This window comes from Chroicocephalus ridibundus, chromosome 1 (assembly GCF_963924245.1).
Source record: "Chroicocephalus ridibundus chromosome 1, bChrRid1.1, whole genome shotgun sequence".
NCBI lineage: Eukaryota > Metazoa > Chordata > Aves > Charadriiformes > Laridae > Chroicocephalus > Chroicocephalus ridibundus.
The window spans coordinates 86,155,972-86,277,867 of record NC_086284.1 but is presented as its reverse complement, the minus strand read 5'-3'; the positions used below and the strand labels follow the sequence as shown (position 1 = coordinate 86,277,867).

Genomic DNA, 121,896 nt, shown 5'->3' with positions numbered 1-121,896 from the left:
AGTCTCTTCACAAAAGTTTTCTGCAGAACTATGTCATTAAGACAGTGCTTACTGTATGTAACATGCCCATAATTCCATTGTGCTTAATGGCTCCTACCTACTTCATTTTACCCATTTTCCTTCGTATGTTTTGTCAGAGAAGTTTATGAAATAGATGATAAATAGAACATTAAATTTTCATTTATATACATAAAGATACTGACTTCATGGTAAAACTACAGGAAACATCCAGATGTCTAAGAACAAAAAAAAAAATCTTTAAAAGAAAACTATTTTTATTTAAATTCCATGTCTTAAGCACTGTGACAAAGTATATTTTTAAACTTGTATAAGTCTGAAGTATGTTTGCCCCTTGCTCTGCCCTCCCTCCAAATAAATGAGCCAATTTTATACATATCTACAGTATTTAATAAAGATGTCCAAACCAGCCAAAGTTTTTACATAATTGTTTCAGCGCTTAAAATAAAGAGAAACATTTAATTTGCTCTCACTCAGACAGCAAAGTTAAATGGAGACATAACAGTCTTCTGAAGAAAGAATGCATTAAACCATTTCTCTCTGTGGGAAAAGGTAGTACCTTAATATGATGATTTAATAAAACCAACAGTTTAATTCAAGCAGTTTATAACTCTGTTCTTATTTAAATGCTTAAATGTTTGCCAGTTAATCATACCCAATGAATAATTAATCAGTATGTCTTTTGGAGTCCGAATTAGTATTTTTTTAACAAACTATGGGAAGTTATTCGATAGGGTTTTCTATAAATTCTTTGGCTACATACATTAAGGAAGTTAAATTCACGTGAAAGCTACTAGCTACAAGTACTTTAAAATAGTACACATTTACAGATTATACAGGGATCAGAGTGCAAATGTGACGAGAAAGTTATTTTCAAGGATTAAGTTACTTACAACATCCATTTTTACATCCCAAACAGAAGGCTGTAGACAAAAAAAAAAAATGAGATTCTTAGATTTAGAAATCTCTTTGCAGAGCTTCTTGGACACCTAAAAATGCCTCAAACTAAACTGTTGCTTCATGTAATAATGTTATCGCTTTTAATTATGACATGTAACCGGCAGTGTCTGTCTTTTTTTTTTTCTTCCTCCTTTTGAAGACTGTAGAAGTTCAGAAACTGCTCATATAAAGAACAGAAATACTGGTTGTATTCCCATATGGAATTATAATGATTTTAGATTCTTTTATGTCTTTTGAAGATCTTTCGTAAGCAAAATATGAAAGCAGAAATCCATGTCAGTTCTCAGAAAAAGCTTAGGGTTATAGTGATTTTCTGAAAATGCTTAGTTTTCTTCTTGCAACATTTCTTCTATTTCTTTATCCCAGTTTTCATCACGCTTTTCTGATTCTGTCACCACCTCATACTCTTGAAGCTCTTGTTGTAATTCCTTTTCCCAATCAGCAGTTTCTTCTACAAGAGAGAAATAATGTGTAAGAATTAACTTGATAATATACAATGTTGCTTATTTATATAAAACTAGGCGTATTTGCACTGCATATTTCATATCCCATAATTTTTATGGACAATTCTCCTTAAAAATCAAAGAAACTTGAACATTAGAAATTTCATCTTCTTATTGACTACAGATAGGAGTTAATTAATATACAAGTCTATACTCCTATGTGCATACTATAATAAAGATATAAAAAGCAAATATGGGGTTTAGTTGTAACAAGCGTCCCTTTGTAAGTTCATTTCCTACAGTCTCTGAGTCTACTATTAACTGAATCTCCCTTTGTACTTTTAAATCTCTGGAAAAAAAATGAATGAAGTTCATAAGTTTGTTGGATATCCTGTTATGAAAAGAAAAAAATAAATCACACTCAAATACTGTGGATAATTTAAAAAAAAAAAAAAAAAAAAGAGGTAGGCATTCTCCTCACTGACGTTTGTAGCTAGGCAAGCTCATTTAATCAGGGTTACAGGTTATATTTCATACTTCAGGGCAAAAAATGAGTCAGAAGGCATTCCTGTGTTGTTAATCTCTGTTTTAATTAGCTCTACCTATCATATGCAAGATTATAGGGGAGGAGATGGGTGTTTGAGGCATTACATGCTGGTTAGTACTTCAGCCTAGATATGAAGGTACGTAATTCCATAGTCCAAGTCACCAAGGCCAGCTGAGATTTCTCTGAACAGATTACATGACTTATTGAAACACTTCCATCCATACTTATTAGAATTCCTCAAGCTTGCCTATGTACTGGAAAAAAATAACAATTTCAGAAAAAAAGGATTCAGCAACATCTAAAACACATTGTAAGATGAATTCTGAAAACTGTATAGCAAGCATCTACATATACAAGTGTCTTCATAGTAAATTGTTCATTGTGTATGACCAGAATCACATCATCACAGATTGTTTTTATGCATTTTACACCGGTATTATTCTGAATTTTTTTAAGTATAAGCCCCACTTTATTTCTTCTCATCCTTCTTGAAGCTCTTTGTTAAATTCTAACTGTTCCAAATGCATGTAAACCTTTTACAGAGGCATCTGGAAGCTCACACTCTGGTGCAAATGCTGCCTTTTTAGCTGGTATCACAAGAAGAAAACAGTCTGATTTCCAAATACTGTACTTTACCTACAAGGATGTCAAAGAAAGAAAAATTCATAGACTCTACTGCCACTTTCATAAAAGAACCACCTAAAAATTGTTAGGTTCTTTGGATTTAAACTCCTCACAGCTAATGTTCTGTATAGGACGTGGTTTGAATGTGGTGAGAACTACCATTGATTTCTGCAATATTTCATTGCAGGTCGTTTCATAGACTTTGAAAAACAGTCACAAATCTACTTTCTTAAATCAAATAACTTTTTTTTTTTTTTAAATCATTCTATCTTAGAATTGCTGTATTTAAGACACAGAAGGTAATAATAGCTTTACCTTCTACTACTGAAGTTTCTTCTTTCTTTTTGTCTAGCACCAGTTGTTCCATTTCTTTTCTTAGGTCTTCCTGATTCAGATTACAGGCATCAAAAGCATCACTCACAAATTCTGATACACCTGGACTTGTGGAAATCTCTTCCTCATCCTGCAGTAAGACAGTTTTGTGTAAGCTTATTGAAAAAGGGGAAAAAAAGGTCACTGATACATACTTCCACTCATGTGACTGACTACCTTTTGAAGAGTATCTTTGTACACACAAAAATGTTAGATTGCTGTACTGAAAGTGATATGCTTTTCATTCTAGGCTCCTTTCTGTGTTCTCTTAACAACTTTAATTGATTTTGTAATCTTACAGAAATAATAATAAACTCGTAAGTAGTTTAGAACAGTACCTAAGACTAATATTAAATTCTGACCACAATTCAGTAACAGTTTTCTACACACAAATAAGATTGAGAGCACTGTTCTTTGGAAATCTTTCTAGCTTAATTTAGTCCACCGCTTATTATTGGCAAGTGAATGCACAGCTCGTCTTCTGCCAAGAGTGTTCTCTGGCACTGATTTTACAATCCAGAAATGAACAAGGGTCATTACGTGTCTAAGTTAAAGGTTTCAGCAGTATCAAGCAAAACTTTCCTTGCCACTGCAATAAAATGATGTTGCTATTACAATGCATCATTTAGATTTCCTACACTTAAGCCTGAAAACTACTGAAGAGTTGGACAGAACATGGTACATGAATATATTTTTATGAAGGTACTCCTCATGTCTAAACACAATGCAAGCCTTCTATTCCAAACACTTTGGAAATGTCACTCTTCAGAGTCAAAACATGTTTTATTATAGCGTGCAGGATACTAATGAAAGTATTCTTCAGATAAACTACTGTTTTCTTCTACTGGAAATGAGTTTAAAGTGTATGCACCAAAAATTAATATCACAGCACAACAGCAGCAGGTTAGGACTGTCAGATATTATATTATTATGGTTTCATAGCACAACTTACTCAAAAGGATGCGTAATTACCTATTAAGTAACAGTTTCACATACTAAATACCAGATAAAAATAGAACAGCATTTTTACCTCTTGAGATTTTATTTGAGGCTTTATTGCAACAGGCGGTGTTTTTGGCCGTACTGTTTCTATCAAGAGGGGGGCAAAAAAAAAAGGTAGATTACATTTAAATATATAAAGATCTGCTTTAATCTGCATAGCTATTAAATGTACAAGAAATTATTGTATTTTGTGTTTTACGGAATCCTGGTGTTCAAAGGCTGAATTCAGCCATACGTAAAGCATTTGCAACAACAACAAGGAAGAGAAGCAATTTTCTATTCTTAATTAAGGCAAATTTAGCAAACCATTCCTCATTATGACTCCAAAGTTAAATCACAGGAACACCTCTGGCCCTCAAAACAATCCAAAGATTGTATACAGGAACAGCTGGGAATCTGAAAGAATGTCTTCTATAAAACACTTCCAGATTGCACTGCATGTCACAAGATCTTTAAAGTTACAAAGGTGTAGAGTACGTCATGAAATCCAGTTACCACCTATCACAGAAGTTCCCAAACTCCCCTGGTCGGATGGTACTGCTACTAACATGGGCACTAGTTAGCTCTTAGGTATACCAGGCTACATCTGCACCCACACCCCTAAATGCACATGAGAGGAGCGCTCCGCAGCCTTGCCTTCTTTCACACAGGCAGAGGAAGTCACTGAAAAAGATAAACCCTAGATGCTGAAGTAATTCCTTAACTGGTAGCTGTCACTGCTTATACAGCTCATCTACTCAATGTCTGCTGCTCTGTCCCTTCCTCCCCCTTCCCAGTCTTGAGAAGATCAGTTACTGCACGCAACACCGCAGCTAAGGAGGATCCAGCACTCCCTGCTTAGGAAGGCTGTAGAACATGGCACTAGCTTTGCTGTTTAGCATGGAGTGCCCAAAGCACTGTGGAAAGTGAAGTGCCTCAAGCTCCATCTGCTGCTCTCATGCAGAAGCAGCACAGCAGCTCTGCACTGGGCCACGCACCAGTCTGATGTGACTGATGTACCATGAGCACTCTTCTGGATCTACTGGCCTAGCGTCAGCTCCTCCACTGCTGATGTGCAATCTGCACAATTCCCAAGTAAATAGTTACTAATACCTGGAGAAGAACCAGAACTTGGCATTTTCTTACAGATCTCATATAGTGTCTGCACTGGAACATGGAATATCTTCCACTTGTCCCTTCTTTTTTTTATTTCACATCAACCATGATAATTTAACTTTGTGAAAACAGCAGGTAAGGAGAAGACAGACAAGGATAAAAAGGGAAGGCAATTAATTCTATTTTATAGACATCAGTCAGCTTTAAGAAGAAACCCTGAACATCATGAAGAGTTACCAAGGGGTAATTACTTCCAGTTTTAGCCTCCAACCAGGGAATCCAACCTTCAAAAAGGTTATTTAAATCAAAAATAACACAGATGCTTCAGAGCTTCCCAAATGTATGCAATTTTTGAATCTAACAAAACATGTATTTACTACAGTCTGGTAAATGTATCTTTTTATTACAGAATATACAGTTATTAGGATCTATCTGCATATCCTATACTGGTCTCATGAATTGTGAGAAATACATAACAGGTGAAAAGACAGTGCCCTTTTTTTTTTTTCCCCTCCAATTTTTTTTCTAGATGACAATATGTTTTGTTTTCAGTCACAACGGCAATTTTACTAGAATTCTAGAATTTTACTTCACTCTAGATTTTACTAGAATAACTAGAACTCTTTGGCTATTAGCCAGCAACTTTTCTCTTTGACTGGGAATTTCCAAGGGTTTGGATGACTCAAAGATAACAGGGTTTTTTGTTCAATAGGGTCGGTTGCTATCCCTCCTGTAGAGCTGAGATACTTCAATTAAAATGGCTATAGTTTGGCAAATGTGAGTAGTGTTAAAAAAAAAAAAAAAAAAAAGGAGGTTATGCTGCCCTAGAAACTTACAGTTTAAGACTGTCCATTTAACTACATATTTAGCTTGCATAAACAAAAGCTCCAGCACTGTAATTAACAATAGAGTAACTTCTATTTGTCAGCCACAACAGCAGCAGCTTTCTTTTTTTCTGAAATTGGTTTAGTGAAGCAATGATATGCAGAAACAGGAATAGCAAATAAAAAGCTCAGTGGAAAAGGGAAGCATACTGATAGTAAACAAGCTTCACAGAGAATATGCTTATAAACAACAGGGAAGAAAATATCTCTTGGCAGAATTTATGTTTCTAATCTTTCCAAACACAGCCTTTTCCTCTATACAAAGAACTAAATGCAGTAGCAAATGAAAGAATCTAAGTCCGCACTTTTGACCTGTTTAGGAAACTGGTTGACGGAGTCCCTTGGGAGGCAGTCCTGAAGGGCAAAGGATTCTTCAAGAAGGAAATCTTTAAGGTGCAGGAACTGGCCGTCCCCATGTGCTGTAAGACGAGCCGGCGGGGAAGAAGACCGGCCTAGCTAAACCTAGAGCTCTGGCTGGAACTCAGGAAGAAAAAGAAAGTTTATGACCTATGGAAAAAGGGGCAGGCCACTCAGGAAGACTACAAAGATTGCATCAGGCTAGGCAGGGAGAAAATCTGTCTACTGCTGTAAAAGACAATAAAAAAATGTTTCTATAAATACATTGGCAACAAAAGAAGGACTAAGGAGAATCCCCATTCTTTATTGGATGCAGGGAGAAATACAGTGACAAAATATGTGGAAAAGGCTGAAGTATTTAATGCCTTCTTTGCCTCAGTCTTTTACAGTAAGACTAGTTGTTCTCGGGGTACCCAGCCCCCTGAGCTGGATGACAGGGATGAGGAACAGAATGAACCTAACATAATCCAAGAGGAAATGATGAATGACCTGCTACAGCACTTACGACACACAGAAGTCTATGGGGCTGGATGGGATCTACCCAAGGGTACTGAGGGAATTGGCAGAAGAGCTCACCAAGTCACTTTCCATCATTTATCAGCAGTCTTGGCTAACTGGGGAGGCCCCAGTTGACTAGAAGATAGCAAATGTGACACCCACCCACACGAAGGGCTGGAAGGAGGACCCAGGGAACTACAGGCCTGTCAGTCTGACCTTGGTACTGGGGAAGGTTATGGAGCAGATCATCTTGAGTGCCATCATGCAGCACATGCAGGAGAACCAGGTCATCAGGCCCAGTCGGTATGGGTTTATGAAAGGCAGGTCCTGCTTGACTAACCTGATCTCCTTCTATGATAAGGTGACCTGCTTAGTGGATGAGGGAAGGGCTGTGGATGTTGTTTACCTGGACTTTAGTAAAGCCTTTGACATAGTTTCCCACAGCATTTTCCTGGACAGGGTAAAAAACTGTCTGGATGGCCAGGCCTAGAGAGTTGTGGTGAATGGAGTTAAATCCTGTTGGTGGCCAGTCACAAGCGGTCGCTTTGCACAGATCTGGCCTAGATCTCCTCTGTGCTCCGTGTAATACACTCAAGTGAGGCCATGATTTTTTTTTTAAGCTTAAAAAGCCTGAAACAGCATGAACAGTGTTTCTATGATTAACAGCATGCTGTTTCTACATGAGGACGTGCTCCAATGTTTGATTTTACGTAGTCCACTGGGACAGCAGACAACTGTCCTGGATAAAAGAAGTCACAATTGGTGCCTCTTGGTCTGCAGTAGGTTCTGGAGTGACCTGTCCTGTCAGCATTGCTTGGATTTTAACTCAGAAAAAACTAGTTTTTTCATTCTAGATGTGGACCTTGCCTATGCTAACACACAGGCACTCAGAACAGAACCTGTGAGAAACAGAATGAGACAAACTGACAGCAAAGGCACGCACACACACAAGCTTGAGGAAACTACTGCAGTCCTTTTTGAAAAGATATCTTTTATGCAACATGCAAGCCTGGCTCTGTAATTCCCTTTGTAATGTCCCCTTCATCCCAAGGTTCAGCTGCCTGTGTCCAAGGAGCCAAGACCCAGCTGAGTAACCTTAGCTCAGTCTGTGCAGAAAATCACTAAGACTGTAAAAAGAAAGGTGAAATTAGAAACTGAGAGAGAATGAGAAAGATGGGATCATTAGCAGTACAAGCAGTCAAGAGGAAAAATACCAATACGAAAATATATTATATTTGAAAGGAAGGAAAAAGATGTCAACTTTGCAGTGATCAGTTGGTTGTCAGTCAGGCCAGCAGTGTCAACAGGACCTCAGCGTTAATGAATTTCATGGATTATGACAATTTATTGATTTTGGGGATATGAGAATCTGTTCCAAGGTGCAGTGAAGGCTTTCTCCTTTTGCCTAATGTCTACCCAGCCTACCAAGATTCTTCAGGTGTCTTATCAGGGGTGCTGAGCATACCTAGCTTAAGCTAAAATTTAATAAGCTACTAGTTATCTTTTGTCTTAGCCAGTAACTGCTTTACACTCTTTAAGCTGCACATATTCCTGCCTGCAGAATTTGTTTGCATGCAGATAAAAGATGCCCAGTGGTTCAGTAAATAAGAATAATCTGTATAAACTGATCAATGTAACTGAAGATACCTACATTGAAGCAGCTTTTTCATCTCACGGTTGAATCCCAGGTAGACTCTTCGTCCTCATCTTCCTCTACTTCTATAATACACAGTGTGCTTTTCCATGTCCTGCATGCGTCTCTGCCTCCACCACCACAGTAATTTTATCCCCATATCACTAACTTTGTTTAGCCTGAGGCCTAAGCAAAAGCCAAGAGCAAAGCGTATGCCAGCTAGCTGGATTGGCTAGTACCTCTTGCCTTATCAAGTGAACCAAAGTTACCTCCTACTTCCTTCTGAGAAGTCAAAAAAGCACACCAAAGACCACTAGTGGTCTTGAGCTGTTGTAAGCCAAGTACAAAATTTCACCTCTGGAGACATCCGCTCTTCTGACAAAGCTGTCTGAAACTGGAAAATTACTTAAAAGCACTAGGAGCCCCCTCTTTCCCATCTGGGCAAACAGACCAAGTATGATGAGAAAAGCTCTGATTTCATAGGAAATCCAGGATAAAAATTCAATGTCACTTGATGTACACAGTCAATATGTATGACACTAACTTAATGAGCTGTGCTAAAACAAATCCTTCCCATACCTTTCAATTGACTGTCCTCTTCGCTGCCTTTGTTCTCTTCTTTTCCTGCTGCTTGCTGTTGAGCTGCAAGTGCGGTGAGTTGGGCAGACTGTTTAATTAGGGACACCCTGTAGAAATAATTTCTCCAGAACACCTCCTCCTTTACGCTAGAGAGAACAAACAGGTTTTGATTACTGCATTTGGAAATATGGTTCCTTTTACTATCTAGCAATGAAATAAAATTAAATACTCAGAGGGAAGGAGCAGGAATAAGCTAACTTTTAAGTAAAAACTTAAGAAATTTCTGATATTAACAAAGTTTTAAAAAATCCATCATTGTAGAAGTTCTGGATCTCTTACATGACAGTTACAATGGACTTGGACATATAATATAATAATAATAACAATAACAACAACAACGTTATTTTTTTAGATAACAAGCCAAATAACCCTGTTCTGTTCACTTACTCTCCAAAACCAACATTTTATCACTGTCAAACTATACTCATCTACATGTTCCAGTTCCACCTGAGGTCTAGGGAAGATCTTTGATCTATAGGCAGCAGCCATTCCTAGATTGCAGCAGAACTATTTCACTATCTTCACATCTGTCAGCACGTCTGCAGGACCTTCTGTAACTAGAAACTGCCATCTTGCAAATGACCAGCTCTGATAAGTGGGAAAGTATCACATGTTTTAAGGTAATGTTTCCCTCTGATAATCCTCCAGCAAGCAAGAAAAAAACCCAACTTTAACCCAGAGGAAACAGAAGCCAGAAATAGCAAGGCCTACGAGGAGGAAGGTGCGTAGGTCAAGAAAGAAAGAAGAGAGTGAAGTTACCTTCCCTGCATTCAGGCAAACGGTGACTACTGAGACTAAGAACAGGAAAAAAAAAAACTATTAAGCAATGGGGCGGGATAGGCAAGGATAGCATGACTAGAGGCTGAAGACAGAGCATCAGAGAGAGATCTGATGAAGACCTAGAATATGGGCAGAGCTTTAGGACTGACAGCAGCAAAGAACAGCAGGGAATGGGGTAAATAACGTAAGGAGCTGGGAAGGTTTATAAATGGAGGAGATTTAAGATAGCAAAGTGCACAAAGAAAGGTTTTAATTTTTTTTCCTGTTTGCACCCTCAGACAAGAGACTAATGTTTGGAACTCCTGCTTAACAAGAATGTTGACCTGTGAAACAAGCTTAAGGAGCAGAGTCTGGGGCTGGGCAAGGAAGGAGAACACCACTAGAATAGAGCTGGGATCAAGAAGCCATACTGGAACAGGCCATAATGGCTGGGACAAAGACCTTACAGATCTTTTAGTTAGGTCTATTAGAAGGAAGGCAGTCACAACACAGAGCTTTTCCCACTGCCTATTCAAAACCAGTTTTTCTTGCTTGCACTGCTGCTGTTTTGTGATGTCTTCTTTTACCATTTCTCCGGGGGGACTCTGACTACCTCCAATAACCTTTTTGGGGTGTCAGTAATGCCAGTAGATCTGAACATTTTTGTTGCTGCATGTACCTTTGTTTGGGAAAAATATTTTCAATTAATTTAACACAGTGGACATGGAAAAATTTAAGGCCTCTCCCATACTTAAGTCAACAGGTCCTTATTAGTTCTGAATTTCTAACAGATCTACTTCTGTTCTTTTCTTTAATTGCTAAACTGCAATGTACTGCAATATTCCATGCATTTGAAATTAGCAGATATAAAATATATATGGAGAAAGTATATAAAGAAAGAATTTAAGGAAATGAAAAGAAAAAGGAGTAATTTATGAATATTTACAGACACATTAAATAGTACAACCATACATAGTTACCCGCAGAAATTACTTACTGTTTGGGAACGAGATCAAATCTCATCCTATTGAGAAGTTCATCTTCTTGTAACATCACCATTGCAACAGGGTACATTTGATCAAAGTCAAAATTAAACTGCACACCTGCTGGAGGATCCCGCAGAAAGTTTCGTTTATCCTTTGAAGAACATATTTATGATCATTAACTGATACCAGAAAAAGGATATCATATTTCACACACAAGATCAGCAAAGCAATCACACTTCTCACATAATTCTATCATACCACAAATCTGCAAAGCCTTTATAAAAATCAAAAATTATATTTGGGATCGACTTTGGCTCAAGTTGATACTTAAAGAACTATTTACTCTTGCACATAATCAGTACAGTAACAGACACATTAAAAGAAGTACACTGAAAATACATAATTTAATAATGCCAGCCAAAATTACTTTGGGAAAAAAAGGAAGTTTTAATCTCTCCAACAGAAAAATTTCAGATCTTACAGGAAACTAAATACTTACTGCTGATAAGGCCAGTATTTGTTGTTGAATTGTCTCTTCTTCATTGCTGTCTACCCAGGGAGGCACTGCTGCTTCTGTTATGGAAAGGAGGAAAATAATTGCACGTGTATTACTTTAAACAAAAAAACCCAAACACCCAAACCTTACATAAAGAAACATATGATGTCACAAAAATAAGCAGACTTACATCAGTAAGCCAATTCATTGTCCCTTTCTCCAAAACTAAGTTCATGGCATAAGAGAGAAAGTCTAAGAATGAATCTTTACTTATCAGAGGTTAAAAAAAAAAAAATAAATTTTGCTGATTTCTGTTATTGTAAAATAAAATTGTAGGTATTTCTTTGCAGCATGCGCCAGTCAGAACTTGGTGCCCCTTAGTTTAGTTACTGAAGTAGTGCTATATAACTGGTTAAACTGCCTGCAAATAGAAATTTCTAGATTGACTTTAAACATGTAAACTTTGACTAAAAAACTCTGTCTAAATTAAGTTTTCAAAATCATTTACTATTATATTAATTTTCTAACACCCAGAAGACAGCAATTCTTTAGCAATGGAGAAAAATAAGTCATTTGTTATAAATTACATGTTATACACTGAATAAGCATACTCGAGTTCAGCCAATTTATGTATTTACACAGATATTTCTAAAATAGTTCTGTAGGCTGTACATAGAGGAAAATAAACTATTGTAGATGTACAGAAATCTATTAATCTCTTCACTGTCAATGCAAATTCAGCCTACAGAGACATTATGATGCATCTGTAATAGTTAACAAATAATTCTTGTGCACTCAAACTAACAATGCTTATTTGCTTATGCACCTGACATCAGCAAGATCTTTCACCCACATGGCTTCACACCTGATGCTAATGCTTCTTTCAGTTAGGCCATCTGTTACTCCTTCTTTTGGCAACCTAGCTACCTATTTTCATGAAACTTGTAGAAATATATAAACAGATGCCAAAGTTTGCTAAGAGACAGAAATACAGACAACATGATCACATAAGCAGTCTTGCAAGAAAAAAAACAGACTAAGATAGTAACTAACGACAATATGAAAAAATATATCACAATCCATTTAAAACCAGCTCATTTTCAAGATTAAAAACAGATTAACTGTCAGAAATTATTGCATTCAGGTAACACATTAAAAAGAGGTAAGAGCCAATGATGAAATGCAATGTAAAAAAAAAATATTGGGGTTATTGTAAAGTCTCAAATAGATCCACTGACGTCATAGTACACTAGTGGATAACTCACTCAAAGTATTTAGATCACAAATAATTATAAAGCAAATGGTTTATGGGAAAGCAAAAGAGCAATTATGCCTTTAACGTAAGCAGAGCAACTCCTACAGCAAAACTAATAAATACTATAGTGCAAACCCTAACCCATGTTTTTCATTTAATTATGAAAGCATGACACGATTGCTAATGCTCAAAAGAAAAGTAATCAGCATGCCTGTTTTCAATAAACACACAGGCTTAAGATTCAAAACAACAATAAGAGATCAGCTTTGTTAGCACAGCGATCTTTGAGTTAATTTCATAAAGCTGAATTTGGTTAAAAAAAGCAAATCTAAACCAACCAGGTAATGTAACACTAACCTCACTTAAAAAGGTCATCTTCCTATTCCACAATGTAAATTAAGTTCTGCCATAATGCATTTCATAAACAAAGTTTTGATAGATTAGGTTTAGATAGAGGTCAATTATGCAGCTTCCCGCAAGTTTTAGCTTATGCAATGTTATGCATTACCAAAAAAAAGCATACATTACCTGATTTTTTTGTTTGCTGCTCTTGGACAAATTTTTTCTGTTCCTTCTGAAAATCTCCAATAATTGTCTGAAATAAAAATTAGGGAACCACAATAAATAAGAAAATTCACTCCTCTTGTTTTGTGTTCACTCAGAAAGTGCTTTCAAATACTTGCAGGATCATATTCTTATATCCCTGGAGGCCCTTTTTTTAAGTTAAACGTGCTTCATGGAACTCATACATTCCACTTTACCAAAACATTTGATTTTGCCTTCAAAACTTTTAACTATTGTGTATGCTTTCAAAATTATATTTAGTTTTATCAAATTCAGGGGACAAAAAAAAAAAAAAAGAAGAAAAATCGTAGCTGGTAATTTGAATATCAGCATACTATGCATATAAACATACCACCTTACCATATCAAATACAGATAATGTAGACTGTTTAGACTTATTTAAATATGCTTTTGATGCATTAAACTTTTAAAGATACTATTGCCCTTACAATAAGTTTCAAGAGTTGCCTAAGAAATATACCCATTGCAATAAATCAGACTTGTAAAATTGTTAAGTATGATTTTAAGAATGTCTGCTTAGCTGAAATAAAATCCTTTCTCCATTTATGTTGACAAATTTTCATAAAAAAATTATATTCAGAAATATCCTACATTAAATTTAGAATTAAAAAAAGGAGAATGGTCTCAGAAGTTGGCATGCCATAATCTAGAAATAACAATGCAAATGTTGTTCTGTAGTTGAAAGCAGAGGGAAAAAAACCATTAAGTTAGAAATTAATACTTAAACCACTCACAAAATACAAATTTTATGCAGTGAGGGCTATGGCTTAACAAGCTGCCCAAAAGCATGCAAGTCTTCAAGCTAATTCCTGATAAATTCCTACAACATTTTTTTTCCTTCAAAAACCCAGCATTTCAGTTTAAGATTAACATCAGTGAGAGAAGTACTGTAGTGCCTGTTATAGAAGTAGATCATTGTGGTTCCTCTTGTAAGTTATATGAATTTTTGATATTTATGGAATAAAATAATTTACATGGTGTAAGAAAAAAGCTTTATGATGATATAGCTATGATCCTGTTGCTCCCATATCTAAACTTATTAATTAAAGCAGGAATTCATATAACTCTAAGGCATTCACAGAAAAAAAGAAAATGGTATTTTAAGCATAAAATATGCTGTAGGTATTTAGCTACAGTTTCTTATGAGCATTATTGTGTATTAAATTACCAAATAGCCTTCTTACTTGATTTTTCCTTTTTGATGTGGATCAAAATTACATTAGACTCTAATATATTGTAGTAGGATATGTAACTGCTATTATATAAAGACAGTTGTCACTAAAAAGTCAATGAAATCTGGAGACAAAATTCCATCATAACAGAAATTTAGAAGTGTCACTTGATGATTAATTTGGAAGACAACATGAACATTAATTGTATCAAGAAATTGAACTTTATTGTATTTAAAAAAAAGGCAACGCTTTAATTCCCCTGACGGGGTGTCTGAGAGACAGGAGCCGGAGGAGGGGTCTGGCGGCATCTCGCATGTCTGACACTCCTGGATGCACAGTCCCACTACAGCTGTGTTGGTTTTGGTCAGTTCCCTTCCCAGCTACCCTCGCTGACAACACAAAGCATTACATAGCACTTACTGATACTTTACTTTTTTTTCTTTTTTTTTTTTTTTTCTTTCTGCCAAGTTCATGACTTAAAGCACTGGAAGAACACTCACTAGCAGAAGCTAAGCAACTGGCACTGGCAGCCAGGAATGTGGAGGGCAAGAGATAAGTGGCAGACTGAGGGTGGGGGAAAGAACAGGACAATAGCAAACTGTTTCATTAACTCATCGGGTCTTATGAAAACACACCCGTATAGCTCTAGGGTCTTACATACAATACCCACAATGCTGACCTAATTCTGAATCTCACTTCAGAGATGCATTTAAGATTCAAGCTACAGCATTCCTCTTTCCACCTAAATAAACTGGGGAAAAAACCCAATCCACACATCTCCCAGACATCCCCCAACAGCCTGTCTTTACTGGCCTTTCCTCCTATGTCAGCATTTTTCATATTTTCTTCTGGTCATTCTCCAGTGTATCTACATCCTGAAGGAATGGAACACAAGTGCAGCACTAAGTAAAGCACAGTGACCATTTTTTGGCACATCTACCCCGAATAAAAATTTCAGTCACGTTACTTGTCATGGCAAGAGATATGTACTTTTGAAATACATAATTCCTAAAGGCAGCTTAAAGAAATGTTATTACTTGCCAAATTTGCCACATTACAACAACCGTAAGCAAACAGATCTTTCAGATCAAGTATCTAGAAATAAAATACCTTATCAATGATACTGTCGATTTTTCCTTCTTCCACAGACTTCTTTATTGTCTGTGCTGTTTCCGCAACAGATTCAGATATCTTTTTTGTAGCAGCAGTGGCAAAATTGAAGAGGTAACCTTTCACAGACAAAAAAAGACAGACCTGAAAAAAGATCTCTTTACATCCAGTTCTCTTACTAGATTTATTTTCCTTTCTCTTTAGACATCTGGATATCTACTTGAAAGCTTCTTTCAAAATCATTTAACCCAGCTTCTGGCCTACAAAGAACTCCTGAAATTCTATTTTTTCTTTTCCAGTTTGTATTCTTTAATGATAATGATCAAACTGTACGTTTGATCACAACTTTCTGTAAAACAAACTATTATGCAGGAACCTTGTTTACTAAATCAACCATTCCTAACAGTCCTCGAAATACTGCTTTCCAACAAATTTTCTGAAACAATGTGTCTTTCCTAATTTCATTTAAGTATTTTGGAGACATTAAGCAATAAAGTAACTTTAGCAACAGTATTAAAACACAATTATATTTTTTTAATAAAATCAACACGCACAATAAATTCTCATGAAGGCAGCAAATGCATGAAAAATTTCAGGCAAGTAACACCAGAAATTCCTTCAGAAGTCATAAGACAGAAGCTTGCTCTTGATGTTTCCCTTTCCTATTTTGCATTGTCTTCCTCTTTTTAGCTCCATGAGAAGCACTGTGGCTGTTTCTTATTTTTCTGAATACGCTCAGTGTCAGAACAGTAGTAAGAAATATTTTCAAAGACTAACTAGCACTTTTTTTATATTAGCAGTGCTAAAGTGAAGAAAGATGGCAGGGGAAGAACTATGTAGCATGGGCAAGGTACATTGTATTGTTCGTTTTTAATTAAGGAGAACAAGCTTGCAACCAGCAAATGTATATCACAAACCTTCAGAAACATTAAATATCAGTTTATTGACAAAGGATCTTAAAACAACATAGGTATTGTTTATTTCTCAGATAATGACATGATGCCACAAGCCCTTTATTACATTTGAACAGTTGTATTATGACTGTAATATCACTGTTACAGTATATACAATGATAAAATGTCTGCAAATGTCATAGTAAATACAATAATTGCAGAAGGATCTAGATAGATTGGAGCATTAGGCAATCATCAATGGCATGATATTTAACAAGAATAAACACTGGATGCTGCACCTAGGATGGAGTAACGCTGGGCACAAGTATAAATTGCGAGAGGAGTGGCTGGAGAGCAGCCCTGCAGAAAGGGCGTGGGTCGACAGCAGGCTCAATAGGAGTCACCATGTGCCCTGGCAGCCAAGAGGGCAAACTGCATCCTGGGGTGCATCAAACACAGCATCACCAGTCGGTCAAGAGAGGGAATTATCCTGCCGTATTCAGTGTTGGTGCAGCCTCACCTTGAGTACTGTCTGCAGTTCTGGGCCCCACCATTTAAGAAGGATGTTCAGGTCCTTGAACGTGTCCAGAGGAGGGCAACAAAGCTGGTGAGGAGGCCTGAAGGCACAACCTATGAGAAGCAGCTGAGAACTCTGGGCTTCTCTAGTTTGGAGAAAAGGAGGCTGAGGGCTGACCTCATTGCTCTCTGCAGCTTCCTCAGGAGAGGAAGAGGGGAGGGAGGTACTGATCTCTTCTCCCTGGGATCCAGCGATAGGCAATGGTTTAAAGCTGGTTTAGACTGGACAGTAGGAAACATTTCTTTACTGAGAGGGTGGTCAAACACTGGAACAGGCTTCCTAGGGAGGTGGTTGATGCCCCAAGCCTGTCACTGTTTAAGAGGCATTTGGACAATGCCGTTAACAACATGCTTTACCTTTTGGTCAGCCCCGAATTGCTCAAGCAATTGGACTAGATGATCATTGTAGGTCCCTTCCAACTGAAACAGTCTATTGTATTCTACTTCTGGGGTTAGTAATGGTGGATCTAAACTGCATAGTAACTACCAAAGATATATTTGAGGCATTAGTAAGAATGCAAATAATGTGGGATGGTAAGGTATTTTAGTTATTCCAGAAAATCAACTTTGACTTTTATACAGGGGACTTGAAAAACCCCCAGCACTTCTGTTTCAAACAAACAAAAACCCACCTTCCTTCTCAAGACCTCACAAAAATTCCAGTTTCCTTATGGGTTAGAAATGTAACAAATAACCCTACCATGCAAAAAAAAAAAAAAAAATTGAGTTGTTTAACACACAGTTGTTTGCCACTGGTAGAATGAGTTACTTTGGAACACTGATGTCACCTTTTGGAAAGCTGACTGTTCTTTGTGGCATATAAAATATTCCCTCTTTATGACATCAGCAAATCAATACTGGAATATGCTGAGGTCTAGCCAGCTGTTACGAACGCCATTGTTTGTTTGTTTTTTTTTTTTTTTTTTTTTTTTACATGTAACTTCCATTTATAAAGCCACAGAATGGTGGCAACCAAACTTCATTCAAGTACTTGCTAGCATCTTTCGTATCTGTTATCAGCTTTACAACCCATCACATGCTTCACACTGTATATTAAATAAAAAAAAGCCTATCTTCTACACTGTAGATATAGATACATATACTATCCCTCTTATAACAGTAGGGGAAGCAGCAGCCTACTGGATTGTTTCCTCCCTGCCAGCTTTTATTGGTTGTTTTATGTATCTCTGGAAACTTTCGCACATGCAATTGTTTTAAGCGCAAAGGTGCTGAAACATTCACTGTCCTGCAATGCTTTGGTATTGTTGGCCAGAGTGGTTTTGGCCAGTCCTGGAGCCAATCTGAAAGGCAAAATGCTCTTTATTTCCATTAAGGGCAAATATTCTTCTGAACTAAGGTACTTATAAGCCTCAATAAAAGGTGATACTTAGCCTTAGAAAAATAGAATTAGTGGTGGAAAAACAACACTTCTACTTTCAAATGATCAAGGAGGTTTCCCTCCCTCTTATAAATCTATGTCTGTATTAAGAATACGTATCTAGCAATATTTCTAATATTAGTTCACATTGACAAACTCTCCTAACCTTGGTAATGATGTGATAAGGAGCAAAAAGTAATGTATGTAAGGCTTCAGTTTTACCAGTAAAATTCTTTATGTGCTAGGGGCGTCCTTCTGCACAGCTACCCTGGTTGTTAACCACGCAGATGTTTCTAGAGTCATCCTGTGTTAAAGCAGTGACGTCCAAATCCTTACAAAAAGGCCTTCCCACTACAGTCTTCTCTAGTGTCACAGACAAGACACAGACAGACACAGATACATAAATCACTAAACCAAATTCTCACTTCCAGAGCAAGTTATGGGATGGACTTTTAGATCTGTAGCAGTCAATACGTATTCTTCCCCTAACAACTCAAAGTCTTCTTTTCCTCCTGAACAATCAGAGTGACTACCAGATTAGGATTGATTTACAAGAACCAGACAAGTATTTGACCAAACTACACAGATTATCTGCTGCAGCTCAGACAGCCCAAAACAAAGCACAGTAAAGAACGTTCTCCGACTAACCCTTCAGATGATATTGATCCAGCGTTTCAGAGCACCAATTAAAAAAACCAAAACACTTCAGCAATGAGTATGAAGCTGCACTTTGGATTAACTTTATCTAAGAATCTACTACAGTAAAGCAGAATTTTTACCTGTAGCCAGTTACAGCCCTGGTTCATTACAGATTAGTTCAACAAAATCAAACCCCATTACTTTCCTATGAAAAAACTCATAGAAACCTCTCAGTACTTCATGAAGCACATTTTTCCATAGGTACACATCACTTCTGCCACAGTCACAACAGATACTTAAAGAAATGTTGTTAATTTAGTAACAATTCTGAAAAATATGATAACTAAAGGAACACAATTGTAGCCATTTATTTGGTTCATATTTTAAACATCAATTAAATTTTCCAATAAATTAAAAAATTTTTTTTAATCTCCAGCGAGGCAACGTGCTGTGCACAGAATTGTTAGCAATGTAAGTCTTTCTTGTTGCTAACAACTGCTATTTTAAAAGATTCACAGAAATGCAGAAAACTGAAGATGTGAGTTAGGTCACTTCCAAACTTCCAGCTTTATCAATTGCCTAGGACTGTTTCAGAACTGTGGAAGAGACTGGTCAAGCTGCATGAAAAACTACACAGAAGTGATGCATGTCATAGACTGCCGTTAACAAGCATCATTTAAAAGAGATGCAAAACAAAGATATGCAAAAACATAAAATAAAAAGAGAGCAGGGAAGAGTTACTTTTAACACTTCTTCACTGAAATAAGCTTCCATACTAGCGAAACTGACCTGAGTCACCATTTGCATACAGAAAGATATGCTTCAGAGCTGTTTTGCTTTTTTAAAAAGAGTATGCTGTCACCTCAAACTTGCGTTCCCCATTTTGCATCACCGTGCAAGCTACGTTTAAGTTGCAGATATCCAGATGAAAGGCGATTTTTCTTTTACAGATGTTGAACTGAGAATAAACATGCTTATCTCATCTTAAAACCTGTCTGTAACTGTTTAGTTCAGCTAAAGCTTTGGTTTAAGTGCCAGTGGTAAGTACTGGTAACTTTTCCCCTATCCCCAAAACGTGCACTAAACCGGCCGACCTTCAGTTCTCCAGTTGCCACCCTGTACTACTCTCACCACACCAAGGGACTTTTGCTGCTAAGACTACCTTTTTTTTAAAAAAAAAAACAAAACAAAAAAAACCCCAGACCCATAGCAAAACGCCCCGGGGGAAGATGCCAGGACACGACACACCCCTCCAACAAGCGAAGCTGCTCCTTTACTTAAGCCTTCTCCCTGCACGAAGCCCCCCAGCCCCGCCACGGGTGTGTGTGGGAGGGGGAGGCGACCCACCCCCTTCTCCGCCACGGCCCAGGGTACCGCGGGGGAGCGGAGCGGGGACTCTCGGGTCGCAGGGAGGCACAGGGGCAGCGGGTCGGGTGCGGGTGTGCCCCGAGGCCGGCGGTACCGGGCCGCCCCCGCCCCACTCCCCCCGCCGGGCGCGGGCAGAACACTCACTGCCGAGTCCCTTGGCCTGGCTGAGGAGCGCCTCCGAGTCCGCCTGCAGCTCCGCCGGCTCCGAGCTCTGCGCGGCCGGCTCCGCGTCTGCTGCTGCCGCCTCCTCCTCGGAGCTGCTCCTCTCCTCGGCCGGCAACAGCTTCTCCTCACCCGCCCGCTCCAGCCCCAACCAACTACCCAGGCCGCGCAACATGGCGCGGGAGCGGCGACGGCCGCGCTCGGGCCGTTAAACGGGCACTCCCAACGCCCGGAGGGAGAGCAGCCCTGTACGCGGAAGCCTGGGCTGCCCGCTCCTTCCGCGTACGCCGCTTCCGGAACCGGCAGGCGAGGTGGGGAGAGCGCCGCCGGCGGCGGGGCGGGGCAGGAGGCCCCACGGAGGGTGCCTCCCCGCGGCTGCTGGGTTCCTCCCTGAAGGGGGAAGCGTCGGCCGGGCTCGCGGGCGCAGCGTTGCCCGCGGCTACCGGCGAGGTGTCGTCGCCGCCGCCGCCGCCGCCGCCCCCCGCGGGTTGCCGTCAGCCCGGTGGCGGCCCCGGTTAGCAGGCACGCCTCCGCTTCGCTGCCGGTTGGAGTATCCGCCTTTAAAACCCCAAAAGGGCGGCGCGGGGGCGGTAAGTCACAGGCCGGCGGCTGGCGGCCCTTCTCGCCCCGCCGCCCTGCTCCTGAGGTGGTGGCCGCCTGGACGGCCGGGCCGGGCCAGGCAGGGACAGCCCCTCTCCTGGGCTCGGCTTGCTGCTGGCTGGAGCGCAGCGCGTTTGGGGTGGAGGGCTCCGAAATCCCCGCTGAAGAGAGGCAGCTGCGGTTGATAAGGCTGTACGGAAAAATTCCTCTTCCTCCCGGCCTGTGCTGATTGCCAGTTCCCAGCGCAGTGTTTGCTTCCAGTATTCTCTTTTTGCTTTCCCCTCTCCCTTATTTCCTTCTCCTTTTACAAGTGACTGCCCAAACCACCTGGAGTTGTTTCTATTGCAAGTAAACAGCGTGTTTCCTTAAGCTGCTGGGGAATCGCTGTTCTTGCTTTTTCCTTTTGGTTCCTCTAAGCAAGGTGACAGGATTTAAAAGTTTTAAAGTGGCATATATTCAAGATTTATACCTGTTGAATTAATTCCTCCCATCCCCCTTCTTTTTGTGGAAGTAGCTTAGATGATTATGAAGTGTTAATGTTGACAACTGCATTAGCTGATTTAGGAAGGCTTAGATGATTATGAAGTGTTAATGTTGACAACTGCATTAGCTGATTTAGGAAGGAAGAGTCTGAAAGAGGAGGTAGGCTCCAAATCTTGAAATCTATGCCATTAAAAAAAAAAGAAGTTACGTGTTAAAATTAAATAGCAGGGAAAAGTTAATTCCTGATGATCCTTTTCTCCTGATTTAAATCCTTTTGATGGTTGTGGTCTTCCTTTTGTCTACATTAACAAGGAAATAATAGGTTATTAATTCTTGTGATCGATCATAAGAGCATTGATAACAAGCATTGTTAGATCCTTGAACTCTCCTCCTGAAGATCCAGGCCTTATTTATGTTACTTCAGTATTTTGAGGGGAAGAGGTACAATGTTTGTCCACAAGCTGCTGCTTACTGCCAACGTTTGAGGAACCATACTGCTTTGATTTATCCTGAGTGCTTTTAGATCAGGTCTTGTTGCATGTTGTTTTGAACGAATTAGGTACTTAAGTAAGGAAAGATTTTCTTGACCCTAGAATTTTTGCTCTGTGGTGAGCCGCATTGTCGTTGTTCAAAAATTATTCCATTGATTAGCTTCCACAGCTGCCTGAATGTAATGTGAATGCAGTTACGGATGAGATACACACAACATCATCCTGTTTCAGAAGGGGTGGAGAAATGGTGGCAAAATGTACGTGTCTGTGAAAGCCAGGTGAAGTGGGAGAATTGCAGGGACAACATAAACAGCAGTCAGTGAGAACAGCAGATTATAGCAACAAGAAGGGTGATGAAGAATTTTTAATTAGGGTAGTAATTATCAGAGTTTTTAAGGGGTGGGAGTGTCTCCCTGTCTTCTCCTTTAAGAGTTCTGGATCCCTTACCATTCATACTCACACAGTGCAAGGTGGCATAGGTATACTAGCATCTATTAGATTATTCCCAGCCCCCCCGGTCATATGCTTTGCTTAGTATATTTGAATCCCTTAGTTCATAGCAAGTCCCTTTTTTTCAATTTTAGTTATCCGGGCTTCTTATAAACAGCGACATTTTCAAGAGAGGAAGTTTCTGTATCTGAATAGCCATTGTTGCTCATGCTAGTAGTATTGTAGAGTACTGTGAAATACGATGTTTTGTCTGATCACCATAATCTTCATTAACTCTCATGTTTCTGTCTTCAGCATATAGAGTTAGTGAGTACTCATAGTTGCAGTTCCTTCTTGTGAAGAATCATTTATTTCACTGTCTAGTGAAGGCCACATGAAGGCCACATGCCACAGCTCTCAGAGCTACTCTGTCCAGAGTTACCCTTCTGAATTCCTGATGCTAATGTGTGTCATAACACACATTATGTGTTTCTCTAAATCTGAAACCTTAAACCGATACAATGTTGTTTTGTTTTCTAGAGCAGCCTCAACTCTTACTCTGCCTTGGAGTCCAAAAATGCTAGGTGATTCTTTTTCTGATTTTTTTCCTCTCACAGTAATTACATGGAGAGGGAGAACGGGTAGGCATGTGAAGAAAGGACTCTAGGCTCTTGATCAGTAATGTACTGTAATATAAATATGGACATTTTAGTTCAGTTTTTCTTTCCTGGTCTCATGCTCTGTTGATCTGTACGTTATTGTAAGACTTTTAGTGAAATACTTTATACGCTGTAAGTTGGAGAAGTGAAAGCTGCTGAAAAATGGAGTGGGTGGTATAACATTTTGATTTTAATAGATATTTGAAGCTACAGTCGCTATTTTTGAAGGTAAGGCTACTGGGTAGAGAATGTGAGTGTTCTGGCTCATGTAGCAATGAACAATTTTTGAGCTAGCTTCTCAAAATACGTGTGAAATGATTAACTTCTTTAATTTACAAAGAATCCAGGGTGAGATTCATCTTGCCTAACTTGTGGTTCTAAAAGTTAGCTGACTTTTCCTGTCACAGGAGGGGAATGGGCTGGATGAAGTGTGCCTCTTTGGCATCTCCCCAGGGCAGTGTATCAAAATGGTATCTGTTTTACCACTGACTGCGAAGTGGGTTTAGGTGCTCAGCTTACGTATTGGTGTATAAGCTGGGAGAGACGAATCCTACTCCCAGATTCCAAAATGGCGATTTTGTTTTCTGTTTCTGAAGGTTGTTTCAGCTTAGATTCTTTGCATACTGACGCTGTGTTCTTCCCTGGAATGAATTTGCATTCATCAGATGTATATCTTTTGTCATTTTAGATTTCCAGCTGGAGATCAGTGTGCTTGTGCTGATTTTCCGATGAAGTACATCCTGGTAACTGGTGGTGTCATCTCAGGCATTGGCAAAGGAATCATTGCAAGCAGCATTGGCACCATACTAAAATCATGTGGTCTACGTGTCACTGCAATCAAAATTGATCCCTACATAAACATAGATGCTGGAACCTTTTCACCATATGAACATGGTATGGAGGGCAGTGCTGTTACCTTTTGCATAAATATTTATATTCACGTAATGTGGTGGTTTGGGGTTGGTTTTGTTGTGTTTTTTTTTTTTTTTTGCTTTGAAAAACAACAGTACGGTAGTTATTAGTCATTTTATAATGTATTTAGCAATACAAGTTTTCCCCGTACTATGTGTTCTCAATGGCATTGTCTGCTCTAAGTAAGGAGAGGAGAAGCCCATTTGGTGAAGATACTTTTATGAGTAGATGCTTCCTTCCTATAAAGTGCCACTTTGTTGGGAAAATCCTAGCTCTAGGCCTTGTTCAGTCAATGGTATCTTCAGTTCAACTTGATTTAAAAAAAAAAAAAGAAATGAATAGTACTGTAGATCTTTTTTGAAACTTAGCTTCTCGACGGTTACTCGTGAATGCTGTTACCTGTGTGTTAGTTGTCAGTGTCTCTAGTGTGTCTTCATGAGAGTTAGATTAAGTTCCCATTTTAGACAATGAGGATCTAGTCAAAACCATCAGTGAAGCTTAGAGAGCCAACTAGTGATGTAATTTTAAAGTAGATATTTGGTTGGTTAGTTCTCTTAGCTATGTTGGTTATATTGACTACATTGCTGATGAGCTACAAGACAGTCTGACGTGCATTTATAATTTTGAATGTTCCTTCAGCTGTCTGTCTTGTTACTTGTACATTTATTTAAAGCAATGGTTTTCAAAGTTCCGAAGTACCTTCAGCCAATAGACATTTCTAACTTTTTTTATTTGTTTTTGTCTGCTTACTTTTAGTCTAGACCAAAATTTTTTGAACTGGAGATAAATGTGTTTATCTCCTGAACTGAAAAAATACCACTTTTCTTTTTAACTGGAGGAAGAGCACAGTGCATCAAACCTCTCTCAAAAAGAGAAATTTAATTAATCCACTAGTCCTGCATTTTCAGAAGTGCACCTGGTGCTACTTAGGCAGTTGACCAGGGAAGTTATGCCTTTACCTTTTGTGGTAAGACTGCTGCGATGACTTGAGATTGTGAGGATGTATTCCTCACCTGGATCAGGTACAGAGCAGAGGGGATACTATGGCATGTAATTCCAACATGATCTTTTTTTCCCCTCCTCGCTTGAGAGTTTGCTACTGCTTGTGAAGAAACACTGGCTTGCTGGGTAATAAGTAGAAATTCTTTTCTGTGGGGGTGGTGAGGCACTGGAACAGGTTGCCCAGAGAAGCTGTGGATGCCCCATCCCTGGAAGTGTTCAAGGCCAGGCTGGATGGGGCTTTGAACAGCCTGGTCTAGTGGGAGGTGTCCCTGCCCATGGCAGGGGGGTTGGAACTACATGATCTTTAAGGTCCCTTCTAACCCGAACTGTTCTATGATTCTATGAAATTCACACAAGTCAGAATGCCAAAGTGTTAATAAAAGAGGCTTGCCAGAAATATGATTGAGCCAAAAAAATTAAATTTGGTGATTTCCAGTTAACTAAAGAGTTGGGTTTTTTTTAATATGTATTTTTTTTTATTCTTCCAAGGCCGGATTATGAGAAGTGATGGTTCCACTCTGTGTCTGTTGGCTTAAATGGCAGCTTAGTACAGAGGAGGATCAGGCGTAAATCTTCCATTCTGTTGTATACATTGTGGTGTTTTTGTTAAACCATTAATTGGACTGTTGCATCTTGTTGTGATATATATTTCCATAGTCCACACTATACCTTCAGGGGGATTGCTTTTTTTTTTAAATTGTGCATTAGTCCCGTAACTTGTTTAGTTGTTGATTCATTGGGTCATGGCAAAATATTTTATAGTTTTTCTGAAGAGCTTTCAGACTTACCTCAAGATATAGCAACTTTAGTTCCTTCAGAAGTTGACTAGATTCAGAATTTAGAGACTCTTTAGAGGTCTAAGAAAAGTCTGGACCCGAAGGATATTTTCATTAGATTTTTAAGGGTCAAAAATAATCCTCGCTGGGGACATAGTGAACCAAATATACAAGATGAAGCAACCAAACAGTGACGACTTTTGAAGAAGCATTTATGTTCATCATAACTTTACTCCTGATTCAAACCTTAGTCATTAAGATCCAAACAACATGAATTTATAGTGAAACACTTTGAACATGCGTAATAGTTAATGCTATAAAAGCATCATTTTGGGCTGCCATGTGTAAATTAACATTTTATTTGTTACTGATTTATAATTCCTGGAGAGTGGTTTCTTCTAATCAAGGATAGTATAATGCTGTTGAAATGCTTGTTAAATATTTTTAAGTCGCTTAAATATTTTGGCAATATAACTTAAATTTATTTGCAAACCTATACATGACTGAGGGATAGGCATTCAATGTAAAAGTAATGACTCAGATATTAAGTCTGATTAATTATTAATTATTAAGTCACACAGAATGACAACACAGATTGAGTTGCAGCATGTTCTTTATTGACATGTCATTGTGCTATGTCATTTTAAAAAACATTCAACTTTAAGATAAGTTTGTGGTATTCCTGCTGTCTGTGTAATAATTTCTGATTATTTTATTGCTTTTCTGTCTGTTTTCACTTTCTTTTTTCAGGTGAAGTTTTTGTACTGAATGATGGTGGAGAAGTTGATTTAGATTTGGGAAATTATGAGAGATTTTTGGACATCAATCTCTATAAAGATAACAACATCACCACTGGAAAGATATATCAGCATGTCATTAATAAAGAAAGACATGGTGATTACCTGGGAAAAACTGTTCAAGGTGATATTTTTAATTCTGTGGAATACTAGTCCATTCAGTCTTCACAAAAGAGTCATCAGCCAGAATAACCTGCTCCTTGCAGCATCATCGTATTCCTTTCTCCTTCCCAAAAGATATGGGCGTATTCCTGTAATGTTGGGCTTCTGGGTTCAAGGAAAAGAGGAATAGAAAAAGGAGCTAGTAGTTTCCTTTTGACTTTCTGCTCATTTTCCCCCTTTTGCATGCGAAACCTGGTATATGGGCCTAAAGTAAGATCTGCTTGCATCCTTTGGCTTTGTCTTGTAGTTGTTCCACACATCACTGATGCAGTTCAGGAATGGGTAATGAATCAGGCAAAAGTTCCGGTGGACGATGACAGAAAAGAGCCACAAATTTGCGTAATTGAGGCAAGTATGGAACCTTTTAGGATATATATCTGCAGTGAGCACAAAGAACTAGCTTGCTTTCTCTTTGCTACTTACTGTAAAAAGGTCAGACTGAAGTTTTACGGAGAGCAGCAATGCAAAGACACGTTTTATGTTCTTTGATTTGCTCTGAAAATTATAGGCATCATTATCCCTACAGCTTCTGTTTACTTGACTAAATCCCTTCTAGAGTACTTTTGAAACTGAGCTGCTTAAGAATTTATTAATTTATAAAATTAAAGCAGCCGGTGTCACTGTAATGTGAAGTGTCTATTCCAAGATACAGACATTTGACTGAACCTTTATACTGTTAATAGTATTGAGAAAACTTGTGTAATACCTGAAGTCTCCTATGGTCAGTAGGAGAGCCTGGAACATTCCAGCTTTCCATATGGCTTCAAATGTCCATCTCGTTGCTCGTGGTCATGTTTAAAGGAATATATTTAAACACTGTATAAGCTAGTTTCCCACTTTCTGGTGTTATTTTTAAGATCTTTGGAGGCAACTTTGTTAATCGCTTAGCCAGCCGATGTTCTGCACAATGGAAATAATGAGTTTTACCCATCCTTAGTAGGCTATTGAGAAAACTGGAGAAAAGGCAGTCAGTAATTGCTAGTATTGCTATTACAGTGGAAAATACAGAAAAAAAATATACCTGAGAATCTGACAGAAAAATATGTCATAGATTTAACGCCAGAAGTGACTGCTGTAATCAATAGTGTGATAAACCTTGTGACGCAGGTCACGGAATTGCTTAGTATTTCTTATACAGAAGAATTTGCCTTGATTAAAATACACTTATTGGTATAGCTATAGATCTTTTTTATGATGCGCACAGTAGGAGTCAAACATTTCATTTAAAACAAATGTAAAAACAGTAAATACAGAATTTGCAGAAGAACATTAATAAGTCATGGCCTTATCAGTTCTTTAACTTCAAACTTAATTTTCTGTTTCCTCCACATAAGGTTTTTTTTTTGCCTGACAAAAATATTTTTCTTCAGGACTTTAAGGATAATTGTAATGTTTTTCCATGACAGAATCACGAAGGAGATAGAGTGAATATGTGTGCGGCGTACAAATGTAGTTGTCTGAAATTTTTTTGGTACTGGGTGAACACATATATGCAATTCTGTCAAAAACCACTTGGTGGCACAGAAAGATCATTGTGAAATACAACTAGTTCAGAAGACTTATGTGCTAAACACTGGTTTACTCAGTGCTTAGTCTACTACAGCTCTTTGCGTCTTTGAAAGACATCAAGTTTCTGTCTTTATAAATAAGCTTTATCATGGACTTAGTCTTGGGTTTTGGTTTGGTAATAAATTTTTGAAGTCCTTTATAATGTGAAATATTATTTCACGTTGTCCATATGGCATTTATTGATGTTTGAAAGCTATGATAACGTTGCTAAATATCTGTATCTTGTTGGTCACAACTGTTGATTAATTTGACAGACAATAAAATAAAAGTTTTTCTGTAGGAAAACCTTCACATTAGCTTAACTATTGATTGCTTTTTCACCACTTTGAAGGCAGTGTGAAAGCATGTATTATTCAGTAGTTTATGTATTTAGAAGTTTATGTATTTGGTGTAAAGTGCATATAACAAAACTAGAAAATTGTTTTACGTTTTCCACAGGAAACAAAATGCGCAGAATAGATGAGGGTTCTTTGCAGAGTAGGCCTGCAAATTTCAATTGTCAGGGGTTTTTTAAGATAGAAATTTCAGGAAACTTGTTGAGTATGTAAGAGAGAGAGATTTTCTTTTTTTTTTTTTTTTTATGCTTTCTGCCTCTCTGACATATCCAAGCTTTCTTTTTCAGCTGGGTGGAACCATTGGAGATATTGAAGGGATGCCATTTGTTGAAGCATTTAGACAGTTTCAGTTCAAAGCGAAAAGAGAGAACTTCTGTAATATCCACGTTAGTCTAGTACCACAGGTAAGTTATTAAAAATTAATAACATAGATTTTAGTCTGTATTGGGCTTTATATTTGTTTACCTCTCCCATTCACCCTTTCATGCTGGAGGGTTTTAGAGAGAGAGATATGAAACCCAGGCACATGGGGGTAAATAAAGGCCTCGATGATTAATTTATTGATGTGAGAATCTGTTTTAATATAGTAGGTTGCCAAAAAACCCCAAACCCTTATCAACGCTAATTTATCTAGAAGGCTAAATATAGTTGTGCTTTGCACTGGAAGGTGAACCCAGTAAGAAGGGCACTCAAGATTCCGTAAGGTATCGTTTAGCATTGTATTTGTTAGAGGTAAGACTGTACGGAGAGACCAGTATAAAGGACCTTGGGTCCCTCCAGCTGGTGATGTGGCATTGAATGGCCCTGGCCAGCACAATGCTGGGCGGGCCACATCCATAGAAGAGTCACCCCTTTCGGTCATTTGAGCTAATAGATGATTTTATAACAAGGAAACAACTGTCTCATTTTTAATGTCAAATAGAAAGGAAGTTCTCAGGAGAACTCGCCGCATCCCTCGGTAAAGGCAAGGCCACGCCGCCCCTGTAATGGCAGGTGGGAGCTGCCCGCAGGCTCCTCCGGTACACGGAGCTGGGGGGGCTTGTCCTGCGGCCGAGGGATTTGCGCAGCACAGGCCTGGGCATCCGCAGGTGAACGCTAGGGTTCACTTACTCCGCGGTGTGCAGTGGTCTTCCAGTCAATAACAATTTTTTGTACAGGGCTAAAAGTATTTTTCCATTCAGACTTTAGATTCTACTTCACAAAGAGGTTTTCTTATTATTTTAAGAGGTAAGTATTCATTGGGGAAATTCTGGTAAGCAAAGGTTGGTAATGATGATATAACTGCACCTTGTATAGATTAAAAACAGAATTATTAACCACTGCAGCTATGGATTAGAAAATCAATCAGCAATCGGTGGGGTTAATTTTGTGTATTTGAGAACAGAATTATTCACTACATCTGATTATTTTCAAGGACAGTCACTGAAGGCTTTGTGCTATGTTGGACATTCTCCTTTTATTAGGAAAATCCAGCTTTTGGAATATTCTGCTCCTGCCTGAGTCAATTATATTGAAACTTTTCCTGCGTAAGAAAAAAACCAAAATAAACCTGACCAGAGTTAGGGCTGTGTGGTTTCTTCACAGAACTTCTTATATATGTAGTAATAGCGGTGCCATTTCTGTTTCTGGCATATTGTGTCTCTTTTTGGATATGCTTGCTTCTTGCAAGCATTATTACTTGCAATGAGTTTTCTCCATTAACCTGTAATTGCTCTGTTTGTAGATTTTAATTGCAATTTGAGCTTTCAAAATATGTCTTTCCAGCCTAATGCCACTGGTGAACAGAAGACAAAACCAACACAGAACAGTGTTCGAGCATTGAGGGGTCTAGGCTTGTCTCCAGACTTGGTGAGTCAATAAATGCAGATTTTTATTTAGACATCATCGACTAGTGAACCTGTGTTCAAAGTATAAGCCTTAGTCTCCCATGAGAGTCAAGAATTTTAGAAGATATGCAACATGCATGCTGCACTGCTTCACTAAAGCCACAAGAAATCAAATTACTCAAATTTACTCTAAGTTAGCTTAATTCAACTAACTCCATGCAATATCTTGGGACTGTAGCTATGCTCTTCTTCTGAAGGGATCTTTGCAGAAGAATCATTCTGCACTGCTAAAAATAATCTAGTCTCAGTTCACTTTGTGGGAAGACCTAGAATGCGTCTGGCTTCTAACATTCTCACAAATTTCTTTTTATGCATCATTAAAAAGAAACAATCCTTCCTTTGAAGCACAGCCTTTAAAAATACTTCTGTTTGGAAATATAAAACATGTGGGTGAATCTTCAGAGTAAGGTTCCTCAATCTCTTTCTTGTGTTGGACTTGCACTGCATAGTATAGTGAACCTAAAGCCAGCAAGTTTCACCTTGTGCCAATTGGCAAATGATGACAAATGCTCAGCTCCTTCCATTCTCTCTCCCCAGTGCCCTGGTAATGAGTATGTGCTTATGTGGATGCAGCGTTTGCCTCCCTGGCACCACTTCATGGGAGCAGAGAGGAGACATAAGTAGATTGCAGCTCCCTGTTGTGGTACCTGTCTGCCACTGCAGATGTTAACCTGCTTGGTCAAGTGTTGATAGCAGTTAAGCCAGGGCAGCACAGCTTCAAATACCAGTACAATCCCAGTTTAAATTTATGCTTCATATCTTCCTGAGCTGCAGCTGGTGCAGCTGAAAACACATTCTGTTTCTAGGTCTGCTTCAGGAACAGAAAATGGTGTTTTTGCTCTTTTGTGTGAGGCTGCTTGTTAAGTCAAAAAATATTTTCCATAGCTGATTCTGGAAGCTGTTGAGCAGTTTCCATTCCTATAAAGTCCACTGGGAGAAAAAGCTTCCTAACCCTTCTCAGAAATGAAAGAGCAGTGAGAATAGTCACTGCTTCTGTATAATATTTATATCCTCAAAAAGGAAAAATTATTTGCAAAAGGACAGTCACACAACTCAATCGTATGTTGTGTTTCTTTCTGATTTTTTTGAACTCTTGCATTTTACATATATCAAAAAGCATGTTTATAGCTACAAACTAGTGGCTTTATAAATAGGATGTGTGAAGGATGTGTTAGGTTGCTTCAAATTCTTGTGACCTGCTAACTATAATCAGCTTGTGGAGGGAAAGACTTTTATTAGCGCAGTGCTGCTGTATATTCCAAGCTTCAGGGCCTAAATTTCAAAATCCCTCTTGAGATGCTAATTGCATATTGAAAGTTGCATGTGATTTTTGAAGGCCTTTAAGATAATTGCCAGTGCCTGACACCCCCCCCTCCCCTCCATTAATTTTTAAAAGCCTGTTAAGTGTGTGTGTGTATGTGTGTGTAATAAATGGAAAACAGACTAATCTAGTCACTTTCTCACATCTTGAGCTCTTGCCTGGGGCAGTTCTGGGACTGCCAGAAGCACAGTATTTTATTTTTTTTCTCTTTTTTTTTTTTTTTTTTTTCCCCCCAAACTGCTGCTGTTGACCACTAAAGCACAGAGAGATTATACTCTGAGCAAAGCCTCTTGGCGCTGTTGTAAAGTTGCTTGGGCACTGCTTCAAGAAAAATCTCTAAATGGTTCCTCTCTTGGGCAGGGGCCCAGGGCCAAATCAACACATGGGGAAGCTCCTGGAAGAGCAGTCAGGAGGGCTTCCTTCATAAGCTGTGCTGCCGGGCTGCCCCATCTAAATTTGGCTGGACCTGTGCTTAATACCTGCTGCCTCGCTCTCTGGTCCCAGGCTTCCCCGAGGCGGCGTGCTGGGCCAGTCTCAGCTGTCTATGTGCGAGAGCTTTTCTGTTCTCCATGGGGTGTTCTAAGCGCTTAATGAATACACCGTATCTGCAGATTTAATGGCCTCTGTTACAGCATTTTGAAATCTGATTATATGCTCGTCAGTGCTGTCCTGTTCGATTGAATTGTTTCTTTGTATTGGGTTTTTTGAGATGCATCTCTGCCACTGTTACTGTAGCTTCGTATTTTCATGCTGACTCTGATGTTTTTGATTTCTATGACTCCATTACCTTTAAATTTGTCTCGGCAAGATGGATGATAGATTTCAAAGTGGATTTAATCATGTGCTTATACTGTCAAGGTTTATGAATTAGGTCTTCAAACAGTACCCAATTTTTAAATATAAGTTGTGCTTAATTGAATAGAATGTACAAATTGTTTCATAATTCTATTTTTATTATTAGAATATGCACTAATTTTCCCTTATACTTGGCATTGTTTTTCTCTTTCTAGAATTTCTTGCAAGGGTAGGGGAAGTTAATTAATCTTCATCAATATCAGTGTAGCTAAACTGCATTCTAGCAAGGTGATCAAAGATCAGCTACATGTTTCTGAACAAAAAAGGTCTTAATGCATAAAGTAGTTGCATTTGCTAGACAGATGGGAAAGAATTCATCAGTCTTTTATCAGGATCATCCCACTTCATGTTATACATTCAGGATTCAAAATAACTGAAGATAGTAGACTGAGTAATCAGTAGGCACGTTGATAGAGCAGTTCTGCATTTTGAGCTAGTTGCCTGAAGTTACATGATGCAAAAAAACCCCCTTCCAACAAACACCAAATCAGGGGCTTATTTTCTTTATTGATAAAAATTATCAATATTTTCTACAATTACCAAGTTTTACATGTGTCAGCAAAATAATATCAGAATAATTGCACCAGGAAAACTCCACAAAATTATGAAATAGTTTTCTCATCTTCAGGCTCCTCCTTTTTATCATGATGTGCAAATTAAGAAGTGCTGAAGTACTGAAATAGTAGAAAACATGCATATAAGCCAAGTATTACTGCTCTAAATTTAGCTGATAAGATCACAGTATTTCTTTTGATTCATCATATCATTTGTACTTACAGAGGTGCTAGGCTTTAGGTGAAGGGTATTACAAAGGAGAACATGAGGAAGCAGTATTGCAGAGAATGCCAAAGAAAGATTAATAAAAGTGGGTCAGTACAGGCAGGTGACTGATTTACTTCTGCCTTGCTAGCAGATATTTGTGAGCTCTGATATGTTGTAGAACTCCAAAAGAGGGGAAAAAGGAAAAAAAAAAGGCACATTTGTTTGTGCCTTCTCCATGAACAGTATTGAGGATTTTCTATTGGTTTGCCTAGTAAACATTTAAGATTTTTCCTTCTGTTATGACAGATTGTCTGCAGAAGTGCAAAACCTATAGAAATGGCAGTGAAGGAAAAGATTTCCATGTTTTGCCATGTGGAGCCCGAGCAGGTCAGTACTTCAGTATTTTATTTGTCATTATTTAAACACGTGGGAAAGCATACAAATATTTCTGAGCATTTCTGTTTTCAAGTTCAGACAGTTTCATTAATATGTAATTGTTTTTACAATTTCTATCTTGCTGTAGTGTACACTATAACACTTTAAAAATATTGGGAGCTTATATGTCAAATTTTATGTGAAATGGTCATTAACAAAAAGAATAGATTTTGAGTGCATGGTTAATTGCGATACATAGTTGAGAAAACTGTGCAGTTTCAATCTGTGGTTGATTATTGTCCATAAATCATCTCAGATGGTTATAATAATGGGTGAACACGGTGTGGTTAAAGCTAGGGGTTTTGCTTATGTCCATAGATCATTACAGCCACATGAACACTCTTACTGTGATAGTATGTAATAGGCTATTTTAACGTGTTTAGAACATCTACTGTGTAGTTATATATCCTTTTATAATTCACATGTGATTTTTGGCCTTAATAGTTTCTGTGATTAATTGCTATTCGAATACTAATTTTGATAAATCAAATGTTCTTTAATATATTTCGCAAGTGAGAGCATTTCACTCTTCAATGTAATGGATGATATTAAAGGGATAATAGATGCCAACAGTTATGTTATATTTCAAATACGTGTCACTGTTGACCTCTCTCTCTGCAGTGTGTAAGGAAAAGCTTTTTATAGTAAGATTCCCGACGAGGACATAGAGGGCCGTGTGGCCATTACTTCCCCCCCTTGCTTCCATCTTGCTATCCGTGGAAGACAACACCCTTGAGCTAGCTTCTGGAAAAACCTTTGTGGTTCCTCTCCAGCCAGAGAGAAACAACTGGAAGTTCAATCAAATGAAAATGGTTTGTGCTTTTCTGGCAGTATCAGGCCACGTGTAAACATGTACATACTCAGATTCCAGCTGCAGTTATTACGCCAGTCTTAACTGGACCAAGAGTCCTACGTGTAACTGAACTTCCCCAAGAGCTCCCTGGCAGGGAGGGAGCTGTCTTCATGGCACTGTTGTTTTTCGTTTTTTTTTTTCCAAAGTTCTACCCTTTAGAGTAGAAGCTCAATAGTTGTACCAGTCATAGCTTTCATGAGAAGCTGAGTATATGATCCCGGGCAGAGTGCTGCACTCTTCTTGTGCTCTTCTGGCTAGCTCAAATGTCTATTCACAGCACTGCATTGTGTAATATAGGTGTATGTTGCCTAATATAGGTGGTTAGACCCAGTGGACTGAACTGGGATGTTGCAAGGTGCCATACTGTGTTGCAGCCTTATTTTTTATTTTTATTTCCTTTTTGTAACTCTATTAATCAGAATTCCGCAAAGCCATTCTTAAGTCCCCTGTGTGTCTTAAAATTAATGAAGCACTTCTGGATTTCGGAAGACACTGGCCACATGTCTATATATTCCCTAGAATGATCCTGGATTTGTTGTGAACTGAAGGATTAGAGGCATCATCAGTCTTCTTCCTGGAGTTATGTGCAGTCCCAGTAGAGAAGAAGCTACAGGTTTTGTGTCTAGAATGGTGGTTTACGGTCTTGAGGAGGTCAATCTTTTCAGTCCACCTTTCCCATTTATTTGCTGTCATAGAATCACAGAATAGTTGACATTTGAAGGGAGGTCATCTGGTTCAACCGCCCTGCTCAGGCAGGGCCACCTAGAGCCACTTGCCCAGGGCAATTATTCAGGCAGCTTTTGAATATCTCCAAAGATGGAGACTCCACAACCTCCCTGGGCAACCTGTGCCTGGGCTTGGTCACCTTCACAGTGAAAAGGTGGTTTCTGATGTTCAGAGGAACAGTTTGTGCTTGTTGCCTCTTGTCCTGTCCCTGGGCACCACTGAAGAGATCCTGTCTCCATCTTCTTTGCACCCTTCTCTCAGGTATTTCTATACATTGATGAGATTTTTCCACCCCCGAGCCTTCTCCAAGCTGAACAGTCCCATCTCTCTCAGCTTTTACTCATAGGAGAGATGTTCCAGTCCCTTAATCATCTTCATGGCCCTTTGTGGGCCGTGGACTGTTTCCAATATGTCCATGTCTCTCTTGTACTGGGGAGTCCAGAACTGGACTCAGTATTCCAGGTGTGGCCTCACTGGTGCTGGGTAGAGGGTAAGGATCACCTCCCTTGACTTGCTGGCAACACCCCTCCTAATGCAGTCCAGGATACCCTTGCTTGGCTCATGTTTAACTTGGTGTCCAACAGGACACCCAGGTCCTTTTCTGCCAAGCTGCTTTCCAGCTGGGTGGCCTCCAGCATATATTGGTGTGTGGGGTTGTTCCTCCCCAGGTGCAGGACTTTGCACTTCTTGTTCATGAGGTTCCCGTCAGACCATTTCTCGTGGTGGCAGCATGATCCTCTGGCATATCAGCCACTCCTGCCACTTTGGTGGCGTCTGAAAACTTGCTAAAGGTATGTTCTCCCCCATCATCCACATTATTAGTTAAGATGTTAAACAGGACTGGGCCCAGTACTGACCCCTGGGGTACTCTGCCAGTTACTGGCTTTCAGCTAGACTTTGTGCTGCTCATCATCACCCTCTAGGCCTGGCTATTCCTCTAGTTTTCCTCACTGTCTGCTCATCCTGCCCATACGTGAACAGGTTGTCTATGAGGATCTTACAGGAGACAGTGTCACTTCATGAAGTCCAGGTAGACAACATCCACTGCTCTTCTTTCATCTGCCAGGCCAGTCACTTCATCATAGAAGTTTATTGAGTTGGTCAAGTGTGGACCTCCCTTTGGTGAATCCATGCTGACTACTCCTGATGATTTTCTTGTCTTTTATGTGCCTGGAAATGGTTTCCAGGACTGTCACAACTAGTCCATGAAGACCACATGCTGTTTTGTCCACAGACTTCCTCTAAGTGGATTTTTTTTTTAATTCGCTTTTATCAAGTGAGTCCACCCTCCTCACTTCAGTGTATTTACCACCAAAACAAAAGCAGTGTCTTCAGCTTATTTCAGGATTATAACTGTTTCCATGGTCAGCATGGCTGTAACCTAGAGCAGCTGGTGATTCTTTCTTAATGCTATATCCTTAGGATGGTAGTAGCCAAGTTTGAAAGAACAGTTGGGTAAGCCTTATTCCTACTGTAGGAGGGCTGTGGTTCCCCTATTTTTGCTGTTGAATGGGCATGCAGAGAGGCATGGGGCAGCACGCATGTGTACATACTTAGGTGATGAACAGAAGTAACTCAAGGATAACTAAGCGAGTATCCTTTACTTCTCGTGTATCAGGGAAGAGAACGCTTGTGCTCAGGTTTCTGAACTCTGCAGTCTCATGTAAGCCAAGTGCAGTGAACTTAACTGCCAGCAGCTTGGATGCAGATTATAAATGTGTTCTTAACTAAATGGTCCTTGAATGGACTATGCTCATTAATTAATTACATAACCTAATTCATTAAGAAAATTCCTTCAGGAGACTTTATCAGAACCCAATTGGGTCTGTTTTGTTAGATTCCGTTTGTGTTCTTTCTTTCCCAATTAATATTCTTCAAGTTTGTGAGGAGAAAGAAGTGTTAGCAAGCATGACTGCTTTTGGGGCCAGATGTTTGTATTAAAACTGATGCGTTGATAGGCTTGATGAGCTATTTTTGCATGATTGTGTGATGTAGAAGCGAAGCCCATTTTTACCTTTTGGGTATCTTCTTCCTTGTAGATTTAGTGGAGCCTTAAATATGGGCTTTGCTACCCTGCTTATTCAAAAGAGAAGTATTTAAAAATTAGAATGTATGTTGAATAAAAAACGCATGTAGTATACTAAAAATAGAATGTATATTTCCTATGAAAAATATTTAGGTAAGCCTTTTACATTATGCTTTTTTTTGTTAGGTGATATTTATCCATGATGTTTCTTCCACTTACCGAGTACCAATCCTGTTGGAGGAGCAAGGCATCATTAAGTATTTTAAACAGAGGTTGAATTTGCCTATTGATGACCAGCCAAGCGATCTTCTAATGAAATGGAAGAAAATGGCTGACAGGTATTCTAACTCCCGCTGCTTTTTCTAGAAGTGTTTTAATTCAATGTGGGTTTTTAGCTGCTGTGAAGTCACCAAACTGGACTGGGTTCAGTAGCATGCTGCTGATCAACACTTGGGAATGGTCTGGATTTAAAAACATTGTCAGCTTTGAGATTTTAGAGCATGTTTTGTGAAGTTAAGTTAAAGAAAAATCAAACACTGTTAAAATGTTTTCTTTGTGAAAATTGGTGTAATAATCAAAAACCTTGTTTTTGTCAGATACGAAAGGCTGTTGAAGGTGTGTTCCATAGCTCTCGTTGGCAAGTACACAAAACTAAGTGATTGCTATGCATCTGTCTTCAAGGCTCTGGAACACTCTGCGCTGGCAATTAATCACAAACTGGATTTAATGGTGAGGATGTTTCTGGATTTTGCTTTCAGGAATATTTTGAATATATTCTACTAGTTTCTGTCATGCGAGGCAGTTTTAATTCATGTGGAAATTAGAAAATGAATCATGCAGATAAATACAGACTGTCATCTCATTTTTTTAAAGCAGCTTTTACAGATTTATTTATTTTATTTGGAACTAAACTTATCTGAAAGAAATGCTGCAATTACCCAAAACAGAATCTGACGCAAAGGCAGACTTTACCTGCAAATTTATATTTACTATCAAAGGTAGGTTTCACTTGTTCTTATGAGATTGCTTATCGTGCTTAAAGACAGGAGAAAATAGGTAAATTGGAAAGCAGTTTACTTTCTTTTTAAAATCTGGTGCCAGAAGCTGTTGCTCTTCATTTCAGTTGATATTCTGAGACCCATCCAATTTATTTTCAGTAGGATTCCAATGATAGCAGAGTTAAGCCATGAACTTAGTTTCTCCAAGACAGTAGTTCCTCAAATAAAGGACTATCTAGGAATCTAATTTGTCTCATTTTAATGAGAATAGAAAGTTGAACTACAGGGGGAAAAACTATTAATCAGCTTTCTCACTGGTGGAACTGTCAGTTTCTAGGGATGGCAAGCCTGGGGCAGAGGAACAGTGTGGAAGTGTGTATTATTATCACTTAATGGGTACAGAGGACATTTTAGCAACATGTAGTATCAAGAGAGTAATAAATGTTCACAAAGTATCAGCAGCAACACGCTCCTTTAGAGCGATTCATTAAATGATATAAGATAAACTGATCAAAGTGGTCCGTTGCAGGCTGTACTGCACTCAGTAGGTTTTGGTCTCTGCCTGTCTCTGATTGAAGTAAGTTTGTGTGTTTATGCGCTGAAAATTGCTGAACCCTGTGACCTTTCTTGATCATTCTCTTTTTCATGATATAAAAACCAGAAGATACTGGAGTGAAAATTTCAGTGTGTCAAAAGCTATGCATGGGTTGCTTAGATAGTGCTTGTGCAAGGAAAGCAGGCTGGTTTCACTCAGCTCTAGAAAGCTTCTCACTGGAATTAACCACTTCTTGACAAGAAAGGTCATTAATGTCCAGGATGACTTAACAGGTTGCTAAAGGCAGCAGGCCAAAGACATAGCCACCATTCTGTTGCCTCAGTCTGTCTACCCCAGAAAGAAGCAATGGGACCACCTAGAACAACCAGGGTTGCATATATACCTTTTTAATGAAGCACAGAGTAATGAATACATGGGAGTCCTGTTTACCGTGTGTGGCGGGTTGACCCTGACTGGACACCAGGTGCTCACCAAGCTGCTCTATCACTCCCCCTTCTCAGCTGGGCAGGAGAGGGAAAATATAACAAAAGGCTCTTGGGTTGAAATAAGGACAGGGAAAGATCACCCGCCAATGACAGTTACAGGCAAAACAGACTTGACATGGTGAAATTAACTTAATTTACTGCCGATCAAATGAGAGTACAGTAATGAGAAATAAACCCAAATCTTAAAAAGACCTTCCCCCATCCCTTCCTTCTTCCCGGGCTCAGTCACACTCATGATTTTCTCTGCCTCCTTCCCTTGAGCAGTGCAGGGGGATGGGGAATGGGGGTTGTGGTCAATTCATCACACATTGTCTCTGCTGTTCCTTCCTCCTCAGAGGGAGGACTCCCCACACTCTTCCCCTGCTCCAGCATGGGGTCCCTCCCATGGGAGGCAGTCCTCCATGAACTTCTCCAATGCAGGTCCTTCCCACGCGCTGCAGTTCTTCATGAGCTGCTCCAGCGTGGGTCTCTTCCACAGGGTGCAGTCCTTCAGGAACAAGCTGCACCAGCGTGGGTCCCCCGCAGGGTCACAAGTCCTGCCAGCAAACCTGCTCCAGTGTGGGCTCCTCTCTCCATGGGTCCACAGGTCTTGCCGGGAGCCTGCTCCAGGCACAGGCTCTCTATGGGGTCACAGCCTCCTTTGGGTGCATCCACCTGCCCTGCATGGGGTCTTCCATGGGGTGCAGGTGGTTATCTGCTCTACCATGGACCTCTACGGGCTGCAGGGGAACAGCCTGCTTCACCATGGTCTTCACCACGGGCTGCAGTGCTCTGCTCTGGGCCTGGAGCACCTCCTCCACCTTCTTCACTGGCCTCGGTGTCTGCAGGGCTGTTTCTCTCACACATTCTCACTCCTCTCTCCTGGCTGCTGTTCCGCAACAGGTTTTTTTTTCCTCTTAAATATTTTATCACAGAGCTGCTACCAGTGTCGCTGATAGGCTCAGCTTTGGCCAGCGGTGGGTCCGTCTTGGAGCCAGTTGGTGTTGGCTCTGTCAGACATAGGGCAAGCTTCTAGCAGCTTCTCACAGAAGCCACCCCTGTAGCCCCCCCACTATCAAAACCTTGCCATACAAACCCAATGCACTCCACCCCTCGCCTCTGTAAATCACATATTTAAGAATTATCATTAAAATCCACATTCATCACACAATCTTCACTCACATCAAAAAAAAAGAATTCCGCACACCACAATCAAAACAACATCATCACAACACTGAATGAAAGTGGACGATTTACATACAATCCACCCCTCATCCCTTCACTGCAATTACAACAGAAATTCCCCACAATCATTCCTCTCTTCACTCTCTAACAAAATTCAGTCCATGTTTTGCCCATTACTTCTCCAAATTACCATCCTTATCTTGAATTCCTCATGCCCTATGTTAGGCGCCAAAAAGGACTGTGGTGAGTTGACGTTGGCTGGACACGAGGTGCCCACCAAGCTGCTCTATCACTCCCCTCCTCAGCAGGACAGGGCGGGGAGAAAACAAGATGTAAAAATACTCATGGGTCAAGATAAAGGCAGTTTAATAATGCAAAAGCAAAGGCTGTGCATGGAAGTGAAGGAAAATCAAATATTTATTCTCTATTTCTCATCAGCAGACGATATCCAGACACTTCCTGGGAAGCAGGGCTTCACTGCATGTAGTAGTTACTCTAGAAGACAAATGTCATAATAATGAATGCACCCCCACACACACACATACCCTCCTTCCCTTAGCTTTTATTGCTGAGAGATATCATATGGCATGGAATATCCCTTTGGTCAGGTTGGCTCAGCTGTCCTGGCTATGTCCCCTCCTAAGATGTTGCCCACCCTCAGCCTACTGGGTGTGGGAGTAGTCAATGTTGGAGAGGCAGTCTTGGTGCTGCTGAGCAGTAGCCAAAACACTGGTGTGTTATCAACACCTTTCTAGCTACCAATACAAAGCTCAGCACTATGAGGGCTGCTATGAGAAAAATTAACTCCATCTCAGCCAGACCCAATACACAGTGATATTTTAAATATCTTCTGGGAGAAGATGGTGAATTCCCTAAACCATGAACACCGAGTACTAAAGAAGGAATTTCTTACATCAAAAACCTGATAACATACTAATGTTTGGTTGAGAACACAGGTCACCAGGAATTTATCGCCTCAGGTGTTTTCTTTCCAGTGACTTGGTGAAGGAGGTGACTAGCCCTGTACCAAGATAACCAATTATGTTTTGCACCCTCCCATCGCTGCGTGGTTCTGATGAACTATTCAGATGGTGCAGTAGTTGCAGCAGCTTGTGATGGCGTAGAATGTACTTTTCACTGTGGCTTGTGCTGTTGTGGGCTCTGAAATCACCCTGTTGTTTTCTCACAGTATCGTTCTGCTGCTTGTCAGGCACATCAGTCAGCTGCAAATCCTTCATGTTTTGCTTCTCATTGTTGATTTCATCCCAGAACATTTTCAAGTAGGGAAGACATGCAGAGATGCACAAACAAAAGCAAATCTGAACTGTTTTTTCTGTAGGGCTTCTTTACTGAGAGAAGTGGGTTGATTTAGTCTCTGGGGAGGGAGGGGGAAGAGGCAGTTCCTATCAAGAGAAAAGCAAAAAACCCAGAAACTGCTTATCTTAGTGTCCTTCTACTCTTGTCCTCTGTAAGATATGCTGAATGTTCAATAGTATAGAGACAAAGAACTGGTTGCTACCAATCATGTAAAACAGCTAGGGAACCACTCAAGAAAACAAAATAACTTCATGTTTAATAAGAGGAAATATTTTCCTACATACTGAAGAACTTATATATTGCGTTCACTGCTAAAAAGTATCTCTAGGTACCTCCCAAGACCTCCCAGGGCCCTTTCTGACCTACATGACTCTGTCACTTTAAATAGTGTTTTATACAGGCAGCTACATAGTGGGTAAATTTTATGATGTGTAAAATAACTTTGCTTTTAGCAAAAAAGTGAAAGGCACCAGGTTTGCAAATACGTGGTTAGCTTTGTGTGCAGCCAGTCTTGAGTTCGGTGGAGCTTTTGCATTAATGAGCAAGTGAATTGATGACTGCTGGAGTTCCAGCACGGTGCTGAAATGTTAACAGACAAGGGCTCCTACTGTACTTACCTGCATGTGCTAACCTCCTTTTTAGTGTTTTTGTCCAAAGGCTCTCCGTATAATCCCATGTTCTGAAGGAACTGCTTAATATTGTATGTGGCATCCAGCTCATAACCTAGCATCCACATCTCTGAATTGTGAAATGTTGGTGCTGCTTGAAGTGATAAATGTGCTGGCTCAACATGTTTGGCAAGGAAACCACAATTAACTTCAACTGTAATTAGTTTCTCTCTCCAACCTCCCAGCATGATAAAGTGTGCTTTTAGTAGTCATGAGTAGTTATTTTTATGTTGTATTTTTGATGCCTTCTGGAGTGTGGAAAAAGTAGAAAATGCTTGCTAGAATGCAATCCTATCTGGAAAACTTTCAGCAATCTTCTTGATGGTTTCGTTTCTCTGTACATAAATGAGTTCTGTCATTTCAGGTGATCTCGTTTTTATGGGGTATGGACTCTACAGCAGGACACTATTAATTATGTTACTCTGAGAAAGACTGGCAAAACCAAGAATCAGACTCTGATCTTTTGTGTCCCGAGTGCCGTACATAGCCACCTCACTCATTTGCTCTAGTGGTACCTCAGGAGCCATGCTTATTAATGACAGTAGAGTTTCTAATGCAGTATTTCTAGTAATAATACATAGATAATGAGTCTGCTTCTCCCTCTACAGCTGGTGCTTTCACGTCAGTCCCCAGGAATGCCTTTCTCATAGGCTAGACAATGCAGGTTTATCCAGTCTGTGATAAGATTAGATAAACTGTGGCATGCAACAGCTAGGAAAGTTAACACCCTGGCTGCGTATCATTTGGATGAGATAAGGTCAGCACCACCCCTTGATTGGTGCTCTGATTTCCACAGGAAGAAAATCTGGGTACGCAGCTATGGAGCATTACCTGGAGGGTAGCAAAATGAGGACTGGAGGCGCAGACAGAGCTTCAGAGCTATGCGCAAAGGGAGGGGCGCGCGTTACTGCAACTAGGGCAGGCACTGGGGTTTCAGAGCAAATACTGGGTCTTCGGTGATGTTGTTATGGGTTTATTGGGAAATTCACTGAAAACTCTAATAGGTTTGTCTTAGTGCTATTAAAAAGTTGGTTATATAGTGTATGCTGCTCTTTCTGTGGAAGAAATGACTATTTTATGCATATCTTTTTATTAGTATATAGATTCAACAGAACTTGAACGTTCTACAGAAGCGGAGAACTCAGTGAAGTATCACCAGGCATGGCAGAAACTGTGCAAAGCAGAGTAAGTGGCATTGGGTATTCTGTATCCCAAATGCATTCTGTGATATTTATTTCATGTGATGAAAAATGTTTTGGTAAATCATTTCTCAGTGTATCCAAACTTCCGTTACTTACATAAAGGGATAGATGTACATGGTTCGCGACAAGCTCCAGACTTAGCAAATTATAGTATCAACCTATATCCTCAAACTCTGCTTTAATCTCTTTAGACAGGTTGCAGTTGTTTGGTTTGTTTTGGGTTTGGGTTTTTTTTGATAGCGAGGCTTTCTTTACAGTGCAGGTCAGTTGTCAAAGATTTTTCTTTGTCAACATGCATCATAGTGAAAGGTAGTTAGACAAAAGCTTAGTAAATGCTGGTGACACTGCAAATGTCTCTTAAGAATCATTGGCAGGATTTTGTATTTGTAAGAGGATGTTGTTTGTTGTCAAAATGCATTAATTTCTTCAGTATTACTTAGTAGACATAAAGTTTTTTGTGTTACGATCCTAGAGTAGTGGATATTTAGCTAGTTTATTTAAGCAATACGTATTTAAGCAGTAGGAATTTCACTGTGAAGCATGAGGTTGGTCAGATAAGAATCGTGGTGGGTAGGTGAGGGACTTTTTAGGATGTCAGGTAATGGTAGTACTAGAGGGAATGGATTAAAACTAGAGATGGGTCGATTCAGACTGGACATTAGGAATAAGTTCTTCACCATGAGGGTGGTGAGACACTGGAACAGGTTGCCCAGAGAGGTGGTGGAAGCCCCATCCCTGGAAGTTTTCAAGGCCAGGCTGGATGGGGCTCTGATCAACCTGAGCTAGTGGGAGGTGTCCCTGCCCATGGCAGGGGGGTTGGGACTAGATGATCTTTAAGGTCCTTTCCAACCCAAACAATTCTATGATTCTAGATGAGACAAATCTCCAAATTTAGAGTTAAATTATGTGTATCCTGAATGGCCATACAAAACATGCCTTTTGTGCATTGGGCTTGCTTTGTTATAACCTAAAATGTCTTTCTTCAATTTGTATGGACTTCCTTTGCTGGTTTGATTCTAACTGTTGGTTGCTTTATATATGGCTGTCATTACAGTGGCATTCTGGTCCCAGGAGGGTTTGGAATTAGGGGAACAGAAGGCAAACTCCAAGCTATCTCCTGGGCAAGGACAAAGAAAAAACCTTTTCTTGGTAAGATCCTTAGAGTCAGAAATTATTGTGGTTTGGAGGTGCATAGCAAGCTAAATAAAAGCAAGCTAATTGATTTGATTTAAAAAAAAAAACCACAAAGAGCACACACTAGGGAAGGATCTTTTCTTAGGGGAGTACCTATGCTGTTGTGAATATTTGCCTTGTAAATAATGTCCAGGGTCATAGTCATGTACTACATCTGCTGTATAAGGAAGGAAGAAAAAGACTGTCCCTACTTCAAAGGTTTTATTTGCTATATTCACATTTTCTGTGAGAGTCTTTGCTTTACATTGTAATTAAATCAGGATCGTTATAGACACTAATCAGTGTGTAGAGAACATAGGTGTCTTTGGACACATTTACTATATTAAATAATTTTTGTTGATTTACTGGTATATTTTATTATGGCAAAATCTAAAGATGCCATCTGGCCTACAAGCTAAGTGCTGTTTGTTTAAGTGCCTCCAAAGCTTTGGTTCTTACTTCCCATTTCCTACAATTTTATAAGTGACTACTGTGACTAGTTGCCAAAGCAAAATTTGCATCTGGATACATAGGTTTTCAGCTTCTGTTTGTCTTTATTTTTTATTGGTAAAATAGATGGCAGGAAAAAAATTTTTTGAAAGGGCTTAAAGCACATAATTGTGTCACATGTACTTACAGTGTGCCAAGTTTGAAGAGTGAGTTTTTTTGGTTTACATTAGCCATTTTTGGTTTATGTTTTTCGTAAGTCTGTGTATATACACTGGGTACCAAGATTTCTAAGCAGTCAAGTTTAAGACAGAACAGCAAGTACTTTGTCAGTGCCGCTCTTTGTCCTGTTAAATTCTGGGGGGTTTGTTTTCTCTCCTAGGAGTTTGCCTGGGAATGCAATTAGCAGTTGTGGAATTTGCAAGAAACTGTTTGAATTGGAAAGGTAAGCTCAGTATGACTGTGTGAATATGATTTGCTTAGAAGAAATTTTATTCTACATGTGAAATGTGTATCTATTATTAGAACTATTATATAGAGCCTATAATCATTAGGTACTTGCAACATGATCATTTTCAGCTAAGCACCCTGTGCTACCTTTTTGTACAAAGGAGTAGGAACTCTTATTATGCAGATTGCTTGAAACTTGCTTCTTGATCTAAGCAGCATAGGAGAAAGTGTGCCTACAGTTCACCTCTGTCATCTCTTTCTGGAGCATGCAGGTGGTGAGGAGTAAAAAGCAAGAAGTGGTTTTCACACTTGCTTTCATTAATTGTAGTAGCCAAACCATAGCCATTGCAGTAGTAGTATGAAGCGATTTAGCTCACCAATGAATTTCTATCACTAAGAGCTGAGAGGAAAAGGGTTTTGGAAGTAGGAAAGGGAGCCTGTGTGACGGAGGTCATAGGCTTCCTGTGGTTGCTTCAAAAGTGGTGCAGTATGTGCTTCAACATACAAGATTGTAGCTTTAATGCAGACAAGCCCTAAAATTTAACAGAACTGTTATGATGAGTTTATAGTGCAGGTAGAACAATGGAAATGTACTGTGTTTGTTTTGAACTCCTGTTTCAGATGCAAATTCTACAGAATTTGACCCAGACACAAAAAAACCTGTTGTAAGTACTGATTTTTTTCCTGCATATGTTTCGTGAACATAGATCTTTTGCTAAAAAGGGAGTTCCCTGTGTGTACATTAAGGTCTCTATATATTTTTACATGGTAAAAGAGGTGAAGGGGTGTCCGCTGTCCCTATTAATTGTTGTTTAAAAAGGTGTTTTCTTTTAATAGTCCCTTGCTGTCATTTGCTCACTTTTGTGATTTGCCTTAGCTTTATATTTGTAATTTTTCTAATAGTTTCCTTTGCTGTAGACTGATTCTGGGAGTAGACAATAATGATTAGGTTGGCTTTACAAGAGAATAAAATATAAAGGGAAGCTGGAAAGCGTAGCACAGAGCTATTATCAAAATATAAATTTATATAAAAAATAAGGGTTATATGGAAAGCTGTTGAAAAATTCTTGTTTTTCCTTTATATAAATAGTATAAATAACCAATACACCCCTCCTCCCCCATGTATCTCACAGTCCTCCTTTTGAGAAAAATTTCAATGCTGTAGATGTGACAGGATTCTCTGTATCATATGCCAATGGTAGAATTTTAGAATGGAGTTCTTCCAGGCATGTCCTAGTTTAGGAGAGTATAGTGTCACATTGTCATAATAGTAAAACTTAAAAATGATCAGTAAGAGAAGGTTTTTAAGAAAATGAAAAGGAACAGAAAACTACGTGTGAGATGGCGTAAGATGTATACATCTGTTGTAGTGATAAGTTAAGTGGGCTGCTCATAGTGACTCACTGTTTCCATATCAATTTCCTTCAAAAGAGTTTTGTTGGGATTTGTAAATAAAATATTTTTTTCCTCATTTGCTTAGCCAAAACATGCAAATAGGAGGTTTGTAAAGTCTTTGACCTCTTTGTCAAGGTTGTTTATATGCATAGGAGAGATGATCTACTGTGAACTTTTGAAGGTAAATTAGATACCTTCAGAGTTTCGGTGTGAGACCTGCTAAAACTTGGTGGCAGTTGGAAATGTCCTCAGATGAACAAAGGTAAACTTTGCATTTGGCATCAAATTTGTGGGTTTGACATTGTAAGAGGTCTCTTCCTTCACCCTTCAACTGTATGTGAAGACGTACTCTTTCTCTGGAGGGGTCAATTTCATAATAGCAGTATGTTGTAAAATGTGGAAGATGGTGGAAGACGTTGAAAGCTTACTCTAAATTTTTTGGGAAACAAGGGATAGTACAGAAGACTGATTCTGGGTCATCTTTGTTTCTAAGGGTTTTTAGTGTGAGTTTTATTTAACTTCCCCTGACTGCATTTCAGCTAGTCACCTCAGGTACCTTTTCAGGATGTAGTCAGATCATCAGGAGAGGGTGAGACACCCTTTGGAACTGCTGGTTTCGTAGAATCCTAGAATGGTTAGAGCTAAAAGGGACCTTGAAGATCATTTCGTTCCAACCCCCCTGCCATGGGCAGGGACACCTCCCACTAGACCAGGCTGCTCAAAGCCCCATCCAGCCTGGCCTTGAACACTTCTAGGGATGGGGCATCCACAGCTTCTCTGGGTAACCTGTGCCAGTGCCTCACCACCCTCACAGTAAAGAGTTTCTTCCTAATATCTAATCTAAATCTACCCTCTTTCAGTTTAAAACCATTACCCTGTGTCTTATCATTGCAGTCCCTGACAAAGAGTCCCTCCCCACCTTTCCTGTGGGTCCCCGTTAGGTACTGGAAGGCTGCTTTAAGGTCTCCCTGGAGCCTTCTCTTCTCCAGGCTGAACAACCCCAACTCTCTCAGCCTGTCTTCATAGGAGAGGTGCTCCAGCCCTCTGATCATCTTTGTGTCCCTTCGCTGGACTTGCTCCAGCAGGTTTATGTCCTTCTTATGTTGGGGACTCCAGAGCTGAACGCAGTACTCCAGGTGGGGTCTCATGAGATGGGAGTAGAGCAGCAGAATCACCTTCCTTGACCATTATTCTAAAGGTTGTTCACAGTAGCTGGCTCTGATGCAGAGCTCAACACTTAGCTGGTCAGGAACATGGATGCTTGTCTGCTGCAACCCTACCAGCGGTTTCTTCTATTACAGAAACTGTGGTGTGTATTGGTACAATATATCTGGGACAAAATTTTATTCCACAAGTAATTAACTGACTGATTTGCAGTTTGCATTCAAGGGCAAGTAAGGTATATATGTTAAAGAGAAAATTACGTGGACATAAAATTAAGGAAATAATGGAGTTAATGTATGTGTCATAGAAGATTAATACAGTGTTTACAATTGAAGCAGTGTGCTTACAGTACATATAATGGATATTCTTTTGTTCTGAGCTGCGTTGAGGTTCTGAAATTGGTTATTACCAGTCATATTTCAGCATCTTAATCTGATCTTTGACATCTCAATTCTGTGCGAGAAACAGATGTAAATCATTCCAAGGGGGAAATTTGCACTATCAGTAATTATAACTGCTAAATAATCCGCTTTAGCAGAGTCCATCTTGTGCTAAAAAGTGTTTAGATATTCTATATAATAACAAATAAATAAAAATGATAGGAAGAGAAGCAGATTGGTAAAGCTTGTGAACTACCTGATGTAGAAGTTTCATTGCCCAAGAAGGTTAATTGGGAACACCCTATCAGCACTGATAATATCTTGCGATGCCTCTGTGTGGTTCAACTGAGTGCTAACTTACGAGCAAAGCAGTGTGCTTTTCTTTTGGTTCCTGCTCCTTTGGAGACTGAAGAGGGAGAAGAAAGGCACTGGTGAGGCAGTAGTTCTATTTCCTTTTATTTTTAAGAAAAAGGAGAAAAGACAGAAGTTCAAATATGTAGTTTGGCAGGGGAACTCAGGGGCAACCATAAAATATGCAGCTACTTGCATCCCTTCTTAATTTGCTGAATGTTCAAATACTCAACTGTACTCACTGAAGCACAATGAAATATCTTGGTCTACTTTGATTCCCTTTTATCTGCATCTATGGAAATTTTGCACCTTTTTTATTAGAAATAAAACCTGAGATTTTCAAGTAATCATGTCACTCAGAATTAGGCTTCCAAAGGAAAAACAGGTGGCGGAAATAATGAGGAATTATATGACTGACAGCTGTCTCTCAATTAAAATAAGGTTTTTGTGAGGCTATTGTGACTTGTTCTGTTTTGAACAATAATGAATGCACAACTAAACGTGCAAACTTAGAGAGTTGCTTGCAATGCTGAATATGTTTCATTTTATCTATTCACCTATTTCTACTAAGTATCACTACAACAATGTTGCTCAACGTGGGTTCTGCAAAAGCACCCATGAGTAATTTTATATAGGAGGAAAACCCCGTGTAACCCTGTATTGCTTATTTGAGGGAATATTGATATCAATTGTATTGGCAGTAAATGACTTCAAGTATTGTAGAGTTAAGATTTCAAATACCTCGGGAAAAATAGTAGTCTCTTCAAACAAAAAATGGAAGTTAATGACTTAATAATGTCAAACAGCCAAAATTGTGTATTGAAAATGCTGTAGGGAAAAAGAAATTCCTAAAGCTGAATATTTATGATGAAAACTTAAAGGAAATGGGACCTAGAATTTGAAAATATTAATAAGCTGTGATTTGGCCAAGAAGGCCAATGGCATCCTGGGGTGCATCAAGAAGAGTGGGGCCAGCAGGTCGAGGGAGGTCATCCTCCCCCTCTACTCTGCCCTGGTGAGGCTGCACCTGGAGTACTGTGTCCAGCTCTGGGCTCCCAGGTTCAAGAAGGACAGGGAACTGCTGGAGAGGGTACAGCAAAGGGCTACCAAGATGATGAGGGGACTGGAACACCTCTCTTATGAAGAAAGGCTGAAGGATTTGTGTCTCTTCAGTCTGGAAAAAAGATGACTGAGGGGGGACCTTATCAACACTTACAAATACTTAAAGGGTGGGTGTCAGGAGGATGGGGACAGGCTCTTTTCAGTGGTGCCCAGCGACAGGACAAGAGGTAATGGGCACAAAGTTGACCATAGGAAGTTCCACCTAAGCATGAGGAGGAACTTCTTTCCTTTGAGGGTGGCAGAGCCCTGGCACAGGCTGCCCAGAGAGGTGGTGGAGTCTCCGTCTCTGGAGACATTCCAAACCCGCCTGGACGCGTTCTTGTGTAACCTGCTGTGGGTGACCCTGCTCTGGCAGGGGGGTTGGACTAGATGATCTCCAGAGGTCCCTTCCAACCCTATGCTTCTATGATTCTATGATTATAAGCTGTGTTTGATAGATTTGAAGTTGCTATTAGATATTTTCATTTTGGCTTAAATTAAAAATGTGTACTCTGAATCTAAAAAAAACCCGCAAACCTCTTACATGACAATTATCTGTATTCACCAGACCATACCATTTACACTGTCAAAATACCACCTTAAGGTTTTGGCTTCAATTCTTCTTTAACACAGGTTTGATTTCAGTAGGGAAAGTGAGGGCGGTGCACGAGCACTGATCACAGTCCCTCATGTTCTTGATCACATCTTGGTTGAATATTTGGAGGTCGTGTTCCCATTATATCTTCTTAAGCTTTCTACTTTACTTTCTAGCCTTTTGGAAAATAATGATAGGAAAATTACTATTGTTATTTGCAGGAAGATAACTGTTCGGAAAAGTAATGCATGTGCTTCAGAGTAGTGCTTAGTATGAGTTTTCTGTTGCAAACGATAATTCTAAAATTAACTCCTTTCAAGGGAAACTGTGTAGTCTGTGAACTGCTGATGAACTGGATTCCTTGGATGGCAAAAGAGTTATTTGTTTTGTTCCACCTCTCTAGTCTTCCTCTACTATTAAACTTACCTTTATTTTTTTTTTTGGATGAGCCTCTTAATTATGTTCTCTGTCAAATTTATTGCAACTGCATCTAATACTGTTCCAGGAAAAAAGATGACTCTTTCCAGAAATAATTTTAACACACTTCTCTTTTTTTTTAAATTTAAAAAGGCTGAGTTTAATTGTGACTGTTGTTCTTTATGACCTATTGCATCTCGTGTAGGATCATGAAACTTTAGATATTGTGCTGGGTAAAATAAGTGCATTTTCTATGAACTCAAGAAATTGTGCATGAACAGATTTTGCCAGTAGGTGACACTCTTACAACATACTTGTTTCTGGATGCCAGCTTTTCCTATTCAGGATGTCCGTAACCTGATTGAATTAAAAAATTTCTAAGGTTGTCTAAGAGGTGAAAAGGAACGTATGTCCCACTTATGCAAAAGCACCTCTTAAAATTCTGTGGTTTTACTTATGTGTGTAAAATAGCTAACATTGCTTAGTAAGCAAATGTGTGTGAAGTATATTTAGTTTTGAAATCAAAGCATATTTTAGTTAATTTAGAATTACGTTTTTCATAAATGAGAAAAAAGTGGTAAATATTATAATTTTCTTTCCTTGCAAGAAGCATAACACATTTTAACAACTGAAGGCTTCGTGTAAAAGAATGGCCCGGGAGCTTGTTAGAACATTCATATCGTGTTTAAATATCATAATTTTTGAGGCTTCTGTTACCGCATCACTGGTGTGGAGTACTTTATTCCTGATTTCATGGGGGGGAAATTCAGGGATAGGAACCACTGTAGTATGGGATCCTGAATGCACTTGGTAGGCTTTGCAATTAAGTTGAGTCTTTAAGTCTTTAAGTAACTCTGAGATCTGATTTGTCAGGATAATGGATGACGTTGGTGTTAAAATTCAGTCTAAAATTCCAGAGTTCTCTCGTAGGATTAGTGGCTAATCCACTGAATTACTTTTTCTCAAAATTTCCGTTCTTCTCATTTCTCTTCTTTTTCACTAATTTCCTCCTAAATTAAATAATAATGCCCGTGGATTACATGTGTGAAAGTACGTATGTCACAGGGAATCATGCAATGAGAAGGTTAAAACTGCACCAGATAAATGTAATGAATGTTTTAATTGCAATGGCAATCACTCAGTTCCTATATATGCTTATGTAGTCCCATTTACAAGAGTCATAACCAAAAAAGTACATACTTGTGTAAATGCAATTTAAAATGAACACGTAATGGTACAGTCCTCATACTTAGCATTGTTACATCATTGTTGAAAATAAGAACTTTACGTTTTGAAAATTTGAACCTTTTTACTGTGTGGAAGCATTGTCTTGTGTGAATGATGAAACTGAACCGGGAGGAGTATTGGATAGTATACACCAGGGGACACTCCTCAAATGGCATGATACAGCTTTCCTTTTGTGTGTTTTAGAAACCATTTGATTTGAAGTGCTCTAGAGGTCAAAATAATAGCTCAGGTAAAGCAGGGTTTATTAAACAACACATCCTCAAATGTAGCGTGAAATAGAAACCGGTAGTTTGAACTAATTGTGAGGCAGCTTAGCTGGAAAGTGTGGCTAGCGAATGTGCAGGAAACACAATACAAGACACAGTTATATGTCAAGTCTTTATTCTGTATGTTTTAAAATCGTAACCAATCCGTGGGTTTAAGTGTACATATAATGTACACGAACACCAGGCTCTTCTCCGTCAAAGCAGTGATATTCATTCTTGCAGATGCCTTACTGTCCTGTACCGGTTATCTTTTTTATAAGCATCACAAACTCATCAAAGCTGACACTTCCATCATTATTTTTGTCCAAAGATTTAATTATGTTGTCAAGTGAGAATGAATCCTGTTTTTATAGGAAAAGAATTAAAAAAAAAAAAAGAATGAAATAAATAGATTGCCACGACTATTTTCGTATGAGGAATGTTGCCAAAAAGTGATGCAGTCGATAACAGTCAGTGTTACTTGAAGATGTTACTGGTAGCGTTGTATTTACCAGTTTTACTGGTTAAACTAGAAATACAGTGCCTGCTATTGCCTGCCAGAAATGTTAACCAAGATATGATAACCATTTGAGAAGTATCAAGTATTACTCAAACAGAATACTTCAGTCTTGTGGGTAAATTCGGAGTTTAGGAAACTGAGCAGATGGAATAGCTGCAGCGTGTACATAGTCACCAATAAAAATTAATATGTATACCACCTACTGCTTTATTAGATACTAATTTTGGCCCTGCATACACTATTTGAAAACATGTCGCTACTTTCATTAGGCTTTTGACGAGGATCTGAGAGTCTCTTTCCCTCTGCTTTTTCTCTCTTTACTAGAAATACTGTTGAAAATGTCTTGCTAATGTATTAAATCTAGTTTAGATTAGTAGCTCCTTTTATTTGTCATGTCTGGTAAGAGTGCTTGTAACATCCTGATGCAGTGAGTATTCTGATAACATCCCTGATCAGGCTAGCTAATATAAAACCAGTTTTGATTTATAATTTAAATTTTTAAAATGTTTTCTTTCTTCATACTTTATGTCTATGCATGTTTTGTAATGTCCTATCCTGCTTTTACGTTGATTTATTATGGTGCCATATAGTTCTGCAAGCAAAGCAGATGCTTGAAAATGTCTGATATCCAGACAGAAGACATCAGTATTGCTTTTCCTGCGCAATTCCATTTCTACATATGTGGGAAAACGGGTATGGTGCCAAATTGTCTACAGCTAATGTAAAAAGCATTATATTTCTGAATTGGCATCACATGTCCTATTAATTTTTGGCAATTAATTTCTGACATGTTTTTTAAGGGAAAAAACCTTTGTGTTTTATTAGGTTTTGGGGTTTTTTAATTAGCCACTTCATGTTAATGAAATGACTAAATTGGATTACTGTAGTTCTCAAAATACTGGATTTTTGAGGCAACTTCTTTCAGACCTTTAGCAAAAATTACTTTTGTCAGCTATCTAAAACACAGTATTTGAGGATATGTTGAGCAAAAGAATCTAAATTGAGTCCTAATGCAGTTCAGGAAAGGTTTGGCAGAGTATATATATGAAATCGGAACCTAGATTTTTTTCCAGCTACAGGAAGTGGGTATGTCTCTGTCTAGCTTGGTGGCATCTCTTTTCTTTACTTGGCATCTTTCTGGAATAGCAAACCTTTTATTTTTTGATGGTGGGAACTTAATCTAGATAGAAGTTGGCTCATGTCTGTTACTTTTAAATTTGTCCTACTAATTTACTTAGTTTATAGATTTTTATATATATTTTCTAGATTCAAGATTTATTATTTAGACTGAAACAAAAAATACTTTATAAGACTTAGATGCAATATTCTGGGTGAAATTTAGCTTACATAAAAAACCCAACCAAAACAGCTTCTTAGATTTTTGCATAGGGCTTTGTTATAAACTCCCTACTCAGATATCTGTTTGGAGCTACTGTTCGTTAATGTGAATCAAGTTTTATAAGCCAACACTTATTTAAGGATTATTTATGGAGTTAGTGAAAACATTTGGGCACAATAATCTGCCTTGCAACATCACTGTCTGTATTTCCTTTTTCCTATCCATTTCATAGGAAGCACAGTGAATATAATGAGTGAAGCTTACCTTCAGATACTGTGCAAATTGATTCTGAAGTAGATTTTTCAGCCCACCAATTGACAGTGCACTGGTGCTACCCTCCATTAAAGCATACTGGGTAAAATACTTCAGAAGGTTATCATTGAGTAAATGTTCCATGTTTCTCCGGTGTTGTCTTGAAGAATAGCTGCAAACAAAGCAGACAATAACAATCCTGTGCATCAGAATTTTGAAATACATCTGACACCCTGTTCATTCATTTACTAACCATTTGAAATTAATACTTAACCTAGATTAAAAGGGGGGTGTTTGTTTTTTTTCTTCCTGTAAAACTGGATCAACTCTCCCAAGAAAAAAAAATAATCTAAGTTAGGTTCAAAGATTTGAAATACCCAATATGTTTAGGTCATGCTTACCTCACTCAAAATCCAGAGCTTTCAAATGTATCCAGCAGAAGTGAGAGTCTCAGATTGGGGCAACCTTTATAGTTGCTTGCATGCTCCACCCTAATTATGAAACTAGCATTTGTCATTGAGTCAGTGCACTAGTTTTATTGTGCTTTCAATAGTCAAAGGAATAGGATACTTTAGCAACAGAAATGAGTAATATTTTTTGTTATCTCTGAAATGGATCAGCATCAGCATTCACCACTGAACTTGATGTAGGTTTATTTGGTCTTTATAGGCCACCCTGGAGAGGTTTTCTCTCTTAAATTTGTGTATTTTACACTTCAAGATGTACCACACCCAGAGAAGCCTCAAAAAGGCTCCTATGGGAATATGTATATCATTGGTTATTATAGTGGTCTTTTGGAAAATGGTAAATATAAATTTGTTTTTAAAAGATCCAGAAAAGCAAATAAAAAATGAAGAAGCTACTTGCCCTTTGTGTGAGTCGATAATCACCAATGCCAAAGCCAGTTCTCCAAATTTTGTGCTATTTCTTAGCACAAGAGTGATGAATTTGATCTGGGGCAAAATTTTGGTTGATACTATTAAGAATCACAACAGTCCGTGATGTGAATGGAAAAAGACTGAAGCATTCTAAATGGGAAAGGTGAATCTAAGGTTCTGAAAAATGGTTCCTTCTTGGGAACACCTTCATAACTGAGTGTCGTGTTCTGCAAGTTCTAAAATAATATTCCATTGATGGTTTGTGGGGCATTTTTGAGTGATATTCAGCCTGTGGCTGATGCTTCATGACCCAACACTGTTGTTTTTGCAACTGCTGAGTTGCTGGCTCTGGCTTTTACATGCTACTTAATCTGTCTGATATCTGCTGTTGTCATTTTTGGGTGCTTAGCTCCAGGATTACTTACTAGATCTTTCACGCTGTGCATCTCTTATTAAGGATCAACCACCATTGCATCACTTACGACTTTGGGCCAAGAGCTTTGTGGGTCTGTAGGAGACGGATGGGTTGGGAAGGGTTTTTTTGGTACTGCAGATATATGGGTCTAGGGTTCCATGACAGGTAAGTAGGAGGTTTCCTGAGAAGACTAGACAAGCTTTGCTAGATGAATCATGTAGATATACACCTTGCATTAGCAACCTGCTTGTATGTGCTTATACTCATTTCCCTAAGTGTCATAGAGAAGAGTATTAGAAGAGTCCTCCAGAGATCATATAATTCATTCTTCCCTTTGCCCTAGAGTGGAGTCACTGGTATTTATGTTGGATGTCTGCTTAACATAGTCTTAAGTGCCTTAAATAACGGTGACTCCACAACCTCCTTATCTGGTCCATTCCTTGTGGTTCCTTGTTTTGCTATTAGACAGTGTTACTAATGTCCACATGCCTTGTTACACTTAAGCCCCTTGCTTCTCCTGTCTCCACAGATAGGGAGAACAGACCTATCATCTTCCTTCTTAAGATGTCCTTTAACTTATTTGAGAAAACCTCTGTCCTCCTTTTTTGGTTCAGAAATCCTTGCTAGTTTAGTCTTCCTTTAGGAGTCCTGTTTCTTGGATCTACTCATTTTCTTGGCTTTGTCCAGTTGGTTCTTATCCTGCTTGAGATGCCATGTCCAAAGCTGTACAGCTTGTTCACCACTCTGGGGGCTCATGGTGTTGCAAATTTAAATAGCGCCTGAAGCACTTGGTTGATGAGGAGGACCTTAATGTCATTTTTCAGGGAGGTGGCAGGATACAGGTCTTTAATAGTGGAAGACTGTCAAGTTTCTTGACACTTTATTTCAAACTTGTGGGGAGGACAAATATTCAGCAAAAAAAAAAATTCAGCGCAAAAGCCTGGCATTAGTTTGAGGATCAGAGATCAGGCGTGCCCCAATCTTTGTCCAGTCCAACTGAGGGATGAAGCTGGAAATGCATTTTTCCTGTATTTGATTTTTGGCTCAACAGAAAGTCAAGAGCTGCTGCCGTCATCACTAGCAGAACCTCTACTGCTGCTACAGTAGATGGTGGTAGTGATGCAAGCCAGTCTGGGAGTCCTGGTCTAGACTGCATTGTATGGGTTAGGGCAAGTCCCATACACCAAACTGAGGCGTGAACTCCATCATTGTTCGTGAGAGTAAGATACTCATAAGTCCTTTTCTCTTCCTATTCTTTCTGCAAACAAAATGCAAAACAAACATCTTTCTCCTTCCATCTTGTTTTCCACCTTTGGTAGATGATGAAATTTTATTAGTAGCGCATGACCAGGTGATCTTCTAAGTCTGCTGCTTCATGATAAGGCTGCTTGCCTACAGCTCCTGCCTGTGGCAGCGTCACCACACTTACTGCTTTATCCCTTTTGAAAATTGTGTCAGTAAGCTGGTGTGCCTGATTTGTATTGTTGACACTACAGTATTTGCAGAACTTTTTTTCTTTAAGTATTCAAATGACTTGTCTTTACTTGTAGCAAAGGCCCCTCCCTGTCTTGAAGAGGTAGTAGATGCTTAGTAGTATGGAAGAAGAACTGTATTTCAAGGGATCACAACTCAAGGAATTCGGCACATTAGCCTTGTTAATTTGTTAAGGGTTCATTAAAGAACACCATCAAATTGCAAAATAGCATAACCAGTTTTACTGAAACATCTTCCCATGGAAGTGAGAGACCAATGTCTGGAAATTTAGGTGACCTGCTCAAGAGTTGCATGCCAAATCTGGGGTCTCTTCAGTTTAGCTTTATTCACAAGGCACTGTAATCTATAAAACATTGTCAGAGTGAGAAGAGTAAAGAGAGCATCAGAGTTGGGGTTTGTAGCTTGGTCTCCCAACTCTCTTCCTCTTCTCTCTCATTTAGACCACAGTGCCCTCCTCCAATAATTTGTGTGGTATCTCTTAACTCTGTATCGTAATCAGCAGCAGAACTCAGTTTGACAGGCCCCAGTACACTGTCTTTGCCAGAAGACCCCTTTGCAGGATGTAAGTGCTATTCTGAAATAGGTACAGTTTATCCAGCACAGCCCAGCAATGGCAGGATGATATCCAGGGGTAAGGAATTCTGGTCACTGACCAAGAATTTGAACAAAATTAGGGGAAGATAATATATTACTTTTGCCAAGAACAGCATTTGGTATCAAGCTTTGATGTCAGTGCAAGCTGACTCCCAGTGTAGAAGCAGCAGTCCAGATTTGGTTTACAGTGTTTTGCTGCTCTTTCTTGGATGTATGAATATGTATTGTTCCTTCAGTTTGTCACATAATTCAATTGGGTTTGCCCTGGGCTAGAGAAATCATGTTAGTAAACACTATATCCTTTTGGAATTGACATTTTTATTGTAGCTAGATACAAAGCCATTAGCAAAAAAAGAACTAAGTTGATGATGTGTTGTAAGTCTGTTTAGGGATGCATCTGACACACATGTCCCTGGGATGATTGTGTGTCATTTGCTTTCAGTGATGGTGTCTGCAGATTCAATATTCATTCAAAATTGTCTGTTGCTGAGTATTGCCCTAGTAAACTGGTTTGCTGGCATATTTGGAGCAAGCAGTTCCAATCACGTTGGAGAGTAAGAGAATACAAGCTGCAGGGATGACTAAAGTTTGGGCACCACTGCTAGTGGTAGGAGTGGTGAAGCCTATGGCATCATGGTCACACGGTCTTCATGCTTGTCTAATGATGGATTAAGTGGGTGGGATGGTAACTCAGGTGCTATCTCTTTTGCCCTTGTCACATCCTTCCTGCCACCATTGATGGCTGAATGGTATGTGAATCTGTGCTCCTTTTTTACCTTAACGTGCTGGACTATAAATTGGGTTGGTCTACAAGTAGATTTCTATGCCATTCACTGTCATCATTGGAAGGCACAAGACACCTTCAACAGGGGTGGGGCTGTCACCTGAGGGCAACAACTATCTCGGTCATCCTGTTTAATCCTTTGCTGATAGGTTAACGCCCTAACCATCCAGTATTTTTCCAGTTTCTTTGGTGTATTTTATTTTAGCAGCATCACTGTTACTTGTATGTTAGCCTAACTACTTTAAAGCTAGTTGAGGAACCTCTGTGAGGCTTATGTTACAGCCTGACCGCAGTACAGAAGTGTCTACTGTCAAGGTGAAATCGGCTATAATTGAGAACATATATTTGTGGATGTTGTGCATTTGGAAAGAAAGAGCAGGAGGTGGTTTTGTGCTTCATATTCACTTATTTCTACTTCTGTACTGCTTGTGCATCATCTCTAGCTTCCAGACGTCACTCACTGGATCAAAGCCCTTGTAAACTTTGGTAACTTTCTGGAGTGGAAGTGGAGAAGGAGGATGGGACAATAAAATAAGTTGGGCTGGATTAGGGACTCTGTGGAACATATGATTTCTTAACTGATTTGCGAAGAAATCTTGCACAGGTGTCAAATAATTTTGATTTCTTATTAAGTAAAGTAGCAGAGCAGTATTTGTATAGAACCAATGCTAGTATAAAGAATGTATATGTGTCTATGCCTGTTTTAAAATACCAATCTCTAGCTGCATCTGAAGTTAGATACAGAATATGTACAATAATAGATCGGTAGGAATAATATTTTTTTAGGTGGTTGTACTGTAGATAATTTGCAAATAATAAAAGGAAAGCCGTGGAGATGCAGATGTCTGCTGCTACCATGATGTGTGTTCATTTTGACTATAAGGGCTTTGGTGAGTTCTGCAGAGAATCAGTCTTGCGACTGCAGTCATCTTCAGACATTCTTGCACCACCTGCAAAAAGGAAAAGGCTTTAAAGTTGGGATCCTGATAGTCAGTCTACTACACGGGACCTTTTTCAAGGTGTATGTTGGCAGATCTGGGAACTAACTCTAGTGCAAATAGGGGAGTTGTGATACAGCTTTTCAATGTTGCTATTGCCATGGGTTCTTACTGTCAGGCTAGGAGGAGACAAAGGACAGGTTGAGAGAGAAGGAACATCCAGTTACCAAATTTTCTGAAAAAGATCAAATAATTATGGGTGAGAAGTTCAGAAAACTGCACTACTGCCACTGTAGAGAACCTGGCATTGCTTTGAGGTATGGAACTGTTAGATGGAAGTTGAGGATGGGTTGTAAAATCCTTTGTGTGTCACAGGTGATGCATTTCTTATGTTAAAATTGCCATTGTTTGTAAAACCTGCAATGGTGACGTGTGAAAGGGTTGTCTCATCTCACAAATTAAACTTGAACTATATGGGTTATCCTGACAAGAGTTTCTTCCAGGCCCTCCCTTGTTATACTATGACATACACCTAATGAGACATTGAAGGTGTCTCCTTAAACAGGACTGGGTGCGGCTGCTACAGGGATGAATGACTTCATATGATGCGTTGTTTGTAGTCAGCTTTAAATTGATGTTGTGTTATTCATTGTAGCTATATGTGTCAGCTTTTGCTGCCACATGAAGACATCTGGAAGACAAACTATTATATCGCTGAAACTACCTGTGATATAGATATTCTATGTTACATGAGGCAGTTTTGAGGGAGAACGTGTCTCAGGAAGGGGTTTTATCCTTCCGCTTTCTGAACGTTGGCTCATGCAGCAGTGCAATAAGGTTGTTACTGCTACAGCTGAAATTTACAGTTAGTGTAATTGCTAAAACGCTAAAATTTTTTGTTTGTTCCTAAACTCGGATTTCTTTTGTGGCATTCTTAATAGTGCTTAAAAATGCATAAATCTCCATTCCAGCAAGGCACATATGCATTTACAGAGGAGTGACAAAAATGTTTCAGGTAGGGCAAAAAAGTATAAGTAAGGTAATGCTGTACAGGGGGCACTAGCAAGTTTGTTATTTTCCTGATGAGATCAAGTCTTTTCTCAGCTGTCCCCTGACCTTGGAGGTGCCTGGACTCTTTAGATGTAGGTACCCAGCTGTATCTAAGAACCCTTCTTCATTCTGAAAATTAAACTGATGAGGAGAGATAGAATCAAGTTCTGTAGTTTGCTTTCAAAGCATTGTTGTTGCTCTTAATGCAAAGCTGATGGACTAGAGGTCTAGAGGTGCACCTAATTAACCACATGGGCACATAATGTAGGAATTACTTGGCACTGAGATACCTAAATCCCAAAGTGTGAAAATACTAGTAAGAAGCTCCTTTGCAAGCTTTCTTCTTGCCTAGAAATACCTATAACCTCTTTTCAGGCAAGTCCAGTACTACTGTCTGTCAATGTGATAACCCTACTAGTGGGTCAGAAATGACACATCTGGTTGTCTCGATCCTGGAAGGGCCTAATCCATTACATATTCTCACAATTTATTTAATATGATTTGATAGAAAGGAGCCTGATATAATTTGAGTTAGTGACACTTCCTTTTTAAGCAAGCCTACAGCTTGAGATGGTATGGTGATGTGATAGGACACTCTTGATTCTCTTTGTGTACATGTGGGGAAGATTGGGAAACCTGGTTTCTGGCTTCTTTATCTGAAACAAATTTGCCTTTTACATTAAACAACAGGAGCTGGGAGAATGAGTATTCTGAATTTTTGACCACATGGATCGGCGTGCGCTCTTGTGTGGATGTCTTTGTACACTGCGTGGAGACAGGGGGCCCCCAGCACAGTTACAATGCTCAAGCCCCTAGAAATCGGGCACTGAGGTCTTCTATCAGAATTGTGCTGCAGTGACCCTCTAGGCCATTGTGACCCTGCTGCAGCTGTGTTGGCCTTGCTGCTGAAGCAGAAGGGTATTACTGAGACAGTGCCACACACAATACTGAGTAAAGGTGCTTGTGCTAGGAAATGCCCACCTGCTTTCCTCCAGGAACAGGTAAGTTTGGGGAACACAGCAGCAACCATGGGAGGTGCTCTTAGGGGGAAAGAAATGGAGGTCATTTTACAAGGCTTCTTTGGTCTCAACCTCTGAATCTCTCTGTTCAATTTCTTTATCTTCAGCACTCTAAGAACAACTAGATCAGCCTTGCCGGCCTTGTCAGACCGAGCAGTGCAAAATGTGGAGGAGGAGAAGTAGCGTAGTGGTGAGAACCTTGGAGCTCTCTCTTACATTCAGAGAAAGATGTGTTTATATGCACTGGTTGAGCTCCAGTAGTTGCTAGTTCTCAGTCAGAAGTCTACAAGTATGCCATGCCATGTAAAATCAGATAATTAGTGGCATTCTGGGATACGTTTCATTACCGATGTGAAGCATAACAAAAACGATGTTACAAAGTAACAGCTTTACCTTTGGCATACAAATCCGTCATCTGTTAGCACTTTCATGTGTTGATTTGTAGATACAATAGATATTTGCGAAATTCTTTCCAAAGGAAAACTGTCGAACTGTTTAAGTAAATTACCATGAAAAACTGTCCGTTCTCTCTGATACGTGAATTTGGGACAATGGAAGCAAATTAACAGAAGTCTCCCCCTGCCTCCTCTTTTGACCAAGTCAAGAGTTACCCTGGGACATGAGGGAAACCCAAATATTAAATCAGAGGGAACTAATCAGGTGTATGAGAAGAGTGGCCCTTGTCTAACTAACGGTATAGAGCAATAAGTTGTCTAAATATGTTATATGGGATTATGGCCTATTGAAAGAAATGAAGCTATTGCTACTTAACAAAAACTGTAGTCAAGAAGGAATAGTGCATGTGTACCTAGCTTAACGTTAGATTTGCTAATTACCTAATGTGATTGCTAAATCAAAGCCAAATTATAATAAATTCAATAAGTAACAGCCATAGTAGTGTGGAAGTTCTCAGTTTACACAAATGGATCAAATGAGGAATTTATAAAGAACTGTAAAACAGAACTTCAAAGAAGTAGATTTGCATTTTGTTATAAACTGAAATTAACAATTTATCACTCTCAATCATAACTCATTTCTCAGTTGTGCTGGTGAGGAACCCGACTATCAATTAAGTTGAATTGAAGATTCAACCTTAGAGCCGGTTTCATTTATTTTGGGTTAGTAACTAGTCTTGCCTTCAAGACAGAAAGGTTTTGCTTTTTGCTTTCCTTTCTTTCCTGTAATACACAGAAGTTCACAGCTAAGCTGTAACAAATTATAGCTTTACGAAGTTTCTTAGGATTCAGAATCAAGAGTGGAGAGGATTTTATAAGAAACTTTTAAGTGTATTTAGCTTGTAAGGGTGTGCACCAGGTGCCATGCGGAGCTCGGCCTTAAGGCTAGCATCAGTTTGGAACAGACCTGTGTAAGCCCAAGATCCCTGTGCATGCTGTGGCCTTTGTGTGTCAGAACTAGCAAAACATCAAACAAGGAGAAACATTGGTTTTCCTCTGAGATGTTACTAAAGTTGATTTTTCCCAACACCTCTGCACACTCACCTTCTGTTGTCCATTGCACCCTAGGATTAAAAAACCCTAATATCTAGCTGTGAAGAATCTGGAAATATTGATTTGAAAATAATGAAAATATGTAGATAAAACCACTTAGTGATTATTGCATTGCGGCTAAAAGATAATATAATTTAATTAACTGTGGCTTCCATTGGGATTATAATTTGGCCTGGCTAATTACAGAGAGCCTGCATAGGGATCGGAGATGTAACTTGCCGTGAAACTGTTAACATTGGTCTTCACTGATGAGAAGGGAACCCAACAGTTGCCAAAGAGCCTGGCAAAAATAACAAAGCCTCAGTATTGCTCAATCTGTAAACTGAAAAAAATGCTTTGACAAATCACAGCAGACATGCTGTGCCTGCAGAGAATGCAGATCAGCAACCATTGCTTTCTTGCACAGCTTGACTTTGTGCAAAACTTTTCGGTCTTATGGCAAAAAAATACTCTGAACTTCCTGAAAATAATCCGTTTTAAATAGAGATAATTAGGCTTCTTGCAAGGTTTGCATTGTCTTGCTGTTTCACTGTGAATGTGGAATTGTAAGTGATGGTATATGAATGGTGTATGAATTCTGTAACACCAAATAAATTACTGGTTTTGAAATTCAATACCATTAGCACCGTTATGCGGTGAATATATTTATATTAGCACTCTCTCACCCAACCTAACTGCCTTTTGCCTGTGTTTTCTGAGCTGGATTTTAAGTAGCAAGACACATGTAATTGTCTCTGTCTTCTTGGGGGCATTAGAGTACTTAAGCAAAAAACTGAAAAAGTTTTCTAAAGATTCTTTCTTCAGTTAATTTATTTAACTTCTTCTTCATCCACCATGTCCCTGCAAACTCATCAAAATCTGAAGTTCAAATGACAAGTAGCACTGGGAGGACCTTTATTTGAGATAATGAATTAAAAGGAAAGAACCCTGCTTTCCTCTTAGAATCCAGATTGAACTGATGAAATATATTTGTGAACTAAGCACACTTATGGTTATATCACAGGTAGGAAATTTGTTTGGTGTTCTCCAGTGCATTTTATGGTATCACCTTTACTTAAGAAAAGCCCACTGTGTCAGACCACAGCTCCATCTAGGTCAGAGGCCCGTTTGGCCCATCGCCTGTCTCTGTTATCATTTATGAGTAATTATCTGTGGAAACATATAATAGAGCAGGTGTACAGTGATGCTTCTACAGAATATTTTCTTGTTTCCTACAACTTAAATAGCTCAGATGTTTTCAAACCGGAGAAGACTGGAAGATCTAAACTGCGCAGTATAAACTGTGGCCAGCACAGACATAAGAAGTGTTACAATGATCTCCTCTACTGTGGTCTTTCTTCCTTTTGTAATTGCTAATAATGTTGAATAGCTTTTGACTGTTACTGAGTGTTGAACTGACATCTTCATAGAACTGTCTATTGTAGTCTTGAGGTCCTGTTCCCAAGGGGCTGTGATGCGCTCAAAGCCTGTAAGTGTGATGTGAAATTAAGCTTGTTTTATCCCCTGTGCATGGATTTATATTTGATTCTGCTGAATTTCAATTGACATTTTAATCTTTCATCACTAAATTTCAGAAGGTCCTTTCATGATTCTTTGTAGTAAGCCATCATCTTTATTACCTTCAGTAAATTAGGTGTCATCAGCAGGCTGTCACTTACTGTTCGTTCTTTTTTCTTTTTATCAAATAAGTTGAATATACTATTCCTAGAGCCTTGTTCAACTCTGCTAGTGAATTTCCTCCACTGTGAAAAACTATGTTTTATTCTACTCTTGTACTTTAACTGTATTTTGTGTGTGTTAATCTCATAGCTGCTTAGTTTTTTATGAGTCTTTGATGACATGCTTTACGTGCCTTTCTAACGTCTGTTAGAAATCAAAGTGGACTTCGATTATCAACCAAATCTCCCTTATCCATGTACTTTTTCTCTGGAGAACTTCAATAGCTAGGTGGCAGACAGACAACCTCCCTTTACAAAATCTTTGCTGGCAATGTCCCAAAATGTTAAAGCTGCCCAGGTGCTCCCTACTTCTATATTTTTGTTAAAGATTCTTCAAGTTGCACGGCACAGACATTAGGTGTTTCAGACTGTATCTCCTCTGTAGCATTTGCGACTTCGGAGTATTTTTGCGTGACAAGGTCGATGAGAGGTTATTCACCACAGTTACTAGATTAGCTATTTCACCCTTCAATTGCTTCAAAATTGAGCGAGTACCATCCATTTCCAGTGTTGGTTTTTTTTTTACTGTCTGTTTTGTCTATTTGTTTTGTAATCACTTCTTTTAACACTTCAATTTGAAATGGGCACATTAGTCTCCCATGAAGAAGGTTTTTAGCTTGGGAATGTCTTTCAAACTCCTTGACAGTGCACACAAGCAAAATACTCATTTTTTAATGCCATCGTGATAGCTTCTTTGAGTATGAGTTTTATTTTTTTAATCCTGATAATAGAGTAACTCTAGAATAACAGATTTTTCACCTTAAATGAAAATGAATTAAAAATAATTTAGTTACTGATGCCTTTTAAAAGTTGCTTCTCAAATATTTTAGGATGGACTAATGATTTGGTATTTATATATTCAACTTAAAAATATTTGTGTGTGTTTATCTTCATTTGGACATGGATTTAGTTTTTGAGAAGGATGCCTTCTTGCTGTTAATAACCTCCCACTTTTTTCCTTTCTTAAGGTTTTCTTCATAAGAAGGATTTTTCTAAATAGAATTGCAGGTTATGTTTTCAGAAAGTCTTTGACCTTTCCAGTACTTACATAAGGAATTATGTATAACTAATTGTAAATCAAATAGGAAAATTTATGCTAAGTACAAAACAATTTTCTGGACGAAGCGGACATAGGTGAGTATCTGTCAGTGCCTGATTTAATAACCAGAGAACATTTATTTTACGGAGGGCTGTATGCCCAAGTCTGTCTTGGTAACGCTGCAATATATTTGAATAGTGTTTCACTTCAGTATGAACTATGGATGCTCCAGGGGAGGTATATCTAGTGTTGATGAATTATGGATGTGGAAGGGCCATTCACAAAACCCTCTTGTGCAAGCAGGTTGTACATGTTCAGGCAGAACAGCACTGCCTGCCTTATGGCTTAGACAAGGATTTCAGGCTGCCACACGTTTTGGTGTGATTCTCCAGCTGGAATCTATTGGCCTCTGGAGGTGCTTCGCTCTCTATAGAGAGGAGCGCTCAGGTGGGTCCCTTAAATTATCTATTTGAAAGTTATGCGGACAAAGTTATGTGAGGTGATTCCCACACACGGGGACTAACTTGGGAGCACTGTGGTAAACTAGTTCCTCACAGTTGTCCTGTTTGGCAAGTTAAAAACGCAATACTGATCAATGAAATAGAGTAAATGTGGAAGGGGGTTGTCCAGATCCCTTAATACCGTGATTACATTGCTGAATATAATGCCTCCAAAACACCTCCTCCACACCCCTGGCCCCAAAAAAACACCCACGCAAACAAGCTTGCAGAAACTGTGTATGAAAAAAAGAAAAAAAAGTTAGGAAACATGAAATAGATTACCTGTATACTGCAGCTCATGTGTGGAAAACTACATGAAATCCTGTTCAATATTATGAATGCCATTTCCATAGAAGTTTCTCCTACCTAGATAACTGACCAAGTGACATTAAGACACCGGCCTTGTTAGAAGCTCACCTGGGAATGTGTGAGTTTCTGTATCGTTAGTTGCCTTGTTTCTAAAGTGTAGGAGTCAGAGAAGTCCTGGTTCTGCTAGGTTAAACAAAGTGCTTAGTCTGCCTTATTTTTCTCATACCAAGTGGAGGTAATGAAACACACTTGCCTTTGTAAAGTGGCTTGATACCTGCAGGTCTGCACAGCAGCTGAGGATTTCCACCCTCTTCCTAACAGCCTTGTAGACGTCCAGGAGTGAGAACTGGAATTGAACTTGCACCTAAGAGTGCACGGGCAAGAAAAACCTGAGGAATTGAGATCAGTTGCACAGTTGTATTGGAGGGTGGTTTTAATGAGATGTGAGTGATCTGTTCATTGTGTTCTGAACAGTGTAATTTTAATAAAAAATAAAGAAAAACTGTCAGCCAAAGTTTTATTTTTAAGGAGTACCCCACTAGCAAATTATCTGTTGGAAGCGAGGCAGAAGAATAATAAAAAGGTTCCTCCCAAAGGAAGACTTTTTTATTAAATGAGGTTTTCGGTTTTCTTAATTCTGTATTTATTTGCCTCCCATCCTTGACTTTTATGTGCTGATACGATATTCCGTACTGTGCAGTTACGCACTGAACAACAGAACTGCATTTGCAGAACTGGGTTGGACAGTGATTCACTGTAGACCTGGGCTTTCTAACTAAAAATTGTTTCTCGTACTCTCCGACTCTTAATTCTGCCATTGGGGACACAAAATACTAGAGGTGCAGGTGAAGGATAAAAATGAATTTTGTATGGGCACCATTAAATAATTGATTACTTTGCCTTTGCGAGGTTGTAGCAGTTCTGTGTTGCTTTGTATGAGAGCTAGCTGCTGTGCTCGCTGCGTGCTGTGTGTGATACTGTGCTGGTTGGTGACTCGGCCTAGAACTTTTGCTGTGTGGCAATATCTTTTGCTGGTTGCTTGGTAAATATTTGTAGCATTTGAGTGGATGACTGCATTATCTGTTGAATTGATCTGTACCCGGCCACCCACACTTTTCACAGAGGATGTCTGGATTATGCTGGGTGTGTTCATCTGATGTCACATTTATTAAATCCCTACTTGAAATGTGCTATTATAAAGGTGACATTATTCTACAGATGTTACTTTCTTAGAAACAATATTGGTAAAATATTTCTTGTAGGCTTTTGCCATCTTGTTGCTAAATGAGAAATAATCTGAAGATCCATTTCTCCTTCTTTCTGGTCTTTTTGCTAATGGTTCTCCACATGCATGCACACATCCTCTCTGCTTCTCTTCTTACTTCCTTGTGTGTATCTCCTCCTATCTGATTATATTTTAAAAGTATGTACCATATTCATCTCTAAAAATGAATATGTAGATTTGCAATTCTGGTTTTATGACCTGCTATCAAACAAGAGCTGCACAGGTATATCTGTACTGTCATGTTAATTCTGGACCTCGTAGTTGAATCCAAGCATCCTAGTGGTGCTCGCTGGTGTCTTGTTGGGTGAGGAAGTGATTAACATTTGAGCTCTGACAATGTAGGTGGCATGGATGCAACTGGTCAAGCCACTTGTCTTTTTAAACGGAGTCTGAACTTGACCACTACTACCTGTATAAAGACAATTTAGGAAAGCAAATTCCAAAGAATTCTTGTCATTTGATGTTGAAGGGGATAGAGTTAATGTGCTAGGGGGAGGATCACAAGGAGTGCAGAATTAAATTAAGGTCTGGACAGTGATGTTTATCAGGTTTTTGGAGCAGTCAGAACAGACAAAGCGAGACAGGAGGGATCCTGCTCAGAAGGAAGACTCGTAGCTTCTGCTTGAAATAAAAAGGATTTGGATTGTATGTCATAAATCTTATACCGGAACTAAGATTCTTCCAGGCAAGATGTTGTTTGGCCAGCTGAAGTTTTCTGTGTGGAAGCAGGAAACTATTAAATGTAATATACAGCTTGTACAAAGCATCCCTGAAATGGCTGGCAGAGGTAATTAAGATAATTGAGCTCTGCCGTGATATTAATATATATAATTTCTTTTGGTTTTCTGAAGCTTGTGAGATATGTACTGTTGTTAGATAGACACTAGTGAAAGTGCCAAGGTACTTTTTTGCAAGATAATCTCACTAGTTAAAGTTGTATCATCGTAATTATCTACCTATGCTGTCTTCCTTTTTTTGTTCTTACGTAGTTCACAGTATTCTTAGGAAATCCTAGAATTAAAAGTCAGTGCCTTGATTACCATTATATGATATACAGCACTTGCTTTAGTTCTTACAGTTTTCCAGCTGGAATGAGAAATATTATGATGTGTGTAGGGGAGAGGATAACGACTCATGAAAGTAATCTCCACTACTGCTATCACTCCATGGGGGAAAGAAAATCCTGTAACTCTTTGCTGGAGAGCTTTCCAAAGGACTAAATGTCCATTCTTTATGACTAATGAGATATCCAGCATTCAGATTGTTCTCTGTAATTTAGGCCAAATTACAGGCATGAGAGACTTGATAGGACAAGGTACTTTTATTATCTTGGGCATGCCATGGAAGACAAGTGGTAGTAGTTAAAATTACAGTGTTTGTGCCAGAGGCTTTCTGCCTAGAAATTCCCTGTTATAATATGTCTGTCATGCATTTAGTCCATAAGATTATCACTACTAGAATGTCTCAAATTAGTAAATTAAGTGTGAGGACCACTAAGTAATGTGGTGGCCAACTTCAGTTCTATAGCTCCTTTTATTTTGTATGCTTTTGTTACGGGGAACAGAATGTTACTGGATGATAGAGATGAGGGAACTGGCGTGACATTTAAACAGGAGTTAAACAAAACCAGAAGCTTCCAAAGGGGAAGAGGGAAGGAGTGCAATACAAAAATGCGTATAAAATATTACAAGATATCTGCGTAGTAGATATGAATGTCTGTTTAAACGCTAAAACTGATCCTGTTTGCCTTCTAAAACCGGTTACTTTAGCTGGCAGTGTTTGTTATTCCTGGCTGTGATCCTTTGTGAGATCCCATTTCAAAATGCAAAAACGAAAACAAAGAAAAGGAGATGGAAGGTAGGAAGAAGCATGACTACACTGTAAATGAGTATGAGGACTACTCTAGCTTTCATTATCTACACTTCTTCATTACCTGTATCTATCTTCATTTCTATAAATTTACAGCTTAAATGTAAAAGCAGAGTTGAAAAGAAAATAGACTTGCTCATCAGAACAAATTGCTTCAATTAAAGGTTACAGTGGTTGGCATGAGCTGGTTGTTTTGTGTGGTTTTGCAGGGTGGACTCAGCTGAGCTGCTTGTTAAATGAATTAGATTGGCACGGGATTTTGGCACAAGGAGTAGAGTAACGTTTACTTTCACAAATTGTCTGCAGTTGTCTACAACTTCAGTGGGATTTTTTTGCAAAGATACACAACCTGCAAAATGCCTTGTAGAAGTTTAACAGGTTTGCTCAGCAGTGTCTTTAAAGTGTTTCAAGATATTTTCTCACTACTTTGCCTTTACTTGGGATCTTGGATTGTATTGTGGGTTTTTTTTGGTCTTAGAAGTTAGGAGTTAAACATTAGGGATTTTTTTTCCTGAGTAAGTGTATTCTTTTTTCCTTATATTCAACTGATTTTCATAAAAATGCTCACCTATCAGAGATTTAGTTCAGCTAGTAGAGGATTGTCTTTTTGATGTAGAAGTGTCATGTTTTAAATTCTGGTGTCTCTTTCGAAAGGTGATCAATCAATCGTTAAAGCTCATGGTCTGCCACTAATCTTTGGGAAAGATATGAAACATGGTATCCTAATTGTGGGAAGAGTGGTAACGGGCTGCTTCCTACCATGTCTGTAGCACAGAAATCCTCATGGAGCTAGAATCCTTTTTTATTTCTGTTTCATTCATTTACTCCAAATTCAAAATAAGGCATTTTCTTGTGGCAATATCAAGCAATGTGATAGTATCTTTTTTCCCCCTTCAGTTTAAAAATTCAATTTAATATTGAAGTTATTTTAATATATTAATATATTAATCAAACATATATTAATCATATGTACAGTAACAAAAGATAGTTGGTGCAGTCACCTTAAAATGCATGCATGAAGTCGTTAATCAGTCAAGCATATGTTGTCAGAGTACGTAAAAATGATTTATTAGGCTGAATTGCAGACAGAATAAAGCCATTTCTCTTAGAAGTTAAATGACAAAAAAAGAAAAGATATGTTCAGATTTGTATTCTTATAACTGACATTGATTTCAAGCTCTAGATAGCATTTGCATATCTTACTTTCTTCTGGGAGTAGAGCTCTTGAAAACTTCCAGTCTCTTTTTCAATATCAAAGAACAATATTATACCATTACCTTACGTTTTTCTATTCAAATAGCTATCCTTTCGATAAGATGCTTTTCCATCTCCAGTAAATGAAAGATGTCTTTTATTTCCATTTCAACAACTGATATATTTTAGCACGTATACACACAATTTCAACAAATTTATGTCAAACATGTCTCTGCACCTGTCTTGGCAGGCCTGAAAAAGGAGAGTGGCTTACAAAAAATAATTAGAAACAAGCGGCCATGGCTTGCAGTTCTGATTAGCATTTGAGATATATTACTCAAAAGAATTCTTTCAACTGATCCAGGACCTTTGCAGGGATTTCTTCTCAGCTCTGAAGTTACCTGGAAAGTTTTATACCACAACAAAAGTACCTTCCAAGTAGAATAAAAATTAAGATAGGTCAATCTATAATTTTCTACATGCTGCCCACTGACTTCCTTTCTAAAAGAAATGACTCGGTTTCTGCATCTCTGATCATCAAGTACCAAATCACCACTGGGCAGATCTGGAAGATGGACAGGATGTCAGGGTGATTGGTGACACTGTTCTGTGAGAACAAACAGTGGTTGGAATCCAGGCAGTCTTGCTTGCAAGTCTGGAAGCGGTCTTATTACATTAGGGAAATAGGATGGAAAACAGTTGCTAGTTCTCTTCATGTTACCTATGAGGATATTGATTTTTATGGCAAATGAGCGTAATTTCTTCAAGAAATACTATGATAGTGCGGGTCATGGTACTGAGCATTGCCTGGAAGCTGATACCAGAAATTCTTCTCAGTGAAGGTCTGGAGCAGTGGGCACTTAAGTAAGCAATTTTCCGGCTTACTTTCCTTGAAGTAAGCAAATTGTTTTTCTGCCTTGCTTGCTGAAGGCAGAGATAACTGATAATGAAGTGATCGTAACTAATGCTACCTTGTTAATGAATGAGAAATAAGTGGAATGGGAGCTCGCTCATGTGTGATAACTCAGGGTGGTGGAAGTACAGAACACTGTGGACAGTTTTAAGGGTAAAACATCATGTACTGTGCTTTGTCTCTACTAAGGACAATCTCATGTCTCCTTGGCTACTTTGCATAGCTTAGCTAGCAGGGCTTCTCCGTGGCCGAGTCTTCATGGCAGTTGCCTGTAGGGTATAATAATTCTCTGAGTCAGAGACCATCGCGCATACTACTGTTTAAACAGTCGTGGGCTGTGTTTGATTATCCCCATCTCATCTTTGTGGCTGGGATGTTCGATGAAGAGAGGATCAAGCTCTGTCTCCCATTGTAGGTTCTTCCCTCTGCTTTAGAATGCTCAGAAACACAGACTTGCTTCATGCCTTCCTCCTCCTGATGTATCTTTTGTGGATTTAAGTGAATTTGGTAAGGGCAAAATTTCATCTACTAGCAATTTGAGTTGGAGAAGTCCCTGTCAAAGGCAGTGACAGAGTTCTAATTTTTTAAATAGATGTATGCAGTAGGAAGGGAAGGATTTCTCCTAGTTACAGACATGCTGATCTTTCTGAAATTAAATTAGTGAGTATTTTGTCATTAATTGTTAATGCGAGCTGGACCAATCCAAAGCCTAAGAACACTTTTCCACTTTCTTTGAGTTATTCAAGTCTGTGGCAAATCCTGCACTGCCTGGCATGGCATGACTGGCACCCCAGCGTATTTCTATAGCCAGCACTGTCTGACCCTGTTCCTTTTGCTAACACTAACGGTCTGAACATTTCTGCTTGATTAAGTCTTTAAGCTGACTCTGAGACATGTGGTTGGAATAACTAGAATGAGTTTTAAAATGCTGTTAAGCAATATCTATATGGGTTTTGCATATCAACATCTCCATTAACTTTCTCAGTTCACTGCACTGTGCTTATAAGTGAGTAAGCAGTGTTTGAAAAAGGAGTTACACCCTCTATGACTTTTTCTGAAGAAAATGTTACAAAACATTCTGTATCAGAATCAGGCAGAATCTATTTTAGGGAGTTTTTAGGCTTTAATTGTATAAACGCTCTAGGGTAATTACTTAATTCTAAAATAGGAAACAAAAAATCTCTGGAAAAAGGATTGCCTGAACTGGAAAATGGTTAACAGTAACATGCTATGGGATTTTAAGAGTTTAAGAAATTTAAGCTGATATTTGTTGGAATATTTGGATACTGTTCCATAGTTTAGCAAAGAGAGCAGAGGATGGGATTTTTCAAGCTGGTTACTCCTATCACTGTGTAGCTGCATGAATCAGCTATTGATGATTTCTGCTTTGATCTTGTACATGACAGTGATCATCTTTTTGAAAACAAACATTTCTTCAGCCAGAGTAATAGAGCACTGTGTAGTCCGAAGTCTGCAAGTGGCTTTATGGCAACTACTTCCATCCTAGTGGGCTGAGTGCTTAAGATTGGTGGGCAATGATGGAGTTAGCTTGGAACTAGGATATCTTTGGGGAACAAGGGAGTGAGGGGTTCTGGCAGATACGTGATTCTTGCACCTTCTTTCAGTAATTGAAAATGTCAAATTCCTGGTTTTGAATTAATGGGCAAAGAGTGTCTTTTTGGTTTACTTGCCAAGTTGGAAGCTGTCAGTACCACTCTTAGTGTTGTGTTTGTCAGTTTTTTCTTTAAAATGTTTTTACTATTGTTTCCAAAATGTTAGTATAAACATCCCATTTGTAGGTGGCTGGGTCTGTTTATTGATGAACTTGTGATTGAAACAGATCAAATCGAATCCAGCAAGTACTGACTAATCCTGCAGAGGAATGATACAAGAGTCAATAAAAGAATGGGTTCCTCTAGTTTGGGTTGAGTCCTTGTCAGTTTGTGTTGCTGGGGTTTTTTCATAGCTGTGTTCAGCAGGGATTAATGTTCATCAGTATCTGTCACTGTCTTTCCTGCTCCTGTGGGCTTTCCCTCTGCGCGTCTCGTGTGCCGAGTGTCTCACAGCCTCTTTTCAGTGTTCAGTTAATCTTTAGGGTCGGGGCTTCTCCTCGTGCTTTGGTCAGCTCTTACCTGTATAGCGGTTTCTTTCAGCAGTGACAAATCATTTGCTCACCAGACTAGGACAGAGTAAAAAAGTAAAAAACCTAAAAACCTGCTTCCAAAGCTGACTTACCAAATTGTCATTCAAGTAATGTCTCCTTCCTCCCTCCATCCCCATATCCCCTCCCCTGCAAAAAAAATAACCCAAGCAACCAAACAAAACCCAAACAGATCCCCCCAAGGAATCAAGGTGGATGTATTCCTCAGAACGGCATTGCAAGATGTGAGGCAAAACAAAGACAAAACTTAATGGGCCTAGGGTGATTAGTAAAATGATAGGTGTTGGGTTTTTGGGGCCTTGGTTGCTCTATGTTGACTGTCTGGGCTTCAGAGGTTTTCTCATTAGCTTTTATATATTTCCAAATGACAATGAAATGATCCAAGCAGTAGATTTCTGAAGGAAGATTGCAGTTCATGGGTAGTTAAAGTTACTGTTCATCAGTAGCATGATTTAATACTGATCGGACTGTTTTATATCTAGAATGTGCAGAGTGATTCATTATTTGTTTTTACCTGGCTGTCTGCCAGGTAATACATGATCTCTGTAAAATCCCTGTAGCGTTAGCAGTTTTCCAGAGATTTGGGTAAGAAAGACCTAATTAATGCCTTATCCCTTCTCCCACCCTCTCTGCTGATGCTTTTTTGTTGCTTGTGGTGCCTGTTGTTCTGTGCTGTTCTCTGCTCTTCAAAGAGCTAATGCATAGTAAGAGCTGATGTATTCTGTGGCAGGAAGCATAAGCTCTTTGAAGAATGCATTCAGTTGCACAGTTGTTCAAAATAACCACCACTTGAAGGTTCATCTTTTATCTGATCAAATAAATTCTGTAAAATACAGCAAAATTTTCCATAATATGAGTTGCTTTTCTGATACTTATTACTGTCCTTGGGCTGTAGGGCAGCAGTGCCACTTTGCTTCCAAAAGCTTCTTGCATAGACTTTGTTGCAGAGAAACTCATGTAATACGTAAAGGTTGAGGGCTGCGTGTGATAGTTGTGTTGCAGAAGTTGATCAGAGCCAGAGAGGAGATCAAAAAGGAAGATTCAGAGTCAGAGTAGCTCTGAGGTATTACTTCATAAGTAGCTCCTTTCCTCACCAGACTACAAAAATTAATATTTGAAGCCTTGTCTATTTTCTTACTATCCTAAGCCTAAAAATTTTGGGGAAGACGGAGAGATGGTTTATAATGCACGTATCTATAACAAAACACGGACACACGTTAAGCTGCTTGATGCTGAAACTCAATACAACTGTCACATTGGCAGAAAATCTGCTGCAGATATAAATAGGATTGAACAGTTGTATCGTGCAGTGTTTCTTAAAAGGCACCTCAATTAAGACTTAGCAGACATTAGTGAAAGTTTTAAGGGTCGCATCCTTTCTGAATACGTGCCCCAGACCCCACTAATGTAACTGTTGAGGCAAGGAAGCAGGCCTTTCAGAAGGCAAAAATTGAGGAAAAATGCCTGGATCTTCCTTGCGAGGCCATTTCTCCACTGGAATTTTTGTTGGGCTTGCAGCCCCATGTCGAGTTCTGACACAAAGGGTGGCAGAAGCCTGCAGAGCTTCATTCTGGGCCATTATCTAGAGCTTTATTGGGACTTATGAGCATCCAGTGATTGTTTTTGCCTACTGAAAGAAGGAAGAACTGAGAGTGCGGCTGTAACCTGTTTGAACTGATATGCTCTGTTTAATGAAGGAGACCATATATTTGCTAACCAATGTTTCTGAGTCTTCCTGGAGAACACCTTTAAGCATAGCAAATTAGTGAAATCTGCTGTGGACTGCATAGACAGGTCCACTTCATTTGGAGCCAGTGGTTTAGTTGAGGAGTTTAAGAGCTGAGCATTCAAGAAGTCACCATCCCACTCATTGTATCCCCATGCCGTCTTCTATTTATGGCATTATGCTCGAAATGTTGTGATAGAATATCTTAGCACAGCGAATACTGAAAGGTGAAATAGTGAAATCTGTTTTTTTTCTGAGAAGGGGGGGTGACTCCAAGTACCTGACTATTACCGTGATTCAGTTAGCAAAATTCGACCAAAACATCCTGCCCCAAATTTTTAGGAAGAAAAATCTAAAGCTGAGGGGACAGTACTTAGGTGCTTGATACACTTTTGAGAATGAAGGAATGTCTAATCTTGACTTTAGCCTCCAAATATAAAAAAAACCAAACAAACAACAAAAATCCCTCATTGTTGTCAAATATTTGTTGAACAGCTCTTAAATGTAATTTTTGTAATTAGAAGAGAAGCATATACTTGAAGTCCTTGGTAGCTGCTTGTTAGCACTTCATCTCCATTTGACAAGAGTCAGGAGCGCAACTTGAAGGTTATCTGTTGTATGGGAGTAGGCAAGTGAATAACACCTCCTGGAACACGTTTGATTTCAGAAGGTCAGAGTGTTAGACATATACACACAGTTTGCTGTATACATTTTAACTGCTTCTGATGTCCTCTGGTTTTCTGTGGCCGCTACTTCAGAAAAGAAGTGAAAGTAAATGTAAGGAAATAAAGTAAAAGCAGACAATCTCGTCTTTTTTTGAAGTAATAAAGATCTAATGAATGATTTATTATTTTTTTAGTTTGTGTTTTGTTGGGGTTTTTTTAGCTGGAGGTACTGCATAGTCTTCACCTTCGTGATTTGGGAGGTAATTAGGGGATCTGTAATATCCCACTGGTTTGATCACAACTTCTGCTTGTGACATTTTATAATGAGTATATAGCTTATAAATAACATTTTGAAGGTATAAGATTATACAGAGATAATTGCACAGCTGAAATGCATTGGCACAAGGCCAAAGGCTAAGCACTTTCCACCATCCCTTCTAAATTGAATAACTTCACTTTATGAAGTGTATCATCAGAAATTGTTTTCATTACTCCCAGAGGGCAAATTAAGGTTAATAAAAATCCAATTCCAGATTACCCATATGTGTGAATATTTGTATTTAGAACCTCTCTTTGTCAATTATACTCACAGAGTGTGTATATGTGAATACAAACATGTAGGTCATAGTTTCAGCTCAACTCTTACAGTTTTGAACTGTTTTACCTCTCTGAAACAGACTTCGTCTAATCATGATTGTGAGACCTAGCAGGATTTTTCAAACTGAGCAAAACCAAATGCACTCCTTCCACTAAGCCATTGTTTCTCACATCCCCTGAGTCCCACCATCCTGGATTCCATTTGACCCACCTGCCTCAGTCATCAAAACCAGTATTTGTATATCCTCTTCTTTAAATGTCATGTTAAATAGCGTGTTCTTCATACAAGGCAATTTAGTATTTTGTGGATTCTTAGGCAATCTGAGAAACCCTTTAGTAAAGGTGAGTTAGAGGGGGGAGGTTTTTCCATTTTCTCCCTGTGATAAATTAGTTACACATATGATCTGAAATAGCACACACATGTCGGAGTCACCTCTTTTAGTACTCTGCTTTTACAACATTAGATTATAGTCTTGTTTCAAGTGCCCTCTTTGCACTCTGCTGCTGTGTGCCCTCCTCTTCTCCTGCTTCCCAAAAAGAGGACTTCCGCTCTCTTGATAAGACAGTTCTTTCTGCCTCTTAGTGTAAGAAAGAATATTGTGTGTGAAGAACAGCGTAAGAAAGGGCCCAGTGTACAGGAATATTTACCCAGGATAATTTTTCAGTCTCTTGTCACTGTGTGGTTAAGGGACTCGCTTTTTCAGAGATGGTGTCTTTATCACTTTGTGGATTTTTTTCATCTATGAATTTATCAGTTTTTAAAAATCTGTGTACTTTTATAGCACCAAGAATAGCTTTTGGCAGAATTATCCTATTGCTAACGTTTTGGTATTTTTTTTAAAAGAAAGGTTTTTTCCACTCCAAAAATTGAATTAAGGAATTAATAATTGCTTTTGTTGATCTTAACATTAAATGAAAAAGTTTCACACCAGTTAATATCCTCAGTCTATTGCAGTGCCAATACTGAGAACAAAGCAGTAGGAAAACCAAAGAGGAAGTCATAATTAGGAATGCTTGGAGGAAAAATAAATAATGTTACTATTTATAAATCTATGCAGCCTGTTACACAATTGTTTCTTTTTTTCTTTGTTGGATGAAACAGTGTTTAAACAATTTTTCTCTACAGGTTATTGACATGCCAGAACACAATCCTGGAGATATGGGTGGAACAATGAGACTGGGGAAGAGGAGGACTATTTTCAAAACAGAAAATTCTGTTTTAAGTAAGTTATATTTCTGCTCTTATGACTTGCCTTTTGAATAGGAACTCTGTAACAGGGCAAAGCAAAAATGCCAAAGCACCCAAAGCACATCTTGTTAAAGGACTACAACCCCAAGCAAGCAGTTGTGTGACAGCTGCCCCAAGCTCATGATTCTGTCCCCTTATACATTTATCTAGGATAGGCATGTAAAGAAAGAAATGAGAGACATCTGGAAGCTTCAGTGAAAAGGTCAGTTAGGGTCCAACACTTTAAATAAACGGTGAGATAACTGTTGAGATAACTGAAATGCATTTTATGGTAGCTTATTTCATTATTTTCTTGGGAAGATCAGAGCATTTTCTTCCTATTTTGTTTATGAGTTGATAGGACATGTGAACCAGGGCTTATTGTTCTACCCTTGAAGCTTTTTGGTAGAACTAACCCAAACTCCCACTCATTATGCTCTTGCCAGACCTACAATGACCTTGCTTGTCATTCCCTAGATTTGCCAGTACGCCTCAGCCTTAAACGTCATCTGACCTTGCTGCCTTAGTCCTCACCTTGTCTTGATAGTGTTTGCTAGTTTGTATCTTAATTATAGCCAGGCCCTGCTTAACTCCAGTCTCTCATACAGCACTGCCCTAGGCCTAGCCTAGCCCTGGAAACAGTCTTGTTTTGGGAAAACAAATTATTTGTTGTAGGAAAGGAAAATTATTTGCTCTAACAGGATGCTTCAAAGGGCAAAATAAAAGCAACCAGAATATAGAATAAAAGATTCAGTTTGATCTATATGTATTTTAAAATTGAAGTAATACTTGTCTCCTATTCATCAGCCTATTATACAGTAATAATATATGTGAAGCTGAAAATGTGTAAAAAGTGGTTTCTTGTCCATCGATAAATATGGGCATATTTCTTATACTGCTCTGCCTTTGACATTGATCTGAACTATTACTATATTTAGTTATGTTGAACTTACGGAATATATCCTTCTGAGCTTCTACAAATGTCGTTTACTTCGTCAGGAAACCAAAATGTAATACATATGCCCATTTAATGAAAAATCTGCCTTTCTAGGGAATGCATGTGCTAGTGATCTGACTGCTGTGGGTGATACTTTGCCTAGGTGTGATATATATATATGCATATCACAATGCACAAGTTGTTCTGTGGCCTAAACGCTTTGTGGAAAAGTTAATAAAAATTAACATGGTTGTAACTCTTGACCAGTATTATGAGTTGTTTAGATGACCATATTTATCAAACACTCTAAGAAAGCTCTGGTAGTTTACTCAGGAAATCTGATTCCTGTTCCTAATGCTTTTCAACTTGAATGGAAATAATGGTTTTGAAAAAGTGGTTCCTTAAAATTAACACATATACCACTTTTTGTAAAATTGCAGTACTATCACTCTACAATTTTTGGAGATCTTCTTGGCAGCCTAGTTCTTGTACCAACCCCTAAGTGAGATAGTAATCCTAATGACACTAGGATAAATTGAGAGCAAAGTTTGAGCTGTAATGTTAAGTAAGATATATGATTAAATTCTGGTTTACTGCATACCTCTAGTTTACTCCTTGTTGATCTGCATTGTGGAGTGTTCCAGATTAGGCTCAGAGGACTGCAAAAGTCATTTGGGTAATGAGATCAGGAAAACAGAGAAGAACAATATTCTCTGTTTCTTGTTGGAGGTATTATGCCAGCTGCCATGCATAATCTATTAAAACAGAACAGATGCTAGTAAAAGGCTTCCTTCACTGCATCTTTTGCATACAACTGTTGTAAAACCCTGAAGGGATTTTAATGTTGCTTGTTCACTCAAACATTTTTTATTTTATTTTGGGCTTTACAATTTAAACTAGTTTAAGCATGGCCTTCAGACTCTAGTCTACCTAAGCTATTTCTGGTCAAGAAATGTTTATATGAATCCTGATTAAACTCAGGTAACAGTAAATTAAAAGAAACTAGTCATCCCTCTGAAAAACAGAAAGCTGGAGTGAGATGAATAGTGTCCTTTTATGTTTTACATGGGAATTTTTTTTTGAGGTTTAAATTACAAGAAATAGTTGTAACAACTATTAAAGCAACACATTAGCATTACTTTCTTTTTTGTTGTATATTCAGGGAAACTTTATGGTGATGAAATGTTTGTAGAGGAGCGACACAGGCATAGATATGAGGTAAGCACTACTAAAGTACTTTGTGCTCAAAAGTTAAAGCTTAAGCAAATTGTGTTTCTCTTGGTAGGCGTGATTCTCCTTAAAGCCAATGGGAGATTTCTTACATAAACGTAACCCAAAATTTAATAGTGGCTAGATAGTATAATTTAGATCAAAAGGAACCTCTGTAAGTCTTCTGGTCCAACACCCTGTTTGGAGCTGAGCCAGCTTCAAAATTAGACCAGGCTGCTCAGGATTTTGTCCCATCTATTTTTGAATCTCTCTTAAAAAAGAGATTCCACAACACCTTTTGACAATCTGTTCCAATGCTTAACCACATCATTGTGAACCCTTTTTCCCCCTTATATCTAAGAGGAGATTTGCTTGGGCAATTTGTCTTTTATCTCTCAGTCTTGTGCTGTGCATCTCTGAGCAGAATCTGGCTCAGTCTTCTTTATACCGTCCCATTAGATAGTTGAAATCAGCACTGAGATCCACCCTTTGCCTTCTCTTCTCCAGGCTGAACAAATCCAACTCATCCAGTCTGTTCTCCTATGTTGCATGTGGTCCACCCCTCTAACCATCCTGGTTGGACTTCCTATGGACTCGCAATATTTTGTCAATCGCTTTCTTGTATTGAGGCGCCTGAAACTAGACAGAGTATCACAGAGGTCTTCTTCTAAGTGTTCAATAGAGGGGAATAATGTAGTGTACTGTTTCTGTGGTAGAGATGGTGCAGTGTCTAGCAAAATGATCTTGGAGAGTGATGTCAGATATTACCTGACTTGACTTCCTGTGAAGTGTTTGAAAGGTAAAGGCTTATAATCCTCAAATGCATTGCTCCTTGGCTGATTTGGCTTATTTAAAGGCTTAGATTATGTTCAGGTAAAGCACATTCTTTCATACTCTAAATGTAGGCAGACTTCAGGCATCTACAACGTGGAGGCTAATTCACATCACTTGCTTCCTGCCATCCAACTCTGTAGGACCCTTGTATAGGTCCACTCCTCTGTTTGAGAACATTTGAGTAAAGGTGTCTGTGTACATTCAAAATACTGTCATTCAAGGAGACAGACAAGACCCAGACTCCTAGAGTTATCTCAGATAGTTCAGAAGGGACCTGACTCCATCAGTATCTCCAGAGGGGTCTGAGCTATGAGATGCGTGCATGCTACAAACTGATTCAAACAATGTTAAGTTTACTTAAAAAGCTGGAAGGAGAATGGTGGTAAAGGTGCTCAGAGTTTGAATATTAACCGAGTGGTTAGAACACCACCAAGGAAATGAAACAGCTCACTGCAGAGCTCCTCAGTTTCAAGGAGGAGCTGAACCACAGCTTGTGTCATAACCACTGAAATGCAGTGTTCAAATAGGAGGTCAGTCTTTACGCCTACCGTAGTGGGCCTTTTAAAAATCAAAGCAAGCTGCTCAGAAGCAGGAGGATAGCAAGCAGAAGGGACCTTGGCTTTAATCTTTTGAATGTTATGTAGTAAGTTTTAAAATTACTGAATCATGTCTTATTAAATAAGCATGCTCACTTTTACAAATTTATACCAGAGTTGTTAAAACAAGAAAGAAAAGGTTCCCAACTCTTTTCTCAATTCTTTTCATTCTTATATGCATACTAGAAACATTACGATTATCTACTACTGTTTGTTAAATCCAAAAATAAATAGAACTACAATCATTATTACTTTCAATATTTCAGGTGAACCCAGAATTGACTCATTGCTTTGAAGATAAAGGTTTGAAATTTGTTGGCCATGATACGGAAGGGAACAGAATGGAAATTATTGAACTGGAGAGTGAGTGTCTTACTTGTCTGTTGTATTTTCCGCATCTATTAAAACTGTGTAAACTGTAGGTTGTTAAATGACATGTAGGGACTACATTTAGCTGTTGTAACAGCCAAGATCATGTTGGGAGATACTGCTGACTCCACCTGTGTATTACAATGGGTGAAGATTCAGAGGATATTAGGAGAAGTCCTACGCTTCTTAAGGATTGTGCATGTATTTGGTTATCAAGGGGAGACATGCTCCGTTTCCAAAAGGTCATAATTCTAGCTCAGTGGGATTTGGCTGTGTAGAATCATAGAGTGATTTGGGAGGTCATCTAGTCCAACCCTCTGTTTCAACACAAGGCTACCTTCAAATATAGATCAGGTTGCTGAGCACCGTTATCAGTCAAGTTTTGAGTATCTCCAAGTACCCTATTGGTTAGACTTCAAACCCACTCACCACTACTCTTTGAATCAACAGTACAGCCATTTTTTAACACATTTTATAGTCTACCCGCAGTCCATAGCTCCCAGCTTGGGTGCTAGGAAACCATATCAAAAGCCTTGCTAAAGTCAGGGTAAATGAAGGCTACAGCTCTCCCTGCATCCAAAGACTTACTGTTCCCAAGCCTGTTGTGCCCTGTCCTTCATGTGTCTGGAGATGCCTTGGAGGAGGATTTGTTTCATAATCTTGCTATAAACGCAGGTTAGGCTGACTGTCCTGAAGTTTCTTGGATCCTTCTTTTTGTCTTTCTTGAAGAAGGGCACGGTGCCTGCCTTTTTCCAGTCATCCGGGATCTCATGATCACCTTGGCCTTTTAAAGAGAACAACCAGCTTCATGATGACATTGGCCTGCTCCCGAAGCACCCCCAAATATTCTTAGTCGGGTCCCATATATAACTGTGTTCAATTTCCTCGTGTATATGAAATATATATACATGCAATATAGCCAAAGTATAAAACTTTACTGGAATACGTTACCTAGAGAGGCTGTGAAATCTCCATCCTTGCGGATAGAGACCTTCAAAACTTGAGTAAAGCTGTCAGCAACCTGATTTAAGTTTGAACTTGACCCTGCTTTGAGCAGGAGGCAGGACTAGAGACCTTCCAAGATGCCTTCCAATCAGTCTGTGTCTCCTTCTGTTTGCTTGATTCTTTGATTAACTCCTTGCTGTTAAGTCACTATTGGCTGGATGAGTATCAGGCACATGAAGATTCAGGCTATCTTACAACATATTTTTTTCTTTTCTGACATGGCCCCTAATTGCCATTGGTTAAGATAAATTCCACGCACAGAAACATAGATTTATCATAAGAATATATTATCATCCTATGGAGTACTATTTGTGACGTGATGCTTCCGAGAATTCAGTTTATATTCCATGGTATGTTGAAGAACAGTGCTGTAATTTTGAACCTGGGTTTATAAGTAGGTGTCCATATTCAGTGTCAAGCAACTGCACCATAGAGTGTAATCTGAGAGCAAAGGATACATGTGAATTCATAAACTACTAATTGCCATGGTGTTCTTTGCTTAGTTTGTTCCTGATAAATTACCTCTGTTATGCATGCTGATGTTGGGAGGCTATTTTGTCTGCCCTGCATGAAACAACTTCTATAGAAAGCATTGTGAAATAAATCAGGCAGGATTTTTAAATTGCATGTTAGTGTGAAAAGAATAAAAGCAGCAGTAAAACCTGGAATTATTTCAGAATGGGCTCCGAGGAGACTCTGATTACTAAAGAAAACCAATCATCATAGAGAGGAAAGCGGGTTGGAGCAGAAGCGCAGAAATAACAGTACACCAGATAGCTTAGGCAAAGCTTTTAAGCAAAATATCCCCACGGGAAATATTTGATGCTTTGTCATTGTCTTGTTTTACAGCTTAAAGAGCTAAATTGCATGGTAGAGAGAAAGAAGTTATGGGATAAATTTAGGATTCATGTTGTCTTTAAGACGTAGCAGCAGAGAGAAGAGCAGTATACTACATCATATGGTTTACCTTTATCTTCATAGAAGAAAACCCCAGCTTTCTTGTTATCAAATACTCTGTGCTGCAGAGAAGTTCCTTGAATGTTTGGGATTGTTTTGGAAATTGTCAAACTGGAAGAGATCTATGGTTCATTTTGTCCAGTGTCCTGGCACTAGAAGTGGTTAATGTGAATATTAAAACAATATTCAAAGAAGGAGCAGGTGCACAGCATGGAAGAGTATGAAAACATTGTTCCTTCCTTATCCTTTCAAAGAAGACAGAAAGGAAACAAGCAGTAGTAAAGAGGTGCTTTGATTGGGAAACAGCTAAAGATTTAAGAGAAGATGAAGCAGCATGGCTTGTTTAGCTTAGCAGATGGAGTTGAGTGATGGTGATGTTGTCATCCTTAATGACACAGAATAAAGAGCAGGCAAGAAGAGCACCACAAGAAATGGATATAAGTTGGCTGTAATAAAGATGGCCTGTGAATTAGGAAAAGGTTTCTAATCAAAAGGAGGGAGTATTAGAAGAGCTTTCTAGTGGGAGCAAAAAAACCTAGGGGGTGTTACGACAGAGCCTTGACCCTTTGTGCGTGAGACTACATGATGTAGCTGCATTCACTAGCAGGCGACTGGACTTAATGTCCCAAGAGATCCCTTCTAGGCCTAATTATTTGAAGCTTGTTGTCCCCAATTTTCTCTGTATGTTTCTTTCATATCCATCTTTTAGTGTGTAAATAGTTGCTGTATGGTAATGCTTGGTTTTTTAGGAACTGTTTTGTTTTTCGCTCAGATATGTATGGGTGCATGTTCTGAATATACCTGCATAAATATGTGTTGAAAGCCAAAGTACTATGAAAATAATGTGATAAATGTAGACTTTGTGGTTGTTCCCCCTTTCCCTCCTTTACATGTCAGTACAGGTTTATTATTCAGCTTTTAATTACATCATTTTGCGCGTTAAGATTGAATCACAGGATGATTTTTCCTTAATTGGCCTTACTAACCTTCGGCCTCTGTTGTCAGTTAATTTTTGTGGAAAAAGTTAAGATTCCTGCTGCCCTGCCCTTAAATTCACACATGCTGATCTGGCTTCTGGACTCCTGTGTGAAATCTTCAATAAACTTTTTTCCTAACAGTTATTCTACTGTCTTCTTCCTCCATCTTATAATTTTCTTTGACATCTATCTTGCAGATCACCCATATTTTGTGGGAGTTCAGTTCCACCCAGAGTTTTCCTCAAGACCCATGAAACCTTCACCTCCATACCTTGGACTGTTGTTAGCAGCGACTGGGACACTCAATGCATACCTGCAACGTGGATGTAAATTGTCTCCAAGGTAATCTTTCTTTCTTATGTGCCTGCAGTTTGACAGTCACATTTTTGCGGGAACTATCCCATCCATCAATTCAGAAGTCCAGAAGAGGAAAGGGAGTTCTTCACATATTGATTTACTTGTTCCTGTACATGCCTAACATAAACCCTGATGTAAAAGCATCTGTAAGCAGGAAGCACAGTTCCTGACTTCCTTTTCAGAGGCTATTAGAGCTAAAGCCAGATCCATACACTATAACCAGAAAGAAGTAAAAAGCCTGGAGTAAATTCATGTGAAGTTAGTCACCTCCTATGTTAACTTTCATTAACGGCAGTTTCACAGGGAAAGAGATTTCCTAGAGGATCAAATAATGAAGTGAAATTCTTACTGAGTTGTATTTGAATGATTATAGTAACAGAAAAGAAAAAAACTGATTTTATTTTGCAGTAGCTAAATAATTAGTACCATCGAGCAGAGACAGGCCTGCAACAAGACAGTTGGGATATCTTTAGACTTATGGAGGGGTTTGGATCAAAACTGCATGGTTCAGCCAAACCAAAATCCTTTGTGCCAGTTGCCTTGGACACGGAGTTTTTGGTTTGTTGAATGTAGCAATAGTTTTTCGCCAGTGTTAACTCATTCTTGTTTATTTGAATGATATTAATAGCAGTAACAATTTCATTACAATAACAATAATAAAGAGGTCAGGGGGCAGCTCAGGGTACAATAACAAAAATGAAAAAAAAATATTAAAAAAATAATCACAGAATGACTGAATAATGTCACAGAACATATCTAACCCTGGCTTACTGTCTTTTCCCCTAAACAAGGCAGCAAACTTACTAGTTTTGGTTGGGTTTTTTTGTGTGTTTTTTTTGAACGTTGCTTTCTATTCTTAAAATGAGGTCGTCTTCTTAAGTGAGAAGTAGAAATTTTGTTTAGGTTTCAGTAGTAATGGAAAAGAGCCAAGCCAGACCAGATTAATCTATTTTGGTACCCTTTCATAAATGCACTTCATCTTTGCTCACCCTGGCCAATTGTGCGATGATCTACATACAGAGAGAATTTCTTTCTGATCTGCAAACTACAGCTTGATTGAAATACTCCTCTTACCTTAGCCTGTCTTTGTTATTAGTGGTCATAACATTATCTACCTTTTAAAATTTGTGCCAGTGCATTACACAGGTCAAAATTTTGTGGTGCTTGGCAGGAAGGGGAGTCTTCAAGCACAGTGACCTTCAGTCTTTTCCTCTTGTGGGCACTCTCTTGTCTCACAGTTCATCTTGTTTCTCAGGTCCCAATATGCTTTCTTTTACTGCTTCCTCCCATGAGTGTACCTATTCATGTCTCTGAGATAAAGAAAAATTACTTTTTTTGAATGAGTGATCTGCATGGATCACATTAATTTAAATTTACATCCCTTCGCATTACAGCAAATATATTTTCTAACCTTGACTTTTAAATTTCATCAATTACTGAATGTGCTGCACTTACACTTATTTAAATTAATATATAATCAATAAAAAAGTATACCAAACTCTTTTTCTTCATGTTCATACAATAAACTCCAACCAACACTTAACCATTTGGCAAAGACAAAAATTCATACCCCAAAACTTTATATATAAAAATACAAATTTTGCCATTTACCTGGTTACACAGCAATCAAGGAAACCCCTCTGTCTTGAGATAGAGCATTGGAACAGAAAAACATTTTGGGCCTGAAAGAGGAGCATTTTGCAGGGAAGAACTTTCAGGAGGGAATTTCAGTGCAAATTACAGCACACCCACTCATATTAGCATATCCACCTGCTGAGTGGAAAGGATTTCCAGTTTAAACCTTTAAACCCCAGAATGCTAGTGATTTCCTTGAACGGTAAAGCTAAGGCATGTCATAAGAAGACTGAAACAAATCTGAGGAGGGGATTTTCTGCATACCTTATCCACCACTGCCTACACGAGTTATAGTCGCGCTGTTGACTAGAGCAAACACATAACCTGAAAGAGAATTTGCCAGCAACTCCAGCAGATTACCTAAACTAGGCTATTAAAAGCACTAAAAAGAGAGTTAATGAAGAAGTCTTGAGACAAAAGGAAATACATACTTCAGCATGAGATTCTTAACAGGAAATCATTACCCTAGAATATTTAACAGCCCCATAATTAGGACACAACTTTAGAACATCTGACACCTGGACAGAAGCCTTAGCTTCTAAGCAAAGCAAACAGTAAATTTGAAGATGCATCACACCTCCCAGGAGAGTGCCCTAAATAAATAAAAGTGAATAAACCTTCTCTTAAATTTTTGTGAGGCCTAGTCTGGGAGACAGCCTGAGAATGCTTGCACATAGGCATGAGCATACCTAGTTTGAGACCGGAATGCATCCTCTGGGGTAAACTTAGTTCCCAGGAGCTTTGGTGTAGACAGAGGCAATTAAGAACCAAAGACAGGATTGGAGTAACTCAGTGATGAGTTATTACTTAGTTACCTGAAGTGGTAGTTGGGCATCTAAGTTGCCTTTGTGGTTGCAGTCTCTCGTGCTTTACGGCATGCGTGCCCAACCATCAGACAAAGCCATGCTCTTAATTTCCTTGTGAATGGTTTTAAATCATGACCTTTTCGAAATCTTTCCATGGAAATATTGAAGTCACCATTTCATAAGGAGCTGAGGAAGGTGAGGGGCTGCCAGTTTACATGTTTCATTTTAAAGGACAGAGAGCACTAGAACCACAGGAGATGCTCAGAAAGTGTACAATACCCACAAATGTGCTGCTTTTTAAGAGAAACTGAAAGGTTTTAATAGAAAACTTGTGGATTAAGAGAAGAACTTCAGATGTAGTGTTGGCTTTTACTGAGTCCGACAGAATTTCACTTGGAAAAAGTAATAAAAACTGGCTTATCTTTGGGAACGTTGTCATATGGATTGCAAAACCACTGATGTACAATAAAGCGATGTTGCTGGGTTTTTTTTGCAGAGCAAGTTTAGCATCAGCAGGTTTTATTTCTTCTTTCCCCTCAACCAACGTCTTTATTAACGGCCTTCAACAGTAGGCTACAGTGTATGAATGATATTTGCAAATAATATAATTCAAAGAAGAGCCGAAAGCACTATTCAGAACAAAGAAATAACATAAAAAAATACAGAGAATTTAGAAATCTGAGCTGAAAATAATGAAATCTTGTTTTTCTTTGGAATAACGCAAATGTGCAGTAGATGGGAGGAAATGTAGAAAGTGAGAGATGTTCCTAGGTGAGAAAGTGTGGGCAACTATGACTGCTGCCAAAAGAAATTTTTGCAAGTCGTTAGTAAATATGCTAACGGAAGGCACCAATCCGATACCATCTAGTGACAGAATAATCTGTTAAATTCTGGGCGGGTTATTAATAAAAGATGACTTATGAGTTGCATTCAGAGACAGGGTACAAAAGTGGCCAGGGGACAGAAGGAGTGGAGCATAAAGAAAAAAACCTCAGAAAGCTTGTCCATATGGTGCTTACTGCAATAACGTGGTCCAGCTGTCTCAGTTGTGTAGGCAAGTTTGGGCAACAACCTATAAACAGAACAGTAAACAGCCTGTGTGACATGTTCTGGTGTATGGGTCCTGCACTTGGGACACAACAACCCCATGCAGCGCTACAGGATTGGGGCAGAGTGGCTTGAAAGCAGCTCGACAGAAAAGGACTTGGGAGTCTTGGTGGACAGCCGGCTGAATATGAGCCAGCAGTGTGCCCAGGTGGCCAAGAAGGCCAACAGCATCCTAGCCTGTATCAGGAATAGTGTGGTGAGCCGGACTAGGGAAGTGATCGTCCCCCTGTACTCAGCACTGGTGAGGCCCCACCTCGAGTATTGCGTTCAGTTTTGGGCCCCTCACTACAAGAGGGACATTGAGGTGTTGGAGCGTGTCCAGAGAAGGGCTACAAAGCTGGTGAGGGGTCTGGAGGACAACCCTTATGAGGAACGACTGAGGGAGCTGGGGTTGTTTAGCCTGGAGAAGAGGAGGCTGAGGGGAGACCTTATCACCCTCTACAACTACCTGAAAGGAGGTTGTAGAGAGACGGGGGCTGACCTCTTCTCCCTGGTGACAAGTGATAGGACGAGGGGAAACGGGTTCAAGTTACATCAGGGGAGGTTTAGATTAGATATTAGGAAACATTTTTTCACTGAAAGGGTTATTAAACATTGGAATAGGCTGCCCAGGGAGGTGGTGGATTCACCATCCCTGGAGGTGTTTAAAAAAAGGGTAGATGGGGCACTTAGGGACATGGTTTAGAAGTGGCTTTTGTCAGGGTAGGCTAAAGGTTGGACTCGATGATCTTAAAGGTCCCTTCCAACCTCAACAATTCTATGATTCTATGAGGGACAAAGGAGATATGGGCAGGGCTATCTCTGATGTCCTGTACATTGTCCCCAACCAATAATAGATCTGGCACAGCATCATATTTCTGTCATTGACCCAATGCAGACATTTCAGAAGAAAGTGAAGAAAATCTTGTGGCTTGAAGACTGTCAAGAGAGCAGCAAGAGAGGGGCTGCTCCACAAAAGAAGGCAATACTGGAGCCAGGGGCAGCAGCTGTACTAGTAGGGGTAGTGTCTTCACCAGCAGGAGTCAGTGCCACAGTTGCCAAAGAAGGCAAGTGGACCGGCTCCAGTGACATTCATTATGTCCTGCAGACAGTCCAATGCAGAAGTGCAAAGTGATGGGTTGGGTCTGAGGTCAATCCAGGAAGTCCAGTCACCAAGTACAGAACTACAGAGGTGGGTACAGGCATGCCTGTGACATAGCGTGGGCAAGGACTGGGGGCCAAGGCTCCTGGGCCCATAGGTGGAGGCCCCAGGTGAGGATGATTATTGCAGCTAAGACCCCAGAGCTCTTAGAGAAAACTACAGAAAAAGTTTTAAAGGAAATCCTTTCTCAACCATAGTGGTACTTAGTGATGAACTTAGTAATGGTTAGTTGTGGCAGTTACTTTGTCATTTTAATGTTAGATGTTTTCAGAGCTGGTCACCCCAAGTCTTTTTGTGTAGTGGCTAAGTTAATATGCACTTCAAAGGAGCCAAATAGCTCATCTTAATGGTTGAGTGAGTCAGAAGCATTATACTCCACAAGTGCCTGTTTCTCTCCATTGACTGTAAGAAGCTGGTGGCAACTATCTCAGATGAAGATGTCTAAAGCTATATGAACTGAAACCCGTGCATGACACTCAGCTGGGAGTTTTTATAACACCCAAATATCTTCTGGCATCTTGGTTGTGATTTTTGTAATGCTGGGTCCTAATAAAACCATTATTCTAGGTCCAGTTTTGTGAGTGCAGATGTCTGGCAGGTTGGAACTGGAGAGTCTTAGGTATGTGCGGAGGGATGCTTTAATGAAATGATGTTTCGTGGAAGCAAAGGATCATATAATGATGGGGATCGCAATAAATGATATATGTTAATTTTTATGATCATATAATCATAAAAATATGCACTGAGAAATATGGGTGACTGCAGTTATAACCATTGCACAATCAAATATGCATTTACTTTAAATAATGTTTTAATGACTATAATAATTTTAATCATTCAGCTTTATATGGGGGAAATAATAATGATAATTGACAGATTGCTTTTTGCTAGGTTCTCGAAAGCTATAACAATTGTTTGTTTTAAACTGTCACAGCCTGTACTAAAAGTAATTACGTTTATCTTTAATTTGGATTGAGGAAGAAATGCACTTAGCTTGTCTCCTGCCTTTACAGGAATAGCATTACCGTAACAATTGTTTAAATTGCTTCCATTTCTGGAAAAGGACTTTTTTTGTTAATGATACATTAAAAAGGATGAAAAAAGCCCCCCTGCAACTGTGTCAAATCCTTTGTTTTTAAAGAATGTTAATCTGGATTTTCAAAATGAAACCAACAGAATGTTCAGGGAGTACCCATTTTACAGTTGCCTTTGTTTCTTACTAAAAGCATCGAAAGCAGGCAGTTTGGGGCTTTTGAGCAGCTGTTTGAGAAATACAGGTTTAAAATTGATCTTGCGTCTTAATTCTAGTGGTTTTGTAGCTGAGATTGGTTGCTGAGGTGATGCATTCCAGCCTCATGCTGTGTGGCCCCGGCTATCGGCTGCCTTCGATACCATACCAATAGGGAATCTTCTGATCTTACCTCCTTCCGTGCTTTATACTGATGCATAGCAGAGTTATGATGATGCCTCTGTCAGCAGAACAGAGAGATCTGAAAAGGGCATGAATTTGGTAATAATGGAGCACATGCAGGGGAAAGCTCTTTTTATTGCTTATGTCTTGAGAAGACAGATACCTGAGGATGAGTGAACTTTAAAACAGAATAAAGCCCCGTCATGTAATTTCTCAACAGAGGATGTTTTCCTTGCTCCAGTCAGGAAATATGTTGTAGTTTACTGCAAAATCGAATGCCAGCTAGGTACTAGTAGTTGTTCCACGTTGCAGTTAACTGCAAAGTGAAGTACCAGCTTAGATACTGGTTGGTATTTCACTTTGCAGTGAATGTATTTCCATTAACTACAGGTAGATTAGGTGTAAGGATCAAAGTGACTACAATTCTTGATCTTGAAGACTGAAGTGACTGACTAGATGGAGTGACGCTGCATACTCTGAGCTTTGTTCTGTTTTTCTCTTGGCCACATTTTTATGCTCCAGATCCCATGGAAAAAAAAAAAAAAGACGGAATAGAACCACTGTAGTGGCCTTAAATCTGCTCGCTAGATCCTTTTTTTTGGAGTCCAGTGTTGTGGGAATAGTTACAAACAAGATAAAGTGGGTGTCAGGTTCCTGCCCAAGGTAATTACTAATTAATTTGTACACAAACTAGGAGAAAACTTGATGAAGGAAATGCAAGCATATTTTTTCAGTTGAGGGCTCAGCGTGAAAAAGAATATCATAAAGGAAAAGCCGGGCTTACTTGATTTTCCATCACCACCACCATTTTCACAGCCAGCACACTGAAGTAAGGTTACATAATATTAGCAACTATGAGCACAAAATAGCCATTTGGGTTTTGTGTTTAATATCTGTCTAGAAACTCAATGTAATTTGAAAGGAAGTACACATTTATTCCGAAGAGAGGGGATGACTCATTTGTGGTTAATATCACCTGGAGCTTTTCTTCAGATTACTTACCAGTTGAGTACAGTTCATATCACAGTAAATCGTAGAAACTGGACATCAGCTCTGGTTTGAAGCTGTAGCACACAGATACAGATATGCCAAGATTCATGAGTCCCTGCTTGCTTTCAGTGGAAGCTTTATTCTTGAAGAAGTTCAGGTTTCCTTGGACCCCAAGTTCTTCTTGGTAATTGATGCCACAGTCTGGAGGTGCTTAGAGATACCATTCAAGAAGCTGAAACTGTGAGACTGACAGTTAACCTGAGTCTGAAGTTCAAGGGCTGACCCTTACCTGGATATTTCCCCTACCTTTCTTGCCACTGTGGCCTGCCTGTTAGAGATACAACTGACTTACACCCAGGAGGACAGCCTTAAAGCAGGAGAGAACCTGAGGTGCTACTGCAAAACAGTCAAGAATGTGGCGACAAGAGGCCTGCTCTGGAGTGTGGAGTCAAGCCTTGTGCTGAACTGGGAAGTGGGGAAACAGGAACAAAATTGTCATTGGCTGAGTAAGTGTTTTAGCCTTTGGGCTAGTGGCTAGCCAAGTGACCCTCAGCTTCCCAAACTGGAAAAAGGCTTGAGAAGCTGGGGTGGTAAATCAATGAAGTGATGGAAGCAGCCAGCCTTGTGTGACTGCTTCTGTGGGTGAATGCCTCTAAACCCCATGACATTGAGTGGGGGAGGGCCGATGATGAGAGTGCTGGCTGGGGATCAGCATGTAACTGTCGTCAAGAGATGAAGCTGGGCAGTTCTCCACTCACCTCATTGGCCCATGAGCATTTTTACTTAAGCATGTGTGTCCCGTACTGTGGTGTATATGGAGCTCCGTCATATGTTTTTGGGCTGTGACTGCCACTAGGCAGCAGAACCCATTAAAAAAAAAAGTTTTCTGAAGACTTTGGTCTTAAACCAGGGCTATCATGAGATTACGCAGCTCTCTGCACAGTTTTACCCTCTGTTCTGTGGAAAATTTTTGCTATTTTGCTGTGATGTGAAAGTGCAAAACTGTTTTAATAATGCTGAATTTTTATTCCATGTTTCCATGGGTACTTTCAGAAAGAAGTAAGTACAACGTTGGTGATGTTGTGTTTGTCTGTGTGCATCTGGCATGCTTGATCGTGCTGTTAACAACACTTTCCTCACTTGAACTGTGTAATTGTTCGCCAGCTGGTGAAATGATCAAGTTGAGCACTTCTCACTAGCCTGATATGACACATTCTTTATGAGAAGCGCAGCGACAACATACGTGTCATGCAAAGGAAGGGCAGAATGCTATAGGCAAAGTCTTAATGTTAGAAAAGTCGGAATTTGGTACAGTGATTTGCTGCAACTGTGGGAGACTTTCCTGACAGTCAGAGGGAGAAATTAAATGAGATGACTGTTGGTGCCACTCCTCCTGTCCCACTCCATTAAATGGCCGTGATTTTTAAAAAATTTTTTTTTTTTTTTTTTTTTTTGCCAAGAAGAGAGGATGAAATTCAGGCTACAAAGCAGCGCTCAGTAAGAAGCACCAGTATAACTGAGTGCAGTTTGTTCACTGTTCCACATTGCAGGCTAGATCAAAGATCTCCAGCTGCGGGGTTACGTGGTTCCCCTTGAACCATTGCACAGCAGGCGGTCACTGCAGATCAACTGCTAAGGCTGTGTCTAGGCGGGACACGGGGTGGTGATGTGCTTGATGTCTCGGTGGGAGATCACGCCCACAGTGGGGGAGCGTGATGTGACTGAGGCCCTGTTGGCTGGAGGATGAAGGTGTATGTGATGAGTGAGATGTGAGCAGACAGGCCCGCAGCGGCTGCAGTAGAGTGGGTACCCAAGGCTGGCACTGCTGTGCCCACACAAACGAGGTCTGAGATCCCCACCTGTACTGTATTAACCATAACCTGCACTCCGATGTATCACAGAATTGATGAGAATTATTGCCTCTTAGATGTACTTGTCAGTTCCCTGGGCTCCCTATGCTGGCTTCTGATCTTGGGAAATTCAAGCATCTGGAAAACAGACTGTAGAGATGAAGCGTAGTAGGGGGAGGTTGAGGCTGGAGTTAAGGTAAACCTGGAGACCTGACAGACATCACAGCTGACTGAAAATGTGGTTTGTGGGCACTTCTTTGTCTCGGTCACTGTGGTGATTCCTGTCCTTCACTGTTTACTTGTTCTGGCCACTTATAAAACGGTCACTTGCATGGCAGTTTGTTTTGTGAAAACCAGTCTACTTCTCTCAGAAAACAGCAGAAGGGAATAAAACCTCAGGAAAAACTGTCAGGATATTGCTTGGTGCAATGACAACAATTTATGTTCTCACTGGAAGAGCAAGAATTGTAATTTAAGTATAAATTGAAGCATTCTGAGTAAATAAAGTTGCCTTAGCTTTTTCTTTGGTCAAACAGTCACTTTCTTTATTATAAAGGAGAAATTCCTTTTAGTCTTGCTCTGAATACCTGTTATTCTCCATGGTTTTAATCATGGTTGCAGGCACACAGCACCAGCAAACTATAGAATGTGAATGTACAGGAGCCAAGCAAAAAGAAATGGAACATACTGTTTATATGGTGGAATATTTTTTCTCATCAGTTCTTAGGCTCCAAACTTAAGCCCTGTAGAGAAGCGTGTTCTAAAATACCAAAATTGAGCATGAGCTTAAAGTAGTTTTCTGGAAATGGGTTGCATTTGAGGAAAGTGTTTGTCATGTGCATCATCTGGGTTGGAGGGTTTGAAATACAATATTTGGTTTAGATCCTTCTGACTGTGTGTTGCTTTTAACAGTGACAGCTACAGTGACCTCAGCGATGACAGCTCTCCAGAGAAAGAGTTCTCTAATTCAGAAATGAGCTGAAATGATTGTATGAGATCACAGAAATGGATGATGCTGCTGAGGTAAACAGAATCGTTTTGATCCTGCTTTATGACATTTATTTCTTCTAGACTTGAAACAGGAGACAAATTTATCTTGATTCTCCCTTTTGTTTCAAATCCCATCTGAGAGCTTATGTTTTCTTCCTTGCCTGCAGCACTTAATTGTTTTGCTCTTCTGCTGCTTAACTCTGCAATTGTTGTATTAAAGTCTGCTAAGTGTTTTGGGTCCAGCTTATATGTAGGATGATGTACAATATCAGGTTGTGTTACTGTTTGAAGATACAATGAAAATATATTTTTTAATTATGTTTTCTTTTTTTATTACTTTGGTTTGCAAGTTTAGATCACTTTGAGTACACCATGTTGACATTTCTTTCTGTTTTGCATTAAAATTCATCTGTAGTTGCATTTGAGGCACTGATACAACAAAGACATCCCAAGATAAATACTTGGATTTAATCTGCAGAGTGATAGAGATACAAACAAGTTTTATAAAGTTGTAGCTTTTTTTGCCGTAGGCTTTGCCAAAGTGATGTTGTATTGATTGTTTCTTTCACCTGTAAACATGGCAGCCATAGATTTCCTTTCAGTTCGGAGGTTGTATTTGCTGCGAGACACCTGATCTCTGCAGGATCTGGGTTTGAGTCTTAGTCTTACTTTATTTTCCCTACACAGATTCAACAGAGTTGTGGCTGGTATGGTACTCTGATAATATGTATACGTTCATGTTTTTCAGGATTTCTGAGCAGTTCTGTAAGCGGGACACAGCTTTCCCCTCTGATTTTATTCCTCTCACATGGTGTAGTCACTGAGCAGCTGTGCCAAACAGACAATTAAGGCTGCATATGAGTGATGCATTTCTGCCTGATGGTCTCCTGATTAAAATACTGGCATGAGATGCTAGACATTGGAGTTTAGTCCTTAGCCGCAGCATGGGTTTCTTCTGTGATTTGTAATTTATTTCTTTTTCCCTCTCATTTATTGCATGTTAAAGATAATAATACATCCCCAAATCATGAGAATGGAGAACAGAATGTTAAATGATTTCATGACCTGGTGCATGCAGATAGAGTACTGATGCATGTCCTAGAGTGACAAAATGTTCCTTTTCACTCTTACCTGGATCCTTCCCACCTCCAAATACCATGGCTCTGTTTCTTGAGACCAACACCTAGTACAGGACAGCCCCTTTAGCTTTGACCTTGCTTTTCTCAGTGGAATTTATGAATGGTAATTCTCTGTTTACTACTGCAGATGTCACTTTTTCAGTGCTTGGATGAATGTACTTTTGTGATGCTTTTAAGTAGTTATCAGTAGTCTGATTTTGTTTGAACATGTCACTAGTGGATACCAAATGTATTCAACAGAATTACTCTAGAAAGGATTAAGTAACTAATTCCACATACAAAAGAAGGATAGAAGCATTGGCACATTTATTTTTATCTCAGGGTTAATTCTACCCATTAATCAGAGCTGGATACACATATAGACTATATATAGCTTTGTGGTTTTGCTTTATGCTGTTTGACCTAGATGAAATGCACCTACTTGTAGTATTTACCATAGGACTACTTTGAAGTCACTCAACGGATTTGAGAGAAAGTTACATAAGCATGAAATAAACGGAGTTACAGAAGAAATATTTTTAATCATTAATTTTTTTCCATTTATTCTTCCTTCCCCTCCCTGTTTTTGTTACAGAAAGTTGGGAACAGGACAATATTGAATAGAAGAAAGTTGAAGAAGCTGCTTATAGTCTTCATAGTGTCTCCTCCTATACGGTTCTCAATAATTCTCTTTACAGATGACAGTTTTACTGTTCCGTATAAATGCGGTTTCTCTTTAAAAATTACAAAATGGTTGTGCACCTTAGCTGTTAATCACTATTGATCTTGTCCTATATTTCAGAATGATCTCAGGTGAATATGTATTAATTCACTACTTCACAACTGTTCTTGATTTGAAGGAAGATTTGATTGTTTTCAGTTTGCTTTAGAACAGGAAGACAAAATGCATTAGTTCTTGTGAATGAGAGGGAATGCACTAAAAAAAGTAAGGGAAAGTTGTCTTATCCATGAGCAGAAGAAAACTGTTTCAGGTTTGTTTCCCTATTAAGCTTGTTGTATATATATATTTTTTTACTTTTTTGCTGTTCAATATGTACAAATGAGAAATTGTTGCTGTATTTCAGCTCTTTGTGATTATAATAATTGATGTTGGATACACGTCTTTTCACTTTGCTTTTATAAGTGATTTCACTTTACAAAAGCTCAAGTCCATTTGCTCTATTTCTCCTGAAAGTCTGATAATGCTGAACGTAATTCTGACCAACAAAATTACAGAAGTGATATTAGAAGGTGGTTTTGTATTTGTATTTTGTAAGAGAGAAAGTAAATACACTCATATGTTAAAATGTAATTTGAACACTTGTATGAAAGTTGTAGAGGAACCACTGATTAATCTGGAGCATTATCTGGGCACCAGCCATGCAACACTCAGTTAATGTCAATAAATTAATGTAAAGGTGAATTAAGGTTCACCCTTGTTTTCCCTCATCCAGTGACCACTTCGTGGTCGTGGCACTCATTCCCCAGTAGAATAGAACAATATATTTTAATTTAGAAATCACAAAAGTTATTCTACTGCATGGCGATTGCAGGCAGCCCTGCAAAGCCAGGACTGCAGCCTGAATTGCTGAGAGAGAAAGGGAAGGTGAGAGGTGCTGTACTGTGTTTACGGCTGGATCCCCTTAGCAATGTGGCATCATCAGACCTGTCGCAGAAGCTGGACCTGAGCTATGTAACCGACGGCCTCCAAATGCCTGGGGCACCCTCTGCTATAAAGAAAACTCCTGAATTTTGAGCTTTGTGTTTCATTTTAGTTTTGGGCAAAATGACATTTTTAATTCATCAAAAGGTAAATATTTGTATAAAAATTAAAAGCACCACGTCCCTTATTACAGCTTTGTAAAACAGTACATTTGAGAGCTTTGCATTGCTTTAGAAAATCTCGGGTCACACAGGCAATTTATCTCTTCACTAAAAAAAGCTTTAATGCTAATGCAATATAAAATATATTATTATGGCAGTGTTTTTCTAAAGTGATCTGAAAATGTGTGCCTTAGAAGTAGCAGGTATTGACAGAATTGATGTCACTGTATGTCTTCCCCAATGAGAGACACTGCCAACTGGTTCGTGAAAGGTGAAGCATTTCCTAAGATTGTCTGTAAGTGCAAATGATTTTTCAAATATATTAAATTGTGTTACTCAGAAGTCTTTAGATACTGTGTTAAAGAATCATAGTGCCAGTTGTGAACTGTGGTGTCGTGGACAGAATTTTTCATTGAGTCGCGTCTGAGTTGCATCGTCTGTGAGAAGCTGTGATTTATCCAAAAAAAGGAGGGGACAAAAAGACGTACAACCTGGAGTGAAGCTGGAAACAGCACCTTAGTCTCCCGGCGCCTTTGTCAGTCCTCTTCCTTCTAACAGTCCTATACAAAGCAGTATCCTGGAGATAAACACATCACTGTCACAAGGGATCCGTCTCCCACTTGAACTGACAGAAGCAGCAGCAGGCCATTTCCAAAATGGAAGAAGGCAAATGAGCCTTTTCCAGCCAAGTCCTGGTCTGCATTAGGAGTATTGCCAGCAGGACAAGGGAGGTGATCCCTCCCTGCTATTCAGTCCTAGTGAGGCCGCACCTGGAATGCTGTGTTCAGTTCTGGACTGCCCAGTACAAGAGAGACATGGGCATACTGGAGGGAGTCCAGCAAAGGGCGCTACGGTGATTAAAGGACTAGAGCATCCCTCCTGCAAGGAAAGGCTGAGAGCGTACTGGTTTTGTCTGGGATAGAGTTAATTTTCTTCATAGTAGCTAGTATGGGGCTATGTTTTGGATTTGTGCTGAAAGGAGCGTTGATAATACAGAGATGTTTCAGCTATGGCTGAGCAGTGCTTACACAGCCCCAAAGCCTTTTCTGCTACTCACCCCACCCCACCAGTGAGGAGGCTGGGGGCCCACAAGAAATTGGGAGGGGACCCAGCTGGGACAGCTGACCCCAACCTGCCAACGGAATGTCCTGTACCATATGACATTGTGCTCAGCAACAAAAGTTGGGGAAAGGAGGAGGACGGGTGGACAGACGCTCTGAGTTATGGCATTTGTCTTCCCAAGCTACTGTTACACGTGAGGGACCCCTGCTCTCCTGGGGATGGCTGAACACCTGCCTGCCAGAGCTGGGACTGTTCAGCCTAGAGAAGAGAAATCTCAAGGGGGGAGAGGGGAAATCTCACCTATGCGTATAAATGCCTGGAGGGAGGGTGCAAAGAGGACAGAGCCAGGCTCTTCTCAGATGTGCCCCGTGACATGACCAGAGGCAGTGGGCACAAACTGAAACAGGAGGCTCCATCTGAACATCAGGAAACACCTTTCCCACTGGGAGGGTGACTGCACTAACACAGGTTGCCCAAGGAAGTTGTGGAGTCTCCATCCTTGGAGATACTCAAAAGCTGCCTGGGTGATGGTCCTGGGCAACTGGCTCTAGTGGCCCTGCTTGAGCAGGGGGGTTCGACCGCATGACCTACAGAGGTCCCCTCCAACCTCAAACATTTTGTGAAATGAGGCATGATTGTCACAGGCAACCTATAGTTAGGCTTCTCTCACTAAAGAGAGAGGAGGATGTGAAAAAGCCAAACCTTACATACACAATCCAAAGTCTGAAGAAATAATTCCTAAGCATGGATGAAGGGTAAAGCTTGAAGTTATCCTTCTAAATCAAAATATTTGTGAAGCGTGCTTTTTGCATTATTTCAGACCTCTCATCCTGTTCGAGTAAGGCCTTCAGTGGAAATGTATTCATTTCCATTTTTATATTTACACCTAATGCTGCATTCACGCAGAGAGCAGTATTTTGTTAGTGCTGGGGCAGGACAAAAAAAGACAGCCTGCTAATGCAGAAGTACACACCGCATCTTAACAAAGCGAGATCGCGTATATGTTTTTCATTTGCATGTGAATAGTGGCATTTGGATTCTTGTAAGGGATAACAATGAAATAAAGCAGTTTGCTTTTGTGTTTTCATTCCAAAATTGGGCATGTAATGAAAGCAATGTAGAAAGAAAGATATAGTTACTCTGAGACCATTGATCTGCACCTGTGATTTTTGTGATCGTGTCTTGATAGACTTGGATCTATTCTTTCTCCTTGGGAAGCATGAACTGTTGAGCCGGTAGCTTAATATACTGAACTGTCTAGGTCAGTACCACTGGTTAAAACTCTTTAGCATATACTTGGAGCACAGCAAGGTCTGAAATCTGTGTTTTCCATCCTATGTTGTGTCTGTTGCTTAGGTTCAAGGGCTGTATTTGTAATAGTAAATTAGGGCAGGGACATTAGTGTCTTTTGAGCCCAGCTGCAGTGGCTGAGATTGCTTCTCTACAGCTAAACTTTCATGGATGTACTGGAGTGAGACCAGTGAAGGACTGTAGGGATGGAGCATCCATTATATGATAGGCTGAGAGAGTTGGTGTTGCTCAGTCTGAATAAGAGGTGGCTCAAGGGGGATCTTATCGATGTTTATAAATACCTGATGCAAGAGGAATAAAGAAGACAGAGCCAGACACTTCTCAGTGGTGCCCAGTGACAGAAGAAAAGACAATGTCCAGGAACTGAAGCACAGGAAATTCTACTTAAAGAGAGAACTTTTTTATGCTGCAGATGGTTGAACACTGGAACAGATTGCCTAGAGAGGTGATGGAGATCTCCATCATTGCAGATGCTCAAAACCCAACGGGACACAGTCCTTGACAACTTGCTGTAGCTGACCCCGCTGTGAGCCAGGGGTTGGACTGGACAATCTCGAGGTCCCTGCCAGCCTCAACTATTCAGTGATTCTATGAAACTCACCTCCTAAGGGGGCCGCATTCAGGCTGACTGCTGGGAAAGGTCCTTAGTGCATGCTAACTCTCAGAAAGGTGCCTAAGGGAGAGTGCCAGATACCCTGGGAGAAAGCTGTGCTATATTTTGCCAGAGTGGATGGTCATGTACCTGTTTCTGGGCATGTTCTGTGAGCCTGTGTATTTTACTAGCCTAGAGATAGCTAAGCTGTGTTGTCTGGGAAAACCTGACGCAAAGATCCGTCGGGTGTGGTTGTTGGGGGCTGAAGATCAGTTGGGTGCCAGGAAGATGTATTTGGTATGTTAGAGGATGACACTTAAAATCTATGCCTACCTCATCCAGAAAGCGGTCCTGTGCTGATACGCCAGCTACCCTCAAGTTTTCCTTCACAGAAAGTTTGGTAGCTTGGTTGAGTTGGAGCAGAGGCCGTGCTTGTCCGCAAACAAGGGGAGCAGCATCCAGGTTTGGATGGGACTGCAGGGTAGGTATTGCACTTAACCGATACTGTGTCTTGCTGAATATCTATTCTAGTCAAGAATTTCATCTCGACAGCATAGATTCCTGTTTCGCTGTGATCTTTACATGTGAAGTCCTTTAGCATCTGCTCGACATATTTTAGCTTGTATTACCTTGAAGTTGAGGTTTCTTTCCTAGTTTATTTAGCAGCTTGGAGAGATAACCTTCATGTGCTAATGTAATGCCTGCAGAGGTTGAATCTAATGGAGAGGCATTTTGCTAAGTTTTCCTGAGTCACTGAGGAGGATTTGCTTGGCCGACCAGCCTATTCCTCATTAGGGAGTACTTGTGGCAGGGTGGGCCGGATCCTGCACTAGCTTGCTGTTTTTCTGAAGCCACTGAAGTGGTGCCATATTCATAGCACACGAAGCGTGACTTTTTGTTGATTACAGGGTGGTACCAAACAGGGCTTACTGTCACCTGTCATTCATGGCACTCAGGCATGATCCTCCTAAATTCCTCTGCAGGCATCGAAGCCCCAGCTTGCCGGGAAGACACTGGAGGTTTTGACCTTATCGCTCTCTACAACTACCTGACAGGAGGCTGTAGCGAGGTGGGCGTCAGTCTGTTCTCCCAAGTAACAGGCAATAGGACAAGAGGGAGCGGCCTCAAGTTGCATCAGGGGAGGTTTAGACTGGGTATTAGGAAAAATTTCTTCACTGAAAGGGTTGTCAAGCATTGGAACAGGCTGCCCAGGGAAGTGGTGGAATTGCCATCCCTGGAGGTGTTTAAAAGATGTGTAGATGCAGCACTTAGGGACATGGTTTAGTGGTAGCTTGGCAGTGTTAGGTTAACAGTTGGACTTGATAATCTTAAAGGTCCCTTCCAACCAAAACGACTCTCTGATTCTATGAACAGGGGCTGTGAAGACCCATGTGGGACCGCCTGAAGCTCATTTCCCCCAGCTTCACTGTTTGCGTACGTGAGGTGACTAAAATTTGCTGAGAAAGGGAGTAAGGTGGATCAAGGAGGGAATCAGAGTACCATTGCCTTTAGGAGAGCACATGGCCTTCTCCAGCATCCTGGGGAAATTCACCCACTGCAATATGACAGGGAAGCAAACAAACAATACAATCCTTTCTGTACCTAGGACTGAATAACACCTCATCCTTGCACAGCAGCAGGAGGAGGCTCCTTCACTTGGGCATCTTCATGGGAGTCGTGATACATGTCTGTGCCTCAGCATTTTGTCCCACGTAGTGCTTAGTTTTTCCCTGCTAGCATAGCGGTTGGTAGCTGTTAGATCTGTGATAACTTTCAGACAAACTCTTCCTCTTACCAGTTCACCCTGGCCCCGCTGTTGACATGGTCAGTGCTTTTTTCAAGGATTTCGCTCATCTTCCCAATTAGCAGCCTTTCTATTTTTGATGGCAATGAATTTTATTCCTCCCTGTATCAGGTTCTCAGTCCTGTCTCGATTTTTCAGGTATTCAGCTGTATCTGAATTGTTAACCACTGTGTGCTGACAGGGTGAAATGAATTAAGGACTCCCCTAAAATAAGGATATGAAAAGAAGCTACATATTTTCTATTATGTAGGAACTTCATATTTGTGTAATTCTGCTAAGATGATTCAGAATTGCTGGTTGATTCTCTTGCTTTTATCTGTAAGCTTTTTTTTTAAAAAAAACTATGTATTTTTTTTAATGGGAATTAACGTTTCCTGAAGCACAGAGGTGGACCAGTTCTGTTGTTCTTTATTCATATCCAAGTGAGTCATCCTCAGTACTGTCTGGTTCCTTGCTCCTTAAAATTCCTCATGGATTGCAGGATCTAACATCCTGGTCTGACCTAGCTGACCTGCTGCTGCAATAACGCCTGTTAAACTGTCTTTCATCTTCTAAAAAGTGTGTACTTTAATCTTTACACTTTGATGGTTTGTTTGTATGTGAAATATTTTCTCCGCTTGTAACATCCTAGTTCAGTTGAGGAAATGGGTTGCCTTATTGGACTCATGCCTTTTTCGTGACGTGCTCTCACAGTTTTGGATCAGAGCCTACAAATCCAGCTTTGCCTGAAATGTAGAAACATTCTGCGTTTTAGGAGGGCTACTGGAAAGATAAGTCCATCTTTCCTACCTCTGTAGGCTGTATGGTTCATAGTTTAAGAAACTTAACAGTTGGAAGCTGCTATTGAAGCTAACAGTAATATAGTTTGCATAACCTAAGAACTGACTCAAGTCTTGGATTAAAGCATAATACAAATCTCCATATATTTAAGGGAATGGTTAGGATAGTCTGCTCTGAGAGCTTCTGCATAACGTAACCTCACCCAACAACAGCTTCAATAAACTCCTGATTTCACAGAGTCAAACTGAGAAATAAAAATATGATCTCATGTATCTTTTAGCTTGAATATCACTTTTTCTACCTTTGCAATGTACTCTTTCTTGTCCAAGTCTAAATTAGCAATTTGGAGAAATGGTGCACTTTTGAAGCAAATCCTCTCCATTTGCAACATGTGCTTGGTTTCTCGCAGCAGTTGTTGTGCTGTGCAGCAGACCGCAGTTCCTTTTGGAGGAAACAAAGCTGAAGATCCATTCCAAATGCTGGTGTGATTCAGTTCTGAACCCACTCGGGGAAGCACTCTGCCGTGGGGGCCTCCAACGTGTGTTTAATGAGTGTGTGCCAATAGAAGGTGTTCAGACCATTCCTGTGACACCCAAAAATGGTTCCTGTGCTATATGGGTGTTGTGTCCACCTTCCTATCAGCCATTTTTTTTGCAGAAAGCTTCCTCAAACTTCTACGCAGACATCCTGCTCTGAGTTGCTGGAGCTGTATTCCCAGGTGAGAGGAGAAACCAGTCAGCAGAGTGCTCGAGTCACACTGGATGGCCTGATCTGGGTCCTCTTTGAGCTTGGTAAATGTCCTACTTGAGCGGTGGGACATTATGCAAAATGCAGGACCACAGTCTTTGTTTTAAAGTGGGTGAATCATGCTCATCTGTGCACCTGCACAGTATCAGTTTAGTTAAATGTCGATGCCTGTCTGTGAGCTACTCACCACAGGCTGCTTTTATAATCGGCAGAGAAAAGCAGGAGCTTTTCAGTCCTCCTTAGCAGATCAGATGAATCACCGTGGGTATCGCTTCTTTCTGGTCATGGAGCTCAAAGAAGAACCTCGCCCAAATGGCTCAGATATCAATGTTTGGTTAGATGACCGTGTTCCTGGTGTGTAGGTGCTGAAGTGGGGATTAGTCACCGCTCATTGTTTCTAATCAGCTAGATTTAACTGGCTCCTTTCTTTTGGGGGCTCAGGTAGGCACACTCTCCCCTGGGTAGCCTACACTTCCCCAGAGTGCGACATTCATCCTTCCCGTGGGCCCCAAACCATCTTTGTGTTAGTCAAGGCCTCAAATTTAGCAACTCTTTCTTGCCTAAGCCCCACCAGGACCCTGTACCGGTGTCTCCCCAGTGTGGGCGCTCAGGTAAGCCGCCTCTGAATGCCCTTGCTGGGCCCAGCTCCATGCAAGAAGCAGCATCAGCATCTGCCATCATGTTTTACCATGTAGTGTGCCTCCCTCCCTTGACAAATAAAAATCCCTTTCCCAGAGCACTCCCCTGGCATGTAGGAGACATGCCCAATTTCCTCCTGAGTTTCAGAGGCAGCCGGACCCCCCTCTCCTTTGGGGGCTGCCCACTCAACAAGGTTAAACATCAGTTCTCAGTGACATTGTTCATTGCTGTCATAACAACGTTAGGACAATCTGAAATAAAACCACCTACTGGTCCTGTGTCAAAGAAACGGCGAGTATATGGTTCTGTAGGTGAGGCAACAGGAGGTTCCTTGGAAGGGAGGGAGGGGGGGAGAGCACCTGACCCCAGGTCTTTAGACTGCGTATGTATTTTAAGAAGTTATTGAACAAAAGATAGAAACAGTTGTTGGCAAAGGAGCCAGAGGACAGGACTCCTGTTTGCTAAACGAGTGCTATAATAAATATGTTAAAGAACCCCTTTTGCTGTCTCTTTTTGGCCAAATAAGTCTTGAACCCTATTCTCTGGGGTGGCACAGATTCAGCAGGAAGAAGTGAGAGCGCCTCTCTTTTCGGTGTAATGGCTGGAACTTGCTGCATCACTGCTTTGTCCATCTAGTTATTATTCCTGCTGGTTCATAGGAGCCTGTGCCAGCTTCTGCTTCTGCTAGCGCCAGCCTCAGGCTCAGGAATGCTTATTATTTTTTCCTCTGCTGGATGTGCTGCTCATTCATCTGTCCTACCCAGGATTTTAATTTAGTTTATTCCAAAAGGTATAGAAGGAAGCTTGTAAACATAAAAGAAAACTGTTCTCAGCATAGTTCCAATGCAAGCACTACCTGGAAGAGCTTGAACTCCTGTTAACATACCTGCCTAATAATATGCCTCGGTTGAGTCTCAAGGTTTGAGAAATTGAATAGGCATCCAAAATTTCGAACAATCAAAACATTAACTTCTAAGGCTTGTGGCTGGCTAATGTAGTTGTAATGTTGTGGCTGTTTAGTCTTGCTAGCATGATGTGACATCTTTTACAAAGTTTGGTCAGTGCTAGTTTAGAGTTGACTATAAAGTAGGCTCCCGATTTTGATTTATTTGTGTGTATGCTGTCTTACTGCTAATATCAGTACTAGAGACAGAATTGAGTCTACAGACTGACAAGGATACCACTCTTGGGAGCATCTTTTTCCAGTTTTACACAAGCTTTAAGACAGACAGGCTTTGACCAACGAACATTTCTCTTCAATAATTGAAGACACAAAGTTCTCCTGGCTACGTGAAGTTAGATAGCAGCACAGTATTGTGAGCAGGAGAGAATCACCCCTGAGTGGCATGTATTAGGTGATTTGCTGCTTGCAAAAGTAAGTGAATTAGGGATGACATTATACATGTAATGGTCTGCTTTTTGCTCAGGGTAATGCAGCTCTGAGTTCACTGGGGAACAAAGACATGATTGCTTGTTAAACTGAGAAGTGTGTAGAAGACGTCCTGGGATTGCTTTAGTTGAGACTTTCGACAGAAGGGCTTCCTAGGGCAGGCTAGAGTAATCACAAGATTGATGTTTATGTGCTTTTATATTTAATGTTGCAGTGATGCAAATGTAAAAGTTTAACCAAGAGCTTGCACGTGGCTTAAAATATGACTGCGTAAAGTAAAAATCTAGGTACACAATAAAATGTGTAAGTGGCAGTTCTCTGCAACTGCTTTTTCTAAGGTGATACCTTCAACATCTGTTGGTCATCTCATTGTGTGAGCCAGAGGAACACGTGAGTGTGAAAGGGCCAAAAGCCGTCACCCAGTCTGCTTGTTTGCTGGCTTTGTTCTTTAACAGTAAGGAGCCTTAATTTACAAAGGTGATAATTTATCTCATTTTTGTTTCTACTGCAGAGACTTAAAAAAATCTGTTAATATTTACTGCAGTGTTCAGCAGCATGAGCTTGGTAAAAGAACAGGTTCCTACCGCTGTCTGAACTAATACCCTGGGCTTTGCTGCCTCTTTGACGCATCAGTTAACGCTTTGACTGTGAAGTCAGAGAGGAGAAACAAACTTGAAGGCAGATGTAACGGTCTTTATCGAATGAAAAGATTTATCTAGAAGAGTTTTGACAAGCTTTTGGGTTATCTGAAGGAGAGCTCGTATACCTTCTGTACTCCTCATTGCAGATTTTTGACCAGCTCAGTCTGAGGGCTTACTTATTTAGATGTTGTTCCTAATTTCTCTTGCCCAGGGGCTTTTAGCTGTAATTCCCTCTAAAATGAGTTTGAAGCCCTCTTTGAAGATGCAGTAACTGGATGCCTGGTATGTTTTGTTCCATGTTTCTCAGACGGACCCCATCTCTTCTTAGTTTTATTACTTTGTAAAACTGCAACCTACAGTGAAGAAAATGATACCTTTTTGGCCACAGTATCTGTGAAACTGGTAATTCATTCCCAATATCCCAGGATGTCCTGCTCCTTATTGTCAAGACTATGCATGTTCTGAGATATCTTTTTTAAAGGTAGCTTTAGTATCTCTGACCTGTATTGTACTTTGCAGGATAGATATGTGATCATATCTGATCGTATCTGGTTTAGGATCTGGAGAAGCTGCCTTCTTGGTAGAGTCCAGAAGTAAGGATTGAGAGACGGAATTTTATTCCCCACAGCGAGACCTTAGATGAGTGAGTTTGTTCGTGCGTGCTTCAGTTTACCCAGACGGATGTCCTTTGGAAAGCATTGTGGATGAAAAGTACTATCCAAGTATTTGGTGAGAGGAAAAATTCATTTAAGAAGGATTATGTTTTCACACATTGTGATATATTTTAGGTAACAACTTCAGAGTCAGATATGGCTATTGTGGATTTGAATGAGAATTTATAACTTCAAATACCAACCGAAGTTCATTCACCTGTTTGTGTAACTTACATTCATGTGCCCAAAGGCAACATTTGGCCCTCTCCTTTCAGCTAAGCTGAAAATGGTAGGGAAAATTTATGTTACATGGGCGTTAAGATCTTAATTGCTTTAAAGCTAAATTACCACAAAGGATCTTCTACTGCCGACCTACAACTAAAGATGTGTGCATTAGAGTGAATCTGAAAATGAAAGTCCAACTTTGGAGAATGACCTTCTATCTATTTATTCCGTCTATTTAATAATGTAGAACTGAAGCGCTACCACAGGATCACCATTTTAGTCGCCTGAATGAATAGCTATTCAATAACAAGTTTGTTTATTAAGAATCCAATTCCAGAACATAATCCAGAATTTCCCTTCCTCTCATGGACTGAAATTTTACTATTTTCTTCCTATTTTTAATTTCTTCTACTAAATAAAAAAATAATCTTACAAGTGAGCTTTTTAAAAACTGTATGTGCTAGTCGTATTATTTGTAGGGAAATTCCTTATTAGGGGGAACCCGGGACATTCTTGCATTCACGCAGTCTGACTGTCTTTACTATCAATGTGGTTTTTTCTTTGCCATTTATATGTAGGAGGCTCCAGTATGAAAATAAAATATATGCTGCTCCTCTTTTAGATGCTGTTTCTTTAGTCATCTAGAGATGGGGAATATCATAATGACACATTTTTCTGAATTTCCCTTTGATTTCAATCGTTGCCTCTAAGCCATATATTTTGGCTTCAAATTACCTTCCACAGCCAGGGAGACTAAACTCTCATTTTGGCTTAACTGAATTAAAAATGCCACGGAAGCTGTGAAAAGGCATTTCCTAAGTGTAAAATCCTAGCCTTGTTGAATCCAAATACTGGATAAACCTACTCCACAGTTGCCTTGGTCTACTTCTGGTGTAATCATGATTAAATACAGCGTCTATACTGAGTTTCTTCCATATGCAACGAAGCGGGGTTCTGCCGTGGTAAAGATCGCCCTGTCGCCTCCATTTTCAGCTTTAAAAGCTGAGAGCTGTCTGGGCATATTTCGCGTGTTAGGATCTGATGGTTGGCTACAGGTACTCCCTTGGACATGGCAAGGCCTTTTTAGAGGATGACCTGAAAAAACAAGTCCTTATAAGCTAGTATGGCTTATTAGCACAATGCAGTGTTATCTACTCAGATATTCATATGGAAGAATAGAGCAGGAATAAAAGTTGCGTATCTATAATTTTTCTTGGAGGAAGTACCAGGGAAAGCAAAGGAGGAGCAGGAAGGTAGAAGCTGGGAGAATACTTCATGGTATATTTTCTTCTGCTGCTTAAGAAAAACATGATTAATAAACATTGAAACAGCTAAGATAGATACTTTGGTTTTTTGTCCCAAGTCTTCTAGACGGCTGTGAAAGATGTGTATTTTGGAGCAAGGTGTGCCCTGTTTGAGCCGATGTGAGAGCATTCTCGTTACCATCAGAGACGAGGGGGTAAGCCCCAGAGCAAGCAGTTGCTCGTGACTCCATGTCAGAAGATCTCCTGCTAGCACTTGCCTTGGTTGCAGTTCAGGTCAGCCCAGCCTGCACCTAGCAGAGGCACTGCTCCAGCTCCCTGGTGCTTTTTGTCAGCAATAACTGCCATTTACCTAGTTTTTCCTAGCCAGTTTCCACAAAGTTTGGAGGAACTTAACATTTCTGACACCCCTCTTTCTCTGTTGCGCGTGATTGAAAATTTCCCCGAAGTTATGAGAAGCTCACTGACAGACTGAAGAAGATGATGGGGAAAAAATGATGCAGTCACAAAAGTCTCTTTTTCTTATGAAACAGGGCAAAAATTGTTATTATCATTGTATTTTTTTAACATCCCAAATCTCTTGTTACGATCACAGCCTTCTGGCATGTTGATGTGACAGAGCTGTTACCATGAAGACTTTATAATCTGTTTTATCAAGATAGTCAGCAAAGACAAGCAATTCCGAAGTGTTTAATATATCACTTTAGAAACAATCATGTTTTCAGAATTGGAGTCCAGAAGCTGCCTGCTGTCATGTATGCTGATAGTCATTTCCATTTAGTGCAGATTTAAAAATGCAAATATTGAATTTGGTTGTGTGTAACGTATCTGGGGGAATGGGACGTTAAAAGAAATCTGCAAATGCTAGCTTATCCTAAGTAAAACTATATCCTAACGCCCAAATTACACTGTAATGTTACTTAACAATGCAATGAGCTGTAAAATAGATGATTTTTATGCTGCTGAGCCCTCAAGCTTATTTTTACTTCTAAGGCACTGCTTTCTTGCTGTGGAAACAAACAAGTAAATAATATACATTGCTTTCTTTAGTGTTCGTTATGCCACTATCATTTTCGACCAGGGAGGACAATGAGGTAATCTAAATGGTATAGATCACTTGTTTTCTCCCCTAATAGGAAAGATAATGAATGGCTTTGTTTTGATGGCTTTATTGCCTGCAAGATAATGAAATATCTCAGCATGGATTTCATTAGACTTTCTCTAGTCTCACTGTGATACACCCATTAAGAGGCCAGAACTCCTCTTTGATGTAAATGGAACCAGATATTTCAGAGTTTAGCACACTGTGAAAATCTGGGCACGGGTGTCATCAAAACAGTTGCTGGGTCTTTAGATCAAGGCTGTCATTGGCTGTGAGAGACACAGACGCACTAATACGGCTTAACAAAGTGAAATAGTTCATCACGCCATAGGTATGAGGCTATGGGAGCTTTGGCATTCAAACCTCCTCATTATTCACAGGGTTCAGGGTTAGAGAGCACGTGCTGCTTAAATATCCAAATACTCATAACTGGATTTGTTTGCTGGCTTCCCAGGGGTGGTGGCTTCCCTGGAGCACCTCTGCTATGAGGACAGGCTGAGAGAGTTGGGATTGTTTAGCCTGGAGAAGAGAAGGCTCCAGGGAGACCTTATATTGGCCTTCCAGTACCTAAAGGGGGCCCACAGGAAGGATGGGGAGGGACTTTTCATCAGGGAGTGGAGCAGTAAGATGAAGGGTAACGGTTTCAAACTGAAAGAGGGGAGATTTAGATTGGATATCAGGAAGAAATTCTTTCCTGTGAGGGTGGTGAGGCACTGGAACAGGTTGCCCAGGGAAGTTGTGGATGCCCCATCCCTGGAAGTGTTCAAGGCCAGGCTGGATGGGGCTTTGAGCAGCCTGGTCTAGTGGGAGGTGTCCCTGCCCATGGCAGGGGGGTTGGAACTACATGATCTTTAAGGTGCCTTCTAACCCGAACTGTTCTATGATTCTATGGTTCTATGAAGTGCACAGGGCTGTCTCCTCACCAGCAAGCCAGTCCTATGGAGAGTCAGCACCAAGACAGCTGCAAGGATGGACCTCTTAAGGCATCAACTGGGAAGCAGTTTAACAACCTGAGGTTCAAAAAAAGAATGTTGTAATGTCTTTCCAATGGCCAAGTTGTCTGTATTCTCATCCCAACGATGAAAAGAGGCTAGGACTGGAGGGAACAGAGAAATATGAGGCCCCTGAGCTATTTTTCTGCTAAAATGTCATGTTCTTGTTGTTATGAACAGCTGCATGTTTTATTTCTACAAGGATGACAACAAATGCGTGTTGGAATGAAACCAGGAAGACACATTGTATGAAAACAAGAATATTGTCTATTTGATCCTTATATGAATAGGAGAACTTTGGGCCTGGAAGTATGAGAGGTCAGAGGGTAAGGTTATGCGCTGACTTAAAAAAAAATGGCAATTTGTTGTATTTCTCTTTTTTTGGCAATTGTTCATGGGGAAAAAAGCCTAACACAGTTCTGAGGTTTTATATATGCCTTTCGGATGCAAGGAAGCAGGAACCATAGAAGGCCACACAGAGATAGGTTGCAGCAGCTAAAATAAAAAGAAATGAAGGCTGAGGAGAATTTGAGCACCAGAAGGTATCAAAGGTAAAGGGCTGCGCCACAACCAGCGTTTTAATATGTCTTTCTTCTTGTTATCTCTGCAACAGGTAATTGCCAGCTCCTATCAGTGTTTATTTTCTTGTATCAAAGTATTATAACAATGTCCGAAATAAAAATTTGGCAGCAATTCTCTCAGTGTAGGGGAAGAAGGGTTAGTAATTCTTAAAACATCTTCCTGTAGTCACCTTAGGGAGGCCCATACACTCTCTAAAGCAAGATGTTCCTGCCAAGGGAAGAGAATTGCAGGTACGATGCCTACCCAGGCTTTTACCTCCCGAGTTTCCTTCTCCTCCATGGAATAACTTATGTGGGGCGTTCCTGGCCAGACTTGACCACTGCACTGCTGACACCATTAACTGCTGTGACTTGAGATGAAAAGAGGAATCTGTGTTTCTGTTCTTCTCTCCCTCTCCTTATACTTGCCTGAAATGGGATTATTCCTTCGCCGTGGCTGGAACCACAGTGACAGCTTTCTAAAGGTGGCTGGGGTTTGCACCATGGCTTTCCCAAAAAACATGAGTCAGTTCCAAAGCTGCCCTGAAAAAATGGGGATATCTGATAGCTAGCATAGACTGAAACAAGATTTCGGGTTTTCAAGCTATTTTGTGAAGAAAGAATCGGAATCCTAAAAGTTAAGAGTATTTCCAGTTGTTTCATAGCTCCTCTGCCACCAGTGCGGATAGGCAAGCTGCAAGGAGATGACGTAGTACTTACATGGCCGCCCTGCCTGTCTCCATGGCTGCTATAGGCAGGGAGCGGTCGAATCGGCGGCTCTGTCTGATGAAGCAAAACAGCTGAAATGCCTGGTTGGACTGCTGGCTGATCTTCTCATCCGTCATAATTCTGCGTGTCTGATTCGGTATTGTGCAATGAGACCTGCTTGTTAAGAATACTGAAGCCAAATTATTTTGAGATGAAAATCAGACAGGGGTTTGCCCATCCATGTGCCACATTCAGATGCTTTCCTGTGTCTGGCCTTTTTTGTCAAAATTTTGCAAATCTATGTCCTTTTTTTACAAAGTGTGATCTAATGTATATTTGAATTGCCTTTGTTTTTCTTCATGCATTTTCAGACTTTAGATTCACAGGAGAGGAGATACAGGGAATAGGGGGCCAGCCTTCTCCCATGACAGATAGACACTATTGGAAACCCTAATATGAATAAAGAGTGGAGATTACTTTGCTCGTCTATAGGTGTTTGTATGCCACCCTGCCAACGTCTCTAACCCAAATGTTTGGCAGCTGTTGAAATACAGCAGCATTTGGGTTGCCCTCACTTTTCTTTTGTTCAACACTATGTGGGCTAAATTGCGGCAGCAAACAGGTGCTCTGGAACATAAACTTTGTGCTAAGCATTTGCACAACGTAAATTTAGTTTGGAGGCAGATGATTCCTACTGGAATACCTGTGATGATTTCAGAGGTGATTGCTCCCCCAGCTGGAGGAAACATGAGATCTCTTCATCTGCCTCAGGGCAAAGTAAGCCAGGGTAGGTTAAACTGCCTTATAGTGCACATTAAATCAACCTAGCAGCTGGTACAGGACCGATTAAGGAGAACTCCAACAATTGGTTCTCCTGATTTGGATGGAGAAGTGTTCACCACCAGCAGGAAAGCGATAATGTATGGATTGACAGTCATTTCTGCAGAGCACACCTAAGCATGGTTTGAGTAGCCTCTGAAGCCCCAACCCAAGGAATTGAGTAGAAGGTTTTTGGAGGTTGAATTTCTCAGATGAGAAAAGAAAAAAAAAAACAAGCCCAAATCCACGGCAAGTCAGATAATAAAACGTTCGGTTTTATTTCTTCCCCAGTGGCCTGAAAAGATGATTAGAACAGATAATCAAAGTCTGCTCTGACAGCTACTCCCAAGCTCATTGGAACTTAAACAGGTTAGGAGAGAATTCCCTTAGGCATGCTGGCGACAGCGTTATTGATGGCTCCGTTGCATGGCTGGATAATGCTTGGTTACCTCTTGTGTTGTGGGCCAGAAATAGTCAGCAGAAGTTGCTAGAAGAGCAAGAGGATTAATAAAAATTAATGTGTTAATTTCACCTTACTGTCTTTTTAATATTTATTGATTAGAACTTTGATTTTATAAGAAATATTTGTCTTTTTTCTCTCACTCACAGAAGTATTCTCTCCTGCCTGGTGATATGCCATATCTTCCGCTTCCTTCCAGTCCTCCTTCCTCCCCTTCTCCTGGCTTTCCTCATCACGCTGAGTCGGCACCTCTTGGACTGCAGTGAAGTTTCTGTCTGGCCTGCACCCAGGAATCTTCCTCCCCATGGAAATCACCTTGGAGAGAACACTGATAGGTGCCAGGGCCTCCACAGAGTATGGACTTGGGCCATCGCCTGGGTGCTTGTCTCAAGATGGTCCTTTTGCTCCTCTTGTCACAGCCTCCTTTTCTCCCTGTCCCAGGCCTGGGTCTGACTCCTCTGTACCTGCCCAGTCTTTTTCTTTCTTCTTCTTTAGATTTTCATCCCTTCCTTATTCAAAGTGGGACTGGTCCCTCCCTTGGATTGCTTGGGTGACGCCAAAGGAACAAGTAAGTACAAATCCGTTGCTTATCCCAGGTAGGTCCCGAATGGCTGAGAGCAGCTGTTCAGGGCAGCTTCCCACCGCTCCTGTAGGTCGAGCAGTCCTCTGGGTTGTGTCAGTGCCGGAGCTGGGCGCAGTGCCCTCAGGGAGGGCTGGACCTTTGGGTATCACAGCTATCAAACTCTCCAGAGCATCTGCAGAGTGTCTGAGGACAGTGAAGCTTAGCTGAGCTTGGCTACACCCTATGGGGAGGAACAAGTCCGGTTCCTGATGCTAGCTTCCACTTTCTACTTCCACATTTCAAATGCCTCCTCCAAAGCAAAGGGTAAGAAGGTAGAAAGAAAAGGTCCTGGAAAGTGACAAGGCCAAGCAGTATCCTGTTCACTATTTTCATTCTTGGAAATGGTTGGACTCTTCTTGCTAAAATTTTCCAGACGGATCAGTCAAAATTAGATATTACATATGGAAAATTTCAGTTCAGACAGATGAACTTTTGCAAGGAATAATTAGCTCAAAAGCAGGTCTTCTAATAGGAAATGTCCAGCCACCTTCATAACAGGCAACACTACTAAATTTGCTATGACTAATCCTTGGTATTGATTTTGTTGGCTGGTTGTAGAAAGACAGTTTGTCTGACTCCTGTAATTTAATTCAGTTAATTAGAATAAATGAATCTGCCATTTGCCAGGACTACTGCCTCCTTGCCTGTTTTCTTGTTTCATGCACGGCTTCTCTTGTGCTGCCCCAAGGACCATTAAACAACGGAATAAAGTTCCCACAAACTGATACTGTCTTTTTATATCCGAATGCTACCTCTTTGCGGTAGCTAAGCCAAATGTCTAAGTGACCACATTGCACGATTTCCAAGACTCGCAATGGGAACTGCTGGCAAAGATCTATTTATCATCTTGCAGGCATATACTACCCCTATCCAATTAGGGCATTTTATCCATGATACTACTTGTGCTGAGGCTCACACAGCACTAGGCTCTCACTTTAAAAAGACAAACTAGCTGCAGTGGGAGTTTACAGTTACTTAGTGAGTCAAAAGCTACCGAGATAAACTTTAGAACAAATGAGATGGAGGAGTCTAGGTTTTGTCACACTGCATCTTAAGCCATTCGCTGCCTGGACATGCCTCAGTTCTGATGCTGGGTTTAAGAGCTGTCAGTCAAAAGGGTGTTTTAAAGCAACAACAGCACAGATTTTATGCTATTCTTGATTGCCCTGTTTTTCAGTTCTGGAGGCAGTGAGCTAAATTTGTTTCCGAGTATTGTAGATAATGCTGTACTAAGGGGCTTTTAGTGTGGGGGCAGAGATGGAAGACGGTCTTTCTCCCTCTGCCTCTCTCCACGGAGGAAATTCAATCAGGGCGTTATTTTGCTCTATCTTGAAAATGGGAAACTTCCTGCGTTGCTTACAAAGGGCGGTGCTGATGAGAAGAGAATCGGTACATTGAGTGCTCGGCTGGAACAGGAACAAAGGAGAGGTGATGAGCCTGGGATGTGTCTCCACAGCGAACATTGCTAGTCAAGGTCATACGATTAGTTCCCTTCTCCTGCCCCAGCTCTTCGGCATAATCTTTTCCCTCATCTCCTCCTCCTCCAGGGGTTCAGAGACCCTCCACAGGAACGATGATCCTCTCTAAGGCAGGGCTGGGAGCCAGGAGAGCTGCCTTTAGGGGCAGGTGGGGAAAGCACAGCTCCCTTTCTGCCCTTCTCCTCTGCTGCCGAGCCCGAGGAGCTGCTTGTGGAGCAGGTGGCGGAGCCAGGCTCCGGGGCTGGGTTGCGCAAAAAGCGCCTGGGCCGGGCCGGGCTGTGTGCTGTGAGGCAAGGCAGGGCGTGATGCAGTCTGTGCTGAACGCTGTGCTTTTTATTTACACATACGTGCCTGCACAGCGTGGGGACTGTTGGTATTACGTTTGTGTAACGCCATAATACGCTCACGATGGCAGACTGCCCACTAGCAGGCCAAACCCGTTCCTTCCCCGTGTGATGGCAGGGTACTTCAAAGCCTAAGATGTGCTGGGAAGTGCACTAGGTGTTCTCACAAAGCCCCAGGTAAGAGATGCTCAAGTAATGTTAACCCTTTGCTGGGGTGCATTTTATTAATGAAATAATGGGCTATATGCCCGTGAGATCATTCTGGTCTCCACTTTACTTATGGGTTTAACAGGTCTTTTGGCTCTATCCATGTAAGCCTCAGACGGACCACGTCTCCAACTTTTCTTAATGAATTGTTTTTTTTTAAAGTTGTTTGATGTCAAAAGCAACCTGTCCTCACAGCCTTCTGCATCAATCTTTGGGATAATTAGTGACTAGCCATGAAAAACAAAGCAAGGACTAGAACGAGCGGCATGATCTGAGAAGGAAAGGAGTGCTTTACAGAGCACTCATGGAAACCAAGATTAGCTTCTGACCCCCTGTGGTGTGGTAAGAATCTGTAGCCATCAGCATTCACAAAACTACTGAATATTTCTGAGGTTAAATCATAGAATCACAGAATCATATAATCACAAAATGGTTTGGGTTGGAAGGGACCTTAAAGATCATGTAGTTCCAACCCCCCTGCCATGGGCAGGGACACCTCCCACCAGACCAGGCTGCTCAAAGGCCCATCCTGCCTGGCCTTGAACAATTCCAGGGATGGGGCATCCACTACCTCTCTGGGCAATCAGTTCCAGTGAGTGTAATCCGGCAAGAGAAGAACCTTCCCAGGCAGAAGAAAACTCTCCATTGGCATGAAAAGCTCACCACTGCATACGCTACTACAATCCTTGCACAGAGGAGAGTCCATAAGAAGAGGTGTGGCAGAAGTGTAGGCACGCTTCAGCCAGGCTGTGCCCGGTTGGACTGACCCTCAGCCTCAGGAAAGTCTAGAAGAACCGAAGCACGGGGAAGGCTCATTCTCAGCATAGCTCCCACCGGGCTTGTGCTTTCTTTGCACTGAGCTGTCAGCCCTGCTGCCTTTGGAGCCGGGGTTTAGTGTGCCCTCTCCGATGGCTGCTGTCCCACAGGGTCTGACCGGGGCTCGAGTGGTGACAGTGGCAGGATCCACCAATAGTCCCAGATGAGGCAAGGTAACAAGTCAGCAGCAGAGGCACTATTGTGATGTGGGTTTGAAGTCCATGCAGGAGGCAAGGCCAGGCACGACTAGGGACACGATGACAAGGGTGCCCAGTTGGTAAGGGATGGGGCAGGGGACAGGGACCTGCGGTGTAGCTCAGGCAGGGCCAGGGGCCAGGGAAGCTCCTGGTTTACACTTTTCAAATCTTAATGCTTTGCTTTCTCTGCGGGGCTTTTACAGTGTACTCTTCAGGAACAAATATTTGGTTTTGGTCAGATGCTGATAAGGTGAAATATGCATCAATATAGACTTCAAAAGTAGATTTGCTTGTCTGAAACTCTTAAGCACTACCGTGAAGTCCATTATGAAGTATTAAGAGTCTACTCAAATGATGCCATTCCGGGAATGCTACTGAAACATCTTGACAATCCAATTAACTTCCTCAAACCAAGGTCACCCCATTCTTTTTTTTTTTTTTTTTGACATAGAATATTTGGTTTGATAAGGAATAAGGAACAAAATGAGCTGAAAGCCATGTTGAACCCAGCATCTTGTATTTCCCATCATCTGTAAATGACATTCTCAAGACCTGTGCATATGCACTTATTTCAGTGTGTGGGCCCAGGAAACAGCCCTGGGATGGTTTGAGTGTGGTGGAGAGCATTACATGAGCAAATTCTTGTAACCCTGGCAACATCCTGCTTTAAAAACCTCCAGCTTCTTCCTTTGTCTGTCTTGTTTCTCTTAAATCTAGCAACTAGGTCGAATTCTCTAGTTCTCTTACTACACCAGAAAAGCCTGTGAAGCTAAACGCTAGAGGTGATTATAGAGATGCCAGTAAGAGTGGCAATGAAAAGGGCTTTTTCTACTAGTTTTGTTAAAGCAAATGTACTACTGTCCTGTGCGCTGCAGAATCATTTCACACACATCTTTCTTTGGTGGTTTTTTTTCACTGTTTATCTCCATGTTTGCTTGTGTGAATGCATTTGAGTACAGTAATATTTGAGTACTTCTCCAAGTTAAAAATGTGTTAGGAATTGCAATACGAATGAGGAAACTACCTTCTCAGGTGTAGAACGAAGAACCACGGTAATAACAGTACGGCGCTATTTTCCTGGATGCGGTTAGTGACAAGCTTCCTCATTAATTACCTAGAAAAAAATCCAGCAGGACCATTAGCATCCTATACTTGATTTTTCACGACACAAGACTCAGAGACTTATTTTATGTGTCAAGCCCATAACTCCTGAATTAGTTACAGTGTATTTTGAAAGACTCCCAGGCTGGTTCTCATTTTTCCTGACTTCCAGGTATCTGCAGTGCTGATAAAGACTTGCTACGTTTGAGCCACTGAGAGTCTCTTCAGAACCTGTGTAGAGAGACAGGCACTTGTCAGACTGATTGGCAAAAGAAGAAGGGGTAGATCAACGATAAAAATTACAAATTGGAAAGCAAGAAGATTATGACTGAAGTCAGAACTGCAAAAAAAAAGGCACCCATTTAGACTTTGTAAATGCACTCTAAAAAAAAAAAAAAAAGAACTGTTTCTTCAGCAGTATACATGCCCAAATAGACATATTACATGGTCAAAAGATAGCCTTGCAAATAATTAAATGTAACCATATTTTCAGTTTAACCCAGTAACTCTGAACTCGATGATAAAATATGCTGATTCCCATAACCAGATTTGAATTCAAAATGCTGAATGCAGTCAAACTAGAAAGTTAGGCAATATTCATCCCAGAAGTCTGAAAGAATAATTAAAGTCAAGGAACTAGATGGGGAATGGGATAAAACAGCATAGATTTACTATCTGCTGACAGTAGATTGTGCCAGTCTGATTTAATACTTATCTCTCATGAGTCAATTAATTTTTGATACAAGGGAAGTGAAATAGCTCCAATCTGTCTGGACTTCAATAAAACACTTCCTCACTGGAAATGACTAATTGGTTTAAAGTTTTGTGTCATTTAGTATATGACAGTTAAGGAAATGGCCAATAAGCAGACAGCAGGAGGCTTGCAGTGGAGGAGAACTAATCACTAGGAGTAAAGAAGACCTGAATTCCACGGGGATTGGATGTGGGACTCAGAAATGTCTTGGAGCTTGGCAGAAAATGTACGAACATGCTGATGAACTCTTGATGGTAACAGCTGGGAGGTAGGAACAGTACAGGAACAACTGGATGACCTTAAGTCTTGACATAACAAAGAAATAATGAAATTGTAAAAGTCAAAATTACAAGGCGGCTAAGCAGCAAAAATTCCTGCTCTAAACTGGAATTCATCAGCTGGAAACAAAGGACAGAACAAGACCTCGTTATACTAAACAGCTGCGGGGTGAACAGGTTGAGATGCAACTGTGGGAAGACCAGCAAGGGGCCTTTGGCTGGATCAGGCAGAGCATTTCCAGCAGAAACTGGAAAAGTCCTGTTTACCCTGTGCGAACCACTGGGAAGTTCCCACCCAAAATGCTGGGCACAGTTGTCATTGATAATCCGTCCTTTCTGAAGAGGGGCAAGAACAGGGCAAGAGGGAGAAGAGGATCAGAAGAAAGGAAAGCCCATTTTCTAGCATTTAAACAAAAGACCTCGCTGCGTTTAACTGACCTAAATGGTGATACAGAAAGGACTGGGAATAAACACTGACAAGGATAATTTCAAAGTGGAAATGAACCCAATGCTCCTAACCAGTAGCTGATTTCCAATAGGATTAAAAGAAAAAAAAAGTTATGCATTTGTCTCTTTATGAAAAGATGTGTATGACGTGGCTGACGGAGGTGACAGAAGACTAGATCCGACAATCCAAGAAGATCTTTCCAGTCTTCTTTTCTTCATCAATCTCATCTCATGGTCTTTCTCTCAGGAGAAGGAGAAGAATTTGGGTAAAAATCCACCAAGTTCTCATGCCTTTCAAATGGGTGTGAAATGGGAATGGAAAAGGGGACATAGTTAATGGCTGTCTAAGTATTGATCTCACCAGATATCCAGTATAGTGCTTTCTTCTGAAAAACCTTCCAATTAAAATAAACCAGAACAGCGTGTACAGAATACAGTTACTCAGTACCAAATAGTAAGTAATGAAGAAATGACCCTTATATCCTTATGTAATCATTCACTGTTCTTAATATATTCAATACTACTAGTCTAAAAATGTAACTTGCGCAGCACGGATGAGGCTATATAGAGTTGTGTTTTAATATATAAACATATGCAGGGATATTCAATGCGATTACAGAATAGGAACAGGTTGTATAAGAATGCAGCAGTTATTTAGATAATCTTAACTATGAGTGCTAGGTAAAGGGAGAGTCTATAAATGTCTGTTTACTTGTGTGACTCCCTTTTTAGACATCTTGTGATATTCTGTACCAAACACAGGAAATCCCATGGGGACTATACAGGGACCAAATTGTAAGAGGGATGGCGATGCTAACAGAAGTGTTTGCCTGCTACAAAAGTTATGCTGAAAAAGGAGAGGTGCTGAAGGGCACAGATGACAGGTCTGCACTTGACAAAATTATCCCTGAA

The 121,896-nt window shown here is 40.0% G+C and overlaps 2 protein-coding genes across 5 annotated transcripts; one reads left to right on the top strand and one right to left on the bottom strand.

The window, feature by feature from the left end:
• Window positions 1–257: 257 nt before the first annotated feature.
• Window positions 258–20,750, bottom strand: SYAP1 (synapse associated protein 1). 2 transcript variants are annotated; one of them, XM_063342355.1, is made up of 9 exons: window positions 20,433–20,749; window positions 15,435–15,553; window positions 13,097–13,163; window positions 11,317–11,390; window positions 10,829–10,968; window positions 9,013–9,158; window positions 3,995–4,053; window positions 2,908–3,055; window positions 258–1,429 (listed from the first exon to the last, which is right to left on the bottom strand). In XM_063342355.1, exons 1-9 carry the CDS (start codon window positions 20,623–20,625, stop codon window positions 1,302–1,304), a joined length of 1,074 nt encoding a protein of 357 aa, XP_063198425.1. In that variant the 5' UTR covers window positions 20,626–20,749; the 3' UTR covers window positions 258–1,301. The 2 variants fall into 2 exon arrangements, with proteins under 2 accessions (XP_063198425.1, XP_063198435.1); XM_063342365.1 differs by lacking the exons at window positions 2,908–3,055; window positions 3,995–4,053 and having other exon boundaries at window positions 20,433–20,750.
• A 165-nt stretch (window positions 20,751–20,915) lies between these two features.
• CTPS2 (CTP synthase 2) lies at window positions 20,916–102,678 on the top strand. Of its 3 annotated transcripts, none has more exons than XM_063342334.1 (19): window positions 20,916–21,040; window positions 23,801–24,006; window positions 26,553–26,723; window positions 27,009–27,109; window positions 28,953–29,069; window positions 30,430–30,513; window positions 33,796–33,876; window positions 37,716–37,867; window positions 38,126–38,258; window positions 43,814–43,902; window positions 44,974–45,068; window positions 45,922–45,984; window positions 46,611–46,654; window positions 78,779–78,875; window positions 80,980–81,035; window positions 82,723–82,819; window positions 85,962–86,106; window positions 95,974–96,084; window positions 97,765–102,677. In XM_063342334.1, exons 2-18 carry the CDS (start codon window positions 23,841–23,843, stop codon window positions 96,041–96,043), a joined length of 1,761 nt encoding a protein of 586 aa, XP_063198404.1. In that variant the 5' UTR covers window positions 20,916–21,040; window positions 23,801–23,840; the 3' UTR covers window positions 96,044–96,084; window positions 97,765–102,677. The 3 variants fall into 3 exon arrangements, with proteins under 3 accessions (XP_063198404.1, XP_063198414.1, XP_063198393.1); XM_063342344.1 differs by lacking the exon at window positions 20,916–21,040 and adding an exon at window positions 21,049–21,242 and having other exon boundaries at window positions 97,765–102,678; XM_063342323.1 differs by lacking the exon at window positions 20,916–21,040 and adding an exon at window positions 23,018–23,037 and having other exon boundaries at window positions 97,765–102,678.
• The last annotated feature ends 19,218 nt before the right edge of the window (window positions 102,679–121,896 follow it).

Bases quoted from the DNA above. Each gene is read 5' to 3' on its own strand.
- SYAP1 (XM_063342355.1), bottom strand. From the start codon at position 20,625: ATGTTGCGCGGCCTGGGTAGTTGGTTGGGGCTGGAGCGGGCGGGTGAG. The intron at 13,164-15,434 runs GTATTTTATTTC...TTTTTATTTCAG, and splicing joins TCGACAGTATCATTGATAAG to ACAATTATTGGAGATTTTCA. The intron at 10,969-11,316 runs GTAAGTATTTAG...TGTTCTTCAAAG, and splicing joins AAATACTGGCCTTATCAGCA to GATAAACGAAACTTTCTGCG.
- CTPS2 (XM_063342344.1), top strand. From the start codon at position 23,841: ATGAAGTACATCCTGGTAACTGGTGGTGTCATCTCAGGCATTGGCAAA. The intron at 33,877-37,715 runs GTCAGTACTTCA...TTTTTTTGTTAG, and splicing joins GCCATGTGGAGCCCGAGCAG to GTGATATTTATCCATGATGT. The intron at 37,868-38,125 runs GTATTCTAACTC...TGTTTTTGTCAG, and splicing joins TGGAAGAAAATGGCTGACAG to ATACGAAAGGCTGTTGAAGG.